The sequence below is a fragment of the Hippopotamus amphibius genome, chromosome 11, assembly GCF_030028045.1.
Source record: "Hippopotamus amphibius kiboko isolate mHipAmp2 chromosome 11, mHipAmp2.hap2, whole genome shotgun sequence".
Taxonomy (NCBI): domain Eukaryota; kingdom Metazoa; phylum Chordata; class Mammalia; order Artiodactyla; family Hippopotamidae; genus Hippopotamus; species Hippopotamus amphibius.
Genome location: NC_080196.1, coordinates 30,986,992 through 31,131,170, shown reverse-complemented (window position 1 = coordinate 31,131,170; position 144,179 = coordinate 30,986,992). Strand labels below are relative to the sequence as shown.

Below are 144,179 nucleotides of genomic sequence, written 5' to 3'. Positions count from 1 at the left end.
CTTAAAGTAAAATGCCTTGCTATTGAGAGGGAGGCTAGCTGGAAGTTGAGGGAGCAGAAAGTAAGAGAAAGGAGAGGAAAGAAGGAGGTGGTGAGCTGTCATGTATAAGAGAATGTGTAGTCCATGACAGAGAGCACCAGAGGGTCACACAGGTCACGTTCGGTTCACCTGTAGTCATAAAATAAATCCCTCTTCTGAGATAACCGAGCAAATCTTTATTCTAGGTAAGCATAAGAGCCGAAAGGGGAAAAGAGAGAGAGAGATTATTTACCTAGACAGTGGGTCTCAGAATGTGTTCTAGGAACACTTAGGGCCCCCTCAGACCTTTTCAGAGTGTCTTTGAAGTCAAAACTATTAGGAGGAAGAGGAGGAGGAGAAGATGGAGGAGGAGGAGGAGATGGAGAAGAAGGAGAAGAAGAAGAAGGAGGAGAAGAAGGAGAAGAAGAGGGAGGGGGCAAGGGGGGAGGAGGAGAAGGAGAAGAAGAGGAGGAGAAGGAGGAGAAGGAGAAAAAGAAGAAGGAGGAGGGGGGAAGGGGAGAAGGAGGAGTTGGGGGAGACATGATATTCTCTTTTCACTCTCATCCTTTCACATTCGTACAGAGTATGCAAAGTTCATTGATATAGCTTGAACTGTCACATTGCAACTAGTCTTTAAGAATCATAGGTGAAGGGGATTAAGAGGTACAAAGTACTAGGTGTAAAGCGAATAAGTTACAAGGTGTCATGTACAGCAGAGAAAATGTAGTCAGTATTTTATAATAACTTTGTATGGCCTGTACTCTGTAAAAATATCAAATGACTATGTTGTACACCTTAAAACTAATACAATATTGTAAGCCAACTATACTACAATTAAAAAAAAAGGAAAGAAAAGTCTCCCTTGGAAACAGCAGTAAAGACGAATGAAAAAAAGAAAAAGAATTGAACACCTGTCAAATGTTAGTGTATTATCAAAGGAGAATATCCATAACTTCCTGAAAGGCTATTAAAATACTTCTCCCTTTTCCAACTAAATATGTGTGTAACAAGCTAGATTTTCAACCAAAATGATAGACCACAACAGAGTAATGAAAAAGCAGATAAGAGAATCAAGCTATTTACTGAAAAGGTTTAACAAGGTTTGCAAAAATGTAAAGCAATAACACATTTTTTGTTTGTTTTGGAAAATATAGCTGTTTTTCATAAAAAATGATGGTTTTTATGCTATCAAGACATAAGTTTTATTATTTTTAAGTGAAATTAATAAATATCTTTTAATGTTGCCAGCTTTAACATCAAATAGGGTAAAAATAAGAGAAACAGCTCATGTACACAAAAGCGCTCTGACATCTGCAATAATTTTTCAAGAGTGTAGCAGGATCCTGAAACTTAAAAGTGTGAAAATCGCTGCTCTAGTGTGTTTCATCCCCCTTCATCATTTTGCTTTTTATCCACCTTGCTTCACACGTTGGCCACAAAGCCCCGGTCACTGCTTTTCCACCATTTAATCCACGGCAATCTCAGGTCACATAGAGGATAACAGGAAGTCAAAAGCTAGCATGCATGGCTCTCTGCGAGGCCTGTCCCCACCACCTAACCTGCTGGCACTGTTTTTAATTCGCCCTTTAATTATAGCCTTAAGTTATAGCTCTCCAGCTGATTTCATTTAGCAGGAGCTTGTTGACAAATTCAAATGAACTCACTTCATAAGTGAGATTCATGGAGATTGCCTCCTATTGAAATCGCCTCCCTCCTGTTAAATTATTTATTTCATTCCAAAGACACACGCTGATTTCACTTTGCACACCCTTTGGGGACAGAAAACACTAGGTAGCCTTGATTGAGTCTCAGGATGGCTGGGCACAGTCTAAAGGGTATTGCCTGCACAGCCTGACTCCTATGGACCATCCTCTGGGGTTGCTATTGAAATTAAGGGCTTAGAAATAGAACGTGTCCAATAAACAGGACATGCTCAGGAAATGATGGTTGTTATAAAAGCCTGTCAGCCGCCTTATGAGTTACTTATCGTTATCGCACCCATTTTGCAGATGAGAAAACAGACAGGAAGCAACTCCTCCAAGGTCACCCAGGCAGCACAGCCAGGCTTGGAACCCAAACACCCTGACTTTGGAGCCCATGTTTTTCACCACTGTACTTATGACTTTTATTTGCTAAAAATTTAATGAAAGTTTCAAGTATGACAGATTATTTTCCAAAATTTTATTTTAGACTCCTAATGGTCTCTACAAATGGCGAAATAATCTTCCATTTAAATTCTTTTGAGTGGTTTTTCAGAAGCAGCTGTAAATAAACTGACAATTAGTGCTGATCTTATCAATACTGTGGGAAAAAAAGGAGTAATGAGTTGACAATTACCTAATATTATAGAAAATATGTGGATAATTTGTCCCCAGATCTTTCAAAAGATAATGCTTCTTGGGGAACTCCCTGGTGGTCCAGTGGTTAGGACTCTGTGCTTTCACTGCCCAGGGCCCGAGTTCAGTCCCTGGTGGGGGAACTGAGATCCCACAGCCATGTGGCACGGCAAAAAAAAGACCTATTTCTACAGGTGAAATTCTTTGCTCTCTCTCCCCCTCTCTCTCTCCTGCCGCTGGTTATTGATATCACTAATAACTCCCTTATTTCGGGTTCTGGACTGTGGCTCCTACAGGTTGCAAAATAAGTATTGCATTTGGTTGCTGCCCAGAAAGATTGTGCCACAAAATGTCACAAGCAAAGTTAAAAGACCGGCAGGGGAGAGGCCGTGTATCTGCACGTCAGTGATGCAAATTTCTGTTACTATTCGTTATAATCACCACAGTGGTGCTTTCACTGCACCAGGCCCTTCTTCTGAGGATCAGGACACAGGTTACAATTCATACCTACCTTTTACACACCCACTGAGTAAGGGACAATTCCCATTTTACTTCCTGGGGTGCTGAAAGGATTAATTGCAGGGTTAAGGTTAAAAGCAGCGAGTTGGGGGCTTCCTTGGTGGTGCAGTGGTTAAGAATACGCCTGCCAACGCAGGGGACACGGGTTCAATCCCTGGTCCGGGAGGATCCCACATGCCACGGAGCAACTAAGCCCGTGTGCCACAACTACTGAGCCCAAGTGCCACAACTACTGAAGCCTGAGTGGCTAGAGCTCATGCTCTGCGACAAGAGAAGCCACCACAATGAGAAGCCTGCACACCGCAATGAAGAGTAGCCCCCGCTCACTGTAACTAGAGAAGGCCTGTGCACAGCATCGAAGACCCAATGCGGCCAATAAAAATTAATTAATTAATTAATTAAAATAAAATAAAAGCAGTAAGTTGGGGGAAACTGAGGTATGTGGGGTCTAAGAGTTGGGTCATTAACAAATAGACTATTCAATGAGGAAACGTTGGAGTCAAACTCACTTATGCCTAAGAGCGTAGTTCGGCATTTATCAGTGGGTAAACCGAGGCAGGGTGAGAGGGTCCTGAGTTCTCAAACCAGCTTACTCTTTAGGAACAGAGTTTAATTTTAGTTTAGTACAGAAGACACATGTCCTCTGTTAGAATAGGTGGGAAAAGGACCCAGCCCTTTGGTTTCTCTTAATGTTTACAATTAACAAGAAAAATAAATAAAAACAGAAGTAACATCCAAAGAGAGGTGAGGGAAATCTCATCACACATAAGAGAAGTTGGGGAAATGTTGCTTTTAGGGATTTGGCAACAATTGCATTTGTACGTGTTGAAAGGAAAAAAGAGAAAAGGAAAGCCAGTGCTTTGCTGTGGGTCTCACAGACAACCAAGGGCCAGAGACACCAGCACTTTGTACCCTCAAGTCTGAAGACCACCCCCACCCCACCCTGTCCAGCTTTGAGGATGTCAGACCCAGTACCGGGACTGTCTTTGGAAAAGGCACCCAACCAAGTATAAATAGAAGTTATTTATACTCATAGAAGGAAGCGTTTTAATTCATCACAAACTGAGCTTCTGCTACTTGAGAAAAGGATCAGGAGCGCATGGCACCCAGGTACGATACAGGACCTGGATAGGGAACTCCTTGGCAGAGACCAGACAGTGGAAGTCGACAGAACGGGACCTGGGACACTCTGGCCAACTTGACAGAGACCAGGCAACACCTGACAGGGAAGGGTCAGAACTGTTCCGAGGTCTGATGTTCCCACGCCACATCCCGAAGAATCTTGGGTTTGTGGGGAAGCGATGTTGAGCGTTTCATCTGAGTTGGCATTTAGCACAGAACGCGGAACACAGAGCAAAATCAGATGCAAAGAGGAAGAAAGCCCAGATCTTGGCCTGGAAGACGAAGACCTTCACTCTCCAGAATGGCTATTGGGAGGAGACACAGGTGAGAGGAGGTCCTTCTCAGCCGACCCTTCTGTGTTCTCCTTTCCATGACTCTGTGGGGAGGATTTGCAGGATTCTCTGTGTGGGTGACAAATATTTTGACGCTCACTGGAGATATTTTTAGGCAGAATGTGGAGTGCACCCGCCCCCCATGGAGTAGGATAAACAAAGGCTACATAACTCCTTGCAGGGGAGAAAGCATTCCTTCCTTTCACCATGATAGTATTTCTGTGAGCTGAGCAGGGATGTGGTAGAGGGCAGACCCAGGACAAAGCCGCAGCTGTCCCCTGTGGCTGTCATCTCTGCCTCCTGAGACCTGCAATAGCGAAAAAGAAAGGGAGAGAAAAGAAAAAGTAAGAAAGAAATAAGAAATTTCAAGGAAAGGAAATGTTGGCGCCACTACCCGCCCCCCCCCCCCACCCCCATCTCTTGGCTTAGAGGCTGGGATACATCATGCTTCCTTTTTTTTCTGTGTTAATGACACCAGAGACTAAGAAGCAACTTGCATCTAGAGGCATAAAGCCACCCAAATTGCCTGAGATGTTCTACGGCCCCCAGTGCCACCAGAGACAGCAGGAGTGTTCAGAGACGATGTTTTCTTTTTTTCATGTGTGTTTAATATATGTGGACCCAAAGGGTACACATTATTCCCTGCAGTGGCAGCACACTTGGCAGATGGTGAAAAAAACCAACATGGACAAGCATTTCCCAATCCTGCTTTTAGGATTGGGAAATGGGCCAGGGACACACTGCTCTGCGAGCCCCACCAACACTGAAAGGCAGGTGAGGGCGAGTCAAAGGAGCATCCGGGGTACTATTTTGACAAATAAGTTAATTGTCAGCGTGATTTACAACCGGCCAAACAACGCTGAAATGTACATTTACGTCTACAGCCAAGATCCTCCTCCCCTCCCCTCCATCCTTGCCCTCCAGGTAACTAGTATGAACAGTTTGGTATGTATTCCATCAACCATGTTTCAGTATAACCAAGCAAGCATACATGTGCATATCATAGTGAGATTTTTCTTTTTTTTCACTCCAACTCATCAGGAAATCCTATTAGCAATATTTTCACAAAGCATCTAGAATCTGACCACTCCCTCCCTCCACGGTCAGCACCCTGGTCTCAGCAGCGCCATTTCAGGTTCCTGTCGTAGCTCCCTAAGTGGCCTTCCTGGTCCCTTTAGGATTTGTTAAAACAAAAGATGCACAACCTTTCTGGGCCTAAATTCTCTAAACATTCCCCTTCTCCTCAAAGTCAAAGCTAAGGGGCTTACCCTCCCCCCACAAGCCCTGCCCCACTCCTTCATCTGAGCCACCGCCTCCTACTCCTTAAAGGGTACCTTCTGCGCCCCTGCCTGAGCCCCAGCCCTCTTCAAACGCACCAGCTACACCACCCCCGACCTCTCCACAGCTGGCTTCCCCTGTTCTGAATCTCCTCGCTCCGATGTCAGAATGGCTCTGTCCCTCATTTCCTTCAACCCTTTGATTAAATGTCACCTTCTCCGTGTGGCCCACCCTGCAAACCCCATCTTCAAGTTCAAATGCTATGTGCCTCTCTACCTCCCCCTTACTGACACTTTATTTTGTTCACAGCATTTGTCACTTTCTAACATAATTTTTATAATTTGTAGTGTCTAGTAGTTACTGTTTCTCCCCCAGCTAGAATGCATGCAGAGGTTTCCACCTGTTTGTTCTGTTTTCCAAAGGCCCAGATCAGTGCCTGGAACACAAGTCGGAACAATCAACACAAGTTGAACCATAAAGGAAAATAACTTTTGCAGGATTGTTGGAAATCATTGTGTGACATTCCATAGGGGTGTCCCCTATCAGTGATACACCCTTGATGCGAAGCTAAACAACAACTACCACCAAAGGATCTTGACAAAGAAGTAAAGTGTGACCCGTGGAGTAGAATAAGGAAATTGTGGAAAGCGGGACTGGATGCCTCAAACTTGTCATATATTAAGAGTAAACCTTTTTATAAAATAGATAAAGAACAAGGTCCTACTATATAGCACAGGGAACTCTATTCAATATCTTATAATAAGCTATTTTGGAAAAGAATAAATATACATATATGTATAACTGAATCACTTTCCTGTACACCTGAAACCAACACAACATTGTAAATCAGCTATACTTCAATAATAATAATAAAAGCCTGGACCTTTTAACACATAATAAACAGCACTTTCTCTGGAGTGTTGCCTGGTACCAGTGGTCTCACTGGTGTCATCTGAATAGTGGAACCAACTAATAATAACAGAATAAAAATGCAAAGTTTCTAAAAATAATTTTGGTCAAACCTCACGATTTAGGAAAAGTCACTCTTCACTCTTTGTTCTCCTTTGGGCTATCTTTCTGAAAAGTGGAAGTTAACACTCAGCTCTGTCTGCCTGGTGCAGATGTGAGAACTAACACAGCCAAGGGGACTGGGGGAGATGGAGATGAGGAACAGAAGAAGCCCACAGCCCACGGAAAACCAACCCTTCTACCCTCTACTGTACAGAGTCTGCCAGCCATACACCTTTGCTGTAATTCATTTTGTTTACTGTGGCTCCTTTTATAGCCTCCCCATCCCATTCCCTTTGCTGTCAAGTTGCTAGGGGAACAGGAAAGGGTAGGGATATGGTTCGGGTGAGGAGGGATTAGAATGCCCACGCTGCTGGGTGAAGTTTGTTTAGATAATGGGGGGGAGGATATATACTCCAGGAATTATTGTGATGGCTCTCATGTCTCTAATGGTCTATAAATATACATGCCAGAGGTGCAAGCCTCTCTCTGCTTGCTGCAGTTCACGAGCCTGACGGGACAATTGGGTCTGGCTAGTGGGGAAAGACTGGCAGGCTTTCAACTGGATCATATGAAATTCAACTGCGTTGTTAAACACCTAGCTGGTATTTGAAATTTCTTCCCATCCAAGCTTATTTCTCTTCCTCCTGGCTCTTTCTTTCCCCCAGAAAAATCAAAGATCCCTTTGGTCTATGCAAGATTATCACCCAATTACCACAGTATTGGCCCCACTGAGCCAGTCAGATTGGCAGCTAGATCCTCTGTTTTACCACGTAGCTAAGTACCAGCCCTGTGGCTTAAATATTTTCAGATCCAGACTTTGCCTTTTTCCACATGTTGTGGCCCAGAGGGGAGGGTGGGAATGGAACACAATGGCAGAGGATGGTCTGGACGTTGCCACGGCAACTTGCTATTGCGTGAAATCCCAGTGTGGATGGCTGAGTGGTACCTGTGTGTAGCACATTTTGCATTCATCTGTTCCTTCACTCAACTCATTCAACAAATACGTATCCAACACCTGATATGTATCCCACACTGTGCCACCATAAGGAGAGTATTTATTTTTGAGTCTGCTGAAAGACGTTCTTGAACCTCGCAAAGACACACACAAAAACCCTGTCCATAATGATCATCTATTTTTAGAAGAGAAGTGGAGTGCCTCTGTTTGTAGCTACAACACAAGGTAAAAATTAATCCTTGGGTACGGGAAACATGAACAAATGTCACGTGATGAAGTGGGGTCAGGGAATCCAGAGGACTGAGTCTTATGGCAGAGATAACATCTAAAGTTCCCTTAAAACATGAATTCACTCCTGAACAACAGAAGGGGAGCACCGGGAGAGGAAAAGAGAAGGTGACATTGGCTTTCGGATCTGAGAGGAAGCTCCCGGAACCAACGTCAGTCCATGGAAAACAAAAAAAGGCATGAAGTTGGACCCCACTCACCTGCCCATTTTCATGCCTCCTGCATACCCAGGCCCGCCCCACCCCACCCTCCTGCCCCCTCCTCATCTGAAGGTGGCAGGGCTGTGAAGTCAGACTCCTTCACCCCTGCACCTGGTCTTCAGTGTACTCTCACATTTTCCCCATCGAGGGCAGATAACCTACTCTCAGGAAATGACTCATCCTAAGGTGTAAGTTACCAATATTGACACAGCACATTCCCCACAAGGAGATCAGGCCGCTTTTATCCAAGCAGATGATTTTCCGGCCTCAGCCTGCAGGGTGCTTGGAAGAGGCAGTGAATTGCTGGAATTGCTAGGAGAGGCAGCTCTGTGCACCTCACCCAGATGTGGGCTCTACTCCCCCTTCTTTCTGGGCTTATTTTAGGGCTTCCCTCCACTCAAATGTAAGCTCTTTGTGGGCAGATTTGCCCATCTTGTTTACCTCTACAACCATCGCCTGAGCTGGAATGGAAAAGTGAGGGATATTTGTTAAGTGTGGGTTTAGTGAATGTTGTCTGTTTCTAGGGCCCGGCAGCAAAACTGACAGAGAGGATGGCAGGCAAGAAAGCCTGAAATTTTTCAAATAAATATAACATTTTTTCATATAAACTACATGTTCATTTTTAGAAAAAATAATTTAAACAGATAAGCAAAAATAAGAAAGTGAAGGGACTTCCCTGGTGGCACAGTGGTTAAGAATCCACCTGCCAACGCAGGGGACATGGGTTCGATTCCTGGGCCAGGAAGATCCCGCATGCCAAGGAGCAGTTAAGCCCATGCGCCACAACTACTGAGCCTGTGCTCTAGAGCCTGCAAGCCACAACTATTGAATCTGCTTGCCACAACTACCTAGAGCCCGTGCTCTGCAACAAGAGAAGCCACTGCAATGAGAAGCCTGCGCACCACAACAAAGAGTAGACCCCACTCACCGCAACTAGAGAAGGCCCACACGCAGCAATGAAGACCCAACTCAACCAATAAATAAGTAAATAAATTTATTTTTTTTAAAAAAAGAAAGTTAAAAGCATTCATAACCCTGTCCCCAGTCAATTATTGTTAACGTAGTGATGTAGCCCCATCCAGATTTTTATCTATGTCTATATCTCCCTTATATATATATATATATACACTTTAACCAAAAAAATCAGTGTCCTCAATGTTTTATGATTTGCATTTTAAAAATACAATAGGGGCGTCCTAGGTGGCGCAGTGGTTGAGAATCCGCCTGCCAGTGCAGGGAACACTGGTTCTATCCCTGCTCCAGGAAGATCCCACATGCCGCAGAGCAACTAAGCCCCTGCGCCACAACTATTGAGCCCATATGCTGCAACTACTGAAGGCCACACGCCTAGAGCCCATGCTCCACAACAAGAGAAGCCACGGCAATGAGGAGCCCGCGCACCACAACAAAGTGTAGCCCCCAATCCCCGCAACTAAAAAGAAAGCCCACGCACAGCAGAAAAGACCCAACACAGCCCATAAGATAAATACATAAATTAATTAATTAAAAAAATACAATAAACCGTAAACATCTTTCTACGTAATAACATATTTTATAATCATTTAAGTGACTGTTTCATAGCCTAGCACCTTGCTGTACCAGAAGGCTGTGTTTTACCAGTCCCTTATTGCTGGACATTAGGTTTTTTCCAACTTTTCACTATTAGTTACAAAAACACAGCTAAGAAGGTCATTATTGCTAAATCTTTGTGCTTGTTATCTGCTTATACAAGTAAAAATGTCATGATGGAACCCTGGCAGTATTTGTTGAATGCCCTGCCTGTGTCAGGACTGTTAACATCATTTGATCTTCTCCCAAACCCTGTTATTAGCAGATGAAGAAATGACCTAGCAGATATGGAGTAATTTGCCCGAGACTACTGTGAGTCATGTCTTTACTGTTTGGGATACACATTGCCAAACTGTCTTCCGGAAATACACTTTGGGATGCTGCAGGGAATAACTAGAAACCTGCTTCATCAGGTAAACCCTCTATTAAGGCAGACACTACACAATCTCCTTCAGTGAACAATTCCCATGTTTTATCGACTAGTCAACATTTCTTTTCCCCTTATGTTTACCCAAAATCTTTGTGATAGTTTAATCACCTAGTACTTCCTGGCAGCCAGAAGCCTTTGACTCACTCTCTAAGTGAACCACACTCCAGAGAGGCAGTGTGGTCCAGGGTGCAGGGTCCTAAAACACAGGCGTAACCCCTGAGTTCATCTCCTTTCCTGCGGTGGGTGCTCAGGCATATCAGTTCACTCACCTGAGCCTTGGTTTCCATATAAGATGACAAAAATAGCACTGGCCTAATTCAACTCCTAGGTTGTGATGGGAGGAGAAAATGGAATTGAAAGAGCTTTGCATGCTGGAAAGAATAATGGAATTCGAGGTATTGTTAGCAGTATCAACATCATCATCTTTATCACCACCCTTAAATCTATTCCCCGCTTCTGTTTTCAGACCTTAGCCTCTGTAATAAGTAAAAGCAATCAGAAAGAGAAAAAAATAAATAGAAGATAGGAGGGAAACGAAGTTAGAAGAAAAACAGAGGTCAGAAAGGAATGGACTTTGTGATTGGAGGACATTTGTGGGAACACCCTGTAAGAAGGAGCAATTAGTTAAAATCCAGAACAAGCTGAATGAAACCAGGTTCTACATTCCAATGTCTGCATTCAGAGGATAGTGAATTAGAGAAAGTACTCACGGGAAACCCAGCCAGACCTGTATAAACCTGTGGGCTGCACCCATAAGTGACTTTGCATCTCATTTTCTTAATCTTTAAAATGGAGTTAAATTATATAGTGGGACTCCTTTAGTCCTGAATTCTACAATTATCAGAAGTCTTTCTTACCTAATTCCTTTGTCCTTGGGACTTTGAAAGTTTCTTATCCTCTTTCCAAGATCCTGGAGGTTAAGAAAACTGAAATGTCACCCTGCGGGGACAGATGAATAGATTAATAGTGCCCTGTATCTGTTATCCCAGATGTGGTCCAAAATGTATTTTGTCTTTCTGGCAACCACAATCCAGCACGAAGTGAAGGTTTTACAGGGGATCCCATTCCTATCGCCAGCAAGGTCTAACGGGCTTGAGAAAATCCACTGTACAGAGTTGAATTTTTAAATTTAATGTCTGCTTGCTAATCAGTCATTCCCAAAGAAAACAAAAAGAGGTTAATCTAATACAGGCCTTGAAACAAAGCAGAAGATTAAAGTTAACTTCCGTGTCAGGAAGAATTCTGAGTCAAGCACAAAGAGAAAGGAAGATGGATAACTGATATTAAGTATGACATGTCAGAAAGAAACTTGATGATTTCTAAATAAAACTATTCTCTCCCTTAATTTCTTAAAGATACACTCCCCGCCGCCCAAGGATGGATAGGAGACTAATGGCTTTCCTTCTCCCCCTTGTTTAAATCTGAGAGCTGAATGTCATTTCACTGCCAAATTATTCTAATATTATTACCTGGCTTTTAAAAGGCAACATGGGATGTTTCAATGAATGGCTAGAGACAGTAAAAATGCAAATGCAAATTTACAAAGCTGTTGGTTCAGGGAGGAGAACTGAGCCCAGAAAATTGGGTCCTGATCAGACACTGGTTTTCAGATTCTGTGGGAGCCAACAAAAATGGTTCGGCCCAGATATCTCAGATTCTTTTCACGGAAAACTGGAACCTATTCTCTTAAAGCCCATCATGTTAGATTAGAAAGTTTTGTCTTAAATCATTTAAGCAAGAAGTTGGGCAATGAGTCCTGTGAAGAAATCCAATTCCTGGAACCAAATAGAAGGAAAAAAAAATTTAAACTGATAGGTGGCTACGTGTCTTGTAAGTGGTACTTTGGAAAGAAATTTATTGGAAATGATGGGAACAGAACGAAAGTTACTGAAGTGGATGGTCTCAGTTACAGAAGCTGACGGATTTTACGGGGTTACCCTGAAGATTTCTATTGTGGGAAAATACCCAGGAAGTGACTGGGCCAACCTCGTCATTATTGGAGGCACACAGAAGAAAGGCAGGGTTGGCTGTGAATCTCTTCAGGGAACACTCTGGAAAGGGGTAGTCGGGTGCTGGGATCAGGTCAGCCCCACATGCCCTCACTTTGCAGGAATAGAGAGAAAAAAGGAGGGTAGGCAGGAAGAACAGCGTGGTCCTGAGAACCCAAGTGGAAAGGGATAAAGGAAGGAGAAGCATGGTAAGTATGGTGGCATCAGCTGTGACAGCCCTGCATGCAGAACTGAGCCTGGGGGTCCCTCTCAGCCTCCCCCACAAGCAGAGTGTACACACCTCTGAATGAAACAATTCCCCTTTCAGCCTGCTCTGAAATCCCCATGTATTTCCCTAAGAACAAAAACACAGACCCCAGTACAAAAGCATATAAGTAGTTCTTGGGAATGTTGGAATAAACTAAACCTTGATTACTCATGAGTGTCTCGGAAAATTTGCATTTACCAGAAGTTATCCCTTTTGCAGGAATTCTGACGAAATAGGTACAGTTATTTCTGTATTAACAGTAGAGAGGGGACTTCCCTGGTGGCACAGTGGTTAAGAATCCACCTGCCAATACAGGGGACACAGGTTCGATCCCTGGTCCGGGAAGATCCCATGTGCCACAGAGCAACTAAGCCCGTGCGCCACAATTACTGAGCCTGCGCTCTAGAGCCTGGAAGCCACAACTATTGAGCCATGCACTGCAACTACTGAAGCCTGAGTGCCTAGAGCCCATGCTCTGTAGTAATGAAGACCCAGCGCAGCCAAAAAAACGGAAAAATTTTTTTAATTTTAAAAAGAAAAACAAAAAACAGTGGGGAGAAGGAGACAGGAAAATGCTTACAAAGGGTTTTATCCATGAATATGTTTAACAAGTATTTACTGTGGCAACATGGATGGACCTAGAGATTATCATACTTAGTGAGGTAAGACAGACAAAGACAAATATCGTATGATATCACTTATATGTGGAACCTAAAAAAAGGATACAAATAAACTTATTTACAAAACAGAAACAGACTCACAGACTTAGAAAACAAACTTATGGTTACCAAAGGGGAAAGGTGGTGGAGAGGGATAAATTAGGAGTTTGTGATTAACAGATACACACTATATATAAAACAGATAATCAACAAAGACCTACTGTGTAGCACAGGGAACTCTACTCAATATTCTGTAACAACGTATACGGGAAAAGAATCTGAAAGGGAATAGATATAGATAGATAGATGATAGATAGATAGATAGATAGATAGATAGATGATAGACAGAGAGAGATAGATGATGGAAAGATAGATAGATAGATAGATAGATAGACAGACAGATAGATAGATAGATAGATAGATAGATAGATAGATAGATAGATAGATAATAGATAGATGATAGATAGATGATAGATATATACATACATATATACATACATAAATGTATAACTGAATCACTTTGCTGTACACCTGAAACTAACACATCATTGTAAATCAACTATACTTCAATATAAAGTAAAAATTAAAAAAAATATTTACTGAGCACCCACTCTGTGCGAAGTCTTAGACTTGAAGTGGGCACTTTCAAACAGGCGAAGGACAACATGACTGCTTGGGATCTAAGCAAGCTCTGAACTGTAAGAAAGGGAACACTTAACAGAAGGCAGGACATGGCACCCAATGAAAAGTAGAGTCGATTCTAAGTAATGCAAGAAGTCAGAGGAGAGAGAAGACCTTTGAAGAGGTTCAAAGCTACCCCAAGAGAGGGTTCTGAATAGGATATTGCAAGAGGCACAGACAATGCGAAAGGGATGGTGAGACCGGGGCCGAGATGGGGCTCTGAAAGTGGGTGGCTAGAGGATGAAGAGGCACAATACAGGAAAATGAAACTCAGAGCAAGGAGGAGGGCTCCAAAAGAAGATTCACAGCTGGAAACCTGAATCCCGCAAGCCCAGCCATTATACCTATCGAGGCAGTTTGGTAAAGCAGAAACTATGGGTTTGCCATCAGAAGAGCCTTGAGTCAGATGACTGGCTGTCTTGTGTTGGGCTCAATGCAGTGCCGTGGTGTCCTTGTTTGTAAAACTGGGGTAAAAACCCCTATCTCACAGGGTAAAAGACATAGCGGTGAGCCTGATGCATGGTGAGATGGTCACACAAGCTCAGTCCCTTCCCCTGACTTCCAGATCCTTACACACACACACACACACACACACACACACACATCCCCCTCTCCAAGAAGCCAGGAAGAGAAAGGACAGTCATCATATGTTCCTGTTTAACCTGATCCATAAGTCAGTGCTGTAAGCTGTCTTTAGGAGAGTGGACTAGAGGAGATATAAAAGGACTCTGAATGTATAGGGGTAGAACATCTTCTAGATTGGGGTCTCTTAAGAAAAACCACCACTGGGAGTAACATAGAAAATATTTTATATGTCCCTGGAATGGAAAACATCTCTGGTTAAAATTAGCGCTCTACAAATACAAATGTTGTTAGTAAATCAAGATTCGTGTAGCTGTGGTTACTCCCCTTCCTTATCCCCTAATATTCTATTTCATCTAATAATTGCATCAGCTTTGGTGTTTTCTTGGAGGTGAGTTATAGTAACTCCTCCTCCGAGTCTTACAACAATTTCCCCTCATTCTTGATCATTATTACTCAAAAACAGTGATGCTTTTAAGAAGCATTCTCCTCCATATAGTTAGGATTCTCCACCAACTCTATTCTTATTTATCTCCAAGAACAGACCCTAAAGGCCAGATGAAAGAGAGATGGTGATGGAAGAAAATGAAAATTTCAGTAAAAGTCAAATATTTGACTATACACCCACCTTAAAAGTACTGAGCACTGTACTTAGGTTTTGTGTCTCACACACAAGATTTGTGGACTAAGAACTGGTTTATGTTCCCTTAGCTTTTTGGTACCTGTCTTCTCCCTCCTTTTATGACCACTTCTATTACCATTTTAGCTGCTCTGGAAAAGATCGGTGTCAATAAGACCTAAAATGTTTGACTTTAAGGTTCTAGCACATACATTTAGAATGTGCAATAAAGATTAATTACAATAGGCTTCATGTCACAAAGACTTAGGAATGCTAAAGTAGTTCAAAAATTTGCCCCTTTCAGAATTCTGCCTGCAGTTTTGATAAAATACTCTAAGATTTACTAACTCAAAAAGCTACGTATCCCTTTCATATGGCTAATAGTACACATTTTTCTCCATTATACCTTTAAATAAAAATAGAATTTAAAATTTAAATAGTGTGTCAGGAAAAAAAGTCAAAAACTTTGAAATGGGCAAAAAAAAATACTAAATAGTCTTCCAATGAAATATTACACATTATATAGTGGACTTTTAGAGTTATCTGATACCATAGGACAGGTGCCTTTCATTGTCTCTGGGCCATTTTACAACTTTATAAATTACAGAAAACTGATAGTAATGCAAACGAATCTTGTCAATAAAGATGCAAATGAATTTTGCCCAGTGGAAATTCAACTGATTTCTCCCCAGTGGAAGAGACCGGTTTTCCATTTATTAGGAAATCCTCTTCATTATTACCAACCACCTGTTTAAATGTCTGTTCTATGAATTCTCCTTTGAACTGGTTGTAACATCTTCCTGGTTTCCTCATTAACTGATGGCTTAAATAAACTCTTTGAGATGTATTCACTTTATAGTTGTAGGAGAGTCAATTTTACCATGTTGAAAAATTTTCTTTTGGAAAAGTATAAAAATTATTGATAACTAATTCTGTGCTGAAAAAAATTTAGAGAACGAATTATCTGATACATGTTAAGTAGATAAATTTACTGATAACTCCTATCAAGCCCTCCCAAAGAATTGCAAAATCCTCCTGAGTCTATTTCCATGTGGTCATTTCCTTAAGGATAATCTATCAGTTCAATTTTTTTCCTGAAGAAATCTCAGCAGGGCCATCCTTCCTCCTCTTCCACTGAAAATGATTTGCTCCACTGCAGTCCTGGGACTTCCCCTTCCATCTCTGTATTTCTGGTCCCATGTTTTCCTCTTTCTTTGTTTAACCCCTTGTTTTTGAGAGGCACATCCTACAGTATCATTTGAGAAAGAGTTTACAAGGAATACATGTTTTGAGACATTGCTAGTCAAAAGATAGCCTTATTCTACTCTAACCACTGTTTTGTTTGGCTGCATATAGAATTCAGCTCCCCCTCTACACACACAAAAATAATAGTAATAATAATTTCTTTAGAAATGTGAATATGTTTTTTCATTGTCTTTTTTGCTTCCTATTTGTATACTGAGAAGACAAATATCATTCTTATTCTTCTAGCAATGATCTAATTTTCCTCCTAGAAACATTTAGGTTTTTTTCTCTTTCCCACTTTAGGGATATTTCATGATAAGTCACATTGGTATGAGTCATTTTTTTCTTTCATTGTACTGGGTCCTTGGTGTATACTTTCTATCAGAAAATGCAAATTCTTCTTTTGTGAAATGGTTACTTGTATTTTTTTAAATTATTTTTATTTAATTAATTAATTTATTTATTTATTTTGGGGGCTGCATTGGGTCTTCATTGTGGCGCGTGGGCTGCCTCTAGTTGTAGCGAGCAGGGGCTACTCTTCGTTGTGGTACTCAGGCTCTAGAGCTCGCAGGCTTCAGTAGTTGCATCACATAGGCTCAGTAGTTGTGGCATGCAGGCTCTAGGGTGCACGGGCTTCAGTAGTTGTGGCTCGCAAGCTCAGTAGTTGTAGTGCACAGGCTTAGTTGCTCCTCCGCATATGGGAACTTCCCAGATCAGGGATCGAACCCATGTCCCCTGCATTGGCAGGTGGATTCTTAACTACTGCGCCACCAGCAAAGTCCCTACTTGTATTATTTTAATATTCTCCTCCCTCCTCTCAGTTTGGTTTTTTTTTTTTTTTTAATTTCTATTTCTGGAATTCTTGTTATCTACTAGGTTGATTCTCCAAGTTTCTTAATTTTTCTCTAAATTTTTCAGGTTGTTTTTGTGTGTGGGCCAGGGGGTGTTTTTTGTTTGTTTGTTTGTTTGTTTGTTTAACTTTTTGCTATCTATCCAAGAAAATTTCTCTAACTTTATTTTCCAACCTTCCTTTATTTTCCTTCTCTCATGGTTTTAAGCTTCCAAGAATTCTTCTTGTCTTGAACTGCTTCTTTCACTAGGATGTTAGTCTTATTCCATGGATGGAGTAACTTCTCTTAATTCTCTGAAGATTTTAATTACAGATTTAAAAATTTTTTCTTCTATTCCTTGAGTTATTGCTCTTTCCAAAAACAATTTCCTCAACTCAGGGAATCAGTTGAGTCCTGCCTGGTTTCCTCTCCCTGAACCACAGGCTGGAAACTGTCTAAAGGCAGTAAACTGGAGAAATCAGAAGACTCATAACATTTGATTTCCCTGTTTTAGGAATCACTGTCCTTCATTGCCTGATGTCCATTGTTTCAACACCTGTTGTTTTATATATTTCATCAGGTTTTTGGTTGGTTCTGTTAGGAAGGTAAATTTAGTCCCTCTTATTCTATTTTAGGAAGAAACAAAAGTTCTGTGTGTGTGTACTTATTACTTTTGTAAAAACATACATTTTGGGGATCTCATTGTTTTCATAGTTTTTTCAATTTATTTTCTTAGTTTTCTTGATATAGTATTTCTGTCACTTATTCCTACTTCTGTCTAACTGTAGTAGACTGTGCATAACAAACAATGTCTCAAAATAGTCCCTAGAGTGGGAGGACTTGTTTTAAAGTTTCTAGTGTCTTTTAAAGTCACATAATGCTAACTTAGGGTTTGAAATACATTTTTTATTGTTGTTTGATGAAGAAAGTATCCTTCTATTATAGTTTTCCTATATGTTTGCATGTTTGTCTGTGTTTCTAAATCAGAACTAATTATTGAACTTCATTAAATGTCTTTTGGCCATTGATTGATGAATATTTTTTTCCTTTGATGTATATTAATTAGTACAGTGCATTATCATAATATATGTCAAGTACTTAGCTTTCAAAATGAACTTCATTTGCTGTATTTTAATATCTTGTTGAATTATGTATTTTTAGTATTTAATTTAAAATTGGTCAGCCCTAAATAAAATAAAATAAAATTTGTCAGCCCTATTCTTTTTTATTTTTTTAAAGATTCTTTTGATGTGGACCAGTTTTAAAGTCTTTGTTGAATTTGTTACAATATTGCTTTTGTTTTTTACGTTTTGGTTTTTTGGCCAGGAGGCATGTGGGAATCTTAGCTCCCAGACCAGGGATAGAACCTACACTCCCTGCAGTGGAAAGCCCAGTCTTAACCACTGGACAGCCAGGGAAGTTTCAGCCCTACTCTTAAGTGAGATTGGATGTTAAATTTCTTCTTTAGTGCTATCTTTGTAAGATTTTGGTACAATGTTACTTTGGCTTTCTAAAAATAATTTGAAAGCTTTGTATATTTGTCAATGCTCTGGAACAGATTAAATAGCACTGGAATTATCTGTTACTTAAAGATTTGAAACAATTCATCCATGAAGCAGTCTAGGCTATATTTTCAGTAGTGGCCAGCAGGTGTAGGAGTCAGGGAGGTGGGTGGTAGATCTTTAATAATCTTTTCCATTTCTTTTGTGTTGGTTGTTCTGTTTCATGTATTTATATCTTTTGAGGTTAATTTTGTTACTTAGAAAATTATCCTCTCATCCAAGTCTCCAAACACATTTGCATATTGCCTTGCAAGGTGCTGTTTAATAGTGCTTTAAATATCTTCAGAATGTGTGGTTATTTCTAATTTCTCATTCATAATTATATCCTTGATCAGTAGTGGTTTTTTCTTTTGTCTTCTTCATTAAGCTGGGTCAGGGTTAGCATACCGTTAAGATAAAATGGGCTCCCAGGTAAAAATGCCTGGATTCAAATCATATCTCAATTACCATTTGTCCTTAGTGTCTGCATCTATAAACAAGTGTATCCATTAGGACAAATTAGGTTATGCCAAGGAAACATACATCAACATCTCCCTGACCTGCCCTCCATCACGCTGCATGTTCACTACTGGTCAGCCACATCCCTTCCTTTTGTCACATTCTCCCTAGGACCTCAGCTAACAGAGAAACCTCTTTTTGGAATCTTGCCTAACTCTTAGCAGAGAGGAACATAAGAGGACACAGAGGCTCAGATGCTGGTTCTTAAAACTTCTGTTCAGAAGTGATATATATCCCTTCTGCTGGGATTTCACCAGCCAAAGCAAGATGGCCAAGCCTGCCTCAATGAAACAGATAAATTTAATCCTTTCCAAGGAAGGACAGCAAATATCTTGAGGGATTCTACAGTCTACTGGAGTAGATGATATTAATACGTGTCAGGATCAATCCACACAACTTCCCTGTACATGTGCTTAACCACAATAAAGACTCACTAAATGATTCCATTCAACAAATATCAAAGAACATGCACAATGGCAGGGATAGAATGTAAGTACAGGGGTTCTTAGTTACAAATTTATTCTAGCCAGTTTAATCTGCAGAATTGAACACTTCATGTGTACTAGCTATCTCCCAGAATCTGCAGGAGGTCCAGAGAATCTGGTTTGGAGGCTACTGGTAGATGAATGATTCCCAGTCCAACCACAGGCCCACTCCAGGCAGAGCACACAGCCCCACGACGGGCATGAACACAACAGACTGTCCCCACATTTCTGGATGTCAGATGCCAGAACCTTCACCACTCCTGTCCTCTAAAACTTGATGCCTTTACTGCCATCCTGGCTAAAAGATGCTTTCCTCACGGGGCCTACTTCTTCATATGGTCGCTTCTCAAGCAGCCTCATACTGGTTAGTGTGAGTGATAGAGCCTGGGCCACTTCCCTGAACCTAAGTTGCAAGGAAAGATATGAGTTCTGCATTCTTTCTTTAAGACATACGACTCATAATGAAGAAACTGGCCACATTTTTAAAGGTAGTTCAAAAATACCAGATGACCTCATGCATGATAAACATCTACCACCCAGTATGAGGAAAAAAGTATAAGAAGAAAGGCCCTTACTCTGTGAGCTTTATAGTTCAACAGAGATACTGATATTAATCAGATTTTAATCAAATATAAACATAAAAGGAAGCGTACACAGTTCTATGAGAGCTTAGAACGTTCAGGCCTAGACAGATGGTCAAAGGTTCCCTGAGGAAATGGAAATTGAGTTGAGAGCTGAGTAGAAAATGTAGGAAGGGGTTGATCAGACTGAAGGTGAGGAAAAAGCATAAGAGGCAGAGGGAAGGATCTGGGCAAAGGCCCCTCTCAGGAAGGAGCTGGGAACCTCCTGAGGGACTAAAAGAGAAGTCCCCAAGTCAAGCGGTTGGGAAACTTGCATTAAGAACGTGGGAGAGGTGGGCAGGGCTGCCCCTGGGAGTCCCCTGCAGGGCTCTGAGATGCTCTCCTTGCCTGGGGAGGGGGAGCATCCCCCTCCACTTGTGAGCCAGTTACTGAACAGGGAGACAGGGGCATGTATAATTGTACACTTTCCCCAGGGGCTCTCCTGCACAGTCAGGACTTGGAAACATCAGTTTGGCCTAGCACTCCCCCTTCAAGTGACTTTTCCAAGGGTATCAGTAAGGGCAACGAGAGGAAAGGATTGTTCTTTAAACACCTACCATTTGCCAAGCACTGTGCTTACAAGCTTTATAGGGATGACCTCATAAGTGGGTGTATTCACACCAAGGAGGGAATTGATTCCCAGCAAGGTAAGTAACTCGCTCAAGGTCATACAGGTAATGAGGAATAGGAACAAGCTTTGTGTTTGTAGCTCTCTGTTCCCAAACTCCAAAGTCTGTCCATCACACTGTGTAACCAACAGCAGGTTGGGGGAACGAGGCTCCAGGCCAGTGGTTCCCCAAGTGCGGTCCTCAAACCAGCCACATTAGCAGATTTAACAGGAGCGTGTAACACCCTAAATGGGAAAAGAATTTGGAAAAGAATAGATACATGCATTAAATATACCTATAACTGAATCACTTTGCCATACACCTGAAACTAACACAACATTGTTAATCAACTCTACTCCAATACAAAATAAAAATTAAAAAAAAAACAGGAGCTTGTTAGAAATTCAGATTCTATCACATGCAGGATGGATAAACAGCATGGTCCTGCTGTATAAGCACAGGGAACTGTATTCAATATTCTGTGATAAACCATAGTGGTAAGGAATATGAAAAAGAATGTATATATGTGTAACTGAATCACTTTGCTGTACAGCAGAAATTAACATTGTAAATCAACTATATTTCAATTTAAAAAAAAAGAAAAGAAAAAAAAAGAAATGCAGATTCTCAGACCTCACCCCAGACCTACTGAATCAGACCTTCTGGGGATGGCCCCAGCAAATGACCTGAGTCGTAGCCAGCCGTGCAGGTGAGTCTGAAACACACCAAAGTTTGAGAACCAGTACACAAGGCCAGTCGTTCTCAAGGGTAGTTGGTGAAGGGCCTCTAAACCTGCATCGACTACTTTCCTTGCCTCTCTTCTCCTTCAAACAGGAAACGCCATCTTAGCAGGAATTTCTAGGAAGGACCTCGCATTGCTGCTCTGACTCTGCTGTCAGCAGCAGCCCAGTGAGTTCACACCGGTCCGTACAGAACTGGTGTGTTCACAGATGCTATTGCCCTGCTCTAAAAATAGCCCAACGGAGCCTGCCCCAAGGGCCGGTGAGTAACAGCATGTGTTTTCTCCCCTCCCCTGGGGAATAGAGAGCATAGGAGGAAGAGAAAGACTTCCTGTCCCTGTGTACTTGTAAGAATATAGAAGAACAGGGGCAGTGGCCTTAGTGCTCCAGAAAGAACTCTCACCATCTTTCACAAAGGAAATGCAGCAAGAGGGGCCCTAACTGGGCAGAGGTACCCCAGGGAAGCACGAATCCATCACTCGCTTGTGCATTTTTTAACAATATTAGCAGCTGAAACCCTATGTAAAAGAGCATGGTAAAAAGAGCAAAATAATGCCACTTTCAGCAACATGGATGGACCTAGAGATTGTTACACTGACAATCTCTAGGTAAGTCAGACACAGACGAGTATCATATATCGCTTATTTGTGGAATCTAAAAGAATGACACGAATGAAATTATTTACAAAACAGAAGTAGACTCATGAATGTAGAAAACAAACTTATGGTCACCAGGGGATAAGGAGTGGGGGGAGGGATAAACTGGGAGATTGGGATAGACATATACACACGGCTATACATAAAACAGATAACTAATAAGGACCTGCTGTACAGCACAGGGAACTCTACTCAGTACTCTGTAATGGCCTATATGGGGGATGAATCTTAAAAAAAAAAAGTGGATATATGTATAACTGATTCACTTCGCTGTACACCTGAATCTAATACAACATTGTAACTCAACTATATTCCAATAAAAATTTTTTTAAAAATGCAGTGGCAGTGGGGTAGGCAGGGAAATAAGGGAAGTGAGATGCTGTCTGCGGTGCCCCTGGAGGGAACAAGAAACAGTGTTGCCCATCAGCCCATGTGAGTCTGCCTGACGGAGGCATTTGGGGGTTTGCGGTTTACCCACGAGACGCTTGCTGCCTTTTTCACACCAGCCGGAAGAGCTTCCTCCCCTCTGTCTCCTTCCCCAACTTCAGCCATCCCCCTCACCTGCCAGGGCCCCAAACAACTTCAAGCTTTCCCCAAAGCATCCATCTCAGGAAGAGTGACCCAGTTTCCTGTCCCCTGAGAGGGCCTGGCATCTGGGAATTGCAGTGTGAGGTCAGACTGCCTCTTTGTCATTTGCTCAAGACATGTGTCAAATGTCAGTTTGGTGCCAAGACAGAGCTCAGATCTGAGGGTACGATGGTGACACCAACCACAGAAACTTTACTTTGGATCCAAGTCCTCAAGCAGAATGATGCTGACACACGAATTTTCAGTCGGGGCACTGGGCAGTTCAGAGGGTTGGTAGAGGGAAACAGGAGGTTAAGTAGGAATCAAAACCCATCGTTTGCTTCAGTCAACAATAATGAAAGAAAAGGAAAACTCACTGAGTTATGCCCACAGGAATCATGCTTGTCACTCTGCCCAGGGCAGAGCCGGGCCACTTGTGAAATCTCAGTAGCCTCTTTATATGGTAACAAAAGAAACAGTAAGAAGAAAAATGTTTGTTTGCTTTTCATTAAGCAGATGCCTCCGGTGGGAGTCAGGTGTGTCTCTCTCTTTTCCTGGAGAATAGGGTTTTTGTTTGTTTATTTGTTTTGTTTGTTTTTACCAGGTTCTAGTTACAGGGAAAGGGCCAGGATTCTCAATGAGTATTTTTCTATAGCAAGGCTTGTATCGCAATGCACCATTTGTGAATTATACTGCAATGTTCACATGAAGAATGGAAGTGGGGACTAAGCTGATGCTAAAAAAGTGAGCTGAATTTTTTAGTGGACTTAATAACAGGGCTGCTTCTACTTACCCTTAAAAACTAGTTCACCAGCTTCAGTCAAGAGGAGAAAATTAACCTTGAGGTTAAAGAGTTTCATTAGTGTGAATCCAACTCAACATCCCTCAATCAGTGGGGTCCAGAGGTGCTTCTCCGTTTTTAGAGGTTCTCCCAGCCCACAACTATGACTGGGGCCTCTTCAGTACTTTCCTGTGCCTACCTCACCGCCAAATTGAATGCCTGGCTCTCAAATGAATATGAACTGCAGACTCACATGTACGTAGTAAACATTTGTCATTTTCCTTCAGTCTTGCAGTACCTTCAACACCCTCCTCATGACTGGGCAATTCCTCAACATAGACACCAGACATTCTTTTCTGGATTCCTTTGCAGCTAGAGCCTGGCAGATGACTTAGCTTTTGACATCAGAACCACCTGCTTCAGACTTTGCTTTGAAGCCTGTAGCATAAAGGAGTGGGTACCATGCACATTCCATTTTGGTGAGGATGTTGGCAGGCAGATCCAGTTTCCTAGGGCAACAGCGATGGGGGATTCTAGCAGTACCTCCCAGTGTCCTGGCACTGGGGGTGGGGGGGTGGGGGGGGGTGGGGCAGTCCTGTGGCCCGTAGACTAGATCCTCTACCAAATCTTAGCCATCTCTGACTACATATCGCCTAGGCCCAATCCTCTAGTCCTGATGGAGATTCTATAGGTTACCCATTCTCCAATAAATTATTTTTCAGCTTAAACTGATCCAAATTGGATTCTGTTGCCTGCAACTAAGAATCCTAACGTACACAACATGCTCTATCTCAATCCCCTATAACAGCCCTGTAGAACAGGGTTAACCTCATTTTACAGGGGGGAAAACAGAATCTTAGTGGTCACTAAGCCTAACAAATAGGAAAGCTGACATGTCTTCTTTTTCCAATTCCATGGACTCCCTATCTTCCAGTGAACTTGGAGTAATACTTTGATGTTCTGCCTCTGGTATTCTATCCCGAACTCATCCATTATTCTTTCTCATTGCTCTAGGCACTTAGGACTTATCTCTCAGTGTGACCTTTCAGCAGCTGGGACCCTATCTAATACTTATGTTATATCACAGCTAGCTTTTTTCTCTTTCCCCTCTTCTTACTTATCATTTTTATACAACTAAAATCTAATTTGAACGAAAACATTATAGATAAATTTCAATGTGTACATCTCAAAATCAGCACACAGCCTCTGGAAATCTGTGGAAGGAAGGAGGGCAATATCTTGCCGGGTACCAGTTTCCATCTTGCCTATTGGTGGGGTGCTGAAGGGCATCATTTCTCCTTTCACAGCTGTGGCCTCCTCAGCTATGCCCACTCCTTCATGCACATGTGCTGCAGCCTCTCTGAGTCACTCAAGTCTTCTTGCCTCCAAAGAAACTCAAAAGGTTCCCTCTGAACTCTTCCTGAGTCCATCTCCTTTAACCTCCCCTTGCCATCAGCTCTGGGGCACCTGGACCAAGGCTGTCCTAAGCCCCATCATGGTGCAGCAAACAAGATTTGCCCAGCCTGGCATTGCAAGTGGGGTTGGCAGCAGTTGTTAATTGCCTGACACGAGGCCTGTGTTCTAGCTGCAGTGTCACCAGTCACAAGCCACTGGGACCCACCCCCCCGCCACCTTGCAGCAAATGAGGTCGCGGATCATGTGGCAGCCACTCTAGGCTCCATCTCTCCCACTGCCTCCAGTTTCCTTCTTCTCTCTCAGCTCTAGGGAGGTTTGGGGTATTCGTGCTCCTCAAAGTTCAACAGCTTCACAGGGTCCTTTGGGGCTTAGGATTCTCTCTCTCTGGAATCTTCCCTACTAGTGAGTGTGAAGTGGGTACTAGGAATGAGACAGAGAAAGGAGGTATGGCGTGGAGGCAGAGAAAGGTGTAGTCTTTGAAATCACTGACTGCCACGCAGATGTTGTCACAGACTAAACATTTGTGTCCCTCAAAATTTTTTTATTTTTTTAAATTTCTTTAAAAAATAAGTTTATTTATTTATTTATTGGCTGTGTTGGGTCTTCGTTGCTTCATGGGGGCTTTCTCTAGTTGCGGTGAGCAGGGGCTACTCTTCATTGTGGTGCGTGGGCTTCTCATTGCGGTGGCCTCTCTTGTTGCAGAGCATGGGCCCTAGGCGTGTGGGCTTCAGTAGTTGTGGCACACGGGCTCAATAGTTGTGTCTCATGGGCTTTAGAGTGCAGGCTCAGTAGTTGTGGCACACGGGGTTAGTTGTTCCGCAGCACGTGGGAATCTTCCTGGAGCAGGGACCCAACCCAAGTCCCCTGCATTGGCAGGTGGATTCTTAACTACTGCGCCACCAGGGAAGTTCTGTCCCACAAAAATTTACATCTTGAAGCCTTGACTCCCACTGTGATGGTATTTAGAGATGGGGCTTTGAGGAGGTAACTAGGTTATGAGGAAGTCAAGAGAGTGGGGTCCCCATGATGGAATTAATGACATTGGAAAAAGAGGAAGAAAGACCAGATTCTCTTTCTCCCTCTCTCTCTCTTTCCCCTGCCCCCTCATATGAGGACACAGTGAGAAGCCAGGAAAAGGGTCCTCACCAAGACCCCAATCTGCCAACACTTTGATCTTGCACCCTCCCAACGTCCAGAACTGTCAGAACAGTGAGAAATGAATGTCTAAGCCGCTCAGTCTGTTGTATTTTGTTACAGCAGCTCAAGCAGACAGGCAGATGTTATCCCATTGTAGCCATTATTGATTCCTTCTTTTTTTGTTTTTAATAAATTTATTTATTTATTTATTTATTTATTTATTGGCTGTGTTGGGTCTTCATTGCTGCACACGGGCTTTCTCTACATGCGGCGAGGAGGAGCTACTCTTCTTTGCGGTGCTCAGGCTCCTCGTTGCTGTGGCTTCTGTTGTTGCAAAGCACAGGCTCTAGGCATGTGGGTTTCAGTAGTTGTGGCACATGGGCTCAAGAGTTGTGGCACACAGGCCTAGTTCTTCCACAGCATGTGGGATCCTCCTGGGGCAGGGATCGAACCTGTGTCCCCTGCATTGGCAGGCAGATTCTCAACCACTGCACCACCTAGGAAGCCCTATTGATTCCTTCTTCATAGAAACAATAAAAAAAAAAGGCATGGAAAATAAGCAACTAATATTTCCCAAGCTCCTTGTATGTGCTAAGCTCTATGCCAGATGATTTAAGTTTTTTCCTTAATTCTCACAACAACACCACGATATCATCTCTTTTGTTTCAGGTTTAGGAATAAGAAAATTGAGTCAATAAGAGAACAAATAATCAAAGTTATACAGGGACTATCTACCAGAACTATAATTTGAACTCAGAACATTTTTAAATTTATTTTTTAATTGAAGTGTAGTTGATTTACAATATTGTGTTGATTTCTTCTGTACAGCAAAATGACTCATTTGTACACATATATACATACATTTTTATATTCTTTTCCATTATGGTTTATCCCAGGATATTGAAAATAGTTCCCTGTGCTATACAGTAGAACTTTGTTGTTTATCCATCCTATATATAATAGTTTGCATCTATTAACACCAACCTCCCACTCCATCCCTCCCCCACCCTCTTCACCTTGGCAACCACAAGTCTGTTCTTCATGTCTGTGAGTATGCTTCTGCTTTGTAGATATGTTCATTTTTGCCATATTTTAGATTCCACGTATAAGTGATATCATATGGTAATTGTCTTTCTCTTTCTGACATACTTCGCTTAGTACGGTAATCTCTAGTTGCATCCATGTTGCTGCAAATGGCATTATTTCATTCTTTTTATGGCTGAGTAGTATTCCATTGTATATGTACCACATCTTCTTTACTGAACTCAGAATTTTTGATCCCAAAATTTCTGCCACAGTAAAATGAAACTTTTGAATAAGATCTGCCTTCTTAGAGCACACACACCATAATAAAATGAAGATAGACAAAGATTTTGTCTTTTAAAGTCCAGACTGTTTGTTTTTGCTCTGGGGTATTTTGAGAAATGTAGATGCTGGTTGCTTCTTCCTTAAACCAGTTTATTTCATGCAATCACTCATAAAAATTATTTTCGTAGCTAAGCAGCCTAGAGAGTCAGGCACAGACATATCTCATTCATCTTAATATATCTCACTGTGACACCACAAGCAAAATGCAGCAGGAAAATAGCATTAAGCTCCGGATGGCTTTAAAATATGGAGCAAAATGGAGCTAGCACAGTCCTCACGATGTCAGGTCTGTCTTTGAGGCAAATTTTTAATGGACTATAAAGAAAAGCCGGCAGCCAGAAAACACTGGGAATTCCAGAATTCTGCTCCCAAAATTCCAAGTGTTATCCCTATTTTCATAAACCAGGGATTTTGAAAACTACCATAACAACCCAATATTTTGCACAGAATCAATTTCAAAGGTCTGCAAAGCAAATAGAGAAGGAAGCCTTCCTTTTTACTTTTTTCTTGTTTTTTTTATTCAATTAAGTGTGCACTGCCAAGATCTTGTGATTCTAGGAATATGGAAGATGGTTCTGCTAAACAAACAAACAAAAACATTAATGCAGATTCACTCCAGATCTGGAAAAGCAACAAAGAAATCTTTCACTCCTGGTGATGGAATTCAAAGAGAGAGACTGAAAGAGAAAGAGAAGTATGCCGCCTTTGGAATCACAGTGTTGTTTTTTAATCCCCTTCATCTGTGACATCTTTCTCCTCCATTACCCTTCCATGTGACAGATACTCAGCAAATTATAGTGAAAACTTCTTTGTCACCATACCTAGAAATTTGGGGGTATAAACTGTACCCACTAGGTGGGTTTGAGGTCACCTGATGGGCAAATAGGCTTCTTCCAAGTCCTCAGTACCACGCCAAGTGCTATAGAAAGTAGAGATGTTTACAAACTCGTCCTTACGTTGAGAGTCTATATACTTTTATGGGAAAAGATCATCACAAATGAAACAAGAGGGAGATAAGTAAAATATTAAATTATTACCCTTTCTGGTATATACTGCAAGTGCTGTAAGGTTTCACAAGGAAGGGGAATTGATTTGAAGGCTGTGGGTAGGCAGAATCAGGTTCATTAAACTCCTTAGCCTCGGGGATTCTCTGGTGACACAGTGGTTAAGAATCCCCTCCCACCCTGGGGGGAACACGGGTTCAAGCCCTAATCTGGGAAGATTCCATGTGCCAAGGAGCAATTAAGCTTGTGCGCCACAACTACCGAGCCTGCGCTCTAGAGCCAGAGAGCCACAACTGAGAGAAGGCCACACACCACAACAAAGACCTAACGCAGCCAATAAATTAAATAAATAAATAAATAAATAAATAAATAAATAATGCCTTAGCCTCAACTTACCTCTTCTGCAAGGCCAGCTCCGAGCCTGGAGGCTTCCCTGCCAGGCCAGTTGGCACCTTACTTTGATATTAACCATAAAACTTCAGACATTCAACCCTCACTAGCTTCCAGCTCAAATAAACAGAAATGTATTAATAAACGACCATGTGCAAAGTACTTCCTGTCTTCTGAGGACACAGCGATCACTAAGAAACCAGCATTCTTCAACCACACTTGCCTTCAGTCTTTGAATTTGGGCTGCTGCAGAAAGGAGGCGTGTGCCCTTGGGCAAAGCAACTCTCTTTAGCCAAGGTAAATATTGCAAAGTGCTGACAGCTGAGGGTATCCGCACACAGCACTCCCAGCAGGTAGAGGAATAAGCCCTTCAGTGCTGATGGGGAATCTAGGCAGGCATCACAGCATACACTAGTCTTTCCCTTATACTGCTTAAATCCAGTACTTTAAGTTCTGGAAGCATCTCCTCTAGAATTCCAGGCTGGGTTGTGAGGGTTGGGGAGATTCTTTTGAGGGAAACTTAAAAGAGGCAGGTTAGGGGCGTCCCTGGTGGCACAGTGGTTAAGAATCCACTTGCCGATGCAGGGGACACAGGTTCGATTCCCTGGTCCAGGAAGATCCCACATGTCGTGGAGCAACTAAGCCTGTGTGCCACAACTACTGAACCTGTGCTCTAGAGCCCGTGAGCCCCAACTACTGAAGCCCATGTGCTCTAGGACCCACCCACCTGACATGACTACTAAGCCCATGTACCACAACTACTGAAGCCCACGAGCCTAGAGCCCATGCTCTGCAACAAAAGAAGCCACCACAATGAGAAGCCTGTGCACCACAACAAAGAGTAGCCCCGCTCGCCACAACTAGAGAAAGCCTGTGGAAGCAATGAAGACCCAATGCAACCAAAAATAAAATAAATAAATAATAAAATAAATCTTTAAAAAAAAAAAAGAGGCAGGTTAGCCCTGGACACTGCAGTTGGTTTCAGGGTCAAAACCAACAGTCATTAATTCCTTCCTCTTCAACCATTGTGGATTCTCCTACCTTATGGCCAGCACTTCCGGGGTCTTGGTGGCTTACTTCGTGGCCTCACCCATGTCCTCATCCCTGAGGAACCTCAGCCCTGTTCATCCTGCCTTTATCAGACTGTGGCTGCTGCACTCTTATCGTCAAACAAGGGAATTCCAAGAGGCACCCAGGTGAATTATTTAGGTGCCTGCTTTGTATAACAGAATCCATACTTGATCCTGATAATCAGGGCTAATTACCCCTGTTGGACTGCGACGTGAGCTCACATACACAGCCACCTAACCCTGAATCAGCTGAGGTTTTTGCCACATCCATCAGCTGATTTTTAGGCATCCTCCCTAAGGTCATAAGTATGAGCTGAGGGACAGGTCCTGTTGCAACAGTCATCCTCTTTATCTCCTATCTCAGCTACTTGCTCAGAAATCTTGCTTGTCAAGAAATGTTGACTATTTTTATTGCTCAAGAAAAAACCTCTCTGTTTTCTAAAGCACTGGCCCCACTCTTGCTCCATCCTTCAAATGCTGCTTCTGTCTTGCAATGGATGGTTGTTGGACCTGTCCAACTTTCAGACTAGGTGGGTCCAATAGAACTCTGACCACGATGGACAGTTTTGACTCCATGATCATTGCTGTCTCCTGATCAGTCATTCCATCACTTCCATGGCTCAGTAGCACGGCAGAGGCTATTTTTCAAAAAGTATAAAATTATTTGTTAGAACTGGCATGGTCGGGCATCCTCGGTGGCGTAGTGGTTAAGAATCCGCATGCCAATGCAGGGGACACAGGTTCAATCCGTGGTCCGGGACGATCCCACATGCCACGGAGCATCTAAGTCCACGCGCACTCAGAGTCTGTGAGCCCAGAAGCCACAGCTACCGAAGCCCACATGCCTAGAGCCCATGCTCCGCAACAAGGGAAGCCACCACAATGAGAAACCTGTGCACCACAACAAGGAGTAGCCCCAGCTCGCCACAAGTAGAGAAAGCCTCTGTGCAGCAACGAAGACCAAACGCAGCCAAAAAAGGAAGGAAGGAAGGAAGGAAGGAAGGAAGGAAGGAAGGAAGGAGGGAAAGGAAGGAAGGAAGGAAGGAAGGAAGGAAGGAAGGAAGGAAGGAAGGAAAGGAAGGAAGGAAAGGAAGGAAGGAAAGGAAGGAAGGAAGGAAGGAAGGAAGGAAGGAAGGAAGGAAGGAAGGAAGGAAGGAAATAAATCTTTTTAAAAAAATAAAAAAGACTCCATGCTCCCAATGCAGGGGGTGGTGGGTTCCATCCCTGGTCAGGGACCTAAGATCTGGCATGCTGCACAGTGCAGCCAAATAAATAAACAAATAAGTACAATTAAAAAAAGAAGAAGAAAAAAAAAAAAATCGGCATGGTCTTGCTCCAGAATTCTATGGTCTGTGTTGTGATTCTTCTTTGGTGCTTAGTATAACTTCTACGAGGAGTCTTTTCTCACCACTGGGGATACTTCTAATCTTATAGGTCTACTAGGTCATAACGCCAAATGTTAGGGCCAAATACTGCATAGCCGCCTTGACCTGCTGCAGGGCCCTTTCCTGCCCCAGCCCCCAATCAAAATTAGTGACCTTCCGTGTCACTAGGTATATGGGCTGCAGCAATATTCCAAAGTGTGGAATGTTCAGCTTCTAGAACCTCAAGAGGCCCACCAGGTGTTGAGCGTCCTTCTTTGTGCCAGGAGGCACAAGATTGAAATGACTTGCCCTGTTCTGGTATACCCCCCAAACAACTGGACACCTAAAATTTTTGCTAATACGGGGTCTCCTAAATTTTCAGGGGTTTTTCTATCCTCAGAAGTGTATGAGGTTCCAATGAACTAGCCATTATTTTTTTCGTCTGCTCCAATTAGCATGATTCCATCCATATGGACCAGTGGATGTTCTATGGAATGTCCAGCAGGTCCAGATCTCTGAAAGTTAACACAGCCTTAGGGCAAGACTGTAAATGTATACAGTTGTCCCAAGTAAGTCTGTAGTGTTCCAGATATGTTTTTCTGATAAAGATACAAAAGAATGGATTGGCCAGATCAGGGACCATGTATCATGAATATGAGGCTATGCTTATCTTAACTAAAAAAATACCCCTGGGAAGCAACTGCAATCAACACTAATCCTGTAGTATCTACAGTCATCCCACAGGAGCCATCTGATCTTTTCAGGCTCATACTGGTGAATTTAATGCAGGTAGGATGGGAAAGAATTTCAAGGATGACACTCATTTCTTTTGTGCCCTCGGAATGTAATATTCCTTTTCATTTAATACCCTGCTAGGGGAGCAGGGTGTTATTTCAGAGGCTTCCTTCCATCCAGTCTTCCCTATTACAATAGCTCGTACTGCACAGGCCAAGTAGCAATGTCAAGATTGTGCCTATTACCAAATACGTCTTCTCCAATTATACACCAGGGACCGGAAGAAGAACTCCAGGCTGAGTCCATCCAGCTAGTGGACATTGCGCTTATTGAGAGCTACCCAATTTCACTATCATTAGAATTACATTTCCCATAGGTCCCCAAAATGGCACCTTTGAAAACATTATCTCCCACAAGAATACCCTTCCAGTTCACCTCCGGTCTAAGTGTTCACCAATGCACTGCTGTCTTGTGCCAGGCACTGTCTGGTGTCAGCGGAGGTCCCCAGTGCCAACTGAGAGGCAAGTGACCCAGCTCCAAAATCTCATCTTAGCATCTGGCTCCTCAAACCACTCCTGGCAGCAACTGTCACGGGCTGAGTTCCCAGGAAACAGTCGCTGAGACAGAGAGTAGCATGCAGGAAATCTGTTCCAGATTGCTCCGGAGCACAATACCTGTGGAAGAAAAAGGGTTCAGAAGCAGGACTGTGCAGAGGGAGGAGCTGGGCTACAAGGCAGTTTTGACAAAGCATCAGTTGACTCATCAGGCAGCTCAGAACCTGGGATGACCTGGAGAGTTGTGCAGGGTTGGGGTGAGGGGCCAGGCATTGTGTCCACATCAACTAGGCACTAGGTACAGGTTGCCTCAGGAAAAGGGTCCTCAATTTGAGTAAGGTGACCCTTTTTAAATAATTCTGAAGAGCTGAGGGCTTTGTGGACAATGCTCCCTGCAGCTGGGGGACGACGGTCCTTCTGGGATACAAGGGACCTAGGCACGTTGAAGCATCTACTCCTGAAGCATCTACTCCAGCCGCTCTCTTCATTGTGTAAGGAGATATAACTAACGAGGGCTAAGAAGCTTCAGGGCACCAACTTTGAACAGCTGGCACTGGAAGGTTATGTGCCAGAAAAGGACTGTTTTGTCCAGAAAAGGACTGTTTTGTCCAGAGAAGCTGTGTGCATTAAATTGAGGAAAAGTTGCTGAGTCATCAAGGTACGCTCTAGGAAAGGCACTGCACGAAGATTTAGGAGACAAAGATTTTGACCTTTCTTTCCACAGCTACTAAGTGATGGGGAAAGTCACTGCACTTCTCTGTCCTTTACGTTCCTCACCAGAAAATGAAGAGGGTCCCTTCATTTTACAGGAGAAAACCTAAATGATCTCAGATATGGAGATGACTTTTTAGATCCAACAGCAAAAGCTTGATCCAGCAAGGAGATTCAACCACCCACTAATTAGAATGGTATGAATTCAAACCACTGAGGACATCAAATGCTGGTTTGGAGGATGTGGAGCAACAGAAACTCTCATTCATTGCTGGTGGGGATGCAAAATGGTACAATCACTTTGAAAGACAGTTTGGTGGTTTGTTACAAGATTAAACATACTCCTACTATACAATCCAATACTGGTGCTCCTTGGTAATTTACCAAGGAGAAACCAGATAAGAACAGAAATTACTTAGGAGGAAATTGCCTGGAGCCTTGAGAGTGACAGGGTGGGGCAGGAGCAATGTGCAAGGGCCAAAGTTTAGGCTGGAGGGGCCGACGGGGAGGCTGGGGGGCGGGGGGACGGACTGGGGCGGGGGCGGGAGGGATGGACTGGGGTGGGGTGGGGTGGGGGGGCGCCCAGGGGCGGGGGTGTGGGCGCGCAGGAGCTGGAGGGGCGGATAGGGGCGAGGGGGGTGGGGGCGCAGGGGCCGGAGGGGCAGACAGGGGCCGGGGGGGCGCACAGGGGCCGGAGGGGCGCGCAGGGGCCGGAGGGGCGTACAGGGGCCGGAGGGGCGTATAGAGGCCTGAGGGGCGGACAGAGGCTGGATCCTGTTAAGCTTCCAAGGCCATATTAAGGATTTTAGCTCCAGAGTAATGGGAAGACGTGGAAGGGTTTCGAGCAGGGTAAAAGGTGATTGCAGCTGCACCAGAAATCTAAGCTGTTTTAGGAACTTTACGATTACAGTAGTAATTTAGCACTGGGATAGATTATCAACAGAGCTTGGGGAAACATTCACCCAGAATAAATTGAATTGACAGTTGAGGAAGATAAATAACTTCACATGGGAAAATTGCAGAAGAGAGCACCAGGAGGCTGCAAATTAGGTCAGACTTGGGCGGGGGGGGGGTGGGGGGGGGGGGGTTGGGGTGGACAAAACAAAGATTTCAGGCTCTTGTCTCTGAGATCAGGGTCTTCAAAGCGGGAGGGGTGGGTGCCGGTAGACACTTTGCTCCTTTTGTCACAAGCTGAAAGTCTATTTTGAAGGGATGTAGGAGCATTTTCCTGTTGTACCTTAGGCTCACTAAGATGCAGGATAATAGGACAATATTTCAAAAGGGTAGGAATGATTACGACAGCCAGAAGAACTGCTCCCCCAAACATCTGCAATGACTGTTTCAGAGATTCCTCCATCCACATCAATGGACAACTATTTTCCTGGAGCACAGCCGGTCCCCAAGGTGGGCAACTCGTGAGCAACAGAAATAGGAAAGGAGATGGTGTTCATTTTCAACAGATTCCAATGAACTTTTCCCTTTTTCTACCCAGTCTCCCTAATCTCAAACTAAATTCTGTGTGACTCCTTTTATTTTGATTCACAATTTTTACTACTGAAGGATGAATAGTTTCAATGCTGGAGTGGGGAAGCTTGTAAAATCCATGGTAACAGTGGTCCACAGTGATCATTTCTAAGTACTTTCTAATTCCATTTGTACTTAGTAATGACATGAACATCTACTGAGGACATATTAAGTGCCATGCTACTATAAATTTTATGTTTTATACATGTAATTTTTAGAAAAGTATTAGCGTAAATGTTTATTGAATGAATGTTTGAACAATAATTGGTAGTCACCGTTAGGTAACTGGAAACTGACAGCTAAACTATGTGAATGGATCACTTAGGGGATGAGTGAAAAGGGGCCCTACTAAGTTAAATAACAAAACAAAACCGTAATGGTGCACATTTATCAGATAATAAATCTGGCTGAAAAATAAAAGGGCAATAATCCTCTAATTACCTGTATTGAGAGATCTCTAAATCCCTTGAAACCCTGAAAACTCAAGTATATTCTGGCTTGAGCCAGTTACTAATTTATTTGATGGGATTATCAAGGAAAAGTTAAAGTAGCCGAGATGCCTGCATAAGCTCAGATCTTGTGTAAAAGAGATTGGTTTGAATGCATCTAATGGGAACTGTCAGTTAAGAATCCTTTAACTGAACATGACCAGAGCTAGAAATGCTGAATAAACTATGGAAATCGTGACCACAATGCATAGGAAAGGACATGTATATGTACATGAATATTGTTGGAAATTGAAAATTCCATATCTAGTAGCGTTTCAACCCAAGTCTTCAACTCTAACGTCTTATTTTGGTATTTAAGATTCTTCCTCACCGCCCCTTCTCCACTCCTTTCTTTCCATTCATTACACCCAGGTCTAGAAATTAAAGGAGACAAAGCTGAGAAGCTGTTGAATGGAAAAGAGATCAAAACATATAGTAATCACCAACATTCAGGATGTTTATTGTTCTATAACTTGGGTCCCTGAGCAAAGACCCTCTGTTGACCCGTAGTTGAGCAAGAAGCAACCTTTGTAGCTGTATCTTGCTAAGGACTGAGAGTTGCCTGTTACTGCAGAATAGATCTAGATCACAGGTCCACTCCTACAAGGAGCTCCATAAATGTTTTGTTTTGTTTTCTTGAACAAGGCGCACAGAATTGAAGCATTTGTAATCTATGGCTCATGAAACAATATCAGTAGTCATCCACGCATGTCCCTCTTTCGTTTTACATATTTTCTTGTATTTGATTGTTTTTATAATGAACATCCATGAACCTCCACCCTGGTCGAGAATGAGTAAATTGTCAATAACTTCATCTCTGTACGTTCTTCCCTTAGCCCATCCTCCATCCTCCCTTAACTGAAATAACCTCCATCCTGAATTTTGTTTCTCATTTTCTTGCTTTAAAAAAATTAATCCATTTTATATTTATGATAAATCCCATATAAATATCAATCCAAATATATATAAATCTAATTTATATATATATAGTCCTAGGCAGTATATTGTTTTGGCTTTTGAACTTTAAAAAAAGTATATCGTACTATATACATTCTCCTGGAACTTGCTTTTTTTCAATCTAATTCACCTATATTCTTATTTATAGCAGTGATTATTCACTTACTGTATAATATTGTACTGTGTAAACATCTCAATATTTTAGCCATTCTACTGTCATGGACATTAGAGTTGAGTTCAGGGTTTTTGCTATTATGAATTATGCTGCTATAATCACACTTGTACAGGCCTAATAGCGTACATTTGCAAGAATGATGAAAGAACTAAAAATTAAAATAATAAGATACCATTAGGTATAAAATTACTCAAAGTATCAAAAATGAAAAGGTCTGTCAAGAATCAAGGGTTGGAGTGAAGAGCATCAATTAAGATCTTGTTTACATTGCTGGTAGGAGTGTAAGTACCAATGCCATTTAAAATAACTTGGCATTATTGTTAAAGCCGAACATTGGCATACGCTGTAACAACTCTCAATAATGCCGAATGAATACATCAATGGGTAAGCAATCACTCAGAGAGTTAGTTAAGATCCTTTCTACCTCTTCTTTTTAAGAACTTTTATTCAGATATAATTGATATGCAATAAACTGCATATATTTAAAGTGTACAATTTGATATATTTTTATTAGTAATGTATATATGGCAATTCCAATCTCCCAATTCATCCCCCCCACCCCGCCACTTTCTGCTTGGTGCCCATATGTTTGTTCTCTAGATCTGTGTTTCTATTTCTGCCTTGCAAACTGGTTTATCTGTACCATTTTTCTAGATTCCGCATATATGCGTTACTATATGATATTTTTTTTTCACTTTCTGACTTACTTCACTCTGTATGACAGTCTCTAGGTCCATCCATGTCTCTACAAATGTCCCAATTTTGTTCCTTTTTACAGCTGAGTAATATTGTATATATGTACACGTTGTATATATGTACCACATCTTTTTTATCCATTCATCTGTTGATGGACATTTAAGTAGCGTCCATGACCTGGCTATTGTAAACAGTGCTGCAATGAACACTGGGGTGCATACCTCTTTTTCATGTTTGTCCCTTATCAGTCTCCTGATGACTTTCCCATAATCATGGATTTTTAGTCCCTGGCCCACCATTTTCCTCTCGGTCTCATGTCCTGCCATCATTTAGGTTAACTTCAATTCCCAAGTGGATGGGCCATCATCTAACACGGTAGACTTCTCTTTACATGACATCAGTTAAGAAGACTAAATAAATTAATAAGTCCAAAGTTCTTAGAATGGTACCTATCACAGAGTAAGTGTTACATAAATGTTCATTATTGTTGTATTTCCTTCAGTGCTCTTATACAAAAATATGACTATGGCCTGGTACAAAATTCAGGTGTTCTTGGTTCCTTGGTCAAGTATATTTGTACACCCATTTCCATTTCATTTTTATTTGTTTCATTTGTTTCATTTTTATTTGCCAAGATATTTGTTTTCCTATCAAATTTTTCCACACTTTCCAGTGGAAGTCCCCCAAGGGAAAGATCAAATTTCCATGAGTTCTGGCTTGGCCCAAATCATTCATTATTCAAATAAGTCACACTTCCTTTTCCATTCCTTTGGAAGGATAATTCCACTCTGATGCTACCTGCTCATGGTCATTATAACACCTAATGAAGATCTGGGCTTCACCCCTTGGAGCAATGCCTGTACCTCCTTTAGTGAATTTCATCTCCCCCTAGAGCTCTGACATTATACACTGTCCAAGTGTATCAGTCCTTTCTACATCCTCCCCTTCAATCACACTGCCACCTTGAAACTTACTGACCAATGCTCAGAACAGCTTACTCTGATCTCATTCTTTTCTTCCTCCAACCATCCAAAATTTCTCCACTGCCTTGTATAGCTGTCCCAGTCATCAAAGGCAGGTTCCTCTATTGAATTTATTATTGTTTCCCTTTCTATAGCTTTAAGAGAACTGCTGGAAACTTTCCTCCTTTGTCAGGATCATACATGTGTTAGGTGTTGCTATTTTGAGACTGAAAGCATGTATGAATGGCCCTGGAGTTCACCAACTAGAATTTCCTCTAAGCCAGGAAGGACTTGGAGAGCACAGTGGAGATTTAGATGAAGTGGCTTCCATACTGATTATGTGAGCCCTCAAGCACAGTCTTTCATTTTTATCTCCACCAAGCAGAGGTCATCAAAACAAGTCAACTTCCAGGGTCTGTGAGAGGATTGTGTCCTGAGCAGCCTGGACATATTGTTTACAGGCTTCTGGGAGGAGGTTTGGAATGGGATATGGGGGTCTCATCACAGTGCCAGGAAACAGCCTGCTCAGTCAGAAACCATAGCATGAACTGGTATGGGTCAAAAAGAGAACAAGAAGAAAGGTGGATGAATAAGAAGAGTGGAAAACAAGAATCAGATAACAAGGGCTGGAAAGGGGTCACACACTAGACCATGCATGCCTTAGAATCATTGAATTTCAGAACTGAAAGTGACCTTAGAACATGTCTAATTTAACCACCTCACTTTACAATTAGGAAAACTTAGCTCACAGGGGTGAATGGATTTGTCCAAGGTCTTAGAGCAGTCAGTTGGATGGAAAATCCAGTTGTGGGAAATCAAATCTTTTGTTTGTATCAAGAAGTTTATCATAACATGCAAAAGTGCTTGCTATATTGAAAGCTAAAAATAATATGATAATGTACTATGATAAGATCATAATAAAATAAAATTAGCCAAGAGTTAATATTGTTCCCCTGGTCAAGATACCATTATTATTATATGTAGGCTTTAATCATTAATGACAGTTTTCTCTGGTGCAAGGAATTAAAGGTATTTTTTTCCCTTCTACTCTTCTGTATTTTCATTATAAGCACATATTTCTTCCACAATGATTAAAAAATGTTTTCCCCATTTAATTTAGAGTTATTGGTCCCCATTGGGTTGTTCAGAAGGGAACAGTAAATTAGTCTAATATTTCATTTTATGATATGGGAAACTTAGCAAATTTCTTTTGGTTGCTATTTTTAGGAGAGGACCATTTTATCATTTTGTTTCACAAAGATTCTCAGATACCTTTTCTGCTCTCCAGTTTCCAAAGCACGATTACGCAGTAATCTAGGAGATAGAACAAATTCCCATGGGAAAAAATTCCTTTATATGTCAGTCATGTTAAAAACACAAACGGCGGGGAGGCATAAACTGGGAATTTGGGATTAACAGATACACACTACCGTATGTAAAATAAACAACAAGGGTAGTACAGGGAACTCTATTCAATACCTTGTAATAACCCATAATGGAAAAGAATTTGAAAAAGAGTGTATATATATATACATACATGTTATAACTGAATCACTTTGCTGTACTCCTGAAACTAACACAACATTGTAAATCAACTATACTTCAATTAAAAAAAAAATTTTAAAAAGACACAAGCCTAGGAGGATTCTAGAAAGATGGTGTGTTCAGTTCCAGACCACCACAATAGAGTGAGTTACACGAATGTTTTGATCTCCCAGAGCACATAAAAAAGTTATGTTTACCCTACACTGTAGTCCATTAAGTGTACAATAGCATTATGTCTAAAAAAAAAGTACATAGCTTAACTTAAAAATACTTAATTGTTAAAAAACACTAACCATCATGTGAGCCTTCAGCAAGTCAGTGTTTTTGCAATGGTAACATCAGAGATCACTGATCACAGATCACCATCACAAGTATAATGATAAAGAAAGAGTTTGAAACATGGAGAGAATTAACAAAATGTGACGCAGAGACACGAAGTGAGCAAATGCTTTTGGAAAAACACCACCAGTAGACTTGCTTGAGGCAGGATTGACACAAATGTTCAATTTGTACAAAACACAATATCTGTGAAACACAGTAAGAAAATTAAGCAAGAAAACAAGATATGCCTGTAACAAAATATATATACTCTATATGACATAGTATATAGTACATAGAATTATACATACAGTTTCTAGTTTTATTGGGATATTGACATATACCACCTTTCAAGTATGCAATACAGTATTGTCAACTGTACTCACTATCCTGTACATAATATCTCCAAGATTTATTTATCTTGCAACTGGAAGTTTGTTACAAGATAAATAAGTTACAAGATAAATAACTTCTGATCACCTTCACCCATTTCCCCCATCTCTCACCCCCCAATTCTGGCAACCACCAATCAGTCCTCTGTTTCCATGAGTTCATTTTCTTTTATTTTTAAAATTTTTTTTAAATTAATTAATTTATCTTTTATTGGCTGTGTTGGGTCTTCATGGCTGCATGTGGGCTTCCTCTAGTTGTGGTGAGCAGGGATCTACTCTTCGTTGCAATGCACAGGCTTCTCATTGCAGTGGCTTCTCCTGTTGCGGAGCACAGGCTCTAGGCACATGGGCTTCAGTAGTTGTGGCACATGGGCTCAGTAGTTCTGGCTCATGGGCTCTAGAGTGCAGGCTCAGTAGTTGCGGTGCACAGGCTTAGCTGCCCTGCGGCATGTGGGATCTTTTCGGACCAGGGCTCAAACCTGTGTCCCCTGCATTGGCAGGTGGATTCTTAACCACTGAGCCCCCAGGGAAGTCCTCATTTTCTTTAAGATTCCACATACAAGTGAGATCATACAGTATTAGTCTTCCTCTGTCTGACTAATTTCACTTAGCATGGTGCCCTCAGGGCAGCAACCATCACAATGCTCTTCCTCTCCCTTCCCTCCATCTGCTGCTAGAATTCCCATCATCCTTTTGATTCATCCAGTTGAAGGTGAGATGTAGCCCCAGAATTCAAGAGAACCATGAAGCCTGTGAATGGAACCTCTCCACACACTGACCTTAGGCTGCCCTCTTTCCTCAGCAGTTGTCATGGTGATCCACCCTCTGTTCCCAGCCAGAACCTTCCTTCTATTCTGTGCTACATATCAACTCCTCTAGCATCAGGGTTAAGCTCTCTTAACTTTCCCCAAACCCAAGTATTTCATACATCTATCCCAGCAGGAAACTGGAGCAGACCATTCTATACCTCTCCACTCCAACATGTGAGCATTTCCATGGCAACTTCCTGATAACAGGACTTTTTTGCTGTTGTTATCATTTCATCATTTGTTACACTGAGGCTAGTGTTAACATGTCAGACAAAAAGAGCCACGATAAGCCACTAGAGACATTTAGGGGCAAATTACTCTGTTTAGCAGAGTAACCCTGGATGTCAAACACGGGCATGGGGGAGAGGGTGTTAGGGTAGCAGGCCTTAAGTTTTTGCTTTCTTTCATGTTCTTGTGGGAGGGGTGGGATTGCTCCCTTCATGTGGCTCTTGGCTACACCTGCTTGGTAGGGAAGAAAGACTTGAATCTGGAGGGAGATGTGAATTCATTGCTAACTCACATTGTGGCCCTGGACCCAGTTCTTAATTCATCTATCTGGGCCTCAGTTTCCTCATCTGCAAAATGGGGAAGTGAATACCAACTCTATGAGATTGTTGTCTAAAGCACCTGGCATATGATAGAGGCTCAAAAAATGGTTGCCCATGGCCAGGCTCCTTGTTCTAAGACTCCATCCTTGCTCCCTCCTTCTGAAGCATGGGGGAGAGAGGAGCACACACATTCAGGGGGCCTTGGACAGACTGGGTGTGGTGTCCACATTCAGAGAAACACCCTGGGGCATGGCAAGCCTCTTGCTTTCCTTTCCCCAAATCACTTCCCCCCACAGCTTCCTGCAGCTCACACCACCCTGGGGCTACCGCAAAGCTTCCTGCCAGCACCCTCGCCCCTCCCTGAATCCTCCCGTGGCAAACATGTCAGCACTTGGTGTTCAGAAACAAATCTTTGAGGCCCATCGGGGCGCAGCCAATGGCCATAAAACTCACTTGGCCTGGATCCACATTTGGCAGTCAGGGAGGACCAGATGGTATGCAGCAGAGACATGGGATTCAGCCTAAGAAATCCCCTTTCTTCCTTCCTTTTTTCTTTTTTTTTTTTAATGTGCTATGTTTAAACTTTACTAACATTAAATGTTAACTTTATTAACATTTCTAATATAGTTGTTTTTTACTATTCCTTTACTTGTACTTCTGTAAGTTATAAAATAACTTAAAGATGTAAGAAATTTTAACTTTATTTATTTTTAAAGCACTTTATTGGAGTATAATTGCTTTACACTGTTGTGCTAGTTTCTGCTGTATCCTTTTTCTTTTTAATTTGTTCTGTTTGCAGAATGCCATTCATAACTGCTTAATAATTATATTCATGGGCCAAGCTCTTCCTGCCTCAAACTTCCCCACACTCATGCTTTCAACTCTTGAGACTCCAGATAAACAAAGATTTGTGTCCCCACCCCATACATCAAAGTTAAGAAGGCAAGTCCTCTGGGTTCCATCATGCCTTGGGGGTCAAAAGAGCTGTTCATCCAGCTATATTTATGGCCACAGAAAAGCAGCCTCCCTTCTGTTGTGAGGCCCAACACTGTGTCAAACTGAGTCTTCCTTGGTTTCCCTCATTCAACCCCCTGGTGTCCCCCCATCTGCTGTGGTCAGCCCTGCCTGTGTGGTACTCAGCTGACCCCCCAGGCTGACCGAGGGTCCCCCATGCAAAGACTTCTACCGCAGGGGTCGGCAAGGCTTTTCTGTAAAGGGTCAGGTGGTGCATAGTTTAGGCTTTAGAAACCAAGAGACAAAATCAATGAAGTCATTAGGTATTTATGCAGCCCTTTCAAAGGCAATGATGTTTTACTTTTACTAATTTCAACTTTTGCTCCTGAAGGCTCTGTTTGGTGGTCCAATTGGCCTAGTCATTTTTTGATAATCTCTTATTCTTTACTCGCCCATTTGATAACATCTTTGGTAAGCATATTAAATATACTTCAATTTATTCCATAATCAATAGCTGAATAGCTGAAGTGTCTGGCGGCCTGTGTCTATTGTCTGTTGTTCTTTCTGGTCCTCTCTCACGAGGCCTTATTTCCTCAAGTGTCCTGTGATCCGTTTTTTCGTTGTGAACTCCAGTTCCGTGGGATTTTATTTCTTGGCATCAATAAGGTCTGTGATGAAAGTGATTCCTTAGTGAGGATTGATTTGTTTCTAGACTGAGAACCTTGGCCCACATTAAACAAACTATTCATTAGAGTTTTTCAAACTACAGGTAAAGTGTGAAGTTGGCTGCAAGCCTGTAAAAGGTTAACTGGTGGTTATAAATTCTCAGCTTTTTCCTCCTGTTATCCAGAGCCTGTTAAGGTAGGCAAGTTTCCTTTCTATCCTCTTCGGTGGGGAAATGGAGTTACAGAAATACCTGCTTTCAACTGTCACTGAAGATCTCTCCTTTGGGGTTAAGATACTTTATAAGAGGGTCTCTGATTCGACTCCTCATGTTCCCTTTACTTTGTCTTATGTGAGCTACGCAGATATTAAAACCAAGTCTCTGGGTTATTTGAGGGTAGAAAGATGCCCACAGGGGAACTTTCAGCTTAAACACTCACTTATCTCTCTGCTTCCTCATCTGTTTGTTTATTTTTCCTCTTACTTTGCAATCAGCATAGTGATACATTTTGAAAGATTTTTTAAAAATTTAATTAAACAGATTTTTATTGAAGTATCAAGAAATTGTAGGTGTTTTAAAGAAGAAAACTTTTAGGATATCCAGGTCCTCCTATGACCTCTGGTATATATTTTGGAAGCTCTAATCTCCCCAAAATATGAATTCAGTGGTACCAGCATTCCAGATGTTCCCTAGTGGTCCCACCTTCTGCTATAATTGCCTTCCACACTGTATCAAGGATGGTCTGTGTGACGGATAAAATACTGCAGAAGTGATGCTTTCAGAGACTCAGTCATAAAAGACACCGAGCTTCCTGTTCACTCCTTTCTTCATCCATCACTTATTCTGGGGGAAGCCAGCTGCTATGTTGTGAGAACACTCATACATAGAGAGACCCGTGAAACTGAGGCCTCCTGCCAACAGTCACCTACGTGAGTTTAGAAGCAGACCCTTCAGCCCCAGTCAAGGCTTCAGATGACACCACTCTGGCCAATATCTTGATTGCAACCTCATGAGAGACCTCCAGCCAGACCTACCCAGCTAAAGCAGCCCCTGAATTCCTGACCCTGAGGAACTCTGTGAGGTATATGTTTATTGTTTAAAGCTGCTAGGTTTGGGGAGAATTTACAGCATGGTAATAGATAGCAAACATAAGCTCTGTCCTACCTGTAATTCCAAAAATTTAGAAATGTTTTAGAGCAATATGTCCAGAAATGTTTCATTACAATGTATCTCAGTTATATGGGTGGGTTCATGTATTAATATCTGATCCCAGATTTTCTTATGTAACTAACTACCACCCTTCGGACGTGCTGTGCATGAGACGCGAGATGGGGAAGCTCTGCGGAAGAGAGCCTTGTGCTCCGGCGTGAAGACTGTGCTTCAGAGGGGCCTGTTGTGCTTAGGGAACAAGCTTGGGTGATGTCATGGAGTGACTGGGACCTCTGAGGTGCAGCCTGTCCCCACCCCATTGCTCACACTGTGTCCTCTGCTTGCAATCCTGCCTGGTCGTCTCTGGTTTTCCAAGCCCCATCGAATCTTCACTCAAGTCTCACCTCACACAATTTTCTGTCGTTGTACCAGAAAAGAGTGATAGTCCACTCTCTCTGGGGAACTCCACCGTCGGTAGCACTCAGGCAGCGCAGAGCCTGCACTGCCTACCTTCAAAGATAGATTCGAGGGCTTCCCTGGTGGCGCAGTGGTTAAGAATCCACCTGCCAACGCAAGGTACACGGGTTCGATCCTTGATCCAGGAAGATCCCGCATGCCACAGAGCAACTAAGCCCGTGTACCACAACTACGGAGCCTGTGCTCTAGAGCCCGTGAGCCACAACTGTTGAGCCTACACTCTGCAACTGCTGAACCCCGCAAACCTAGAGCTCGTGCTCCACAACAAGAGAAGCCACCGCAATAAGAAGCCCAAGCACCGCAACAAAGAGTCGTCCCCACTCTCTGCAACTACAGAAATCCCGCACACAGCAGCAAGGACCCAACGCAGCCAATAAATAAAAATAAATAAATAAATAAATAAATAAATAAATAAATAAATAAATAAATTTATATATGTATAAAAAAAGAATTTGGTAACACAGTTGGGCAAGCAACAAATATTTAAAAAAAAAAAAGATAGTTTCGAAACGTCTAGACCTCTGTGTAGCTTATACCCTAGAGCCTGGCAGAGTACTTGGCATGTAGTAGGTGCTCTATACAATGATGCTGATGAGGGCTCACTGTGGAAATGGTTTACCTCCCAAGAAAAGTCTATAACTATTTAGTAGGTAGCCTTCAATAAGATGTTTTATTCTCCGAGCTTTCTCACTGGTGAAAGGGGGATACACTTATAGAAAAGTAGTTAAGAAGTTTCCAAGGCCACTATGAACAGTTCCGGAGTGTGTGCCTCTGCAAAGGGACCCAGCTGAGGGGGACCTGGGGGTTCAGATCCAACAACCACTCCCCTCCCCAAGTCTTGTGCCAGCCCAGACGAAGGGGGCACATTTTTGTAATTCATCCACTCAGTGCCTTTTGTAACATACACAGGGTGTTCCCTGGCTAACAGGGCTCTGAGCACGTCACAGAACAGAGAGGCATGGTCTTGCCAAGCACACCCTGCCCTAAAGTACAAGCCCATGGGCTCCACACTTAGAAGTCCCAGATCATCAAGGAGGCATCAAAGAACCCAGGCAGGAAGCTGGTTCTGCCTCTTGCACAAATGCTAAAGTGCCTGTTGTTTGCTCTCTTCCCTATGTGACCCACTATATCTGGCTATGACCTTGACTTGGGTACTTTTTTCCTGACTAGGATCCCCGTAAGTTGTCCCATTACTCTCTCTCAACTCCTGTTCATTCTCTTCTCTCCTGTTTTTAATGCTCATTTTTTTCCTGCTTAAACCAGCTTTGAGTGTTGATATTTAATACACCTGCTCTTAGTAAACTCTGCAGCGTGTTTCTATTTGTGCAAACAGAAGAAAGTCAGATAAATACGCCTCATAAGTGCCACTTGAATGAGCTGCTGAGGATCCCAGGCCCATTGGTTCCATAGCACGGGTGCTCCTGTCCACCCATTGGCAGCCTCCTATGGCCAAGAGAAGATACTCATTTTACCCTTAAATTACCAGAGTTTGTTCCTGGTTATTTATATGTGGATGAATTGAATCTTCTTGTTTTCTTCTTCTTGAGTAGAAACCCACTACAGGATGAAAATATATAGTAAGAGGCTTCCCTGGTGGCGCAGTGGTTAAGAATCTGCCTTCTAATGCAGGGCGCGTGGGTTTGAGCCCTGGTCCGGGAAGATCCTACATGCCTCAGATCAGCTAAGCCCTTGCACCACAACTACTGAGCCTGTGCTCTAGAGCCTATGAGCCACAACTACTGAAGCCTGTGCACCTAGAGCCCGTGCTCTGCAACAAGAGAAGCCACCGCAATAAGAAGCCTGCATACTGCAATGAAGGGTAGCCCTCACTCTCTGCAACTACAGAAAGCCCCCAGCAGCAAGGAAGACCGAACACAGCCAATAAATTTAAAAAAATGTATATACACACACACACACATATATACGGTAAAAGGCAAGTGGACAAACGTCTTCTTCATTTATTTCTCTCATTGGAGCTGAATAGCTATTATTTATTATCATTATTATTATTCTTGCAATTTCATGCCGGTGCTTTTTCTTTTTTAGAATGTAAGCCACTAATTTTTAAGAAATATTTTAAACCAAAAGTTGCATATTAATATTACACACAAACTGAAACATAAGTGACTTGACTTTTAGCACAGTGTACATATGCTTATATAAATTTATTATTTCTTGATGTAAGTAGCTCTTAAATTTTGGAATATATTTCTGTTCCCCAGCAATATTATTGTAGAATTCAGTGTTTCTAAATAACATCATCATCCTCATTAGCACTTACAAGGATATTCTATGTACCAGGCACTGAAATGATTTCTTTATATGCACATATCATTTAATCTTTACAACCACCACATGAGATTTACTACTACTACTTTATTATTTTACAAATGTAGGGCTTCCCTGGTGGCACAGTAGTTAAGAATCTACCTGCCAAAGAAGGGGACATGGATTTGATCCCTGGTCCGGGAAGATCCTTTATGCTGCGGAGCAACTAAGCCTGTGCGCCCCAACTACTGAGCCTGCGCTCTAAAGCCCACAAGCCACAACTACTGAAGCCTGCACACGCACCTAGAGCCCATGCTCTGCAACAAGAGAAGCCACTGCAATGAGAAGCCTGCGCACCGCAACAGGGAGCAGTCCCCGCTTGCCACAGCTAGAGAAAGCCCGAGAGCAGCAACGAAGACCCAACGCAGCCAAAAATAAATAAATAAATAATAAATAAAAAACAAATGTATAAATGAAGGTTCAGAGAAGTTAGCTTGCTCAAGGTCACAAACACACAGTTTCTAGGTGGTGCAGCAGAAACTCAGAACCCAGCATGTCAGAATCCCAAGTCCACTCAATAGTCAACATTCCAGCTATATTTACTGAGCACCTCATAAATCCCGCCACAGTTCTAGGCACCAGGTGCACAGTGATAATCAAAACAGACTCAGTGCCTAGAAGAGCTTACAGTTGAGTGGAAAAGACATATTAAGCAAATAAACATGCCAATTTTGTTTCGTGAATGGATTTCATGGAAATCATGAGTGCTGGATTTTCTTATGCCTCATTTAGCAATTTAAAAAACCCTGAAATTGCCCCAAATGAAACTGATCAAAGATCACAGTCCAAATAAGTATGCCAATGGTACTGAAACAAAGATCAACTTCAAATGTAGATCATTAATGGCACGTGGCTATTTTCTTGATCGGGAAGACTTTCTAAGGTATCCTGAAGACGAGAGAATAGGGAGAAGGGAATACAATCGGCGAAATCCTTAGACTGAAATGGAAATGAAAAGAAGACAAATTCAATTGAGCACAAAGAGTGAACTGTACAGCCTCAGCCTGCTCCCATCCTGGCCTGCAGAAAGATGAAGCAGAGTGGAGATCAACAGAGAAGAAACAAGTCTCTGAAAACTGGGTAACTTATTGCAAAAGATTCCCAAAGAAAGCAATGTAAAATAAACTTGGAGGGAAAATCACCAAAATACCTTTTCAAGAACTCTTTTCACACAGAAGAAGAGTGGGACATACTGCTGCTTCCACTTCAGCTTGCACTTCAGCACTTCTGAGCAGTTGTGTCCACGTTTCCACAGTTACACAGAACGCGTTTATACCTAGGATTAATCCCAGTAACTGAGACAAATGATCCCTGACTACTAATCGGAGGAAAGGTTTAGGGCCCAAGTCCACAAGTGGGGAAAACAGGGGATCAAATTAGACTGTGTCTCATCTTTTTGTCTTATGTCCTAGTAAACCAGACAAGAGGACAGCAGTATAATTCCAATGATTGTCAAAAATTATTAAATCAGCATCTCTGGGGATGGGGTCATCGGATGTACTGGGTTGATTCTTTTTTTTTTTTTAATTTATTTATTTTTTTATTTTTTTGGGGGTACACCAGGTTCAATCATCTGTTTTTATACACATATCCCCGTATTCCCTCCCTTCCTTGACTCCCCCCACCTCGAGTCCCCCCCACCCTCCCTGCCCCAGTCCTCTAAGGCATCTTCCATCCTCGAGCTGGGCTCCCTTTGTTATACAACAACTTCCCACTGACTATTTTACAGTTGGTAGTATATATATGTCTGTGCTACTCTCTCGCTCCGTCTCCGTTTCCCCTTCACCCCCCACCCCCTCCCATACCTCGAGTTCTCCAGTCCATTCTCTGTATCTGGGGTCATTGGATGTACTGGGTTGATTCTTAAATGGGCAGCCAGGGTGAAGAACTACTGGTTTTGGTGAAAGAGCCTGAAGGTTGGAGTCAGGAAACTGGGTTTGAATCGCAGCTAGAAGTTAACTAGCCTTGAGGCATTAGAATGAGTTACTAACCTCTTTCATTCTGTTTCCTCATCCACAAAATTGAGATGAGCACATCTACCTTATGAGCCCTTGTGCGTATTCAGTGGGAATTTGTAAGCCAAATATCTCACAGTGCCTAGTAGATCGGCCATTATAGTCAGGGAGAGTGAGTTTTGCACATAGCCTAGTGGCAATAAATACATGTCAGATTTGAGGGACCAACTCTGCCTGGATAATTAGGAGATGCCAAAATAACTTATTTCTTCTCCCATCATACACACACACACACACACACACACACACACACACAAGACAATAGTATCCAAAGGAAGCTGCAAATAATTTCTAGCTGGGGAACAAAGCACCCAGGACCAGAGGAAAGGGAGAAGAGGGAAGTAAATTATGGTCATAAAGGGCTGGATGAGTCGCTACAACATCTCAGGGTGCTAATAAGGCAGGCTTAGAACAAGACGAAGAACTGACATCTTAGAAAGCCAGACAAGTACCTTAGCCTCAGAGAAGGACATACCTTTGGCTTAGGACACTGGAAAGAAAAATCAAACGAGTTAAGACATCTCTCCAAAGGAAGACTGGGATCCATCCTGCATTTTTATGTTTCCAAATGACATATTATTGGTTCCTTTATATAGTCCTTATTGCCCGTAGCAAAATGATTGCTGCTGAACTCAAACTATCTGCTCTGAATGTGTTTCAACATTTACAGTAGTAACAGCTAACAATTACTGAACCTGTTTTATGGACCACTCTGCTAAGCTCCTTACATGCATTCAGAGCACAGACGGTAGATGGTGCCTACAGAATAGGTACTGTTATCTTCTTCCCATTTTACAGAGGAGCGTGATTTGAGAGTGGGTATTTTGCTAAGGCATACATAGTTAGGCTAGTGATGGGAACACAACACGTTCTGGTCTTCTAATTCCAAAGCTAAAGTTCTTAGGAATTGTGCTCATACCTGCTGGTGTGACAGTCCCTTTACTAATCAACAAGCATTTACCAAGCAACTGCTTTGAGGAAGAAACATGCAGGAATGCAAAGATGAATGAGACAAGGTTGCTACTGTCACATCTTGTGCCATTCAGTGAAGGGTCCATAAAAATGTACAAGCATCTGATAAAGAGTCAGGTGTGAGGGGCTGCCAGATTTAGTGTGTGTGCATGTGTGCACACGCAATATAGGGTGCTCAGTTAAATTTTAATTTCAGATAAAGGACAGAAAAATTTTAGTGTAAGTATTCCCCCTGTAATGTTTGGACCATAATTATACTAAACCAATGTATTCATTTTTTTAAATTAATTAATTAATTAATTTATTTATTGGCTGTGTTGGGTCTTCGTTACTGTGCGCAAGCCTTCTCTAGTTGTGGCAAGCAGGGGCTACTCTTCATTGTGGTGCGCAGACTTATCATTGCAGTGGCTTCTTTTGTTGTGGAGCACAGACTCTAGTAGTTGCAGCTCGTGGTCTTAGTAGTTGCAGCTCTTGGGCTCTAGAGTGAAGGCTCAGTAGTTGTAGTGCACAGGCTTAGTTGCTACAGATCATGTGAGATCTTCCTGGACCAGGGATTGTGCCTGTGTCCTCTGCATTGGCAGGTGGATTCTTAACCACTTTGCTACCAGGGAAGTCCTAAACCAATGTACTCATTGTTTACCTGAAATTTAAACTTCACTGAGTGTCATCTGTTTTATCTGGCCACCCTGCTGTGTAATAGGTTTCATGGCAGAGATTCAAAGTACATATGCAGAGGAGAGAGAGCTCTGGGAACAATTAAAGCCAAGATAAGAAAAATGGCAAAGAAATAGAACACTGAGATAACTCCGAAGAAAGATCACACCTAGCTGTGTGGTTGAGGAAGGACTGGGAATTCCCTGGTGGTCCAGTGGTTAGGACTCCATGCTCTCACTGCCCAGGGCCCGGGTTCAGTCCCTGGTTGGGGAGCTAATATCCCACAAGCCAAGTGGAATAGCCATAAATAAATAAATTAAAGGGCTCACAGGTGGTATTTGCACTTGACCTGAGAGGTGAATAGAATTTGCCTGTATGTGAAGGAGCAGCGATGGCAGTTCAGGCCAAGGTAATGGTGTGAGCAAGGGCACAGAGGTGGGGAAAAATCAACTTATAGCTCCATCTAGTTAAGAACAGTGAACTGAGCTGGATTAGAAGTCAAGTTTTTCTGTTTCCAGAGCCCAAGCCTATGACATTCTACCACTGAGAGAAGACCCAGGTCACACAGGGTGGAAGCCAGTGACGACGGTTGGCTGGGAACAGAGTGTCCAGGGACTTGAACACCAGGCTGAGTCCTGTGGGCTTAATTAAGAATAACTTAGTATGAGGAAAGATGCAACCATCCAAGGACAAGCTGTGCCCAAGCCATAGCTAAGAGAGGGATTCCAGGACCTTTGGGACTAAGGATCAGGAGAGAGGCGGGTCACAAAGCTCTCTGTCCCACCACTCCAAGCCCATACGCTGTCTGGACATCCTCAGGACCTGTAACTTAGTGTGACTGGGGACCAAGCAGGCCCATGGCATTTTATTGGCCAAAAACTCATTTGGCTTCAGCTAAATGCAGGTATTCCAGGCACCACCTCCATTTTACACTTGTTTTTACCAAAAAGAGCTGCAACAGTGGCCTCTCCATTGTAAGTCAGAGAAAAAGTTAAAAGCATTTTAACCAGCTCATCCATGATCTTGCTGACTCTGAAAATGCTTCTCTGATGAGTAGCTGGGTCAGGACAACAGTCATTCTAACCTCATCTTGGTTACAAAAATGCATCTTTTCACCCCACTATTCTACCTGCGAGGGCGGGGAGCGGGGCAAGGAGGCAGGGAAGAATTTGGAGTGGGGGTGGGAGGGACCAGGGCAGGAAAAGTGGAGAAATGTGCATTGTATTTTGTCTGCTGGTTACCAGTGACTCATCTGAGAGCACCTGGTCTCTGGGGGTTGCGTGTTCACCAAGCTTCTCATTTCGAAGAGCAAACTCACCGACCACACAGACATTCACCCATTACTCATCCTTTTGAGTCTCTGGAGAGAGTTAGGGAATTAGTCCATTAATAATAATACCTGTGATCTCAATATTCAGGAGCTTTGAGGCTGGGGGTGGGAAGGTGGGAAGGTAGAGGTGGGTGGGAGGGAAAAGGGATGGAGGGGGGCGGTCCTTTAGAAAATCAGCTTCCTGCAGGCAGGATGTTAAACCTTCCCTGGCCAGAGAAAGGACAGCACTGGCCACCAACACAACCAAAGCAATTGCTGTTTGTCAGTATTTGCTTGGTGTCAGGTATAGCATATCTTTGAAAAGTGGGCAAATTTCTTCTTTAATTCTGATGTTAAACTCACTTAAAATGTTTTTACCCTGACTACCATGCAGCTCAAAGACACCTGTTTAGCAAAACTTATGGGCATAGAAATCAGAATAATTGTTAGCCCACCCGCCACTCCAGGTGGAGGGAAGGTTGACTAGAAAGGGGCACAAGGTAATTGGGGGGGGGGGGCAGGCAATGAAAACAGTCAGGTCTTGATTGGGGTATTGGTTTCAGAAGGTGGACATTCACTGAAACTCATCAAACAGGATACTTAAGATCTGTGCATTTTATTGCATATAATTATACCTCAATATAAAAAAAACCTTAAAAAAGTCTGGTCCCTGATCCCAGCGCCAGTTTCTGCCACATCCGCTTAGAAATCACCTCTCATCTGGAACTTGAGCTAGTCCTGTGGCCCTAGAATTCAGCAAACTCTAGGTCCCCAAAAGCAATCCAGAAAACCACTGGTACTGGCAGTCTAGTTTCCAAAGTCTGATATTTACATTCTTTATAGCATTTTATGTTTTAATTTTTGTTTTGTATTTTAACATGCATTAGACTAACTGGCCCAGTAAGTACAACTTGCCCATTAAGTACATGATCATACAGATGTTTCTTACCTAAGTAGATAGATATTGTGATAGATATTGCCAGTAGCCTAGACTATCTCATCCTCTTACTTTATTCACAAAAGGCAAGTTTTGTTTAGGTAGCAGTGTTCCTAGTTAAAATATATTCATCTCCCCAGATTCCCTTGCAGCTATGGGTGGCATGTGACCCAATTCTGGACAACAAGATGGGAATTTGGGGAAGACTATTGTTTTCCTGACAAGAATGATCAAACAGCTGGCAGATGCCTTTTTCCCTTCACTTCTCCTCAATCTCCCCCCATCTTCTGCCTAGATACCAGGTGAAATGGCTGGATGGAGGAAACATACCTTGGACCATGAAGATGCTAAAGATGGGAGAGAAGGAAGGAAGAAAAAGGATGTTTCCTTGAGCAGCTGTCTTTGTCTTGGACTTTCTAACTGTAGTCTCTTTATTCCATGAAAAACAACCCCCTTGTTTGGTTAAGCCACTGTGGTTATGTTTCTTTCATATCTAGCCAAATCCAGTTCTGATACTTTACATTTAAAATGTTCATCTTGAAAATATAACTGTGGTTGATACATGATTATGTAGAAGACATAAGTCTGAGGCACAAGAGTGATGATGTCTAAGAAATAATGGACTAGACCATGAGCTCACTGAGGAGGGGGCCATGTGTAACTGTTATACCTTTTGGTGAGTCTAGAGCTGGAACGTTGCATGTGTTCAATTTACATTTGCCGGTTGGAACCTCCCCGTCACCCCACACAAGGAGCCACATTTCAAGAGAACCTACCACCCAGGTCCCAAAATTTGTTTTCTCTATAACTTGTTCTGGTAGAGACAGTCCTTGTATTTAAGAGAATTTTTCTTCAACCAAACTTGAATTCTTTCTAAGGCTTTGTAAGGATTTTATCCATTTTCTCCCCAGTTTTATTGCAATATAATTGACATATAACACTGTATCAGTCCAAGGTGTACAATGCAATGATTTGATAAATGTATATATTGCAAAATGTTCACCACAGTAAGTTTTGTTAACATCCGTCACCACACATAGTTACAATTTTTTTTTTCTTTTGATGAGAACATCTAAGATCTACTCTCCTAGAATGAATAAACAACAAGGTCCTACTGTAGAGCACATGGAACTATATTCAACATCCTGTGACAAACCATAATGGAAAAGAATATGAAAAAGAACATATATAAAACCAAATCACTTTGCTCTACAGTAGAAATTAATAGAACATTCTAAATCAACTATACTTCAATAAAATAAATTTTTTTAAAAAATCTACTCAGAAACTTTCAAATATGCAATACAGAACAGGCAAATCTCGTTTTCTTACACTTCACAGTATTGCACCTCACAGATACTTTATTTTTTACAAATTGAAGGTTTGTGGCAACTCTGTGTCATCAAGTCTATTGGAGCCATTTTTCCAACAGCATTTGCTCACTTCCTGTCTCTGTGTCACATTTTGGTTAATTCTAACAATATTTCAAATCCTCCACCAGCAAAAAGATTATGATTCACTGAAGGCTCCAATGATGGTTAGCAATTTTTTTTTCAGCAATAAAGTATGTTTAATTACTTCAGGTAAAGAGACACCACATAATGATCTCATTTGACTACCACATCGACCCTGGGAAGTTGACAAGCCAGTTGCTATTTGCCCCCATGTTAGTTTCCTACTGTTACTATAACACATTACCCCAAACTTAGTGGCTTAAAACAACCCAAATATATATTATCTTACAGTTCAGGAGGTCAGAAGTCTGAGATGGGTCTTAAGGGGTTAGTATTAAGATGTCAGCAGGGCCATGCCCCTTCCGGAAGCTCTGGGGGAGAATCAGTTCCTTGCCTTTTCCAATTTACACAGGCTGCCCTCATTCCTAGGCTGGTGGTGCCTTCCATCTTCGAAGCCAGCAGCCACAGCACTCTGACATCTGCAGTCGTGGTCATATCTCCTCTGGCTCTGACTCTCCTGCCCCCTCTTTCACTCATATGATCACATGGACCTGCCTGGATAATCCAGAACAACCTCCCTATTTCCAGGGTGATTAAAGACCCTTGATCATATCTACAAATCCCCTTTTGCCTTTTAAAGTAATATGTTCACAGATTCTAGGGATTCAGGTGCAGACACTATCCTGCTTACCATACCCCTTCTAGAGATGAGGAAGCCAGCTCTGAAAGATAATTAGTTCTGTTCAACTTCATGAAGCTGTCTTTGGGGAGGAGGAACGTGAGCCAACGTCAGGGCTCTGTCCACTGCCCTGTCCTGCTTCTCATTGCAAACGTTTGCCCAACAGCAGGCCCAGAAGAGGGCACACTTTGGGGCTTGGGTACAGCATATCTAAGGACAGAGTCTCTGAGGACTGAATTTAGGATTTTAAGAGCCATCCCAGGTCCAATCTTCTGTGAACCAAACATTCTTAATTTTCCTTCCCAGCATCCCTGGGGGACTCGGGAGATTGAGGTACAGTGACTTAAAGTCCCTGAGAGCTGGATTTTCTAAGTGTGTGTTGAGATATTACAAAGGACTTGCCAAGACACATGGAGACACTTCTTCCACCCACTCTTTAGCCATTCATCAGTCTGATTAACCCCTTTCCTTTCTGGGGCTTAGCCTCCAGCCTCATGACTCATCCATCAACCCCAACTCTCTCCTCTATGGAAACCATCACCTCCCTAAGTTATGAAATAGTGAGTAAATAGGGAAAACAACTAAGATATCAGAACATCATAGGAAAGTCTGTACCACTCAAACTGAATAGAAGGTGATGGCCTTGGGAATCCAAATTGAAAGAGTGGTGCCCTTGCCTGTTCCTGGTACTCTATGACAAGAGAAGGTAGCCTAAGAGATGCTGAATTAGGAAGCCTGTGTCTTCACTCACATGCCTCCAATTCATTGGGTGACCTTGGGTGAGTCACTTCCGTGAGTCTTCGTTTCCTCATCTGGATTCATGTACAAGGCAGCTCACTCTGTGAAGTACTATAATATCATGTTAAAGTGTCAGATCTGGCATTACAGAGCCTGAATGCATAGCCCTGGTTTCACCAATTGTTAGATAAATTGAATCTGCGTAAAATTTTCTGGGTCTCATTTTTCATATAAATAGACTAAGGATGCTAATAATTTTACCATCCTTAGACTTATTGTAAGGATTAAATGACACAATACGAATTATGCCCTTAGCACAGTGCCTATCACATAATTAGCACTTAATAAATGTTATTGTTGTTGCAGGTTAGTGATTCTCAAAGCATGGTCCCTGGACCAGCAACGTCAGCCTCACCTGGGAACTTGCTAGAAATGCCAGTGCTCAAGCCCATCCTAGACTTTGTGTACCAGAAACTCTAGGGGTCTGGGACACAGCCGTCTGTGTTTTAGCAAACTCTCCATAGAATTCTGATGCTACATGTTAACATTTGAAGAACCACAGGTGTAGAAGGTTCTAAGATCCCTTCCAGTTCTAGAATTCTATTATTTTCTTTGAGTATATACATTTATCCAAGGCCCAAGTGTATATATCTATCATTATTATTCACCCAAGTTGTCCCACAAACGTTCGTTAAATCTCTCTTTAAACTGGGATCTGGAGATAAAAAGCAAAACAAGAAGCCTAAAGCTTCAAGTAGTTTACAGTGCATCTCATGACACAATTAATACATTTAAACTATGTTATTTTGGGACTTTCCTGGTGGTGCAGTGGTTAAGAATCCGCCTGCCAATGCAGGGGACACCGGTTCAAGCCCTGATCCAGGAAGATCCCACATGCTGCAGAACAACTAAGCCCACGTGCCACAACTACTGAGCCTGCACTCTAGAGCCCATGAGCCACAACTACTGAAGCCCACGCATCTAGAGTCCACGCTCCGCAACAAGAGAAGCCACCGCAATGAGACCCAATGCAGCCAAAATTAAATAAATAATATGTCTTTTGTAAATTTTTCTGTTTATTCATGGATACTTGAGTTTCACTATTGGAAAACAGTATCTTTATTTTATTTTATTTTATTTTATTTATTTTTTTAATATTCATGAACTTTATTTACATTTTTCCAAGCATCTTTCTTTTAAAAAGTATTTTCTTATGGTTACAGTTTGAGGAAGATATTAGCTACGTGACCTTGAATCATTGTTTCTTCATTCTAGAACAGGATTAATAATATCTCACTAAGTTTTTGTGAAGATTAATATGATAAAATGTGATGACATGTATCAAATGTCATAGTTGGTTATAAATGTCCAGCAACATTCAGTTAGGTCTCAATGTGACTCTAGTTTATAATTGAGTATCATTGATGAGCTTCGGTCTGGCTTTGTGGTGTATCCTATTGATATACAAAATAGAAGACAAATAGATCGATTCATGATATGATGAAATCTAGCTCTATAAGCTATAAAGAGCATCATCACTTTCACTTTCTCTTTTCTAGAATTCAGGCGATTAAGAATCTCAGAAGGCACTTTGTACTTCAGAGAGAAGTCAGAGACGTAGCTGGTGTTTATCCAAAGGTCTTCTGATTAACCAGACAGACAGCAGATTCCTGAAGAACTTCACCCCTTTTGTTTAAAATCCAGAACCTAACCTGAGCTTGAATTGAAAATGAGGTTCCTTGCACTTTCCCAAATTCAATTCGACAAATATCAAAGACAGTGATGGACTGCCTTTGAAGTTCCCAGCTTCTTTGGTGAAGAGGGCTCACTCAGAGCCTGGAAACTTTCTACATGTGGGGAGAAACTTTGTACACATGGGGAAAAGGATAACAACAATCAATCTGTCTATATGAAGCATTGTGTCTGGCTTTCATTTATACCCCAGAGCTGCTAAAGAATGTTTTTCTTGAAGCTCTTCAGGTTGAGATTTGAAATGTGAACCAAGATTTCACTGCTCCGATAAATCCCGGGCAGGGAGGAAAGGTCTGCTAAAAGGCTGGTCTGTCATCTTGCATCTTATCTACAGATGGGGACATTCCTTCTATTTACTGAATCATCACTTGCCCTGGGCACTCGCCCTTCTGTCCTGTTCCTCAGCCTTCCCCAGCCCAAATCTAAGTGGCTTCTCACTTGTCCCTGAATCAGGTAAGCCTTGGAGTTCTAACAAGGCAATATAGTCCCAGGTCCTATGAAGTGAGATAGCAAATCAAAATAAGAATGTCGTGAGCACTTTGATGTTGAAAACTTCAGCTAAAGAAAAATGCACAACCTAAAAGCTGCGAGTTAAGTTTTATCTGGTGACCTTACTGAGGACCCAGCCCAGGATTCAGCCTCTCAGTGACTGGCATATAGTAAGTGTTCAGTAATTCTGGAATGAAAAAGAGTGAAGGTAGTATATGACAGGTGACAAGTAAGTTGAACAGAAAACAACATAAGAAGAGTCACTGAAGAGTTTGAGAGAAGGAGATCATAGCAGGCCGGAGCATCCAACAACATCCTCATTTTACATAAGAGAAAACCGAGGCACAGAGAGGTTAAGTATATTGCCCAAGGTCACAAAGCTAGTGATAGAGATAAGATTTGAATCAAGTTGTCAGGTACCAGACCCCAGGCTCTACCTGTACAAACCTTTTGTATTTTCACTGTTATGTATTTAATTTACAGAACATAGAAATACAAATATGAACCAGTGATTTCATGGATATTGTTGTTTAGAATGAGGATAAAAAAGCGATGAGTTCATTTAAAGAAAATAATAGAAGGTGAGTGGTTATTTGAAAGGACAAAAATCAAGAAGGCAGAATACTAATGACTAATTAGTGATTATTTTTATAAAACACGTAATTAAGTATGATAAAATGTAACAGACCTGTAATTTACGTATCTACTCAGCTGATGAGATGCGTTATATCTTCAGGTCGACTTGACTCAGTGAAAATTTATTGACTGGTTAAACCTTATTACTGTAACCTTAGGACCTCTCATTCCACTGTCAATAAATTCCTTTACACTTTGGACCTTGGCCTTAAACACTTTCACCTTGTCCTCCCCTTTTCATTTATTTGCACTACTGAACACCCAACTTTCTCCTTAACCTAGCTTTTCACCTTCTAAAGTAGAGCTTGCTTCCTAATTTCTCCTCTGTCACCGTCAGAAGAGGGCACATTCTCATTACCCTCCACTCCACTGTTGCTTCAGGATGAGCTTTGCATAACTTTCTACCTTTTAAACTCAACAATCTCTCCTCTTTTGAAACCCATGTCAGATTATCCCTTTCTCTCCATCTTTGCCCTGCTATCTACTAACTTTCAGGTTATTTTTCCACATTCTGAAGACGCTGATCATGACAATATTTGAGTGTGACTACATTTCTTGAAAAATCTCTTCATCTGTTCTTTGCTGATTTTGTGTTTCCCGACTGAAAAGGAGAGATTTCTTCAAGGTCCCCCTCTTTTTCCTTCCTCTTCTCTCCCTGGTGACCTTCACATCTTCAATCACTACTTCTTTTCAAATGTCTCTCAAATCCACATCTCTTGTTCAAACCTCTTCTGAGCTACAGGCTGGAATTTCCAAATATCTCTTTGCAATATCTCCAAAATATTTTGTCAGCTCAAACCATATTTAAAAAAAAAAATGAGCTCACTCTTTTCCTTTTAATCCTGGCTTTCCCTCTGCACCCCTTGTCCCAGTGAATGGTAGAGGCATAGAAGAGACTGAATCCTCCCTTTCATCATCAACCAACATACCGTTGGTCACAATGCCTCTTCAGTGGATCATCATCTTTCTCTTTTTACAGTTGCTCAACCAGACTATCCTGTGTGCCTTACTTCATGGGTCCCACTACACCAGTTAATGGAACAGACTGCTAGACTAACGCTAGAACACGGCATGTTCTGGCTTAGGTCTCTTCCAAGTGTCAATTTTGTCTATAGAATGAAGTGAAAACTTTTTTGCTTTGAAAGTCAAGAATCTCCCCCATCTATTTTTTCCCCTTCATCTCTTTCTATATATACCCTATTTTAACCAATGCAGATTTCTTGATATCACTTGAATAAATCATTCATTCGTTCATTTAAGAAGTATTTATTAAGTACTTGGTATTAGCCCACCACTGTCCTAAGTGTTGGGAATATAATTGTGAATGTGACTTCAATGTTTATTTTTTTTTTTAAGTTTTCTTTAATCATTTCTATCTTTATTTTTGGCTGCGTTGGATGTTTGTTGCTGTGTGTGGGCTTTCTCTAATTATGGTGAGCAGAGACTGCTCTTTGTTGTGGTGCACAGGCTTCTCATTGCGGTGCCTTCTCTTTTTGCAGAGCACAGGCTCTGGATGTCGGGGCTTCAGTAGTTGCAGCACGCAGGCTTAGTAGTTGTGGCTCATGGGCTTAGTTGCTCCCTGGCATGTGTGATCTTCCTGGACCAGGGATCAAAACCGTGTCCCCTGCATTGGCAGGCAGATTCTTAACCACTGCACCACCAGGGAAGTCCCATGACTTCTGTGTTTAGATTTAGATGATACAAGTAATAAAAATGTAATATTGTAATTATTGATCTAGGAGGATAGCTGGGTACAATGGGCGCTCATCTAGAGGCTCCTGACTATACAGGAGCAAGATTTGGGGAGTAAAGTGTTAGAGAAGACTTCTCGTGGGAAGTAATAATTGAGTTGAAATTGAGTAATAATTTACATGAAAAGTAAATAAGAATTATTCGGATATAATATGGGAAGGGAGTGTCTTTTACAAGAAAAGAAAATATATGCATAAAGAATTGGGGCAAGAAGGGATGGCCAGGAAAAGGGAACTAAGAATAAAGATTAGAGAAAAAGAAGGAAACACAAGATGTTGCAGAAACCAAAGGAGAAGTGAGAAGGCAAGAGGACCACGGCATCCATGTTGCCAAGAGGTCATATAAGATGAGGATAAAGCGTCCACTGGATTTGGAATGGAGAACTCATTGATGACCTGGCCATAAACCCTTTGAGCAAGCGATGCAGACAAAGGCTATGTCACGGTGGAGAGAGCAATGAATTAAAGGCGAGACATTGGAATTACAGACAAATCTGAGGAAATTCAAAACCCACTACATCTTTATGCTGTGTCCTCATTTATACCAGTTTCCTCCTCTCCTGCTTCTTTCCCTACTTAACCTATACTGTCATCCCCAATTCTCTTCCTATTGAAACCCTAGCCATTTTTTAAAAGATCAAATCAAATACAATCTTACCTTGAGCATCCCTGCACTCCTGGCAGTTAGAATGGATTATTCAGTACTTGCTACATTAATTTATGCTGAATTAGCAAACCGTTCCCATCTTACTGATCACATGGAATTTCCTTTGTATGTCTGTTATAGCACTGACTTCTTGTTACCTTGTAATCTATTTAGTCATACACACTTGTCTCTCTGACTATACAACTTGTTGATGAACTAGCTATGTATTAGTCATCTTTAAACCTCTCATATTTTCTAAGTGCATTGGGCAGTGTCATCATCCAATTTGAGGTCGCCTGACGGTTCTCTAGCTTGCATTGATGTAAGCACATGCTATATATGGCAAGATCTTTGTCCTTGGAGACAATGATTTTTAATAGTACCTATAATCTTAGGATTTGCTAGAGTCATCTTTAACCTCTCAAAATCTTTTCACCATGCTTTACATATTCTAAATTCTGTAAATTTTTATCACATTGGTTCTCTGTATGAATAAATACTCCACAAGCCAACTTTCTGATTCAAGGAAACCAACCCACTCAACTTTGAAGCTCAGGAGACTCAAGTAGCAACTCATTAATGAAGTTAAGTTAATATTCACTTGTGATCTATTTTTCCAAAGAACGACTTAGGACACGTGAAACCAAGCCAAAATAGAAAAGTCACATTGAACTTTTGGATTTCTAAGGACTAAAACCAAAAGAATAAGTCATATTCTTAAATTCTAAGTACCTGATGATTATTTGAATTTGGCTGACTTGATGAGGGCAAGGGCCATAGAATGTTTGATGGATTTATTATGTTGTAAACAGTGGGACTTCCAAAAACTTTCAAGAAGTTTAGTAGTTGGGGAAATTAAGAGCAACTTAAACTCTGTTAAACTCATACAATTGATAAACTCCAGTTTTAAAATATCTTACAATTTCTATTAGCATATTACATAATCCTTCTGCAATGGAATCTGGAACTTTTGTCACCTCCCCCCCATTCAAAGCTCCACCTTTCACCACATTTTCAAGACAAAGCACAGAAATAGCCAACTCATCTCTGGGTCACTCAATAGAATTGGGATTAAAGTCCAAAGCTCTGTTTCTTTAGAAAACGAAATTGGGAAGCAACTGCGACTAAATGGTAATATCTGACGAAACTGGGTAGTGGGGACCCAGGCAATTGTGACACTACTCTCTGTTCTTTTATCTTGGTGTGAAATGTTTCATACCTTTAAAATGAGAGGGAAAATATCCATGTCGTTCAAAATTGCTGGAAAACTCGTGACTGAAAGAATTTCTTGTACTGATTCTTAATTACCCAATTGCTGTACTTGCCCCATGAGAACTTAGGTCAGAGCTATTTCTTCAGTTTCCAAAGACAGAAACAAAAGTAGTTAAGAGAAACCAAGTGATTCTGGAGTAAGGGTAGGTGCAAGTCCAAGCCAGAGTTAAAATTCCTGGAGGATCAAAGGACGAGAGGCTGCCTCCAAATACCGAAGGCATAATGGACATTCAGTAGTACTGATTTGATTAATCAGTTGCTTGTTTAACAAGAGTGAGAGCTCAGCTCCCTGAGAAAGATGGTGGATGTCACCTTTCATTTATCACTGACCAGGGCAGCGCTGGCCCAGACTCAGGAGACCTCTGTGTGACTTCAGAAATAGTGACAGTTTAATGTGGAACCAATCACACTCTCAAGGGGCTGTGCGTTTATAAGGTGACTGACTCAGGTTATGGGTACTGTTAATAGTCTCTGTGTGGAGCAAAGTTAATAAATCCAATGCTAGGAAACACTACAGAAACTAAGAAAGGGCAAAAATATCCCCAAGGAAATTGACATCCAATCTCCTTCATTTTGCAGCATTTCTACTGCCAGGGAGGTGACTAGATGGTACTGATTTGGCTGGTGGAAGAGTCCACCAAACAAGAGAGAGAAGGCATGGTGGTCCCAGTCCAGCTCTTTAATTTTGCTCTGTCCTTCAGTTTAATACAGCGTCATTTATGAAGCACAAACTTTTACTGAGGGCCAACAGTAAGATACTACACTGTCTTTTCTCCCTTGCCTCCTCAACATGTTATCTTTCTATCAGTCCTTCTCAATCAATCCCTCTCTTCCCGTACCTCTCTTTCACACACACAGACACACACACACAGACACACATACACACACACACTCCCAATATTGCTAGCAATTTGTTCTGCCCACAAGAAACCCATGTTCAAAGTCTATGAGGCATCACTTTAAACAGCTGTAAGGAATCGAATGAGCAAAGGAAGGCCAACCTCAACTCTAAGAAAAGATATTGGCTGAAAAAACAAACTGAGCTCTTGTCAATGCTCATTTCCTCAAGGCTGTCTTAGGATTCCTTAGCGGTGCTAACTCATAACTAAGTCACTACAATCGGCTGACCTTCCTAAGCAGTGACACACACAACCTGGACCCACCTTTCCAGGAGCCAGCTGTTCTGCTCATCCCCAGAATCCTTGACTGATGCCTCCTTCTTCTCTCCAACATCATCTCCCACTGCACATGAAACCCTGCCTCAAACAGGCAAGTCCAGGCTCGTCTTGGACCTCTTCTTTCTCACACGCATCCTGGCTCATGTTCTCCTGGGAAATCTCTCGGTGTCCACTCCACATACCAAATCCTCCCAGTCCTCACATCTCTGCTACAGGCATAACCTCTAGAAACCTTCCCTGGACCTATCAGCTCCTCAGCTGAAAGGAGGACCCTTGTGGCATTGACAGTCTCTCCCTTCTCTGGGTAGTTACTGCATAAGCCTCTCTGCAGGGCTGGTCACCTGTCTCATTTAACCGGACTGAAATCTTCCTTCACGCTGAAACCCTGGCCTGCCACAGTCTGGAACATCACCGTGGGCCGTGCAGGGTCTCCGGTACTCGAGATACCAATTGCCTGTTGACTACAGCTGTTGTGGGATGAGAATAGCAGAGAAGAGTGTCTGGCAATTTAAGGAAATGGGGCAGAGCTGAGGATCCAGAGATGCTATGACTTAGGGACCACATGAGTCCGTGAAAGATATAGAATTTCCCTTAGCTTTGTCTCAACCAAGGGCCATTTTGAGGTGCAGGGGGTTCTAGTGACAAGGACACTGGCGACATGTTCACTGAAGCTTCTTGGGAGCAGTGTAATTCAAATGCATTCTCTTGGAGAGAGAGGAGTCAGAGTCATAAGAAGCAAAGATGTGCTCGTGTGTGTGTATGTGAGCACGTGTGTGACTCTTGTTTGCAGGAGTGGTCCCTACATGGAGGTGGCATTCATGGGTAGCCATAGCCCTGATTGGAGCCAGGATTCCACCCCGACCAGCGATGAGGATGGGAAGGTCCTCAAGTCCTCAGGGAATCCTGAAGGCTAGAGCTGGAAAAAGACTTAGCAAGAAGCCCAGCCCCACCCCACCCCCCCGCCCCACCCCCACCCCCACCCCCATTGCACAATGGAGAAGTAGGACCTGGAGATGATGCTGAGCTGGGGCCAGACTCTGGCTAAACGAGAATGTTAACTCAGACTCTGCTCCTGACCTGCATGCGATGCGGTGCAAATGTCCACCAGGAGCCTTCTTTGTCACCTAGAAAACACGGCCAGTGACCAAGAGGAGGAGTCATGAGGCTGGCAGTACACAGTGTCTTTCCCAACCTTGCCCCTGGGGCAGTGGAATTTCTCTTCTGCAGTTAAATGAGAAGGAGGCAGAGAAAGTTAGGGAAGGTTTCAAGAAGGGCAACGAATGAACAGATGGGAGAAAGTGCTGCACAGAGGAGAAGGGGGTATGAGACGAGCCCAAGGGAAGCTGAGGTCAGCCCTGGGCACACAATGCAAAGGCCAAGTTGAGCAATGCTTTTCTCCTCTCAGCAGGGGAGGGCCAGACCAGGCAAGTTCTGGGAGTTGCCGCTGAACACCCCAGCCTGCTGAGTCCTTTGGTTTCTGGGACCTGGAAACAGCATGGGAGGGGGTGGCATGGAGGCAAAGCTGGTGGTGGGATGAGTCCCAGACACACACAGTCAGGGCCCCGGGTGATTCCATCTTTCCTGAGCAGGCTGACGCCACTGAACCTGGGGGACCAACGCTGGGCAGACCTCAGAATAGGATACCTCCTTTGGGACTTCTCATCAACCTTTGGTCTGAACTTGCCTAAGACGAAGACATCCTGTGCCTCAGCCAGCCTAATCCTCCTGAAAAATGCTTTCATCTCGCCCCTCCCCACATCAGATCACTTCCCTGGCTCCAGAGTGCCTCCTGCTTCAAGTCTCAACTTCTCTGCCCTCTTTCAGGTACCCCAGTTCAGCCCTGCCCCCTCCCTCATCCTCAGATCCCTCCCCTCCCCTCACACTCACTCTGCCCACTCATTCCTAACTCCCTTGCTTTTTTTTCCCTCCTCCCTTACCCAGGAAATCCTGTCTTCTCTGGCTTCCTAAAAATAATCTGCTTATCCATTCAAGGGTGGCTTGGGCTGACTTCTCCCATGAGTCCTACACCCGGGAATGCAGACTCTGGGTTCTGTGGAATGCCCAGGCTTACTCCCGGGCAGCGAGATGAAGAGTCAATGGGCAAGTTCACACAGGGCATCCGATAGTCCACACGACACCTTTGTGCCCATTAGAAAGAGGTGCCCCATGTGCACAGCGGTATACACAAGCCCTGGGGTCAATCCCTCACCTTCTGCCCGCTAGCTATGTGCCCTGAGGCAGGTCCTTCATTCCTATTAGCCTCAGTTCCTTATCTGTACAATGGAGATAATAGTGCCTACCCCACTGGGTTGTTCTAAGAGTTAAATGTGAAAACTGATATAAAGTGCTCAGCATTTGAATCCATGGAGTGGTCACTAAAGTTTAGCTATCTCTGTCACGAGCCTTCGCTACCTCTTTGATGAGCTATCTCCAGAAAGAGGAAAGGGATTCAGTAATTTCTTAAGTCAGCAACGGATGCATCTGCCTCCTTCTCTTCTTTTTCCTTTGCCCTCACATCACCACATCCGGTAATTGGCAACTTCAAAGACTCTGGAACCAAAAATAATACAGCTGTGGGGAAAAATTTTATCTGAGGAGTAATAGGAATCAGATTTAGCCTAAGACAATCCAGGCATCAGGTATACAAGAGAGAGAGAGAAAAAAATAACCTCTAAAATGGGAGAAAGGGAGTGAGAGCATTGTCCCTAAAGCCAGTATTCGAGAACGGGAAGGTGTGAGCTCAAATGAAATGGATGTGGGAAACAAGTCATTAGATGGCTGACTTGGGCAGGTCTTAGTGATTAAAGGAATTGACTTTGGGGTCTAACACCATGAGGCTCAAATCTTCTATTTGCTCCTTACTAGCTGTGTGATGTTGGACAAGTTACTTAACCCCTCTGTGCCTTAAATTTCCTCCTAAGAGTAGTAGATGAGTGGAACCGATGAAGCGAGATAGCATGGTAAGTGTCCCCATATTAGATAGACATTTAATATGTAAGAGGCCCTCTGTGGCATCCACTGAGAGGAGAAAGCTCTGCCCATTTTTGAGCCATGGGACCATTAATAACCCTTACTGTCTCCTCCAGAATACATCATCCCTGGACGGAGTCAGGGCTCAGGACAACCAGGATTCAGGTGGAGGAGGAAGCAGGAAGCATAGGGACAGTTGCATTTACCACAGTAAATATGTGGTGCCTTGTCAAGTTATCTAACATATTAACTTTTGTTGAAGACACGTATAAACATGCAGTTAGTATGTAATTTAGCCTGGTAAATCACTTAACCAGAGCAGAAATCAACTTCTTGACAAGGATTTATTTTGCATTTTTTATTATGAATAATTTACCCCAAATTAGGAAAGTTTCATAAATCGCAGTCAACACATCACCCAGACTCAACAATAGTCAACTCATGGCCAGGCTTATTTCATGGGTACCCCACTCTCTCCCTGCCCAAACCCAGATTATTTTGAGGCAAATCCAAAAACACCATATCATTTCATTATGAGCATTTTTTTTTTAAGGAAAGGGAGAAGGGACACATACTTCTTACATAAATTTTACTTTCCCTAAAACAAGGCATACGTGGCAAAGAGGAGGCAGGATGAGCAGAAAGTGACTAGTTCTAGGTCTTTTTAATGACTTCTCCACTTTATATTTACACCCTTTATTTATTTATTTGTTTGGCCGTGCCATGCGACTTGCGGGATCTTAGTTCCCCAATCAGGGATAGAACCTTGACAACAGCAGTGAAAGCACCAAGTCCTAACCACTGGACCACCAGGGAGGTCCCTACATTTACACCATTTACTCTTTATCATTCCTGTTATGTATGTTGCCCTGTAATGTGTAGGGATTCTTTTGTCGTTGTTTGTTTTTCTTGGTTTTTTGGTTTTGGCTGTGTTGGGTCTTCAATGCTGCCTGCGGGCTTTCTCTACTTGTGGAGAGCAGGGGCTTCTCTTCCTTGCAGTACGCAGGCTCTAGGCGTGTGGGCTTTAGTAGTTGTGGCGCACGGGGTTAGTTGCTCCACAGCATTTGGGATCTTCCCAGATTAGGGCTTGAACCTGTGTCCCCTGCATTGGCAGGTGGATTCTTAATCACTGCACCACCAGGGAAGTCCAGTAATGTGTAGTTTTAATGATCTCACTTGGATTTGCTTCATCAACTCCAGTTGGAATCGGAAACACATAATTAGCAAGACCCATGTTTCCTCCTTACTGAATTTAATGTGAGTTCTAGCGCTCCAAATGACATCCGGTCTACTTTCCTACCTGCCTTTCCTCTTAATGTCCTGCCTTCCACCCTAATCAATCTCCTAACCTCCTAATAACTCCCTAACTTCCTTCCATTAATCCCACCGACACTGACTGGGCAAGCTCCCGGCTTACAATAGACAAAATAAAAATGAGATGGGAACAGCTAGCAGACCATTGGAGGCTGAGAGCTGGCAGAAAGGTGGTGAGTGCAGCCGAGTCTTGAAGAATAAGAATGAATTAGCCAATAAAGGAGGAGGTGGAAGGCAGTGGAGGGGGCAGGAAGATCATTTCAGGCAGAGGAAGCAGCCCTGACAAGGGTCTGTGAAGGAAATTTGGGGTCTATTTGGGAAACTGCAAAATGTACCGTGTAGCTGGACCAATAAATTTGAGTGGCTAAAGGGGGAAGAATAACAAGTGTTGAAAAGGTAGAATTAAACGTAGCCCAGTCCTTGGAGAACAGTACTGGTCGGCTGGGGTGGGGGCTCATTGGGGTAGCGCTGGTGGGAGAAAGGGGTCCTGATATGATGGGGACACAGCTAGGATGCAGTCCCCAAGCACCTGGAAGTCTTTTTAACTTCCGTAGTGTCTCCTGAGAAAACATATCCTCCCAAGACTGGCATACGTCCTTGTTAGTTTCGTAAAGACTGGTTCCTCCCCCAAAGATTTTTCCTTGATATAGAACCTACATGTCAAAGCAGGCATAATATCCAAAGCAAGCACATTTGTTTTGTTTGCAAACATTTGTCTTCCCTGAAAATATTTTCAAAACAGAAACTAGACCAGACCTTATTATTTTTATCTATTTCTTTTACTTGGTGCAGCGAAACAAATGCTAATTGGGATGGAAAGGTAGTGATGTAGAGAAATCATTTTTATCCTGGTAGTTGTTTTTATTAGGTTGACTGCATCTGTAGTGCACCTGTGGAACTATATTTGGAAATGTTCACTTCATAGCTCTTGAGCTGTTTAATCGTGCAGCTGAGGCTTTTCGTTAGATTTGTAGAACTCAAAACGAAATCTAGAGTTATCAGCTGACCACTGGATTGGAGTGCATAGATAATCATTGCCATGGCATCATGTATGCTATCGTCACTGCTCCAATTTGCTTGCCAGTTGAAAATTCCACACTTTGCACTTGAGTTGTTGCACTTGACTGCTTTTAGAGCTCAAGGACTACAGGGATGTTTTTAAGTTTCAGGGGTCATGAATTTGAATTGCAGTGAAGTATGCAATAGAGTACTTTGGAGTGAGAAGTGTGATTAAATGACCTCTAATGTTCCTTCCATTTACATAATACTCTAGTCCTTGGACCACAGAGATCTGGAGCTACTAAATTTAACTATACATATTATTATTATTATCATCATTACTTTTAATGTTCCTTAAAAGGGAAAGGCTAATTTCTACCTAAAAGTCCTAGTGTGGTCAAGAAGAGACCATGTACCACGGGACAGGCTGCATTCTGATGGACCCTTCCTCTCCAGGGGTGGGGAGGCAAAGCCAGAAGTGGGCTGGAGCTAGGATTCAATTTCAGGACTAAATTTCAGGAAGATGACTCAATGACCAATTGGATGGTGGAGGTAAGAGTTTGACCATGTTGAGATCTAGTCTTATGTTTTATGAGATTTAGATTCAGGGACCACCAAGAATCTTGTTCCAGGACAATCCCACTTCCCCTGCATCCAGACGTGGCTTCATTTACACTCATTTACTCCCCCTTTGAATCAGGGGCTCACTCACCTATCCTCCTCATTTCTCATGGTTTTTTATGCCCTGATCATATTGTCTTTTTTTTTTAAAGATTTATTTATTATTTATTTATTTAATTAATTTATTTTTGGCTGCGTCAGGTCTTAGCTGCAGCACACAGGATCTTCGTTGAGACATGCAAGATCTTTCATTGCAGTGCTCAGGTTTTCTCTTCTCTAGTTGAGGCATGTGAGCTCAGAAGTTGTGGCACGCAGGCGTAGTTGCCCTGCGGCATGTGAGATCTTAGTTCCCTGACCAGGGATCGAACTCCCATCTCCTGCACTGGAAGGTGGATTCTTTACTACTGGACCACCAGGGAAGTCCCGTGATGGTATTGTCTTGCTTAATTGCTGTCCACCCACCTCTCACCCTCATCCACAATGGCAATTGTGCCCCCACCTCCAGGGATAGATCTGATCTTAGGAGAAGAAGGGCTATTTAGGGAGAACTTGGAGGCTAAAATCCCTGTCTTTAAATCTCCTATCCCCAAACTATCACGAGAGGGTTTTCACCCCTATTTCCAATCTTTGAGGGGCTGCCTGCCCAACCCAAGCTGCTGGCCTTCTAGGACCTAACATCCTGCTCTCTGGGCATTGGCTCAGCTCCCACCCTACTGCTGCTTGGGGCCACCACTGGATTTGTAAACTTGGAGGCCTTGAAAATTATCCTTGGGACCTACAAGTTCTAGATCCCTGGGACGCATACTCTCTGGCACCCACCTCCATCTGTCTCCCAGCTGGGGTCCCAGGCGGACCTTCGGGTTCTGTCTTGACCCAAGCTAGGCTCAAAATCCATCATTCCCCAGTCTGTCCCAGCCCCTGCCAGGCCTATGACTCTGGATTTGGTTTTAGGCCAAGGAGAAAGTGAAGGTAAAATCTCTGGCTCTGCCAAAGCCTTGCCTCAGTTATCAGCTCCACGTTATCACTTTCTAATTGCTTTTTCCTTGTATCAATTTTCTTTCTTACGTGTCCAAATGCTGGTCTCTGACCCAGAGCTTGACCTGATCATGGTACCAGTGTCTGTCTTACACCTCTTGCTTCCTTGGAACTCTCGGGGCCTCTTTAGGCACTGGGATATTACCTTACTCTGATAGATGGCTCAGATGCGCTCAGACTTTCCTAGTCATAGCCAACAGCAGCTGTGAGCTAAGAACTTCTGACCCCAAATCCAGTATTCTTTCTAGGATGCCACAATGTTATGACTTATATCAATGCCCTAACTTCCTACCTGAAAACCACAGGCTCCCTGGATGATGTGCAAGTTTCCCTACAAAGGTAAGGGCTGCAATTCTGCTAAACAAAAGATCACATTTACTTTTCTGAAGTCAAAGGTCAAGATAAATACCTGTTGCATCTACATGACTGTACAATGAGATGGATGTCCCAGTGGCCCAGATGTTGCAAAAGTCTGAGATGCTATGATATAGCCAGTGCAGGTTTATTACTCGTGATATCTTATTTCATTTCTTTGAAATTGGCAAGCCCTCAATCAAATATATATAGAAACATAAATCAGAATAACATTACTTCCCAAGTGTTCTTGTTTAATCATACGTTCATAACATCGCTTCCCAAATACTCCCAATTAATCATACCTTATTTATTGTGCTCAAAGCCAAGAAGAATTGATTAGTTGCAGGTGGGTTTATCAGGGCAATGAAGCCATAAGATGTTGCCCCAACTGTGCTTGGTAGTGTATAGATTCCCAACAGTTATATAACATTTTACAGCAGGGTTATGGGTCCTAAAGCCAGTCTGCAGAGTTGAGTGGGACCGGCTATAGCAAAATCACAGCTGCAGATCCCCAGGATAACTCCCTGTAAGATGTATCCATCAGATCCGGGGTGAGGCTTCAGAAGCACTCTCATCACAAGCTCTTAAATCAGCCGTTGTCTAAGCTGACGACACACTGGCGTCTCCTGGGGAGCTTTAAAAAAGTGCTCAGGTCTGGGTCCCATCCCTGAGATGCTGACATAACTGGTCTGGAGTTTAGTCTATGCGCTGAATTTCTCAAAGCGCCCCTGGCTGATTCCAAGTGCTGTAGATTCTGAACAGGATTGCCTGACTCTGGAAATCTCTTTAGAGCACCAGAAATTGTTTCCTTCTCTCCTGTGGAATTGGTGTCGTCTTCCCCGATATCAGTGCTATTCTTTGTAAGCTTCTTTGAAAGCGAAGCTTAACCTCAGGCTCCTCAATGTGATCTGGGGGCCAGCAGCATCCATGCCACCCAGGTACCCCCCTTCCCCTGCCAACAACTGAAACAGAATCTGTACTTTAACAAGATCCCCAAGTGTTTCACTGCTCATTCAAGTTTAAGGAGCACAGCAAAGTGCCCTCAAACTATGCATTTCTAAAAGCTCCCAGATGTCGTTCGGCCGGTCCCAGGTCCACAGCGGCAAGGATCTAAAGCCCTTTTCTCAATGTGACCCAGTGAGGGTTTCCAGAAAAACTGTGTGGGAGGCTTGTTCTCCACATCACCACAAATCTCCTGAATCGAACTCTCTGGGAACCTGCCTATATAACCGCCTGCTCATTCCCAGACGATGCTTACTTGCATGAAAGGTTGAGAAGCTCTGAGGCACATCCAGCGTCTCCCCAGAGGAGGAATCATTCTCTCTGAAAACCAGCCCCATCTAATTGTTTCAAAGCTCCTCTGCATTTAGCCTAAATTGGCCTAGAGAAGACAGTAGGACTCTCTAAAGAAAAATAGTCTCTTCCTTAGGTTTTCAAATAACTGAAGATAGTCTTCCCCTCGCCTGCGTGGATTTTCATCATCACGTGCAGATTTCCCAACAATTGCTCCCAATTCCGCTTCTTGCTCTTCTGGTTATTCCCCCAAACCCCACACTGGAGACCTTCCAGTTCAGCAGACCCCTCAAAGTAGGGTAACTCCAGCCAGAGAAAACCTCCAAGATGAGCAACATAGCATACAAATGAGATTATCATCAACTACAACCAGAACATTCTATTTTTTTAATAATCAGAGGTTGCCTTAAAAAAAAAAAAACTATTTATCATGTAACTAAATATTAAGCTTCTGTTTAACCACAACTCCTATGTCCCTTTCCCCTGGGTCATCAGGAGATGCCACCCCATCCCTATATTTTCAGAGTTATTTATTGAACTTGAGTATAAGGCTTTCTTTTTAACCCAGATAAATTTCACAACCATAATCTCTGTGTCCACTGTTTCAGCCTGACAAAAGAGTTCTCGTTACTAGTCCTGAATCAAGTCTTGGATACAAATTCAAGTCCGATCTCTACAACTCTGCTGTTGGCCCTTAAGCAAGTTCCTTAGCCTTTAAAATAAGCCAATTTTTCATCTATAAAATGGACACAATTATAGTCTCTATCTTACGGGATAGTTGTGAGGATTCAATAACATAATATGAAAAGCACTTTTTAAAGTATAAAGCTGTGTAAATGATTAATAAAAGCATCCCCAAGCTATGAATAATTTACAGACTTAATCACCGTAACGCTGATTCGTTCATTTATGATGTTTTCAACTCCCACACAAAATAAGTGGCAGTCCTGAAATCCTCTGAAAAACAAAAAAATCTGTCTCTTCCACTACCATCCAGGACCCATTCTGGTTTGCTTTCCTTTTGTGAAGAGTTTCTATCTTCTGTTGACAAGAGAGGAAGGGAAACTTGGCCCGAGAACTTTGAAACCAAATCCCAGGATAGCGCTCTAGAAACCAGCCACATGGAAGTGGACAAAACCAGAAAACCCCTTTCATGTCACTGACATGGATGCCAAAGTGTTCAGACGGGGTATCTACTACCCATTTCTCGCTGGAAGAGGAACTCAAAGTTGCTGTGGGTTCTGGCTATGGGAATTCTGTAGAGCCAGGGTTCCCAAGCTAAGGCGGATATGCAGTGAAATATGAAATATAACACCACAGATAAAATAGAACGTAATGTATCCCACCAACATAAGATGTTACCCTGCCATCCTGCTAAGAAAGCTCCCTGAAGTTAATCAGGGGCAATGAGGTTTCATATAGAAGCCTATGAACTTGTGTAGACATGCCCATGAACTTGTATAGACCCACCCATGAACGTTAATTTCCAAGATGGAATTAAGTAAGAAGAATATACTCCAAGTCCTTGTCAGCATTTATACCTCCCCACCTCAAATCCTCATTTCTTAAATGAGAGACAATCTCAAAAGCAGGAGACTTTTAGATTTACTCTCAATAAACTAGAAAATGATTGGTCATCTTCAATGCTTGGAAGTCCCTCTCTACGAATCTCCAGGTACTTTTCCAAACACAGACCTTTGCTAACGTGCAGGATTCACAGATTAGAAAGGCTGAGGTTTTTAGAATACACTTTTCCAAGTGACCAATCAAGAGTTATAACGTGAGCACACGACAAAGGCAAGGATTAAATAGACTTCAACTACTCAAGTAACAAACACCTAATATTTATTAATAAATTAGTACACTTGAAGGCATTTTTCTGATTTCAGTCCCTCACCACTACCCACAAACCCCGCCCACACAAAGGAAGTCCACACCACCTTTGCATTAGAACCCGGCAACTGAGCATCAGAGAGCCCGTTTATAAATGGGAGCAGAGTTGCAAATATATCAGACAAGAGTTCTTATAGCTGCAGCCATTTTTAATTAAAGTGATTGAACGAAGGAAACCCACCAAGACTACGGCCTTGAGGGCAGACCGGACCTATTGACTATGTGTGTATAAAAAACAAGACATCTTGTAAAGCAAAGCTGGGCAAATTCCCTTTGGAAAAGGTGCCAGTTGCCACCAGCACTTCATTTGTGACTTTCCAAAGTGCAGCAGTATGTTCCAGAACAGCTCAATCTCTAAAAGATGAAGTTCAAGTTCTTTGGTGGCCCGGTGGTCAAGCCACTCAAATAGCAAGTCGTAATGGCTTGTGAGGATTTCATGTCTCCAGCCCAGAGCAGATTAGCGGTAAGGGGAGCACAAGTAACCAAGCATTCGACACGGTGTCCAGGTGAAAACCCTACAATCAGCAACAATGTGGTCAAGTTTCAGCCATGAATATGAACTATCCAACAAGGCATGTTCAAAAGATAACCCAAGATCTAATTGCATTACAGTAACTCAACGGGGTCTCACGTTTCTTGAACCCTTAAGAAAATTCATAAATGACAAATAACAAAATAGTAATAATAGTAATAATAAAGCAGATGTGGATGTTCAGACACAAAGACAGCTTATAGCATTCGCAAGATGCTATGACACTTTTAGGAAGTTAAGAGCCTCACGATCCAGTGTGCGGGAAAAGCCACACTGTGTTTGTGGCACATTAAGTGAATTTAAAGTGCACAGAACAATTCTGAGAATACATACGAAGGCAAAACAGAGGAAATATGGAACCTAAAAAAAAACCTTCAGTGGTGGATATTCTGAAACAGTTGAAAAGGCTTATATGTTAACTTCCCAGGAGGGTTTTTAAAAAGAAAGAACTCAAAACACTGGCCATATACTCTGTTAAACACACACGCGCGCACGCACATACACACACACACACCAAAAAACAGAAAAAAAAAAAAAAAAAAAGAATAAAAACGCCACCCTGCCACTAAATTGAGTAATTTCCAGAGTGCAGTCTTCCTCGTGTTCTACAACAGGTCGGGAAGATGGCTATAAACAGAGTCCAGGAGGGTCTGGCTGGCTTCCTGGCTCTTGACTCCAATGATCTCAAACAGCCGGTCCAGCTTGTCCTCCGCCTGAGGAATCTCTTCAATCACCCGCAGCTCCTCGGGATTCAGGATGTGGAGCATGTCATCAAAAATAGGCTGCAAGTCGCAGGGGTCCAGGCGCACCTGTCGCAGCACTGTGTCCTTCTTTTCTGCAGGGAAGAGAGGGGAGGGGACAGCTGTAAAGGGACTGGATTGGGGGATGGAGGAGAGCTAAGGTGACAGTGACCCTCTCCCCAGGCTGTCCCCATCCCACCCCCCAAGGTGAGGGAGTGGAGCTCAGGCACATTTTTAAACAGCACAGTGGTTTTTACCAACGTTACATCTAAGATAATAAACAAGATATCCCTAATAGAGATCAGACAAGGCTCTGCTTGAATGTGTTGTTGATGCAACAAGACATTTGCCTAGACTCAAATGATGTCTCCTAATTCTCCTAAAACTCAGGAGGATGCTGAAATACTTAAACTTAAAAACAAAAACAAACAGAAAGAAACTTCACTACTTTCCCCATCTGTGATGTCTTAGTAAGCAACCACATCAGCCCAGGCTTTCCCCTCAAACATTCCAAGTCAGTAATCGGCTTATCTGACTTTCTAATTACGTTGCCATATTTTAAAATTAAACGGCTAAGAGCAAAAGCACATAAATAAGAAAATATTGTTTCACAGGTCATATCTTACAATGGGATGAAGAACTATAACTTCTATTACCATTATAAAACGTATTCTCTAAAGTATAATATGTAACATAAATTATAAACTAAAATATAAATCTTTATGTAAGTATAGAGATATATGAATGCATAAAGTATAAAATATGTATGTAAAATTGAACATATTTTATAAATACATAAAATACAACCACATAAAATATAACCCTTTCGGTAAAATATTACTGGTGTTACCCAAACTAGAAAATTTCTAACAAAAATCTGTCATCAATATAATGTACATGCTAATTCCCTACCCTGTCATTCAAAACTGCAAGTGGCAAATTATTTACCAAAAGTACCAGTCCATAGTATTTAAAACATTGTTATTTGCAACCAAGCTTAACAGAGCGAATTTTAATTTCAGTCACTAAAACCTATACTACAGACTCTCAAGATAAGCTATATTTCAAATTCCTGGATTCTGCAAGCCTGGTAAATAATTTGCAAAGAAACCCTGCCAGACTACGTGTTATCGGACCTTCCCTGAAACACACACTCGATAGCATCGTGAGGATCAAGGGTGACCGATACTCCTGGACGCAGGCTCCCGGCCAGACAGTTGGGGCTGTAAAGATTTTCTAGGCGGGTCTCGACTGGCTGATGACGTGGTTCCTCGCAGGCCAGCCTCACCTCAGAGTCCAGGGCAGGTCATTCAGATGACCCAACCCATACTGGAATGGGGAACTGATGGAGGGAGAGATCCCTGGGGCTCTTCTGGGGGAGGCTGAAGAATGAATGAGGGTTGCAAGCCATCTGTACCTTTGGTTATAAAGGAGCCGGTCCTGCTCAGCGCCGAGGAGCCACTGGACGTGGAGTCACAGCGAAGGAGGGGCTCGGACTCGTCCACGAAGAAGCCCTTGTTCTTGTCCAGCGGGGAGGGCTCCACCGTCAGGAGCGTGGAATTCTCAAGTTTCGTGTTGGGGCTGGGGATGGGGCTCGGGCTGAGAGGGCTGGGGCTCATCGGGAGGGCCAGCTTGTCCGTCTCCAGCTGTGGAAAGAAATGAACAATTTTAAATTATATACTTCAAAAGTTATAATGGAAAAGCATCTGAAAAAGAATATAGATGTACATGAGGATAACTGAATCACTGTGCTATAATCTGAAACTAACACAACATGGTAAATCAAAAAATAATAGTAGAAATAAGTTTTAAATTAAAAACATTATAGAAAAAAAATTAAAAGCCCTTCTCAGATGCTTTTTTTTGGGCTCCATTTAATATTTTATAGATAAATTCTCCCATTTTGACGGGCCATAACTTATATTATTGCGAGACACACACACAGACACAGACACACACACACACTGACAAACCCTTCAAAATGCACGAGGACATGTGTAAACATTAAAATTTAAGAAGCATATGCACCAAGCTGTTACCTCACAGGAGTGAAACTGGACAAGAAGGTGAAGAGGAAGATCTCCAACATAAATACAATTTCGTGCTGCTAGAAATGGTCTTAGATATTATCCAGCATATTCCTCTGTTTCAGGACGAATTATGTGCCCCTAAAATTCGTATGTTGAACTCATAGCTCCTTGTACCTCAGAACATGACTATATTTGGAGACAGGGCCTTTGAAGAGGTAATTAAGGTACAACTGGGCCTTCATCCACTATGACTGATGTCCTTATAAGAAGAGATTAGGACACAGACACACAGAGGGGAAGCCACGGTGAAGACACAGGGAGAAGATGGCCATTTTCTACACGCCCAGGAGAATCAACCCTGATGACCCCTTCATCTCAAATTTCTAGTCTCCAGAATTGTGAGAAAATACACTTCTGATGTTTATGCTTCCCAGTCTGTGGCAGTTCATTACGGCAGCCCTTGCAAATGAATGTAGCCTCTCTTTACAAGTAAGGAAACAGGCCCAGAGAAGGTAAGTGACTCAGGGCACCCAGCCAGGAAGTGGCAGAACTAAAACTAAACGCTCTGTCTCCTGATTCCCATTTCAAACTAGCTCAGGAACTAAGTAAAACTGCTTGAAAAAATGTACAGAAGAACACCAGAAGCAAAAGCGGCTGAAAGGAGAGAGGGTGGACCACCCCCGCTGGAGTCAGTGGATGGGCCCTTAAGGATGTAGTGGAGACTGCGAAGCCTGCGTTCTGGGGTGGGGGTCAGAGAGACAGTAACAAGAAAGCAAGCAAACAAGATGGTTTCAGGTGGAGACAGTGAGCGTCATGACCATGCTGGCTGGTGCGTGGAGGCTGGATTTTAGGTAGGCAAGAACCCACAGGAAGGGACTTCCCTGGTGGTGCAGTGGTTGAGAATCCGCCTGCCAATGCAGGGGACACGGGTTCAATCCCTGCTCCAGGAAGATCCCACATGCCGCGGAGCAACTAAGCCCGTGCACCACAACTATTGAGCCCATGTGCCGCAACTACTGAAGCCCATGTGCCTAGAGCCCATGCTCCGCAACAAGAGAAGCCACGGCAATGAGGAGCCCAGCCCATGCACCACAACGAAGAGTAGCCCCCACTCACAGCAACTAAAAAGAAAGCCCGTGAGCAGCAAAAAAGCCCCAACACAGGCAATTAAATAAATTTATTTAAAAAAAAAAAAAAGAACCCACAGGAAGACCAGTTAGGACAGGTGAGATATAATCATGGCTTATACCTGGGTGCACAGTGGAGATGGGTGGAAGTGACAAGTGGTGTCCCCCCATGTTGCCCAGAGAGGGCACACAGACCCCGGGAGAAAGCCAGTGCTCAACTCAGGCCAGCTGGACATCTCTACTTGCCCCTGTCATTTGACACCATACACTAGACATCTGGCAGACACTGGTGGCATCTCCACCAGTCGGTTGACTTATCTTTGTATTGGCTCTCCTGGCATGGAGGAAACTCTGGGAGCCAGGTGGCCAGATGACACGGGGCAGGGTTCAGGGAGTGACGTGCGCGCTTCCCGGAGCTGTTAATCACCGCTCCTTAGAAACCTCATGACTCGATTCCCACATGTCAAGCGAAGCATTTTCAAGTTCCTCAATCAGGAAGACATTGACCCTCATTTCAAAGAATGATATTCACCAGTTGTAAAACACACAAAGCAAAGCACAACTGCCTCTTTCACAACCTTTACGGCCTGAGAAATTCTTGCAGATTCTGAAGACCTCTGATGACCGCACGTCTAATGTTCCAACAGCGTTTGTCCCCTGTACAACCACCCACATCCTGCTTCTGCTTCCAGCGCAAGCTTAAGGCTTGGATGTCATGCATTCCCACCAGCCCCCCTCTGATGCACAGACAAGTTTCATGCATACCCTTCTAAGATTTGAGTCCATTAGGCCCTGGCATGCATGTGCTCCTCCTCCCTGAAAATGCGCATGGCCATTCATGCCAATACATATTTTTTATTCACTCAGTTAGACAAAGAACCCTTGTCTACACCCGGATTCTCAGGGACAGTACATTGGACGACCCGGTCAGTCGATATAGTGCACTGTTCTTGTTTAAAAAAGAAACCCCCGCCCACAAATCACATGCCAACCGACTAAGAAGTCCACCCACCTACTTCCCGAACTCAGTTCAATATTTAATTTTCCTCCCACTTTTGCCAAAGGATCTTATCAGTAGAAATTAAGTACATGATTTCCAACATAATGTGGAAAGACAGAATGCTGAAGTGATGCTGTCCAATCATTAATGGTGAGTCAAGTGAATGGGAAAATGCCACTAGGAATGGTTTCAGCATCTCCACAATGGAGCTCACTCCCACAGCTAAAGCCAGAGGCCATTTGACAAGCATCTTTCTTGAAAATCTATTCCGCTACTAGGTATAGAGATCTGTCACTTTGTACAGGATATGTGGTAGCTGGTTGCTTTCCAGATTTCTCTAAAGTTACTTGCATTTTTTCCCTATCAGAAAAAAAAAAACTGCCCCTAGAAACTTACTTCTTTCCTCCCTTTACCTTACTATTGACAACATCCACCAAAATTGGTTTGGAACACTGCAGCTCAAGCATCGTGTTACCTGTGGTTTCTCTAATAAGAAACTGAGGCCTCAGGATGTGTGGAATAAATGAATTCTTTATTTTATTAGTTCAGAGAGTTCTTGGTTCAGTATTGAGTTTATAGCAAATAAAGAGCACTTTTGGTAAGATTCAGATACTAAAAAAGAAGACAAATGCTCTAAACAAGAAAGCTAGGGACTTCCCTGGGGGCGCAGTGGTTAAGAATATGCCTGCCAATGCAGGGTTCGAGCCCTGGTCCGGGAAGATCCCACATGCTGCGGAGCAACTAAGCCCATGTGCCACAACTATTGAGCCTGTGCTCTAGAACCTGCGAGCCACAACTACTGAGCCTGCATGGTGCAACTACTGAAGCCCGAGAGCCTAGAGCCTGTGTTCCAAAACAAGAGAAACCACCACAATGAGAAGCCCATGGCACCTCAATGAAGAGTAGGCCCCGCTCGCAGCCACTAGAGAAAGTCCAAGCAGCAACGAAGACCCAACGCAGCCAGTAAATTAACTAATTAATTAATTAACTTTAAAAAAGAAATTAAGCTAGATGTCCATAGAAGCAGGTTGCATGCATCCTCTTGGAAAAGATTTGAACATAAACTTATCAAAATATTCACAAAAGACATCCTGAGTAAATTAATTTATTCCTTCCTCTTCTTTAAGCTTTCCAGATTCTCTACAGGGCCACATTTATAATTAGAAAAACAATAAATGTTATTTTTAAAAGCAACTACCACTGATAAGTATAATTTCCCGCTGTTAAGTTGAAAATGTGGCTGCAACAGCTCTTATTTATATTGGTAGCCAAGAAACAGGACAGTTGGAAAATCATCTGTTTGGCTGAGCTCCTCTCTATATACTTTTTTTAAGCCTTCGTGGATACAAAAGGACAACACTCCTCCCAACTTATTGCCGTGAGGCAAACATTAAGACTTAAAAGAAAGGCCTCTGGCAAAACTTAACCAGTTAAGGCAATGGATCCACCAGATATCTGAAGGCCCTTTGGAGAAACTTGGAAAGTAGAGTTCTTTTTGCTCTATAGCCATGCTGTAATTTGGGAAATCAGGGTGAGACAGTAAGACAGACCAAAAAGGGGGAGGGGGCAGGGATTATGAGAGGAGGGCTTCCCCAAGTAGCCCACATCAGTACCGGTCTATTGTGTAAACTTCAAGACCATGCAATTTATTTTGGCCAAATGAGCCCCAAATGTCCTCCTGATTAGTTTCCATGCAAATACACTTTGTCCTTCCAGATACTGTATTTATTGGTCCAAACTGATAAGAGAAAAAGAGATAAGTGGTTCACCTTGACAGCTGAGTCATACCTAAAACTCCACTGCTGACCTGACTATTTTCCTCTCTGATTCCCAGAACCACTGAGTATGAGGGACCATCCAAACGGATTAGGTAAACAGGCTATTGATTGAAATTTGTGGGCTTGAACACCTCTGGGCTACAGAGGTTTGAGCAGTGAGAACAATGATATAACTTGTCCTGGGTCACACTGGAAAGAGCCATTTCCAGCTGTGTCCTTGAGACCCTCCAACTCCTCCCTCAACCAGCTCCCCAAACTGACGTGCCCACTGCGGGTGCACAAACAAATCACAGCCTGAAACTGAAGCTCAAAAATAACACTCCTGGGGTGAGGGGTGCTGGGGTGGGGCGAAGGGGAAGCTGGGACGAAGTGAGAGAGTAGCACTGACATGTATACACTACCCAATGTAAAATGGATGGCTAGTGGGAAGCTGCTGCATAACACAGGGAGATCAACTCAATGATTGGCGATGGCTTAGAGGGGTAGGATAGGGAGGGTGGGAGGGAGGTGCGGGAGGCAGGGGATATGGAGACACATGTATAAATACAGCTGATTCACTTTTTGTACAGCAGAAACTGGCACAGGAGTGTAAAGCAATTACATTCCAATAAAGAGCAAAAAAGAAAAAAGAAAAAACTCTCCTCTTAATATATATACACTACCATAGATAAAATAGATCATCAACAAGGACCTACCATATAGCACAGGGAACTCTACTCAATATTCTGTAATAACCTATATGGGAAAAGAATCTGAAAACAATGGATGTATGTACAGGTATAACTGAATCACTCTGCCGTATACCTGAGAGGAACACAACATCTTAAATCTACTACACTTCAATATAAAATAAAAATTAAAATAAAGTAACTCTCCTCTTTTAATACCAAACAAAACTGCCTCCCCTGTGGACTGGCCTCTCCTAGGATGACACAACTGTGGAGGGCGGAAGTGTTTCTGCAGCCCCGGGGATGATGGGGCCACGGGTGCGGAAGCCACAGTCCTGGCGAAGGTGGTGTATATAAACAAAACAAGGCTCTGAGGCTACTTTGCTTCTCTCCTACAATGGAACAGCATTCCTGAGGATACTCTGCAAATAGGAAGAGGTGGAGGACTCCAGCCCCAGAAGGCTTTTTCTCAGCATGTTTCGTGACCTTCATCGTCAACTCCTAAAAATCAAAGTCAGGACAATCCTGAGACATCATGGCAAGGGAAGCAAGGAAATCTACCATGAACGAGCTCTGTGGTCTTAGAAAAACTGGGCCCCGTTTCAGACCTGTTTCCTCCTTTCTAAAAGAAAAAGGTTACTCTAGGTCATCTCTCTTCACATTATCAATATGTCTTCCTTATTGTTTGTCTTACTATGGCTCTTTCATTCTCCCCTCTCCCCACCTGCAGACCCCAGCTCCCTTTTTCCTTCCAAGTTACTCCCACTGGTTCCTCAACTAACGTTTACCACTGAGTTATTTTCAATTACTACCCAATTACAATCTCCCTGTGGTTGCACAATCTGTTTCCATAAAACTAATTAACAACTTTGATGCATCACTGATCCTCTGAAATGAAGCCTTAATTATCCAGCCTGGATGCCCCTTGTCAATCTGCTAAAATGGTTCAACTTAACCCCTTGGCTCTTGGCATCACCCAGTCAGATTCCACAAGATCCTTTTCTCTCCCCTCTGTAGCCAGGTATGCCTGATAGACTCAAGAAGAAAGCCCCTTACAATTAAAAGTCACCTTCCAACTGAACTTTCCCTCCAGACCTCATCCAACACTTAGAAAGAAGGAAGAATTCTTATGTTACGTTTATAAAAACTTCTATCACTTTAATGATGGTTTTCAAAAACCCATTTGCTAAGTTCAATGGAAACTAATTGCTATTCCATCTGAGTTGACCAGCTTGCTACTCAGATCCAGTAAACAGAAAAGGACGTTAAGAAGTAAGCCATCATCGATATTCTGCTAAACGACTCAGCATGAAATACATGGAATCCATTTGATATTAAGGTAGCTCTCATTAGCTCCATTTTACAGATGAGAAAACTGTGGCTCTAAGAGGTTTAAGTAACCTGCCCAAGACCAGGTCTGGTCTAGTTTCCAAGTAATCCTCTTTGCCGAATCATGTCACTTCCCTGTCTGGACCCACTGCATTTATAGAAATGGACAAACCCTGTAAACTCAACAGGAAGACATCACATGACCACAGGGGGCTGCCCTGGCCCGTCAGCCAGAGTGAAGGGGCCAGAGGCAGGGTCTGCAAGGACCTGTGACTCGATGGCAGATCTTGCACCCTGGCTGGATGCCTGCCCTGAGATAAAGGTGAGAGGTTATATAAATAACCAGACACTTCAACTGTAGCCAATAACTTTGTTTTCTTTTAGAAAATATTTCCCATCCCAACAGACCAGTGACTATTTAAACAAACACAAATTTAGTTTCCACTAAAGGTTCATCTCAAAGGAATTAGTCACAAATAAAGACATAGCTACAATTATTTAAGGATGATGATATTATCATCTCAAGCTTGTTTCCCCTGTTCTCCCAGCTGGCCATGTAATCAAGATCAAATCAGATTTCATGACCTCCGATAGGTCCATGTAGGTATGTAAGATTGGGCTCAAAAATGAGCACTTTCCTCCTTACGATACAAATACCTCTCAGTATCTGAATCTATGTGGTTCCTACCTTTAGAGAACAGGAATTCAGATAATAAGAAACGCTTTGTCATCCAAAGCTATGTGGTTCTGGGACTTCAGATCTACATGAGGCTTCATATAATGACGCTTACCAGCCCTATCTCAAAACATGTACCTGAATCTATTCAATTCCTAAGTTTAGATACTAAAGAATACCTGTATACGATGATTTCTCCCTTAAAAAAATAAAACAAATACACCACCTCCAACAAAAAAGAGGGAAAATAGGTAGGTTTCTTAAAGTTCCCGCTGGTAGGGGACAATGCCTTTAATTATTCTTCTGAGTGTGAATTCTTGTTCAATCCAACCCATAGAAAGGGGTCTTGAGAAGAATACAAATTTACTCAGTAAAATTTTTTGCGAACAGAAAGAAAAAAAATTAAGAGGAAATTGAGAAGACGTTGATTCCTAAACCTTTAAAAGAAGGGTTATCAGTTGTAAGAAATTTGGAGGGACGACTTAGAAAGAGGAAGGTGGACTAGAAATATATACACACGTATACAGATAAAACAAAGATGTCAAAATATAATTATTGAATCTAGGTGGTAAGTTATGGGTGTTTGTTGTACTGCATTTTAACTTTTCTTTGTTTCCTAAGTCTTATTTTTAAAAGTTAGGACAATAAATACATAAAAAAGAAGGGCTAAGGGCCAAATAACCTGAAGACAAAAATTCCCCAAACTTTTCCTAGGCTTCTGCTCGCTTGGTCTTTTGCTGACCTTCCTCCTTTCCTCTCCAGCCCAGACCATAGGAAAAGGAAGCACAGAGGGGCTTCCACTGCATGAGTAGGGAACAGCGCTAACACTTAAATCTAAATCATCAACTGGCAAGCAGGCACTGCAGCCTTATGCTGTCTAGATCTCCCTGGGGTCACTGGAGGTCACAGGATGTAAGGTCATTCCACGGGATGGAAGCAGGAACAGGAGTACAATGCCAAGATGCCCTGTTCAGCTTCCCTGGGAACCCCCGCTAGAGCACATAGGTAGCAGAACTGAGTGAACACTGAGCTATGCGCTGCCCAGGTGAGCTGCAAGCCAACAGCAGAACCTGCAGAACCAATTCACCCACCCTCAGGAAGCACACAGGATTAACTCCACGGAAAACTGCTCAAACCACTGGGGAATTAGGTTAACAGACACCCCGCACCCACCCTATATCTGTCCAAGCACAGAAAAATTAAAGAATTTTGTTTCAACTGCAACCTTACTTAAGATTCTATTTAAACATTAGCCCAGGTGAGCTGGCCATGGTGTGTTTCTCCCTTAAGTACCTCAAGCTGCAATCAGGCAGTTGCTCTTGTCTTGTGTATACATGCCATGTGCTAATTCTGATCATGTCTAAGAGTTCATTTCAAAACTGAATCCCAAGGGCTACAAATCCACCCACATTTAAGCCAAGGTGTGGTCGGTGGCCAATCCTTGCCTTAAGGAAGAGAATTTAAGAGAACTGGGTGCACAGCACAGGGAGGCGGCAGAGCCACAGGAAGCCACAAGGAGTGCCGTACAAAGCTGACTGAACTGGTAAGAACCAGCCGGCTCTGGAGGGAGGAGAGGAGGGCGTGGCCGCCCAGCTGCTGGCACACATGCCTGCAAGCTGTCCAGGCTGCTGACATCACCATAATGTTGCAGCCCTGAGCTGACTCACCAAGGAGCTTTCTCAGAAAAGGAAGTGAGGAGAGTAAGTCAGAGGGCTCCCTGGGTTCAGAGCTGGAGCCCACTCACATTCAAATACATTTTGGCCAGCTTTATCAGAGCTGAGCCCCATCCTTACAGGAGGAGATTGTGTTGTTGGAAATGACTTGGGTTTTCCTAAACTTCACTCCATGAGACCTATTAGGAAGCCTTTCCCACAAAAAAAAGCCTTTGGACAATTTTAATCGTGAAAACAGGTTGCAAGAATCATAAGCTTGCCTTAAGACAAGACAGAAGAATCCAACTGTATAAAAGGAGGTCTTGTGCATTTCAAGTTTGCAAGGCACCTGTGTACTTGCAAAGTCTCTGTGTCCAGAGACTTACTGTACAGTAGCTTTGACCCTTTAACTGGGGTACATTAATCTTACGGTATTTAGCCACCCAACCCCAGACTGAGATACCACTCCAAGTATCTTCGGTAGCTGCCAGTAAGTTATTTTAATGGCTGTCTTGAAGTTAACAAGCTTTATAATGAAGTAAGTCTACCTGATGCTAAATAAAGCCTTTAGAATGATCCCCCCCCCAAAAGTGTGGAGGATAGAAAATAATTTCATAGGAAAACGCATGACCTTGAAATAAGAAGGCTCAAGCTGATCTTTGTGACTCAAGTTTTCTGAACTTGCCAAATTTGATTAAACTGGTGTTGTTTAATAAAACCATTAGTTGGATTCATGCCACTAGAATTAGACTATACCTGGTACAAAATGCCTCAGGTACAAAAGGGGACCCGGAAAATACTTCCCCCTCGCTAACCCCTGACTTTAAGTTCTCAGTCCGTCCCCTCCCGGTGTTAACTGCTACCAGTTCCCCGTGTATTCTTCCAGAAACAGTCTATACTTATACCAATTGGTAGGTATATATATTCCCCACCCCACTCCAGACCTTCTCTTTTATTTTTTACAATTTTCTTTTTTTTACAATATGGTGGCACGGTGTACATACACACTGTCCTGTACCTTGCCCTTTTTTATTTAAAAATCCTCCTTGAGGTTAGCACATAAAGAGCTGACTCACTGTTTTCAATAAGTGCATACTGTTCTACTGTGTAGACGTTCCATTGGTTACATAACCAGTTTTCTACTGAAGGGCATTTGTGTCGCTTCCACTCTTCTGTTATTCACAAGGGATGCCACAATGAACACTTACACTTGCGTCACTCTGCACATATGTCGGATGTATGTGAGGATATGTGTAGGATGGGGTGGGGAAGGGATGGATTGGGAGTTTGAGATTAGCAGATGCAAACTATCATATACAGAACAGATAAAACAACAAGGTCCTACTGTATAGCACAGAGAACTGAACTTAATATCCTGTGATAAATCATAATGGAAAAGAATATGAAAAAGAATGTATAATATATACACATAACTGAATTACTTTGCTGTACAGTAGAAATTAACGTAACATTGTAAATCAACTATATTTCAATAAAATAAATGCTTTAAAAAAGAATATATGTAGGATGTATTCCTAGGAGTAGAATGTTCGGGCTCAACAGGCATGTCCTTAGGTCGATGATGCCAGATGGCCCTCCTCAAGGGCAGGGCTGATGTACACACCCATTGGCAACAGATGCTCTTCCTCTTTCCTTATTCCCTTCACAACACAAGAATGGGGTCACACCTTTCCCTCCTTGCCAGTCTAAAAGCTTAAAGTCGTATCTCAGTGTAGGTTTCAATTTGAATTTTTCTGATTTGAGCAAGCTAAAAAAAAAAATCTGTATACCTTTATAAAACCATTCAGTATTTCTTTTCTGTGCACTGTCTTGTTCACAGACTGCCCATTTTGCTTTTGGATGGTTGGTCTCAATTAATTTGGAAACGCTCTTCATTATTAAAGGAAATTAATTCTATATTGCAAACAACTTTCCCAGTTACTATTTTGCCTTTAATCTGCATACGGCATTTTCTGGTTTGTATATATATTGTCAAGTAGTTGAATTTTTCTTGTACGCCTTCTGTGTTTTATATCGTTCTCAGAAGAGCCTCAATTACTGTTGTGATTATAAAAACAAAAAATATCCTCCATCTTTTTCTCTAGTATTTTTTCCCTAGTACCATTTTCCCTAAGTCATTTTAACGGTTGGTCATCCCAGCCTGCCCCCTGACTCAGCCCAACTGTGGACATATCAAAGTTCCTTCTGTAAAAAAAAAAAAAAATTAATGAGGAAATCAGTAGTGACATCTATCTCTCCCAAGGAAATGGTGAGTAATAAGCGATTAAAAGGTGGAAATTAACTAGTGCACAATAAAACCTACTGCTGACTGAGATACAATTCCTTATCAGTAAGTGTATGTACTTTTGGCACTTGGGTTATAACAGATGAAGAGACGGTCTCACAAACACAGGATGGAGAAGCTAGGCCAAAACTGAAAGGTATTAAGCTTTGTCTGAATATAAGTTTTGGCTTAAAAAAAAAAAAAAGATATCCAGCACTGATCAACTGATGGAGAAAATATGCTTCTTTTCACAATATTGATTCTGATTTCCTTCCAAGGCATTTTCTGAGAAAGCCAGTAAGGGTGTGGATTAAAGGGGTAGAAAATGTCATCAACTGATAGACACAGACTCTTCTGAATGTTGAGACACTGTGTCTCAGGAAAAAAAGAAAAGCCTATTTCAAGTTCTCTATGAGGCAGTCTCACAGAATATATTCTAAAGTTTGGCTCACATAGCATCCCTCCTATAAAACTGGCAGCATCTTGAAGGATGATTCCCTGTTTTCGTGTTTCGGGCTGTGTGTGTGTGTTTTCTTTTTCTTTTCTTTTTTTTTTATACAATTTTGAAAGGTTACTTTCCATTTATAGTTATTACAAAATATTGGCTATATTCCCTGTGTTGTATAATACATCCTTGAGTCTATCTTACACCTAATAGTTTGTACCTCCCACTCCCACCCCTATACACATCCCCATATGCCCCCCGCACTGGTAACAACTGGTTTGTTCTCTATGTCTGTGAGTTTGCTTCTTTTTTGTTATATTTGCTCGTTTGTTGTATTTTTTTTTAGATCCCACTTATAAGTGATATCATATACTCTCTGTCTTTGTCTGACTTATTTCACTAAGCATAACACCCTCCGAGTCTATCCATGTTGCTGCAAGTGGCAAAATTTCATTTTTTTATGGCTGAGTAGTATTCCAATGTATACAGTTCATATTTTCATTTAGTATCTTTAGTGCCTGGTACAGGGCTTGAAAGGAAATGGGTGTTCCATTAATGTATGCTAAATAAATTGCTTGTATCAAACCATCTCATCTTTAAAGGCTACTTAAAAAAAAAAAAAAAGCATGTGTAAGTCTGTGTGTGTGTTGGGGAGGGAGGGTGTATCAATCCCAAGATCCCAAGAATCTGTTGCCCAGACTTTGCTTCTCTATAACCTGTACACTTCAAGCTCAACTACCACATTTCATTAAGTCTATGGTGCCTATTTTTTTTTTCACATTTTGACATCTCTGAAACAGGATGTAATTGACATTGTTTTTACTGCTTTCTTAGTGGTACCTGTAATAATGGTACGTACACAGTTGCCATGGCTTTCAACAAAATACAGAAATATATCTTAATTCTAATACTGAACTATATCTTGCAGGGCTATGAAGCCTGCTAGACAAAAGCAGATGCAAAGCACCCAAGACAGTGCTTGGGACACAAGAGATACGCATCAAACACTGGGTCCCTTTCTCCTTAATCTCCTTTTACAGAAAGTAGAGTGGTATTGCTCTTGAGTCAAAAAAGGAGAGTGTGGCATTCAAATTCCAACATGGAAAACGGTAGCTAAGATTTACTGAGCCCCCCTCGTAGATGTCATGTGTAGGACTGGGCGTCTGCAGTCAGTCTCTACTGTCCACACGCTGTCTCACCAGATGCTTACAAGACAGTTACATATTCAAGAAGTCATAAGTTAGGGAATTCCCTGGTTGTCCAGTGGTTAGGACTTGGTGCTTTCATTGCTACGTGCCCGGGTTCAATCCCTGGTCAGGGAACTAAGATTCCACAAGCCAAGCAGTGTGGCCAAAAAAAAAAAAAAAAGTCATAAGTGAAATTGTTGGTTATGTCAATTTCTTCTATTAGGTCTTGGAGATTCAAAGTTCCAACTCCAGCACTTGATGTGAAGTGGGACACTGGAGCCTAATTCTTGTACCTTTCCTATTACAGAACAGTGAACAGTTCTGATAAGCTTGCTACTGAATCAAAAAAAACAAGATCCTAAGAAAAATGGACGTTCTTTGCAGAGTCAAAAGTCTGAGAAGCCCTTAGTGAGAAAAAGCAGATGGGGCTCCTTGGGCAGAAAAGACATGGGAAAGCCTTGGAGAAGAAGACCAAAATATAATCTTGAAAGAAACTACAGTTCGGTTTTTTAAAAATTGACTTTCAAACGGAAATACAGGGACTTCCCTGATGATCCAGTGGTTAAGACTCCGTGCTTCCACTTCAGGGGGTATGGGTTCAACCCCTGGTCGGGGAACTAAGATCCTGCATGCCATGTAGTGTGGGCAAACAAACAAACAAACAAACAAACAAAAACCTATACATATATATATATTTCTCTTTTTTAAATAATTAATTAATTAATTAACTAGTTGGCTGCATTGTGTCTTCGTTGCTGTATGCAGCCTTTCTCTAGTTGTGGTGAGTGGGGGATACGCTTCATTGCGGTGCACGGGCATCTCATTGTGGTGGTTTCTCTTGTTGCAGAGCACAGGCTCTAGGTGCATGGGCTTCAGTAGTCGTGGCTCACGGACTCAGTAGTTGTGGCTCACAGATGTAGTTGCTCCATGGCGCGTGGGATCTTCCCAGACCAGGGATTGCACCCATGTCCCCTGCATTGGCAGGCAGATTCTTAATGACTGCACCATGTACATATGTGCTCTTATTTTCTAGGCATATTTTGGTGGGTTGTGTACCCTGCCTCCTGATGTTATCTCATAATCCCTCATGCTCACTTCTATTAACAACATTTGCTTATGCCACTGAATTGCCATTATTTGCACATGTGTCTCCATCTCAGTGAGTGAGCTATGGAAAGGCACACACCTTTCTTCTTTACACAGTACCAGGCACACAGCTGGTGCTCGACAAAAGATTATTGACTAACTGAATAAAACCTTGGAGTACGATAGCCAGTAGAATGGCCTGAAATGTCATTAAAAGTCTAAAGGCTTATTCACAGACATGGCTCTTTTGTACACAGTGACCACCTTAAACACAAACATCACTCAATGTACCTGGGCCTAATGTGCGTCAGCAATGCCTTTACAACGTCCCCTTCTCACCACCCCACAAGTTCCCCAGAGCTCACAGTCACACCCTGCAAATTAAGTAACTTGACCCGAAAAGACCTTCCACGCAGTGGTCACACAGCAGAAGTCAGGGGCTCGATACACGCGAGTTTAGCTAACATCTTAAGGCCTTAAGACAATAACTCCTGTTTTCTAAGAGACAATCAACTGGCAAGTTAAAGACAAATTTGAAAAGACAAAAGGTCAACAGCTAAAGGTACAGCTGGTATTTGCCTCCACTCACCCTCACTATATTAAATTTCTGAAAAGAGCTGGTCTCAGTCACACCGCAGATAAAGACAGCTGCATCCTGCAGCTGGTAAGGGGGAGAAAAATCAGTAACTGTAGTTCCCTTTGCAGCAGAAGCAGTGGTACCATCCTCGCAAATAGAATACCCAGTGCTCGCCTCACTGTTAAGATTTTCAGTTGATTATACAGAGTAAAACCACTCAGTCTCCAACACAGAGTCCCCTATAGTTGAGAGAGAGAGAGAGAACTCTGTCCCTGGGATGTAGATTTCCTATGAGATTTCTGGAAAGGATTAAGACTCTCTGATAAAGAACCATTCTATTACACAGAAGTTACAGTATTACAATACTGGCTTCAGAGCTACTAGCTGATATATTACTGTGTAGTTTTAATCTAGCTAATCCCAGGGCAGGAGGGCAGGAGGGATGAGATACCCAAATCCCCTGCCTGATCAACACCAACTTTTTACTTTATGAATCTCTGGTCAAAGCAAGCAGCTAAAGTAACACTTTATATTATTTTAAATGACTGTGGTTGTTTTTAGTATGATCATTTCTTTTGAGTTAAGTGTAGTTGATTTACAATGTTGTGTTTCTGGTGTAAAGCAAAGTGATTCAGTAATACATAGATATATTCTTTCTCATATTCTTTTCCATTATGGTTTATTACAAGATACTGAATATAGTTCCCTTTGCTATACAGTAGGACCTTGCAGTTTATCGTTTTTAAATGTACAAAAAATTCCTTGTCCCTCCTTTTCTCAAAATGAAACTATAAAGGAATGCTGGAAAATTCAAATCACCATGACTTCCGAATCCAGCCAGTAAGCATCACTTTCATACCTCACTTTTTCACATCCCACAGTTTAACAGGCCATTATCTGATTTAATTCTGAAAACCACTTGAACTCCCGTTTTAAATAGAAAATTCTGAGTCAGAGAAATCATTTGCCCAAGATTTCCTATGGAGAAAAAAAAACAAGTCCAGGGTGAGGGGGAAAAAGAAAAGAAAATGATTGCACTGGGTAAGCCTATTTTAATATACGAAGTCAAAAAAAAAAAGAAAAAGAAAGGAAACCTAGAAATCCAGTTGCTCAATTTCGTGTCCTTTTTCTGACAACCCTTGAGAAAGCAGACCATTGTCTACACATACACCATCACCTTTGTTTCTTCACTAGAGAAAACAACCCTGCCAGCCTAGGAACGCTCATGCAGGCAGTAGGGAATAAATATTTACAACGACTGGAATTACCAGTTCTTAGGCACTGAACGCAGATGGCAACCCTGGTGCTCAACCATCTACCTATCTAGCAGTCTTGGACTTGGCAGTCCCTTCCCACCCGAAACTGAGTAACCCCTGGCGTTCAGGATTTAAAGGATCCATTATGTGAGTTGGAGCTAATCAGGAACATTCTTTCAACTCTCTTGCCTCTAAAGCCTGGTATTTATTGCAATGATTCATGGTAAACACTGACCGAGAGCTTTCTGTGGGTCACACTCACCTAATTTCACAACAGCTCAAAGGACAGGCACTAAGGGTGTTCCCGTTTTCTCAGGAAAACACTGAGACAGAGAAGTCGAGTAATTGACCGTTGAGTCCCCAGTGTGATTGATACGTTGCCTGGACAGGAATTTTTTAAAGTTTTTTTTTTTTTTTGGCACACGGGCTTAGTTGCTCTGCGACATGTGGGATCTTCCTAGAGCTGGGATTGAACCCATGACCTCTGCATTGGCAGGCGGATTCTTAACCACTGCGCCACCTAGGAAGCCCCTGGACAGGAATTTAAGCAGGCACACGTCTGCACACGGACATCCCGATGTGGAGCCTTCGTGTTGATAAACTGTACATCCACCAACGTCCCCCTCCCTCCCTGCTGGGTTTACTCCCTTAGATTAAATATTGATACACACATGTTTCTTCCCTTCAATGGTAAGCTTCCCTGACAGCAACGACTCTGTCTTCCTCGTCTCTGCATTGCCCAAAGCCCCTGGTATAATATCGCACACAGAATTTGTTATGTAATATAGATTTAAAAATAAAATCACATCCTCTCCTTTGCTATTTAGCAGGGGAAACTTAAACCCAGGCAAGAAAGTACTGAAAGAAAATTAACTATCAAGCTTAAGTTCTATTTTCCAGCTCACCTTCCAAAACAAAGGGCAAATAATGCAATTTATTTTAGTCACTGGGCATTTTCCAGATGAAGGAAAACAGAGATTATTGCTGGAAACCTACACTAAGTATTCTTTAGGCCAAAGAAAGATGATCTCAGACAGAGATGGGAAATGAAGAACAACAGGAAGAGATCAGTAAGCAGGTAAATCTATGTGGTTTGTGGCTGTAAAACTGTAATAATTATGGCTTTGGGAGGTTAAGAAACGTGTAGTGTTAAAATGTATGACAACAGAACACAATACAAGAGAAGGATAAATAGGATAAAGTCTTTTAAGCCTATTGTGTTGTCTGAAAAATAGTAAAAAGTACACCTTTATAAAATGGTTCATAATTTAAGCAGGCATGTTGTAATCTCTGGGGTAGTCATTAAAAGTAAAGTAAAATGTGTAACTAAGAAGTTAATAGAAGAGGAGAAGTAGAATAACACAGAATACTTTATTAACAAGTAAGGAATGGGAGAAGAGAACAGATAGGACCAATACAAAACAAATAATAAGATGGTAGATGTAAACCCAAATATATGGGTCATTACATTAAAAATGTAACCACACTGAAATTCTCTAGTTAAACAACAAAAACTGTCAGAATAGATTTTTTTTTTTTTTTTTTTTTTTTATAGTTGTGGCACATGGGCTTAGTTGCTCCACAGCATGTGGAATCTTCCCAGGGCAGGGCTCGAACCTGTGTCCCCTGCATTGGCAGGCAGATTCTTTACCACTGCGCCACCTAGGAAGTCCTAGAATAGATTTTTTAAAACCTTAAATATATGCTACTTACAAAATACTTTCTTGAAATAAAGTCACATAACATAAAATTTGGAAGGCTGTATTAGGTGTTTGTTTTGTGTTGTTTTGTTTTGTTTTTTAAAGAGTTTTGGCAAAGTCCCAGCAACTTACAAACTATTGTCCCATTGCTTTGCTGCTTCTCCCAAAAGCTCATGCCCGGGAAGGAGAGAATACAGATAACTCTGGAAGGCTGGGTTCAGTTTCGATGTTGAACTTGAAAGAAGTGCAAACTGAAAAACCCAGCTCGTATCTCAGGTAAGGAAAGAGTCAGACAGGTGAATGAATAAGTAAACGGTGATACATCCAGACAACGGGATATTACTCAGCACTTAAAACAAATGAGCTATCACGTCATAAACAGACATGGAGGCAGCTTAAATGCATGACTGAGTGAAAAAAGCCAACCTGAAAAGGCTACACACTATATGATTGCAGCTATAGGACATTCTGAAAAAGGCAAAACTGTGAGAGACAATGAAAAGGTTAGTGGTTGGTGTTGGGGAGGGCTGGGTAGTGGGGAAGAGATACATAGGGAAAGCACAGAGGACTTTTTGGGTAGTGAAAATACTCGATAGTATAATGATGGACATATGTCATTATACCTTTGTTCAAATCCATAGGACGTGTACAACACCAGCAGTGAACCCTAAGGTAAACTATGGACTTCGGGTGATTGTGATATGTCAGGGCACAGGTTCACTCTTGGTAAAACTGTGCTATTCTGGTGAGAGATATTGCTAACAGGTGGGCCTGTGTATGTGTGGCGGGACGGAGTAGAGGGGAACCTCTGTGACCTCCCTCTCAATTTTGTCTTAAACCTAAAACTGCTCTAAAATTTTCTTTTAAAAAAATTCAAAGAACAGTACACCAAAAAGTAAATTTTACTATATAATTTGTTAATGCATATTTTTTTAAGATGCTGGATGTGTTTAATTCAAGAATGGCTAATAGGCCACCACGGTTAATAATGGACCAGCTGTTCCTGACGGAGGTAACTAAAAGGAACACTGGGGCCAGTCCTCTGAGTGGAACATAACATAGGTGTTCTCAGGCTCGTGAATAGGAAAAAACATTCACCATTTTAAACACACACACAGAGTCATTTTTGCACATTAAGAGTCCATTAACTGCTGGGGCAAAGTCTGAAATTGCCAGCAGTAACACCATACACACACAATACAAATCCACTAGAAAATGGAAAAACTAAGTCTCAATTATGCCCCCTGCGTTCCGATTCTCTTGTTTGACTCCATCAATCTCAGAGATAAACTGTGAACAAATTGTGCAATTAATAAGAGCTGGCAGCCAGAAATCCATGCTCACTGGCTATTAAAATTAGAGTCAGAGCTGGGTCCACAACATTGCCAGACAATGATGGACATGATTAAAGCATGGAACACGAAGCCTAATACTGCCTTCTCAGCCTCCATCCTAACATGCAGGCTACACAAGAACCAAGAAGAAAGCCACAAAGATGTCCTGATGCCACTGTTTCTTAAAAATTAAAAATTAAATTAAAAAATAGATACTAGAATCTTTTGTATATGGAGGAGATAAGAGGAAGGAAAAAAACTAAAAGGAACAAGAGTTTGGCACTTGGGGACTCAGGCTTTTGTGTTCTTACTCCCTGGCCTGGTGATTTTTGCTATAATCACTCTCCCTGACGTGCAGTGTCCTCCATGGAGTCTGAACCTTTGGCCCACTTTTCCCAGCACCTAGGACAGTGCCTGGAATCAACAGGTGCTCCATAAACACTGATGAAACTCAATGGAACCATAAGAGAAACATGCCAAGGTCAGTTGCTATAGATAATACTCTGCTACCATCACTGCCACCCCAAAAAAGAAGTGCCTTAAAGACTAGACCCAAATTCTAAGTGATAGCTGAGTGTACACAGAGAGTGAAGACAGATCTGCAGAAACCAGAAATAAAACAAGTTTCAGGCAAATCTGACTCAACCCCAACATAGCAAACCTCAGCCAGTCCTCCCAAGGAAGAATGGATTGGCTCATCAACCACTGTCTGCTCTTCCTCAATGAAAATGAGGATGGTTCCCTCTTTCAATTTAGCACAGTAAAACAAAGCCCTACCTCTCTTTCCTCATGGGCCCTTTCCGCTATCATTTTAAAAAGTGTTTTAAATCACAAAAGTAATGTTTTCATTATAGAAAATAATTTTAAAAAACCACTTCTAATTCTACCAGCTAGATTTAATAACATTAACATGTACGCTTTTTCATTTTCCTATGTTTATATCTGTCTTCTCTGATGAGAAAGCTTCTTCTGAACCCTTAACAATACATCATGAGCATCCTTCCACCTTATTAAATATTCCATTTAACTAAATCCTAACATCGCATCAATTACATTTTCTCTTTTTTGGAGGCATTATCAAGGTGATCCAGTGGCTTCTTCCTGAGTGTCTAAATCCTTCTTCAAATCTACTGCTTGCCCTAGCAGTTTTTTCCTTAAAGCCAGCACTCCAAGGAAACACAATAATATTTTGCCTCTTGAGTCCCTTTGTCTGAACTGCAGTCATTTTATTTAATTGGAGGGCAAGCACCTCCCTTTCTTTCCCCCAAAATTCAGCTACTCAAAGCCTTGTTTTAGCTGTGAACTATACTTAATTGAGATCGTTTTGCAGAAAGTCACAAGACACTGGTGTGTGCCTTTGAATGTGTACCCCTGCGTCTGTGAGTAAATCTTTTTTCTGAAATTCCACATTTCACAAAAGTTAAAAATATACCAGGAGCTTTAAAGACTACCTTCAAAGTCAGCTAGCACCAATGAACTTTTATCTAGTCATTTAGATAAAAGATCCACCTAATGAATGTTTATTTCAGTAATAAACACTACATTGTTAATATAGAAAGATAAAGGCATTTGGACTTCTTTATATATATACAAGTTTAAATATATAAAATTGAGTCCTTTGATATACAAATGTGGTGCAGAATGATAGTAGATTAGAGTGGACAGGGGAAAAAATCTCTCCCTCGCTCTCTTAGATAATGAGTTTGGACCACAAAAGAACACAGGCAGAAAGGCCTTTTAAATTTTAAGTGAGTTTTATCAAGTCTCAGGGGCAGCGTTTTTCCTTTGGGAATACGTTACAAAACTTCAATCGAAGTCTGAGAAATATGATTCAAGAGCCAACTTTGTATTTAATTCATGGCCTTTCAGGGAAGCACATTATGGTTAAGGAAAGGCCAAGTAAAATGAGTTACCTCATGACCGTAACTATGATTTGTAGAACACCTTCAATGTGTCAGGCATTTTATATAGTTTATTTCTAGTCTTAGCCCCATAAACTTGGCTGAGAAGGGAGATAACAGAAGCAGAGACAGTTGAAGTAACGTACCCTTGGTCACCCAGCCAGGAAGTGTCAGAGCCAGGATTCCTATCCAGTGCTGTCTGAGTCCAAAGCCAGGGCTCATGGACCAACAACGATAAATAAATCACACTCCAGGGTCCCCTTGGTTTTATCTGAGGCACTGATGGGACAAGCCCGAGAAGAAATATCAGTCCTCTTACTAAATACCTCCAGCACCACTTGCATCCTCAGGGGTACTTGGAGCCTTCCTAACGTTTAAGTCAGAGCCTTCTTAAGCCACATCACAGAAAACGTCCTCTGGAAGGGGAAGGGAACAGAAAAAAGTCTTCCTTCTTGCTTTTGTTCCAAGGGTGTTATGCAAATTGAAACTGTACATTGGGTAACAAGGAATAGATCTAGACGTACAGTCTGATGCCAGACTCCATCCCAAAGGCAAAGATTCTCAACTTAGAATCTTAGCACATTAGAATTACTTGGAGAGCTTTTAAAAATACTGGTTTCTAGTCCTGCCCCTAGAGATTCTATTGTGACTGGTCTGCAATGGGGTCCAACTACCAGAATTTTTTAAAAGTTCTCTAGATGATTAATGGAAAACCACTGAGAAACACTGCCCTAGGAGAGGGGGGTGTGTGTGTGTGCATGCATGAAGCTAAACACCAATTATCAGTTCCTTTTCCTTATTACATATACTTGGTAAAATCTGGAGCACAGGGAGCTATAGGTTAGTGGGAAAGACAGACGATCCGGGCTGCTTTACCTGGGCCGTATCTTCCATCAGGCCACGGATCTTCTCCACGACATCGTTGCGCCGGTGCTGGCGCAGGGCGCTGATTAACTGGGCCAGGCTGGCCTCGGGGCCCCGGATGGTCCAGTGCTGCAGCGCTGCGTAGGCGCGCTCGTGGTCCGCCGTGTACCCGTTGGAGAAAGCGGCCACCTCCCTCTCGCTGGCATTGCACAGAAACTGATAAATATCCTGCCACTGGCTTCCCACTTGGGCTGCTACAAGCTTCAGGATGTCAATACCTATACCAGACACAAAATAAAATAAAAAACAAATACAGATAGGTGAGGTCTTTATAGAAGGCTGCCCTGTTTTGGTGAACTTAAGGAAGCATGCTTTCCCATCGCTCTAGTCCGTCAAAGGAACGCAGGGCCTTCTATAAGCGCTTGGCACACGCAGCCCATCCTGGAGACGAGTTAGGTACCCTCCTGCAAATGTCACTTCCGGAACGAGGAACCGGAAGAAGGAACATCCTGGAAGTGTAATAAATCGCCCCTAAACGATGTTTAGCAAGCCAGACCCAAATTGTTCGGAGTGATTCCTTTATCGCTGCTAAAAACTGGAACCAAATAAATTAGAGGCTCCCAGATGAAAAAAGTGATGACTTCATAAAATCTAGAAAAAGGTAAGCCACAGGTTCAAACTGCAGGCGAGTTTATCCAGCAGTGATGGTGGTGAGAGTCTGGCTATGGTGTCCATTATATCAACTGATGAAATTCTGAACTGTTCCCACCCAATAGAGGCATTCCTTCAGAACTTCTAACTTCCCATGCTCTAAAATTCCATGCTCAAAAGGCAAATTTCTGCTTTATTATTCAGTCTCCTAAACTGACTTGCAGTAATAATGATGACAACAGGAAAATGACAGTATTATAACCATAGCTATTATCTTCCAGGTATTATGGGACGGCATTAGCTCATTAACATTCTAATTGCCCAGGTAAGGAAAAAAAAAAAAAAAAGTCGGGCAATGTGCCCAACATGGCAAAAGTAGGTGGGTTGGGTTTTGAACCCAACTCACCAAATAATGTTATAAACGGAGTCATTCTGGCTCATCAGCTACTTATAAACTCAATCAGGATGGGTCTGCAGCCCCCAGATCTGATGAACAGAGGGTGAAAAATGCCAAAATCAAATCTTGGGATCCAGCAGCTCAGGATAAGCACCTGGCACCGACCCTCTGTGAGGTGGTGTCTTCCTCTTTAGGGTACCTTCTCTCTGCAATTATGCATGGCTTTTCCCCATCCATGGGGTGTATATATAACCCCACAGTAAGGGCTCTGGTAGTTATCACAACAGGTGAGTGAGTCTTCTGAGTCAATACCATATCTCTGAATGAAGCTATACGCATATGCCCAGATACCAGAGTTATTATATTTAGCAATGTCTTGGCTAACTATAGGTAACAAAGACGATACACAGCCATAAAAAAAGAATGAATTAGTGCTATTTGAGCAATATGTGTGGACCTAGAGGTTATCATACTGAGTGAAGTAAGTCAGACAGAGGAAGACAAATGCCATATGATACCACTTATATATAGAATCTAAAATATGACACAAATGAACTTATTTACAAAACAGAAACAGACGCACAGATGTAGAAAATAAACTTATGGTTATGAAAGGAGAAAGGGAGTGAGGGAGGGATAAATTAGAAGTTTGGGGTTAGCAGATACAAACTACTATATATAAAATAGATAAACAATAAGGTCCTACTGTATAGCACAGGGAACTATATTCAGTATCTTAAACTGTAATGGAAAAGAGTCTGAAAAAGAATATATATGTATATATCTGAATCACTTTGCTGTACACCAGAAACTAACACAACATTGTAAGTCAACTACACTCCAATTTAAGAGAAAAGTTGAAAAAAAAGTCTTTAAAACATTTGCTATTCAAAAAAAAATGAGGAATTCCCTGGCAGTCCAGTGGTTAGGACACCACGCTTCCACTGCAGGGGGCACAGGTTCCGTCCCTGGTCGGGGAATTGAGATCCTACAGGCCACATGGTGCAGCCAAAAAACAAACAAACAAACAAACAAAGGGAACCCCTCAAGTTCCCAAGTGAAGCTTGGGGAAGGAAAGCAAAAGAAGAGGAGCTTACCGTGATGGTTAACCGAATTTTTCAATTAACTGGAGGTTAGTAGACGGGAAAGAAAAAACCTTTCTTGCTCCAATCAGCTGTTGGGGAAAATATTCATAAAATGAACTATCAATTTCTGCCTGAGAAAACAGCAATCAGAATTCCAGAAGTTTCCTTGTAAATGGAGGAATTCGTGGTTCCCCCATGGAAACCCTTCCTCTGCCACGCAATCCCACTGAAGCAGATGACTTGGAAGACAGTGTGTACGTTCTGAACCAACCCCTGAAAATGGTTTCGGAAAGTAAGTTCCTGGTAACAGGCTGCTTTCTTGTCAGCTGTAAAAGTAGAATGCCACAAATTGAGACCTGACTGTACTTCCCACACTATTTTCCCTGGCAGTGTGAAATATACTTGAACCTGCTGCTTTTCAGTTTTCATAGCAGTGTTTAGCCAGATACACAGCTTTTGATTTCAAGCAAACAGACTCCTCAAAAAAAAAAAAAAAAAAAAAAAAACCATGTCCTATTTAAAACCCCACAGGTAACTTTCAGGAGCAAGCCCGCTCTTTGTGGTTGATGGGGTCGATTCTTCCAAACACCAAAAGGCTTCTCAGTCCCTGAATCTTAATTTAGGTCAATTTGACGAAGGCTCACAGTGTCTTACATGGAAACACGACTGCGTTTTCTTGTACATGGGACCTTTGCTTAAATCTTCGTAATGCCAGTGACAGTGTGGCTTTGGTCAAACCACTAACTGTCATGTTCATTTCCTCATTTGTACAATGGAGATACTCAGTCCGGTCCCTGGGGATGAGCTGATTAACATTTTCTATAGAGTCGATTTATTTTTGGAAGTACCCTATCATTATAAATGCTGCGTACACTGGGCGCTACAACATAAGACTAAATGTATTTCTGATGCAAATGCGTAGGCTTTATGGAGTAATTACAGAGTTTAAAAGGCTTACTCTTAACAATAGCTCCTTCTTCCAAAAGCCAGTATTTATACTTTTTCTTCTCGGCCACAAAATTTTTTTAAAAAAAGGAAAACACAAAAAATGGGTGCAATGAGATTTTCCTTCAACTAAAATTGACTGGAAGCTAAATTTAAGGTTCGCAAATCATGTTTCACCTTATTCTTTTACTATGTAAACATGGAGTCAACTTATGCGAACCAGCCCGGATAAACAAGGTTCCTTACCACGAGCCCCACCCACTGCAGAGCTGATAAGTACAAAGATGGCAGAGACAAGCACCAGCTCTGGAGATCCCCACCTCTCAGCCTAGCACAAGATCACAAACCACAGCGGGAGAAGGGAAGACCAGTCTGAACTAGCCCAAGACTTTGGTGTACCTTGCCCCCACCCCTCCATCGCCACCAAAGGGAAAAGAAAAACCTGGAGAATATTTCAAGAGTATTTATTGGGCAACCACTGTGTGTTAACTTTGTTTGCTGGACTGAAAGCCCTTGTGAGATTTTAAAACAAGGAGGTTAGCACCAAGAAAGTGAAGTCATACCTCTGAAGCACAAGATTTGATGGGATCTAAAAGTGTTCTTCCTTTAGAAAAAAAAGTTCCAGGCAAAATGAAACAATACAACTATAGGGAAAAGCAGTAGAATGATTCCATTAAATTGAGATATCTACCCTTGGGGAGGAACGGGGGTGTTACTGGACAGGTGCACAGAGGGGACATCAAAGGTGTTCTCAAGGTTCAATTTCCTAAGCTGGATGGTGGGGAAATGGGTCTTCTTTTTATTGTGTTACTGTATTTGATAGTTATTTTATTAGTCTTTTTAAAGCTATATATGTAACACATACATAAAACATACTTCTATAGACATATATTTATATATACTTTATATATATCAATACATACTATTCTGTGGGATGTTTAATTTTATTGGTGAGGAATCTCATGTAAGAAAGGTTACTGACTGGTTCAAGGCTGACCAGCTAGTTAGTGGCACCTCTGTTGTGGTTAACAGGGAACGTGGTATCGTAGAGGAACATTGCTATTCCCTGGAATTATGCTCCTAGGGCATAGTCCACATATGAATGAAATCAGAGTTGACCACGGTGTGTGTGCTTCTTCCTGGCCTGTTATTACTGACCAAGCAGATGCTTGGAAAGTTTTCGCTGGAGCTAGCAAGTATAGTTCTTTCCTTTAAAACTATGGTACCCTTTTTTTAAAAAAAGGAAGTTTCAGCAAGCTTTTTCTGTTCAGGGCAAGAGCAAATATTTTAGGCTTTGAGAACCATACAGTTTCTGTTGCAAGTTCTCAACTCTGTTGTTAGGTGACCACAGCCATAAGCAATACAAATGAGCCCACGGTGCTGTAGTTCTCCAACCCCTGAAACTGTAGCAATTTAGGGAGACTGTAGCTAGACTGTCAAACGGCAAAAAGATTTAGAAAAGCAGTGTTAAAAGAAATACACACACACACACACACACACCACCCCAAAATGAAAGTTCCTACCCCAGTGATAATCTCAATGTGAAATGGTAGTAAAATAGAGACCAAATCTGTGCATGGCAGGGTGCGCTGGTCATCTGTCCATTAGAGTTCTGAGAATTAGAATGCAGACAGTCACCATGTGTTGAATTAATCTAACTTGTTTAGCATGATGCCAAAGCTCTTTCTTCTCAGGTTGAAAAGCATACAGTCGTCAGTCCATGGAAGTGGTGACTGATGGGTAACAAGTTTGACTTCACTTTTCTTGTGATGGCAGGTCCTAGAACTCTGGGGAAGGGCTGAAGTTTCTAAAGAAGTCATCGAAGGAGCTAAGCTCTATCCACCAGGGGCTGTACTTGCCAGGGGCTGTGTCTGAGAACGTGGTCCTGGCCCCAGGGAAATGGCTTGTGACTTTTAAGGTGCAGGTAGTAGAAAGATCATAAACTTGCCAATCACAAAATATGGTTTTAAACTCCATGACTTGTTAGTTGTGTGACCTTGGGCAAATGACTTCTAAGATTGCAGTATCCTCATCTGTAAAATGAAAATGTCACCTCTTATCTCATAGGCTGGGTAAGGAGATGTATGGGGTCAAGTATTAAAACCATGCAGGACCTTGGTTCTCCTTCCTCTGTCCCTTCCATTTGTGGACAAGAGTCACTGGGGCAACAAACCTGAAAGGTGAGAGGAGGAGTTCTGCATAGATATCGGTTTTAGCACCAGGGTCACAGGCACTGAACAGTGAAGCCAGACACCAGCATCCTAGCCTCCTGGGTTTCTCGGAACCTCACTAGTATGTGTCCAATGGAGCACCATTGCACAACAGGGGCGCCACCCACAGAAAGGCACATGTGAAAGGTCAGTGCTGCCTCCCTTGCCACACACTGGGCATCACAATAGCACTCGGGGGGCTCTTCCGAGTGAGCAGGCTCTGCCCAGCTCTGCCAAGAGGGAGCTCAAGAGAAAGGCATGAGGTGAGCAGCTGGGTTATCATAGAAGACGCAGCATTTTCCTGTGCGTTATAAAACCCTGAACCAGATATAATAACCTGGATGACAACCCTCACTGGAGGCTCATTTCTTTTCAAGCTCAATGTCAGTGCCAGTATGGAAAAAAAGGTTCCTCCTTTTTTAATAAGAACCTGAGTTGACCCTGTAAAAGAAGGCATTAAAGCTCCTTCCTTTTGGAGATAAATATCTGAAATGAGTGCCATCATTAAGAAGCCATAGTAAAGCATTCCCTGAAAGATGTAGATGAAGATGAAGACAGAGCTGGACGAAGCATAAGCCATCTGGACCCCATGACACAGCCCTCTGGGTTTCATGCTCTTACAGCCATGCTTTGTACAGGATAGGTACATTGAAGAGACGATGGTTTATGTTCTTTTTGCTGGTACTACATTCTCATCATTTAAAAGATTCAAGTATGCATTACTAATAAGAAAGAAAAATATCAAATTTTACACTTTAAATATATGCAGTTTATTGTATGTCAATTATATCTCAATAAAAGTTCTTAAAATAAGATTCAAGGATTCCCACTGCATCTCCCATCCTTGTTAAATGTAATGGCAGTTCTCATTATTCTTCTAGAAAAAGAAATGGGGGAGGACAAATAATAAGAAAATTCCCATGGAGGCAATCAGTATACAAACTCTTCCTGGGAGAGATGACTCCACAGCTATCCCTGTACTGGTTTACACACACACACACACACACACACACACACACACACACACACACGCAGAGCCTCCTGAGACATACTTGTCGAAAACAGGCCATATGAGTTTGAAACAACTTCCCTGCCACCAACATACCTGACCCCCTACCGCGAACATGCTCAAACAGGCTGTGACCCCAGGCTTGCCAATTGCAGACATAAGGGCAAAGATGGACACAACACATAAAACATTTGTACAGAACAACGTAAGTCAAGTTCAGAAATCTGAATAAGAGTCTGGCTTTAGCATTCTGTGATGGTCTTCCCTGTGAAATGGTCATGTCCTCAGAGATGTCTTTTCTGGCCACCTTCTGCCCGAGCCCCAAGTCTGCTTTGGTCACCATCACCCCCAGATACTCCCAGAGCCTAGCACATAACAAAAGTATAATGAGTATCTTTGAATGAATGAGTGAGCCTTTTTGTCCTCCCTCTCTTCTTGCCTGAACCCCCCTACCACCATTTATTATCCCATTAGCCTCTGTAACTTAAGCTCCTGAGAATGTGAGGGACCAAATGCTATCACATCCTTGCTGTGAGGCCCTGCCAGACCTATGGTCTCTGTGATGACAAGAAGGAAGGCCCACATGTGGCTGCCAATGGGGGGAACCTGGGCTTCCCGGCACAAGAACCCAGCTGTTGTGCAAGAACCTCTCCTTCTGCTGGTGCCCTCTTCCCACTGAGGGTGGTCCACTGTCTCCATATCAGGGCCCAGAGCTCCCAAGGGGAAGAGGTCCCACCATGGTAGAAATCTCCAGAGATAAGCTATCCAGGCTACAGTCTATTTGGCCTGATAACACAGTAAATGCTCCTAAAAGCAACAACCCCACACGTTCATGTTTTTTGCAGTAACCAGCATGTCATAGGATGGATAACACATGCTACATCAGGACTTCTTTGGTGGTACAGTGTTTAAGACTCCGAGCTTCCACTATAGGGGGCACGGGTTCGATCCCTGGCTGAGTAACTAAGATCTCACGTGACCCCTTCCCCACCCCCCCCCCCAAAAAAAACTAAAAAAAAAACCCCATGCTATAATGATCACTCCCAAAGCATGACACAGGAAACTGCTTCATCCACGGCGGGAACTTGGTTTGCCCCAAGATAAAAATACTCCTTCCCTACTGAGGTAAAAAGTTGGAGGAACTGTTTAGATTTCATTTGAAACCCCAAAAGTGATTTCTGAAGCAGAATTCATCAGTATCTTGTTGAAGGTTCAATGGGAAATCATTACAAGCTCAGATGAATCTCAGGAGCTGCTAAAAACCACCGTGCAAAGGTCTCATGGTTAATGGAGGAACTGTTTACCAAGGGCAAACTCTATCAAAGCAGTAGATGCTTTTCCAGATGGAAGATATAAATTTCACTGATGCTGTGAGGACAACGAATAACCTTTTCTTTCATTCCACAGAGGAAGACAAAAAAACACATAACCAAAAATGCCCTCTTCCTCCCCGTCTTAGCCTTTGTCTGAAGCTGTTCATTTTTTCATCTTACAAAAATGTACTGAACCCTTACTGAGCGCCAGACATGATTCTAGGCACTGGGGAAGAGGCAGTGAAGGAGGCAAAACAAAATCCTTTCCTGGTGAAGCCTGCATTCTGTTGGGGGATGCGGAAAGTAATAAAATATTCCGTGTATTGCATAGCAAGGAGTGCTAAAGAGAAAAAGAGAGCAGGGGAGGGGACGGAGGGGGCAAGGCTGCAATTTTAGATATGGGGCCTTCTCCCCCATATCTCAGAGAAGACTCCACTGAGCTAACATTGGAATCAAGCCCTAGAGGAAGTGAGGGAGCGAGCCCTGCAGAGGTAACAGCAGGTGAGAAAGGAGGAAGGGTGTTGACATGTACAAGGAGGGGCAGGGAGGCCAGTGTGGCTGGAGCGAGTGAATGAAGGGGAGCGTGGTGGGCGTCAGAGGCTGGAGACGAATGGCCAGGATGGGAGTACAGATCGCACTGGGCTTTCAGGCTGCCGCTCTGCGTGCAATGGAAAGTCACTGGGGATTTTGACTTTCAAGCACGGGAGTGCTGCAAGCTGACTTACATTGGACAGGATCGCTCTGGCCATTGTGAAAGGAATAAACTGAAAGCAGTGCAGGCAAATGCGGAGCGACCAGTTAAGAGGCCACAGCAATGATCCCGTAGGGAGGTGACAGTGGCTTGGGCCAGGGTGGTGGTTGTGGAAATGAGGGCAAATGGTCAGCTTCTGCATCTATTTTGAAGGTAGAGCTGACGGGATTGGCTAATGGAGCGAATATGGGGTGAGAAAGCAGTAAAGGAGTTAAGGATGGCTCTACAGTTTTGCTTGGAGCAGCAGGAAGACCAGAGGAGCCATTTTTCTTTTCTGTATTGGGTAACTGATATGGATGGATGGTTCGGGATTCAGGTTTTCACAACTTAAGTGAGAGGTGCGTGTTGGACATCCGGGTCTGTCAGACAGGTGGGAGGCTATCTGTATGTTAAGTTCAGGTACAAGATCCAGGCTGGGTAGATGCACTTGGGAATTAGCCACAGATAAACAGCATTTAAAGCCATGGGTCGGGACTTCCCTGGTAGCGCAGTGGTTAAGAACGCACCTGCCAACGCAGGGACATGGGTTCAATTCCTGTCCCAGAAAGACCCCACATGCCTCAGAGTAACTAAGCCCAAATGCCACAACTACTGAAGCCTGTGGGCCTAGAGCCCATGCTCCGCAACAAGAGAAGTCACCTCAATGAGAAGCCCGCGCACCACAACGAAGACTGGCCCCTACTCACCACAATAAGAGAAAGCCCGTGCTCAGCAACTAGAGAAAGCCCAACACAACCAATAAATAAATAAACAAATTTAAAGCTATGGGTCACCCAGGGAAGGAGTGCATGCAGGTAGAAAAAGGGGCAAGTCCTGAGCCCCAGGGCTCTCCGTTATTCAGAGGTGGGGTCCAAGAGGAGGAACTAGCCAAGGAGCTGGAGAAGGAATGGCCAGAGAGGTGGAAGGAGACCCAAGAGAGGGTGGTGTCCAGGAGGCCAAAGGAAGGAAGTGTTTCAGGAAGAAGGGAACCAAGGGAGCCAGCCAATAGGCCATCGAGGAAAACTCAGAACTGAACAATGAAGTTAGAATTGTGCTGTCAGACTACGTGGAAAAGAGGCAAGATTGGGGCTAAAACATTGCTGCCATATTTTAGAGATGCTAAAACATCTAAATGCACTTTTTAAAAACTGAAGTATAGTTGATTTACAGTGTTTCAGGTATAGAGCAAAATGATTCAGATTAGATGATCGATAGATGATAGATAGATAGATAGATAGATAGATAGATAGATAGATAGATGATAGATGGATAGATGATAGATAGATGATAGATAGATATTCTTTTTCAGATTCTTTTCCATTATAGGTTATTACAAGATATTGAACGTAGTTCCCTGTGCTCTACAGTAGGACCTTGTTTATCTATTTTCTATATAGTAATGAGTTTCTGTTAATCCCAAACTCCCAATTTATCCCTCCCCCACTCCTTCCCCCTTTGGTAACCACAAATTTGTTCTCCATATCTGTGAGTCTAATTCTGTTTTATAGATAAGTTCATTTCTACCATTTTTTAAGATTCCACATGTAAGTGATATGTTTTTAATCAATGCCTTTCCATAGCTTGGTGTTCTTTTTCCCCTTAGTGATGTATAAAATAATGGTGTGTCTCACAATCAGTGGTGTCTTAGCTTTGACAAAATACTGTAAGAATTATTGTTTTTCAAATTTACAAACTTGAACCCACCTATTTTTTTACAATCTGACGTATCATCAACAACCTAATACGTCAAACTCTGTTCATGCACTGCAAGGGTAACAACCAATTACTCATGAAAAACGATCCACAGAATTCTAGAAATTCCTCCTCTGCAAAATCTGCTTACATAATACCTGACCAGGTTGATTCAAGGACACTCATTTGTAAGGATTGTTTTTTCTACTTGTATTTTAGCCCTATGTGGGAAAAATGATGATGTGCTTTCCAGTATCCCAAATAGCTTATATTCAAAAGCTGTTAGTTAGATAAATTAGAGAATAAAATATACATTTAAAACATAAATACCTGTCCTCTAAAGTCTAGAGGAAGAAGCCGTCAGTGGGTGGGCCTGGGGAGGACAGCAGCCTCCCAAGGGCAAAGGCCACACCGCCCTTGACTTTGTGCACGAGATAATGCTTTTGAGGCTGTCGCGATAAGAGGCTTGCGTGTGCAACGGTTGTGTGTGCTTTATAATCCTCAAGCATCCTAGAGGTTCAATGGAAAGGTGCCGTCCACTGAAAATAGCATTACTGGAAGCAAAGGTGGCAGAGACAGGGGGTGGGGAATGGGGAGTGGAGCACAGCCCGCCTGTTCCTGCCTGTTCCCCGTTAAAACGACTGTGGCCCTGGTAAGAGCAAGGACACAGCAGGCTCAAACAGAGTAACCTGCTCCCTTCAGCCCGGCTTCCTGGTGGTTACACTTCAAGTCTACTTCCCATAGGAAATTTGGGCTGACAGACAGGATGACTGTCTGGAATTTGGAGTCCAGGAGGCTTCTGGCAAAGGAAGGAGGGTTTCGTTGGTTGCAGCTGCTGCTGCCGTCTGAGGCTGAGAAAACGACTACCAAGTTCAACAGATGTGAGTTCCGAGTAGTATGACTCCATCACCTCTGACTTATCTGAAACAGCCTTTATGTTTTCAAACAGACCTCCGAGCCTTCAGCCGTTGGGTGTCTGGCAGAATTTTCCATTTCAAGCAACCCAAGAAAAAAGTGAAAAGGGGGAAATCGGAGTGACTTCCTGGAGGAAAGCTTATTATTGGTGACACTTTTGTGTTTTATTTCACAACAAGCTGGGTTTTGCTGAGGGAAATACAATTTTCTTGATTGAGCATGATTTTTAAAAACATCAATCATAGAAACTAGAAATTTCTAACATTGGAAAAATTAACACTGAGATTCCAAGAACCAGAAAAATAAATCCAGATTCTAAGAATCAAGGGGCAGCGTCCAGAGTCAGCCGATGCCTGAGTTTAAAGCCTGGCTCTCCCCCTTTGTAGCTGTGTCCCCTTGGGCAAGTGATTCTCTGTACCTAAGGTCTCCCACCTGTAAAATGGTGATGATAGCGGCCTACCTCATATGGTTAAGAAAATTAAGTTGACATTTATGAAAATACTTAAAACAGGGTATGGCATTCAGTAAGCATGATACAAGTCTCTGTTAAAGAAAAGTAGACAATGAAAACTTAATGGTAGCAGAAACCTTTCTTATAAGATTAGAAAATTATATTAGTAAGTCACAGTTTATGTCATCTTTTTGCACCCCAAAATCACCTCAAGATCTTGCTTATGTGGGTAGTAGGATAGGACACACCCCCTCATCACACTTTAGGAAAATGTAAAGTGGAAAAGTACTTATTATTGAACTCCTAATGCACTTCATTTGTTCTTCATTTCCAAACACTGCGTATGGTGGTTTTAATAATTCAGATGAAATGTTATGTCATTTCTGAAACTTGATTGAAGAATATACTGATGATGTTCAAATACATCCAAGGCACAGCTTCCAGTTACTCAGCATCTGTCCCTAACCAACCCCTGCAACTTCAGGGAAATATTTATAAGAGAAACACAATCTCAGTTCCATTTCTACAATTCAACTGCATCTTACTGCTTCCTCTCGAAAGAGGACGAAGTCTGCAGAGTTGTGAAACTGGGAGATGGTTTTCCTTCATAAGCCCCAGTAAAGACCAATTCTCCCCTGGACCAATCCTAAAAGAGTACAGTGTCAATCTACGAAACAGAAAATTGTTATGACTTCAGAAAGGAAGGAAACATACAAAACATACAAAATGCCATAGCACCCTCAGTCTCCCATCCTCCTGGCCACACAAGGTCTCATCTTGTGTTTCCAACACTAGGATTCCATGAAAATAGGGTAGCAGTTTTGTGGGATTTAACTTTAAAACCATAAATCTATGGAAGACAGAGAGGGGTGAGTGGAACCAAAAAAAGAGGCTCTTGTTGGTGAGAAAGATGGGAACCACTGGCCTGGCTTTAGCGTGCTGGGGGTCTACATGGCATCCAGGAGCAAGGCACCGTCTGCTTAAGGTGGGCAAGGGTAAGGGAGGTCTCATGTGACCTCTTACACAGAATACCCAGGACGAGGCAATTTCATCCCCACCCTCATCCTCCTGAACAATTCAGTGTGAAACGGACAAGCACGAGAAAATGATCTTATTATACAGGATTACCTGCTGCCCAGAACTCACTGCAATCAGATCAACAAGGTATTGTTTCCAGAGGCCTCTCCGGGCACCTGGAATGGTTTTTCTGAAACAGAACCTCTCTTTGTTATGGGATTTTACCTGAGTGTATCTTTGAGAACAGCAATTTGGAAAGAAGAGACCTTCCTTCAAAAAACACCTTAAAGATAAACCTCCCAATGCAAAATCCTGGGGAAAAAGGTTAAACTACTGGGAGAGATGATAACATCTGAACGAGACAACTGTGACTGAGTTGGAAAAGCGTATTGCTGAAGTACTGCTTTCTCGGAAGGTAGGGTCAGGTTCTGTTTGATTAGGCACTTCCATTCTTTCTACAAAATAGGACTGTTTCAAGGACACAGACATAGTAGTTTACAAGGTTACAGTGGTTTAAGCATGCCTAAAATCATTATATTAAATTGCTTTCTGCTGCTGGACCGGATCTACTCTACAACTCCCTGTGTTCTCAAGAATTCTGAAAACTACACTGCAAGAGAGTTTAGAAATATAACTGACCATTATCTAATCTATAAATATAGCTAGTAAAGGAATGGAGCAGGACGTGCACGTTGTTTTCTGCTAATTAGAAACATTAGGACAAGTGTTCTGCCTGGCCACTTAAAGGACAATTTAATGAAATATGGGGTTCTAGGCAAGATCCTATACCATCCATCAAGGACCTTGTTGGGTCCACTGACAACTGTGGAATATGGATGGCAAATTAAAATACTGTATCCGTGTTAAACTTATCAAAGTTGAAAACTGGGCTGTTTTTTTAAGAGAATATCCTTATCGTTAGGAAATACATACTGAAATATCTAGGCATAAATGGTCATGAAAAGGTTCAGAAAAATCATTTTATGTCTGTATAGATGTGTATACATCCGCTATATATTGCATACTCTGTAACATTATATATAATATAAATTATTCTACATGGCACATATTTTATGAAATGAAATCTGTGTTTTTATAGAAAGAGAGCAAATGATAACGCAAGCGGGCAAAATGTTAACAACAGGTCAATCTGGGCATAGGTTATAGATATTCTTTGTACTATTTGTGTAATTTTTCCACACTTTTGAGATCATATCCAAATAAAAATTTTTTCTTAAAAAGGAAGGAGAATTGGAGCCTTCCCTCCCCAGCTGGTTTCCAGCCAGCGGTTGTTTTATTCAAGTCTGTGCAGGCTCATCCCAGCTGGGGGGTTCACCCCAGTCTGACTTTCAGTTGGTTTGATAGTTCACACAAATTAGCAAAATTAGCAAACTTTGTGTGACCTATCATTAGTAAAATGAGGGGTTTTTTAAGCTTTCTCTACATTTCTGATTATAAAAGTAGCGTGTACTTATTATAGAAAATTTGGGGAAAAAAAACTAATAAAGAAGGAAACAAATCCACATAAATCTCACCAAATCCCACCAAACTAGCAGAAACATCATGGTCACTTTGGCATATTTCCTTGCAGTCTTTATTCCCAAATTTTAAGAGAACTAGGATAATATTCTATAAAGTGTGTAGTGTGTAGTTTGTTTTCTTTCCCCATTCTTTAACCTAGTATAAACATTTTCCTCTGTCATGGGTAAAAAAAATGAAAACTTCATAAATCTTCAGTGTCAACATAATATTCTGTTATATGGATATGCCACAATTCACATAGCCATTTCCCTAAAACCAGCCCTTTGCGTATTTCCTGGTTATATTTATTATACATAATGCTGAATTAAAAGCTCAAGATCTTTGTGCTTAAATTTTTTTTAGTATTTCTAGTTTATATCTTTATGATAGATTCACAAAATAGAATTGCTGGGCCAAAGAGCACAAACATTTTAAAGCCTCCAATACAAAAGGCCAAACCACTTTAGGAAGTTAAGCTTACCCCTTTATCTTTAAGGAAAAAGATCCCAGATTGGATTATCACAACTTTGGGCTGAAATATCATTTACTATTAAAGAAAGGGAAATTACTGCCACTGTCTGAAAACTGCAGTCTACAGATCACACTTAACTGCTAGGACAAGTTCTATAAGCTATTTTTTGCTCTCAAAAGAGGAAAAACTGAAATATTCCAGCCTGTATCCACACACGCTGACAACTGGGTAAAAGATATAGGGCCCAGCCTCAAATGATCACCGATACACTACGCTTTGGGTGTCTAAAATACCCCCAAAGACCTTCCTATCTTCCTGATAGAAATGGGATCCTAAAAATATAAGGGGGGAAAAGTACATGTGAGAAAAGTGATAGGAACCTAAGAGTAAGGTTCAAATTCAAAAAGGCAAAACTAAGACGAGCTGTTTTTTCCCTCCCTCTATTTTCTTTGCAGTCTCCTGTGAAGAAGCACGGGCTCCAAAGTCAGGAGACATGCTTCAGTCCCATCCGTCCCAAATGAAAGACTCCCCTGGGTCAACGCAGCCAAACCTCTCTGCACTTGATTCCCTCGCTTGTTAAATGGCAAGGTCGAACAAAGTCCCTCAAGGTCACTCTCATGTCTCTGATTCCAAAACACTGTCCTTTACATGTACCAGGGGCACAGGGGGCAGAGGAGTTACCCTCTCTGAATGTATTACGTTGAATGCTGACCACCGCATCCTTCCTACACAAGGAGATCAAACAGCACTTGGCGTACGAAAGGGAGCCCAGACACTTTGCGTTTCCCACTCCTTCCGCCCACAGGGACGAGGGAGGGAGAGGCAGGGGGACCTGGGAGCAGGGGGAAAAGACGGCAGGCTCACCGTGGCCGTTGCAGTAGTAGATCCACTTCTCCCGGTTCTGGGCGGGGGCCATGGCTTTCTTGAGCCCCGCCTTTTCCACAATGGCGCTGGGATCCTGCCGGGGCCCCTTCTTCAGAGTCCTGGAGCTCTTCCGGACACTGCACACCACTATCACCACGAGCACCAGCAGCAGGAAAAGCACGATCATCCACGGCAGGTGCTCGTTGATGTCGAAATGCTTGTGCGGGTTCTGCCTGGGGTGGCCCCTCTTGAGGCCTTTGATGGGCGTGCTGGCCTTCTCGCCGCCCGTGGCCTCCATGGATGGCAGCAGCTTCAGGATGTGTCTGTGGTGGGGGTCTTGCTGGTGGTTGACTACCTGGAGGTGTGGGAGGGTCTTGTTCATGCCTTCCTCCCCCTTCGCTGAGCTTGTGTTGTCAGGGACTGTCCCTTCCTGGATGCCACTCGGCACCTTAGGTCTAACAGAGGCAGAAGAGTTGGATTCTGTGGAGTTCATGCCTAGAAAAAAGAGGAGGAGGGGGGAAGAGCTTTTCTATATGTGGGGGTCTATACATTCCCTCCTCTTCCTAGTCGTCTCCAAACCAGGCCAGACAATGCAAGAAGAGATGGCCTTTGGAGCTTCAGAATAAATGGCATTTACATTTTCATAAAGACCATGACAGCACCTTTATGTGGAAGGTAAAAACTCAGCTTAACAGCTAAACTCACTTCTTGATGTCAAAACCAAAGGCATCCTTGGAGATCCAACGTCTGAGCTTCACAGCAGCTTCTCCTGTGCTGCACATACTGAGTCAACTCTTAATTGTTTTGATTATTCAGAACTATTCCAACTGAATGCCTCTGTCTTCTAATTTACTCCTCCTCTCCCACCAATTGGCTATTTCATGATGCAACGGTAAAATCGAGACTATAACTAAGATACAGAGAAGAGCTCAAACCCCAATCTAAGTGTGACCAGTGAAAGGTGTGATGAGACAGGTCAGTGAATAAAATAAGGCAGGACTTGCTTAGTATATACTAGGAACCGAGAAGCAAGATTTGGGCAGGCAGCTTAGCGGATTGCTTTCAGAGAAGCTTCCACAAGCATTCTCCATTAAGGAGTGAAAGCCAGGGAATCTGAGTTCCAAGAGACGGGACCTGGCCTGTATCAACCCCTGAGGAAACCCAGACAGGTCATGGGAGCCTCTGAGGCTGTTTCTTCATTTCAACTGGTGGTTGTGAGAAGGCCCTCCTTATGGGGTCATCAAGAAGGTCAAACGTAACCACATGTGAGAGTTTGCTGGAAAGCACAGCTCCCATCGGCTATCATCCCATGAAAATTAAATTCAATCAAAGAGGACTTGAAAGTAAAAACTTAATGTTATTCTTGCCTGAGGTTCAAAATGAATTCTGAGGAAAACTGGGATATACCTAGTGAAGGACAGAAAGTCCTTTGAAAGAAAGAAACTCTTTTCCAGATGTGAACGCTAGTTACCTTCAATGTGACAAAAATGTGCTTGTTTCCTGCAGCTTCTGCCTTACTTTCTTTTTCTCTGCCCCACCCTGGATCCAACATTCATCCCCTCCTTCCAGATGTCATGATATTTTTCTCCCCTTCTCCTTCTGACCTTCAGGCTGTCTCCCTGCAGGATTGACTGGGTGCTGGAAAACTTTTAGTCTGGAAGGGACCTTAAAACAGCTAAATCACTCACTCATGATGCCATATGATGGACAAGTTTGCAACCGAGGCCTGAAGAAGTTCGGTGACTTCCACAAGGCTACACGCTGACCTTGTTTCTCTCGGTTCTTATTTTTTAGCTTGATGTCACCTAGTTCTCAGATACTTGCTCCCCCCTGATAGATAACTCCTGAGTCTCAGTGTTTCTAATAGGTCCAAAGAAGCTAGACTTTAAATAGCCACAAAAAGCAAGCCCCTTCTTTAAGGGGTGACTTTGGAATAGACAAAATGGAGAAAGCATCCTGGGTCCAAGCCCATTCTCGGTACCTCCACGGGGCTCAAAGCCTTCCTCACATACATAACTCATGAGGTTAAGTTACCTTTGGGAATGTAAGTGGAGGAAGGGACTTCGTGGGGTTCCGTGTGCTCAGGGCGTGAAAGGCTGGTTGTGCCAGGGGAGGGTGGGGCGGTGCTGGAGGAGGATGGGAGCGTGCCGCAGACGTTGTCTGCCTCCTTGGTCCCCAGCTTGATCACCACCAGGTTCTGACTCAGGCAGTCTGTGTATGCTTTGCATCTCATCACACTGGAAGGCACATCAGAGAAGGTCCCGCGAGCACACTGCTTACACCGCACGTCCTCCATCTCTGTCCCTTTCTTCCGCACCCCCCATCCCACAGGGCACACCGTGTGGGGGGCGCAGGTACCATTCGACTGGAACATGCCAGCTGGGCAAGTGCATTCTCGGTCAGTCAAGGCAGCACAAGGCATTTTCTCAATCATTGGCCGGGGGCACGGCTGGCTACACTCGTGGCATTTCTCGATGCCATTCTCATGTCTGGTAAAGGTCCCCATGGGGCAGCTGCTGCAGACACGCAGGCTCGTGTTGGTACAGTGCTCAGACACATAGGTTCCTGCCGGACACTTGTCACAGGTGAGCACCTGGCCGGTGACACGATCAACATGGTGGTATTTGCCAATGAGACTTGGGGCCTTCTGTTCCGCCTGAGCCCTGGTGGTACTGAGGAATCCAAGCTGAAAGAAAGAAAAGGAAGGGAGGTACAAAAACCAAGAAGGTGTTATACAGGGAGAGGAGGAGAAAGGATGGAAGAGAATCCCAACCCCACCAGCATCATTCCCATTAAAGGTGGGACCAGTACCGTACCCTTTTAACACTACAGCTGCAACATAACAGCCATAGACTCCAGCTCCATATGGGGGCCTGACCTCCTGGCTGTGAAGCTTCAGTTTTGTTGCCTGACCTTTGCCTCAGCTTCCTTTTTTTTCCATCTGTAAAATGAAGCTGACAGTACCCCCTCAAACTGATTATAAAATCAGTGGAGAATATGAATGTGAAAGCACTTTGGGACTCACATTAAAAATGCTACTGACTTTTTTTTTATTTTTAACTACTGACTTCTGAGTCAAAATCCTCATGCAAGGGGAAAATAACTTGCTGAATAGGGTCCTCCTTCTATGACCCAAATGTCTCATGGGCATTTCTTGATACCAGGACAAATCAGCTGCAAAGCAGGATGGCAAATATTTGAGCTGCTGCTTCCATAGCAGGTGACCTGGCTGGAGTTAAACCAATAGACAAGGCGCGATTTTTTTCAAAGGTTTTTGTCTTTACAAAGCTAAATGGCTTTTGTTTTTATTCTGCAAAACAGAGGCAGGCCCTTGGCATTCTTAATGAGCTTTAAACAACAGAATTAATGCTTTTAGATGCACATCCCATTTGTTGAGCCTTCAAAGGCCACGGTCAGTGGAGCTCGGACCTGCAGCCACCTAGGAGGCTAAGCACAAAACTTGCGGAGGAGGGCAACCAAGTTCAAACACAATAATAAAATATAAAGACAAGTTTAGATGACACCCAAAAGCTGATGTTAGGGAAAATACCTGAATCAAGAGACAAAGTCACTGAAAAAACTTCAGAAGAACAGGAGCCCCCTCAGGCTCTCATCACCTATGATTCTGAGAACCACTTTGGAGACAGCCCAGTTCCACAGTCAGAGCCCTTCCCTCTGCTTCTCACCCAACCTGGCACTTTTTATTGTTTTAATATTGCTCTTTTTTAATTATTATTTTTATAACAAAAATAAACATTCTGCGACAATTCTAATAATCATGAAATAGAGAAAAATGTTTAAGTCTCTGCTCAAATCCACCCATCCCCAGAGAAACGCACTGTTCATTTTGGTGACCATTTCCAGACCATTTTCTGAGCACTTACACATAAAACACACATACACGTTTTCAGTTGGCTGGTTCAGCTACTTTGGGTTTGGTTTCGGTTTACCTATATAAAGGGGACAGGGCATACCCACTATTCTGTGACTTGCTTTTGTTCACCTTCTAATACTACATCCCTGAAATCTTTCCATGTCAGAACACACAGGCTACTCCCTTCTTTATAATGATCAAGTTCTCTTCAACAGTGTGGATATGCCTTTGAACATGTGTATGGTAAAGAATTTAGAGAGTTTTCCTACTGAGGACACAGAGATTGCTTCCCTGTCCATGTGTCAGTGTACGTATGCGTCTGTCTATAATCCACGTTCGCCTCCTTCCCTTCCCACTCCACACCCCAGTTTCCCTTTTCTTTCCTTCTCATCCCAAATGACAGCTACCACCACAGTGCTCTCAGTCTTTTGAGATCCCCTTTCTTCAAGGACCAAAGAAGTCTCCATACAGCCCGTAACTTGGAACCTCTCATTCCTTCTCCTCTTTATCATTATGAATCTACCAGGTACATATTTTCAGCCTGAAGGAGGACCAGTCCTGAAAGAGAAAGAATACCTGGACAAAGATTTAGAGAACAGAAGCCTTGTGTTCTTGTCCAGACTCTGTCTTAAGATCAATTGGACCTGGTTTTACATGCTTGTAAAATTAATAGGTTGGACTAGGTTGTATTCACCTCTAACCTTCAAGGTGTCTGTGATTGTATGTCAAAGTTCATCTTCTCCATGAAGTGTTTACAACCATTCCTAGACATCCAGATGCCAAGCCGATGAGCAAACTCTTCATTACATTTCCTGTTTCTTCTGTTCATCATGTTGGTGCCTAATGACATATTGCCTTGTAATGTTAGTTGATGGCTTCCTAAGTGTGTATACTTAACTTCCCATAATGACTGTAAGCAGCTCGAGGCCAGGGACAACCACGTAGATTGCATTTCCTCCCTTGCTCAACCACCTCAATGATGAAGATCATGGAAATGATAAATAAAGCATCCTCTGAGCCAAGGGTCAGCAAACTACATCCCACATGCCACCTGTTCCTGTAAGTAAGTGTTATGGGAACCTAGGCATTCATTTAGGTATTGTCTGTGGCTGCTTTCATGCTGTTAGGGCAGAGTTGGAGAGTTGCGAAAAAAGACCATATGGCTGCAAACAAAGTATTTACAATGTGGCTCTTTACAGGAGGGAAAAAAAAAAAAGCCTACCAATACGTGTGCTGAGCAGTCAAAAGACCTGTTCAAAAATGCAGGGACCAAGCGCTCACTCACTGAAACACTCATACCTCCTTGGAGTGTCTAGCAAAGACTATGGAGTTTGTGGCTTCCTTTCTAGACAGCCACTCCAATTCACATGCCAAATCTGATCCTTCCATCCCCTGCTTAAAACTCTCAAAGGCCCTCCACATGACCTAGGATGGAATGCAAAATCTCTACCAGAGTTAGGACTTCCGCCAAAATGCCATCCCTCCCCTTCCCTCTCCAACTGAAAACATTCTCCCCTTGTTCCCTTTTTTTTTTTTAGGCTAATAAATGGGTTTTTAAAATTTATTTTATTTAATTTATTTTATTGAAGTATAGTTGATTTACAATATTGTGTTAATTTCTGTTGTGCAGTGAAGTGTTATACATATATAAGACACTCTTTTTCATATTCTTTTCCATTATGGTTTGTCACAGGATATTGAATACAGTTCCCTGTGCTATACAGTAGGACCTTGCTATTTTTTTCCTTTTTTTTCCTATACGACTACCATTTTTTTGTAGTTACACATTCACCTGCTTAGTGTGTCTTCCCCTCTGGACCACAAGCTCCAGGAGGATAAGAATAGAATCTATATTACACACTGATGTTCTCCAAGCCTTGACGACAGTACCCGATGCATGGTATACCTGACAAGGGTCTGTTGACTAAGTGGATGAATGGATTTGCAGACTATAACTAATTAGAAGCAGCAAAGTAAAGAGTGAGGTGGAGGAGGCTGCTGGGCATAAGCACAGGTATAAAAGCAAGTGAGAAAAAGCCAAAATGCCTCCATCCTGTAGCCATCAAAACTCTAAAGAGTTTTGATGCCTTCGGTGTAAGGGCAAATAGTTTCACCTCCAAAGACCCTGAGGATGTGGCTCCGTTTTAACAGAACCATAACTGGCTTATAAGAATTATGTCCTGTGTGGTGTTTAAGATGACAAGCAAATGTAATGAAGACTTTAAAACATCTCACCGTCATTTCACAAAAAGATTACACTAACTTGGTGTTTAGAATTATAAGCAGTATAACGAGATTATTCTCCAGAAGTCACCTATGTCCCATCCTAGTTTCAACTTTAGTTATCTGAAAAATTTCATTTACTTAGGACACATTTCACCAACAATAATATACAAATGGGCAAATATCAGCATATCACCCCAAACTCCACAGGATATGGAGCACTATAAATACTTATAAAGTGATTAAAAGGGGAAACTCAGGACAAAGCAAATTTCAAAGGAGGGAAGAGGTAGCTCTAAAATGACCAGCTGGGGACTTGCCTGGTGGCGCAGTGGTTAAGAATCCGCCTGCCAGTGCAGGGGACACAGGTTCAAGCCCTGATCCGGGAAGATCCCACATGCTGCGGAGCAACTAAGCCTGTGCACCGCAACTACTGAGCCCACGGGCCACAACTACTGAAGCCCATGAGCCTAGAGCCTGTGCTCCACAACAAAAGAAGCAAAGCCACCACAATAAGAAGCCCACACACCACAATAAAGAGTAGCCCCTGCCCGCCACAACTAGAGAAAGCCTGTGTGCAGTGACGAACACCCAACACAGCCAATAAATAAATAAATAAATAAATAAATAAATAAATAAATAAAATGACCAGCTATAAAGGCCTCCACGCCCACCTTGGTGACCCACATTCCATCTGTCCTGTTATATCACTTCCACTCTAGGGCACAGAGATGGACCAAGAAGCACCAGATGTGCTGACACACGTCAGAATGCTGATGCCTATTTCTCTTTACCAATTCTTACCCCATGATCTCATCCTTCAAACAAATGCGGAGAAAATTCCATGCAGTTTACAAGCACAACGTGTTTACGTCATTCTTGTTCCCTATCAAATTCCGATCACTTTTCATGGAAAATGAGCAAACTCAAGGCAGTGATAATCTTTTGTCTATTCACAATGGATCATCAGGAAGACTGCTTGTGAGTTTGCTATAGAAAGTTTTTTAATGCTGCCTAAAACTGGTACATGAAAAGGGATCTCAGCTACTGTGAATATAACAAAGAGAAGGGAACCAAGTTATTCCTGAGATGGTGACTATAGAACATACTAACAAATGCTCTAACGGCAAAAGCTAGGCAGAGTTGAGACACTCCCAGAAGTTCTGACTATGTTATTTTCAGCATCACATTAAATTTGTAATCGCAAGACAATGACTGCTAGGAATTCTCTAGACTTGAAGGGAGGAAAAGAACGTACAAAGAGAAAGGCACAAAGGATAAAGCTTCTACAAAGCACGGACAGCCCTGTTCCCAGTTACGTTATATAAAGTTGGTTGGCTCTGGCATTGCCTACTGTCCTCTCTGATTTAAAAAAGCCTTCTGGACTTCCCTGGTGGCACAGAGGTTAAGAATCTGCTTGCCAACGCAGGGGACACGGGTTCGATTCCTGCTCTAGGAAGATCCCACATGCCGTGTGCCACACTATTGAGCCTGCGCTCTAGAGCCCACGAGCCACAACTACTGAGCCCACGTGCCACAACTACTGAAGCCTGCACGCTTAGAGCCCGTGCTCCACAGCAAGAAAAGCCACCACAGTGAGAAGCCTGCGCACCACAATGAGTAGCCCCCGCTCACCACAACTAGAGAAAGCCTGCGCACAGCAACGAAGACTCGGTGCAGCCAATAAATAACAAAAATTTTAAAAAATAAATAAAAAAGCCTTCTGTTGCTAGGGCAAAAGAGAGACTGCTGTTAAAGCAGACAAATCTAGGGAATGCTGAGGCTAGAATGTGCTGACATCAGGAGAAGGAGGCAAGCACAGGGGACACGGGGAAAACGGAAAAAAAAAAAAAGGGCAGGACCAAACTAACCCAGATGCTGTCTTCCCTGGAAACTTCAATGCAGAAGAGTGTGTGCACTGAGCCTTCAGGCCCTGGACCACAGAAACACATCTCCTTCCATCCATCACAATGGCTAGAGTTCTATAGGCTAAGACCCCACCTACATGGAGAAGTCAAGTTATAAATGAGACAGTGGTAAAGGTGTAGGGGGAACACCCCTCTGGATTCACTAAGAATTTATAGAATCCTCATGTAAACCAAGGCGAAACTAACACCACCAGCCAGGCCAGCAACTCCAGCCTGAAAATATAAACAAACTTAATTTAGTCTGAAGCATCTGAGCAAGCCCAACTCTACCAGATCCTGATTTTTTAGGGGGTGGGGGTGGGGGGTGGAATTGGTTCAACCTGTGTCTCCGTTTCCTCATTAATGTAATGCAGGTAATAATAATATGATTAAATAAATAATTTTATTAATAATGCAATAAAAATAACACATAGGATAAAATCCTAGGGTTGTTTTCACAATTAACTGTTACTACAGATAAAGCAGGTGGAACACGCATGACACAAGGAAGTTCTCCACGAATGTTGGTTATTTTAATCATCACTCCTTCTACGTATCATTTTATTCTATTTCAGCTTCAGTCTCTTAGGATTAGACAACTTTTTGAACCACCCCAATGAAAACACAAATATCCAATAGAGAACAAACGAGTGGTTACCCGTGGAAAGAGGGAAGCGGGAGGAGCAATACGGGGATGGGAGAAAACAGGGTTATTATGGGATTATATGAAATCAGGTGTATGAAACTTTTGAAAATTGTAAAGCACTATAGAATTTAAAGAATCTTTCATTCAATAAAAGTAATAATAATGATAATACCTGGTTTTTTACAGCACTAACTAGCCTCCTTTTTTATTTAAAACAAAGCAAAACAAAACAAAAACCAACGCAGGAATTCCCTGGCAGTCCAGTGGTTAGGACTCCCGTGCTTTCACTGCCAAGGGTGCAGGTTCAATTCCTGGTCGGGGAGCTAAGATCTTGCAAGCTGCACGGCGTGGCCAAAAAGAAAAGAAAGAAAAAAAAATTAACTAAAAATTTTTGCATTACGAAATATAAAAACATGAAAAGTAGACTGGAAAAAATATGCCATATACAACTGATAAAAGCTTATAACTAAAAATGTAAAGAATTCACGCAAAGGAGGTTAACACAAATTCCACTCAATAGTTGAGACAGAATAATTACCAGGTAATTACCCCATGGATAAATTGATGATATCCCTAGCAATTACTGAAATGTAAATCTGCACAACCAAGGACCTTTACATATCTATATTAAAGCTGCATAAATAAATGAAAATGATAAACTTCAATGCTGGCAGGCTTGTGGGGTAGAAGGTACATTTATAGGTTGCTGGTGATGCTCTAAATGAATTGTCTTTCTAAAGACAATCTGGCAACATGCATCAAAAGCCATAAAACGGTTCATTCATTTCCTGCAACCCAGCGAGTCCACTTTGCGGAATACACATCAAATACACCTCACTTTTGGGAACAACCCAAAAGGGAAAAGAGCAACTGGTTTGTACAGAGACAACTCTGTTAGTGCTGCTTGCTCGCGGTAGGAAAACAATAACAACAACCCGTGTCCAACACCAGTAGGACGACTCAACACACTGCCAACCAGAGGAGCGGTGGGCTTAAAAACTGGCAGGCAGTCCAGTGACAGGGCAAGAATAAAGATGTAGATGTAGAGAATGGACTTGAGGACACGGGGGGTGGGGGGGCTAAGGGGAAGCTGGGACGAAGTGAGAAAGTAGCATTGACGTAGATACACTACCAAGTGTAAAATAGATAGCTAGTGGGAAGCTGCTGCATAACACAGGGAGATCAACTTGATGATGGGTGATGACTTAGAGGGTTGGGATAGGGAGGGTGGGAGGGAGTTGAGGGAGGGAGGGGATGTGGGGATATATGTATAAATACAGCTGATTCACTTTGCTGTACAACAGAAACAGGCATAACAGTGTAAAGCAATTATACTCCAAAAGCAATTATACTCCAATAAAGAGCAAAAAAAAAGTATTGTAAACCTGGGGAAAAACAAACAAACAAAAAACTGGCCTGCACAATGTTCACTGCAGCACTATTTACAACAGCCAGGACGTGGAAGCAACCTAAATGTCCATCAACAGAGGAATGGATAAAGAAGATGTGGCACATATATACAATGGAATACTACTTAGCTGTAAAAGGGAACAAAATTGGGACATTTGTAGAGACATGGATGGACCTAGAGACTGCCATACAGAGTGACATAAGTCATAAAGAGAAAAACAAGTATCGTATGCAGAATAAAGAAAAATGGTACAGATCAACCGGTTTGCAAAGCAGAAATAGAGACACAGATGTAGAGAACAAATATATGGATACCAAGTGGAGAAAGCTGGGGGGCGGGGGCAGAGGTGGCGGTGGTTTGGGGTGGGATGATTTGGGAGATTGGGATTGCCATATATACATTACTAATAAGAAAAAATATCAAATTGTATACTTTAAATATATGCAGTTTATTGTATGTCAATTATATCTCAATAAAAGTTAAAAAAAAAAATTTTAAAAACTGGCCGGCAGGAAGGTTGCACTGACCTGAATCACTGCACCTCAAACTCACATCCAAACTTTGGGTGCCCCAATCCTACCCACTCCTTCCATAGCCTCCCCTGCAAAGGAATCAGAGCATCAAAGACTCAACTCAAGAATCAAGGAGTCATGAGACTTCCCTGGTGGTCCAGTGGTTAATACTCTGCACTCCCAAGTCAGGGAACCCAGGTTCAATCCCTGGTCAGGGAACTAGATCCTACATGCATGCTGAAACTAAAAGTTCTGCATATGGCAACGAAGATCCCGCATACCACAACGGAAATCCCACATGCCGCAATGAAGACCTGGTGCAGCCAAATAAATAGAAAGATACTTTTTAAAAAACTGTTACTTAAAAAAAAAAAAGAACCAGGGAGTCAGCCTTGATGACTGCTTTCCTTTCACTCCACCTGCCCCTGTGTATTTCACCAAAGGAAACTCTCTCCAAACTCTTGCAGATCTAACTGGTAACCCCCATCTTCACTGCCACCGCCCCAGAACCATCATCTCTCCCCTGAACTATGGCAAAAGATTCCAACCGGCCTCCTGCATCTACGTATCCCCTTTCTAACCCATTCTCCACAGAACTGTCAGAGCGATCTTTAAAAAAAAAATTGAATTAAAGCCATATTACAACCCTGCTTCCCACTGTACTCTGAGTGATATCCTGACATATTTATATCCTGACATAGTCATATCTTTAAAGGTCTTGTATGATCTGGTCCCTGCCTAGCTCTTCAACCTCAGCCCACGCTCTCTCTGCCTCTATTTGCTGAGCACCAACCACAATGCCTTCTTTCCAGTCTCTGAACATGTTGGCCCTTTCCTACCTCTGGGCCCTTCCACACACTGCTCCCTCTTCCTGGAATATTCTCCCTTCTGCTCTTTAAGAAGGTTAGTCTTTAAACAGTAACATTTCTGTCTTCCCTGATAAACTATGAAGATGGAAGGACCACTGATAGACTTTTTGCTATCACATACCCAGAGTCTAGCGATGCCTGACATTTAACAGATCCACCATAAATATTTATTAAACGAATGAAAAATATATCTCTGTAAGATCACAGAAAAAAAAGCTTCATAAAGAAATGCAAAGCCCGAGCAAGTATGTATATATTTGTTTTAACTACACATAAATGGTTGTGTAACATCCAAGAATAAGAGTGAATTGGGAAGACACATAAAGAGAATTCCACCTCCATTAGGTTCTTCTAGTCTGCCAACTTGCTCATGTTTAGAAGGTTCTTTGTTGGGAATTCCCTGGGGGTCTAGTGGTTAGGACTTTGTACTTTCATTGCCGAGGGCCCAGGTTCGATCCCTGGTTGGGAAACTAAGATCCCACAAGCCATGTGGCGTGGCCAAAAATAAAAAACAATATGTTCTTTGTTAATAACTCAAATAGCTCAAATATTGTGCTCAAAAATAGTAGCTCAAAGTATTGAGAGGTAGATCAAGCTCCCACTACCTTCTAACTTGTCTAGAATGAATGAACAGTTAGTTTAGAGCAAAATCTTTCTGGAATTCATTCAACAATTATTTATTGCTTAACTACTGTGTGTCAGGGCATTGAACCAGAAACACAAAGATGAATAGCACATTGTCCGTCGTCTGTAAGAAGCTGAAATGGAATAACAACATTGGCCCTGAGCGTTCCACATGGGGAGGGAAGCATACCCAAACCTCGTCCAATTTGGTACTTCTCCTGGACTAGGTACATAAAATTTCAACTAAAGAGAGAAGAACCACAGACTTCCAGAAGTAAAGGAAGAGCAAGGAGTGACTAATGACCAGTTAGATTATTCGGGGAACCTGTCACCATCTGCCTTTGCATCTTTCTCCCCCTTCCCCTCCTCCTGCCTCTCTTAATCCTGGTTACACTGACCTGGCCATATACCTAGGATGACATCAGATAATGGTCTTGTCTCAAAAGGGTTCTTTGGGAAACCAGAACACCAACCTCTTTCCCGGAATCAAGGATAACATTTCTTCTCACCCTTTGCCTTTCTTTAGCCTGCTCAGCATCTACAGTCTATGAAGAGATGTGTTGAAAACCGTGCTTAGGAGAGTGCTACAAGCATGGTAAACCACACACAAACATCTCACATATGAGACTGTGCAAATCATGGAGTCCAACCGGTTTCTAAGAGACCTGAAATGAAAAGTTAACCAAGAAAATACTAATAACAGATGATGCAAACCCATGCCCTGATCCTATACAAATAATCAGGCTGGCAGCAAAGAAAACCCCGAGAGGTCCTCAAGTTCTCAGGAAGAGTTGAAACTACCTTGCTCAGCAGAACCCATGTCATACTGTTCCTCACTAAGCAAATATTTTTCAAAATGACCCAAGGAGCAGAAAAGCAAAGCATCTATTCCCTATTTATAACATTTCAATTTGCAGGAGTATCTTTCCATCTTAACCGTGGCCCCATTCCTCTTCAGAGTCACACCATAGGAAAATGCCAGTGGCTCCACGCCCTCCGCCTTTCAATCCACACACACAAGTTGCTCTTATTTCATAATCAGCCCTTTTGGCTAAACTTCCAAATGCCATCATGGAGCAGAACTGCTCACCCACTGCAAGGAGAATGTTCACCTCTCAGGTAAAAGTATTCCTTTAACAGGAAACAAAATTCCAGTAAATTAAGGTTACTTGTCCCCTACCCACACCTTGGCAGGAAGAGCAGTATGTAGGAAGCCAGGTTGACCTACATATGAATTCTCTCTCTGGCAGGTGCCAATTGCTTGACCGTAACTTCTCCTAAGCCTCATTTCCTGTGAAATGGGGCTAATGCTACTGCCTCATGTACTTGAAGGTTTTACTGAGATCACTCATAGAAAGGATTCAACAATGTCGATGGTACGTGCTCAATAAGCAGAAGCTTAATGATATCAACATCAGTGATTCATATTAAGAGCCATTTATATTCCTTCCCTCTGGGCTGTCAGGGCCAAAGCCCTCTTGAAGCCACTGCAGCTCATTTGATTCCAGGACCCATGGCCGCACTCCTTTCCTCTCCCCTAAAACAATTCAACTCAGGCTCCTCCTCCCAAAACAGATTTCCAAAATGGCTCCAAGCGCAGGAGCCACCAAGCAGTCCTGGAGGAAAATTATATCAAGATCATCTCCTGAGCTTTGCTGTGACTTCACCTATGAAGTTCCTTTTTTTTTTTTTTTTTGGCAGCACCACGTGGCATGCAGGATCATAGCTCCCCAACCAGGGATGGAGACTGCGCCCCCTGCTTTGGAAGTGCAGAGTCTTAACCACTGGACTGCCAGCGAAGTCCCGAAGCCCCCTCTTTTTTAAATTTGGTTTTAGTTTTTTAGTTTATAACAAAGACTTAGACAAAATTTTCAGACAGCCTCGAGAGAAGATGGGGCTATAGCACAGCTCCTGAACTACCCACCTATGCCGTGCCCAATCCCACCCCTGCCTGAGGTCCCTCTGAGCACAACTTTCCCACCACTGCAAGCATCTGTGATCTCCAAGGCCAGGGTGCTGACGTGGAAAAATTTCAGAGAGCCAGAATCCAGGAGGATGGACTGCTCCTGGTGGCCTTCAGCATCCTTCAAGAAGAGTGAGATCACCACTGCTTCGAAGCAATGGCCTAAACATCTGTGAGCCACACATTTCTACAGCTCCTGTTCAGCAGACACTTGCTGACATCTGCCAGCTTCCTCCCTACTCATAACCTCTGCCCAGCTCCTCTCGTCTTGGACTCAGGCTGGAAATGGGAGGTGGTAGGGAAGCCAGGTGGCAGCACACACGCCAATTTAGGATGCCTGTTTACTTTTTGGTATTTGACAAATACAAACACTGGGGCAAGGGCAGCATTGATGCACGATGTCGCCCCGTTCCTAAAGAATCGCAGCTCAGCAGCACCTACTGCAGCAACAATAATGCCCAGAGTCCCACTAACGCTAAATGGGGATTCAATTTGGGGACCAGGTTAACTCCTATGACGACTTCCATTCTTAGTCTGTCAAACAGACATATCTACGCTCAATGCTCCAGACTGCATCCGCTCCAAATGGTCATTGGACACATGCCCAAAGGCAATGAGAGACTCTTGTCACTGAAGAGAAGCACCTGAGTTTTCCAGGAAGTTGCTGGGTGACCTGGCATCACCGGAATTTGCCAGGCCTGCTTGGGGGAAGAGGGCCAGCAGAGTTAGTGCTTACTGGAAAAAAGAGGCATTGCAGCTGACAGAAAGAAAAGTCACTCAATTCACACTGGCCCCTGAATAACCTGATGATGCAGCTGACCGTTTCCCATCACACACCCTCACTCACACACACGCATACACACACACCACGAAATGAATAAAGTTTACTTAAGCCAATCATAGTTCACATGCTTTATAAAGGGCCGGCTGCATACAAAACCAATTTTCAACTTATCTGTGGAGTCTCCAAAGAGACTTTACCTCTCATCCTCACAGATGGAGTCAAGTGTAAGGTGAAATGTGATGTCTCTGCATCTTGATCTACAAGCAGACAGTACACAGAGCACCTGCTAGAGCCAGCTCGAGCCACGCCCACTCACCCCATCCACCTGGAAAAAGGGGCCTTCTGCAAACAGTGCTGGAAAATACAGCATTAACTGTGCTTACCACATCCAGCTTGAAAGACTTTGCCCAAATATAGCCACACTAAAATATGTAATTTAACCAGTTGGTGGATCTATGCCGATTCAGTGCTGGGTACTTTCTCAACTTAAGGTAGTACGCATTCTACGACAAGGAATTTTCTTGCTGACTTGGTGTGCCTGTGTATTTTCTTTACACCGTAGGTTTGTTTATTTGTTTTGGACTGGGCCTGAGGCAGATTCAGCCATACGCCTTCGGAAACAGTTGAGATGAGAACTCAGGTGAGGAAGCTCGATCCCATTTTATACATTTTGACAACACAGATGGGAGACTCACAGGGTACGTGAGAAACCCTGCCTTCCAGGAAAGGTCTTCATCCCCTACTCTTTCTGATCATAAGTCACTTTCCCCACTGAGGCTAGTAAATATTATTCTGAGAGTAAGAAGATGTTTCTTCTTCTGACTTTCAGACTAAAAGCCAAAATTCCTTTAAGTAGTTTAACAATGTTAACATCAATCACGTTTTGTGTATTACTTTGAGTATAGTACATTCATCCACTGATTCTTCCTGAATGAGTGAAACCCAACCAGCACTATTGACAGTCCTGTACGTTTATACACCATATAAATTGCAGCAGAGAGGCAAGATCCAAATCCTAATTCAGCCTTGGGTTCCCATCACCTAGTACCGTGCCTCTCAGAGTAAGCGCTCAAAGTAGGGTTGTCAACATGAAAAAATAATTTGCTTCCCCAATCTAGATTGCTTTTACCCCTCTAGTTTTCCCTTCCAGCTTTCACGCTCTAGGATTGTGGAGTTTAGGTATATAGAAAAGAGAAAGTCTTTTGGATATAACATCAGCTCTAATTTAAAGTTCTCCTTGGGACTTCCCTGGTGGCGCAGTGGTTAAGAATGCGCCTGCCAATGCAGGGGACGTGGGTTCGAGCCCTGGTCCAGGAAGATCCCACATGCCGAGGAGCAACCAAGCCCATGCACCACAAATACTGAGCCTGCGCTCTAGAGCCTGAGAGTCACAACTAATGAACCCACATGCCACAACTACTGAAGCCCACGTGCCTAGAGCCTGTGCTCCACAACAAGAGAAGCCAGCGCAATGAGAAGACCACGCACCGCAATGAAGAGCAGCCCCCACTCACCGCAACTAGAGAAAGCCTGTGTGTTGCAATGAAGACCCAATGCAGCCAATAAAAAAATTAATTAATAAAAAATTAAATTAAAAAATAAAATAAAGTTCTCGAACTTGTCACTAAGTCCATTCAGGACGTCAGCCCCAATTAGCTACTCCACACCAACTTGATCAAATAGCCAAAGCCAAATGCCATAGATAATTAACTTTGATAAGCAAAGGTCAGGAGGTGGCACTAAGTTAGATGTCTAGTCTCGATGACAGTGACAAACACCACAGTTGGGACTTTTTAGACTAGAATAGCTAAAGGCTCTTTTGGCAACTGTCCTTCTATCTGGAATTCATAATACATGCAGATTAGTAGTTTCTAAAATTTCAGACCTCATTGCCTTATCAATTACAGCTCTCTTCTTCTGACTGTCCCACTCCCAATATTCTATCTGTCCAGGCAAAGCAAGCTCCCTGAGGGCAAGAGACATCTCCGAGTGTGTTGTGTCACACTGGGCAAGCCCTTCTAGGGCATTCTGTGACACTGGCACAAACCTCAAGGTCTCATTTATCTGCTCTCCAGACTTTTGGCCTGAAACACACAATATTTTGCCTTTCAGTGTGTGGTTTACTTTCCAATATCACACAGACATCTCAACGCATCAGAAACAGGGACTTCCCTGGTGGTCCAGTGGTTAAGACTCTGTGCTTCCACTGCAGGGGGCGCAGGTTCGATCCCTGATCAGGGAACTAAGATCCAACAAGCCCTGTGGTGTGGCCAAACAACAGCAACAACAATAAATGCATCAGAAAACAAAAAACAAAAACAAAAAAACCAACAACAACAACAAAATAATAAATGCATCAGAAACAGAAATGCAAGCAGCAAGAACACTTTCCTCCAAAGGCACTCATGTAGTTCTCATCAGTACCCTGAAACAAACCAAACCACCAGTCTCAACTCTCCCCCAGTGAGCCTTCTCTCTTGTGACATTTCATCATTAGACAATTTGGAGTTGTGAAAGCTGCAGCGTGGCACAGGAGGGAGGCCGTGGAGAGGCAGTCCTGGTTCCCAGCCCCAGTGCCAACATCACTTGGGAGCTGGGTGGCCCAGGACAAGCAATAAAGTTTTTGCAGCCTCCATATTCTCAACTGTACAATGGAGATCATCCCACCTGCTTCAGAGATGTTGGGAGTAAGAGAGATACTCTCTATAAAGCACCTGACACATACGATAATAAAAATCACCTTCTATGTTATATACATATTATATATTATATAAAGGCTTTTTTTAAAGCTTGTAATAAGTTCTCTTTCAGCCTGTCATCACAAGAAAGTGTCAAAAATGATGACTAATAAATATTGTCACCCAAAAAACGAGATATTTGAAAGAAGAGGAGTGATGGAAAGTCATAATAAAAAAGACATTTTGGGGGGTTTATTATTTTTTAAGCTAACTGCAATGAATGGGTATGGTACTACCTCCCCACTGGCCACAGTAGTGTTCTAAGCACGCTGCCGTGTCTACCTGCGCTCTAGCACCTGGAGTCTGTCATTTTCACATAGCCAAGAATTCCAATGGGATAAAGAATCTTATAACAACGTCATCAGATCATCTTTTTTTTTTTTTTTTTTTTGGCCATGCCTTGGGCATGTGGGATCTTAGTTCCCTGACCATGATTGAACCTGAGCTCCCTGTATTGGGAGGGTGGAGCCTTAACCACTGGACAGCCAGGGAAGTCCCATGAGATCATCATTTTATATGCTAACAATGCTTGGGCTAAGGACTGGAGCTTGCAGAGCAGGAATGGGAAAAATCAAAGACATTGCCTCCCCACCCTGGTGACCCCTGGTCCACCCTCTCAGTTTCCCTCCAGGACAAAGGGGTCATCTCCAGGTCATTCCATGAACTGAAGTGGAACCTTTCTATTATAATTAACAGAAGAGTAAGGACTCTTATTTTAATTAACATCTCGAGATTTCTCCTAAGCTCCACTATAAATTTCATTTTTGTTTTTTTTAAAGACAGCCAAACTTACATTCTCAAATTTTCAGTTGCAAATCCAGTGCACAATTTTTAGGTCAACTGGACTTAATGATTTCAGAAAAGGAGCTGGACTCTTTCTCCGGAGGTTAAAGCAACCTGCACTTTGATTACATCGTGACCTTACTTTACGCATCTCATGCAGAAACAAAGTCAACGAAATATTGCACTGACTTAAGACTTAATCCAGAAGTGGACACTATGGGGAGCACAGTGATCAGACGTGATGGAGGGATGGGACGGGCATGTGGTGGGGTGGCACGCAGTGGGGTACAGTAGTAGATCCAAGGCTGACAAAGAGGCAGCTGGAGGGAGAAAGGACCTACCTCTACTGATCTTAGGATCGATGTTCCCTGGGACTTAGTTGGGTTTCTCGCCACACCAAGACGGTCCAATCCAGGTTCACTGTTTTAAGAGACCCTCCCCCTCTACTGCTCACCATTCACCACCCCTGTGTCAGGGATACAAATCTTGACTTTGCCATTGCTATAAAATGGGCAGAAAAGGGTCTTTGAAGGGACACTGGGACTTGCCTCATTATAAATGCTAACAACACCAAACTTTTCTTTAGTCTCTCTCTTCCCCTTTAAAACAACACCCTCACACAGGGAACCAGAGTGTCTGTAGGATGAATTCTCAGGCCATAGCAACTGCAATGCCCTGGGATCTAAGAGATCTTGGCTGGCCAGGCATTAAGCCTTTTTCGGGAAGGAGACAGCAAGCCTGCCTTTCCCTGACACAGCCCTGCCATGAAAATAGGCTCTTGTTTTTTTGTTTTTGTTCGGCCTTTAGCTAAGAATCTCCTTCCTTCTTGCAGAGACAAAAAGCTAAGCACGAGAAGCTTATATGGTGGCTCATGGGTTTGCTCTCAAATCAATTTTCTTCCACCTAACTCATCCTATCCCCCCTAACATTTGGAAGGAAGGGAAAGGGATCTGGGGAAGTTGGAGATAAGTTTTGGGTCAAAGGTATTTTCAGGCTTTGACCAGATAAGTGATGGAGAGGACTAGCTTCAGGGCACACCCTGGAGCGGAATGCAGACCTGATGCAGAAGAAAGAAGATGCCTCACCCTGCAGGCTCACCTGCCGGACCACAGGTAAGCGAGGGGTAGGAAAGGCTGGCGAAAATTCACCTTCCTTTTTGGAGAGCTCTCTCCCTCCCCCCACTTAAGTGCCAGCGAGCTGGCTGCCTGGCTGGGAGCCGGCGCTTTGGAGGCGCCTCAGCGTGGGTCCAGGGTTCTTTTTTGGGCGTGCCGAAACCGGGACCCACCCAGCCAAGGCGGAGAGATGGGGGAGGGGGCCAGGCGGCCGCGCGGAAGGCTAGGCGCGGATGCACCCGGAGGTCTCGGGGGCCCGCGCGCACCGGTCCCGCGCTCTCCCACTGCGGTAGCATCCCGACATGACACTGCAGCTGCAACAAAGCGGCGGCCGCTGCCAGCCTCGGCGCCCACCCGGCGGCTCCAGCCCCATACAACGCGGAGGGAGCAGCGGCTGGTGGCCGTGGGGGTGCGTGGAGGGGGTGGAGGCCCCGGAGGGGCCAAGGATGGGGAGAAGCCCTGAAATGCGCAGGAAGCCGGGTGGCCACCTCCAGCGCCTCTCCCAGCGCAGCCAGACTGCAAGGAAAACAATTCGTCTTCATTCCGGAGTCCCGGCTGAGCCCTGCCTCTCCCCCAAGTGACCCGATCGGAGCCCCTGGCTGTTGTTGCCTTCCCTCGCTCGCAAACCTCCCAACACAGCCGGCCCGACCCCAGCCCCCCGCAGCCCTGGTCCGGGGACCCGCCCCGCTCCCGGAGCGCGGTGCCTTCTGCTTCGGCGCGGCCGCCTCCCCGGCTCCCCCCACCCTACCCGGAGCACTCACCAGGAGAAGGGAGCCCGCGATCATCGTGGCTCCGGCGATGCGGCTGCAGGAGGCCGGGGCGGTGCTGCAGCTCGCGGAGGTCCCCATGGCTGAGCCCGGGGCTCGCAGGGCGCCTGGGGCGCGTGGCCCCCCGGCAGCTGGAATCAGCGGCTGCTTCTGCCCAGCGCCGCATCCACCGCCGCCTCCCGAGCCGGGAGCCCATCTACCTCCAACACCCCATGTGCACTGCGGCAGCTGGACGGCCGGACAGAGCAGCGGGGCGGCGAAGAAGGCTCCGGGGACACTCAGCACCTGCCCAGCTGCGCGGCTGCCCGGGCGGGGAGAAGCAGCCGCGGCTGTAACCGGCGCCTCCCAGCGCTCTCCCCCGATAGCGGCTGCGGAGAACCAGGGAGGAGGGCTGGGCGCGAGAGAGCGAAGGAACAACTTCCCATAGCGAAGCCTCCAGCCGCTGCCAACCACCCTCCTCTGCTGCCCAGACCAGCCGGCGAGGGACTAAGTCGGGCGGCCGCCGGGCGCGGGGACACACGTGGTGGCGCCGAAGGGGCGGGGAATCGGCCCTTTGTGATGTCACCGCGAAGGAGGCCGGCTCTTTGTGCGATCAGAAGTGGAAGGCGGTCCAGGAGAAGCGAGGAGGGAGAGGATGCTCCCTGGCGTTCGACGAAGAAATTGCAGCTGCTTACTGACCCAGGGAAGAAGGTTGCGAAGGTACGCACACCCTTGACCCCAATTTACTTCTTTTCTCTAAGATGATTCTCAGTAAATTATCTTCGGCGACAGACGCCTTTCTGCTGTTTCTGGCTCAATGATTAGGGACAGCAAATGACCATAAAGCATTTAGATCAACCGTGTGCCATAAAGAGAACAGCAAGTTGGTTCTCAAACTTCGCTGCGCTTTAGAATCACCTGGAGAGTTTAAAACATATACGTTGATGCCTGGTCTCACCCCAGAGATTCTGTTTAATCGGAACAGGATGTGGCCTGAGCATTGGGATTTTTTTTTTTTTTTTTCAGCTCTGCAGGTGATTTGGGGAGATTATGGGGCAAAGTTTGAAATCCTCTAGGCTAATTGAATCCAGACTAAAGAATTGCAAACCCGGAGTCCGCGGAAGTCGGGTCCCTGGATGGCCTTCCAGAGGCCTCGGAAATCCTTGAAATATGTGCGCAGGTGCATTTTCCTAAATAAAGGATCCAGAATTTTGAATCAGACTATCACAGAGATAAGAAACACCCCTCCCCAAAAAAAGTGTTAGAAAATTTTGAGTTGAGTTCCAAATGCCTTTGTGGGATGTAAGTGGGTAGAAAGGGAGGCAATATTCTGCCTCGGAAGAGGAACCAGAGCATTCCCTTGGTTGCTTGGCATCTCCTGCGTTTCAAAATGTGAGCGAGGACCTGGCATCCCTTTCTTTGTCTCACCTGGGAGGAGGCAGAGTCTCCTGACAGCAGCCACCATTTCTGGTGCAGTGTCCATCTTCTAGGTTCTGCCAGCACGGAGCACGCTATATTGAAATTACTGCTTTGGCCATCCAGTTCACACCACTCATTTGTGAATCTTATGGTGCTGGGCTTCTTCTAGTGTTCCTTGACCCCTTCTACTTCAAGATAACACACCTCCTCAATTATCTGCTTCAAGACTCAATACAGTACTTCTGAAGGTAACTTACTAAGGCAGAAGTGCCACCTATTTATTCTTATTAAAATATTGTGCTTTGGCCTTTGTACTGTGCACACTTGGAAAATGCTAAAAATTAATCTGAGGATTAATTCCAACCTGCTCTTTGAAACATCTGTCAGTAAAGAAGAAGGTTGTCCATAAATATTGAAGCAGGGTGAGCCACAATGTGTAACCTCGGGTGAAAGTCAAAGAAGTTCTAGAAAACATTACCACTAAATATGGAGTTTGGAGGAAAGGATTATGTTCGGACTTGAATTTCTCTAGCTAGTTCCAGAATTCAAAAGAGGGAGGAAGAGGAATTCTGTCCCCATAGATAACAACTTCAATTATTTCTTCAAAAATTCAGATGACTGGTCAGTACCATCGTAAGTCTTGTTTAGGCAGTTCCTGAAGGTCCAGTGGTTGGGACTTGGGGCTTTCACCGCAAGGGTCCGGGTTTGATCCCAACTAAGATCCTACAAGCCCCGAGGCATAGCTGGGGGAAAAAAAAGTCTTGTTTACAAGATGTTGAATAGGTGCAAAAAAAAGAGGGAGAGAAAGAGAGTCAAAGCAATTGTTTGTTAGTCCATTTAACTCCTTCCATCCAAACTTACATCTCCCAAAGTAGGATCTGATTGATTCACTCCATGAAGTCCAGCAAATTTAGAGTGTAGAGTTTGGGTTCCCATGTAGGTAGAAGTCCTTTCTCAACTCTCTGCCTTCCTGAAATCTAAAAGAAATCTGAATTGCGCTTCCACTGCTTACAAATTTCATCATTTCATGTAAATTTGAAATTGCATCCATTTTGAGGGATAAGAAATTCCCTCAATCCTGCTTACTACTAACCTTTGAATAATTGTTCCTCTACATGAGCGGTAGATTGTTAATAGTTTGAATCTCAATGGAGTGTGCAACTTTATTACTTTGATTTGAAATAAATAAATGCTTCTCATTTTGCTTTGTAAAAATTCTTCAACTGCTGATTAACTCATTGCCACATTTTCAGAATGGTCACTTAGACAATATGTATTTTCTGGGAAAGGATAGAAATTCAATAATGGATAAGGATTAGCTTTGCCGTATCTTTGCCAGAAAATCACCCTTCAACCTGCATCTCCTCACACACATCCCAGCTTTGCGCCTTTTCTATTTTTGCCAATGCTGCACAATTCTCCTAGTTTCCCAGCCTCAAAGTCATTGTTAATTCCTTCCTCTCCTTTAGTCTTTTCCCAACCAATCTGCTTTTTCTGTCCTATTGTTCCCATTTTCTCCGTCTTTCCATTTCTCTGATTATATATCTGGACACCGGAGAAATCACCAAAATTACATCTTGCCTTGAGTTTTCCCTTATCTTTTTTTAAATTAATTAATTAATTAATCTATTGGCTGCATTGGGTCTTTGTTATTGCACATGCGCTTTCTCTAGTTGCTGCGACAGGGAGGTACTCTTTGTTGTAGTGTATGGCCTTCAGTAGTTGTGGCACATGGGCTCAGTAGTTGTGGCACAAGGGCTTAGTTGCTCCGAGACATGTGGGATCTTCTTGGCTCAGGGACTGAACCCATGTCCCCTGCAGTGGCAGGCAGATTCTTAACCACTGCACCACCAGGGAAATCCCTGCCTTATCTTTTAATTTATGCTGTGCGTGTTTGACAATTCTAGTAAAATTTCGATGTTTAAGAATGTAAGTACCTACTTTTTACAATGAAAATAACAGTTCACATTCCTAGTAGTGCCTGCCTTATGGTCAACATCCTGAGCTAAACCATGAAAGAACGAATGGCAGGAAATTCACGGGAAGAGGTGTGAGCATGCAAAAGGTACAAGAATCAGCTTAAGGCCATGCTCAGGGAGGAAAGAGCATGAAATTCGTCTAAGCAACAACAAGACTGTTTCATTTCAACACGTACTGAGTATCTCCTGTATGCCCAGCACTGTTGGGTACAGCAGAAACAATATTAAGAACTGATCCTGTCATTGAGGAATTCACAGTCTTAGGGAGGAGAAAGGTTAAAAGATGACTAAAATAGTACAGCAGGCCTGGGTGGTAGAGATGGCTGTTGTGCCCCATTACAGGTACATACTTATTTTCAACCAGTCGTGTAGCTGCCCAGAATAAAAGATTATTTTTCCCAGCCTCCAGTGCTTCTAGGTATGGCCATGTGATGAAAGTTCTGGCAAGCAGAATTGCCAAGTGTGCCTTCTGGAAAGCATTCCCATTGGCTAGACCTTTGTTATCCATTATCCCCTCTCACCCAAGGTCATGAAGACCTGCTAATTCTATCTCAATCAATTCTTTTTTTAATATACCACTGCATTTCTTTTTTTTTTTAATATTTGTTTATTTGGTTGTGCCAGGTATCAGTTGTGGCAGGCGAACTCTTAATTGAGACATGCATGTGTGATCTCGTTCCCTGATCAGGGATTGAACCCGGGCCCCCTGCATTGGGAGCGTGGAGTCTTAACCACTGCACCATCAGGGAAGCCCCTATCTCAATCAATTCTAATCTAATTCTATCTCTGTCATTTTCCCCGCTGCTCTTCCTGTATCCCTTCTGTTCTGGTCTAGGTCTCTTGCCTAGATGATTACACAAACCTCATGATTGGCATCCTTGCCTCTAGTTTTGCCTGGACCTCTCTCAGTCCTGCAGTAAATCTCTTCTTTACACCCTATGGATACTGAACATTTTAGAATCTAAATCTGATCATGTCCATCCCACACCAAAAACCCAACAAAGTTTCCCCATTATTCTCAATACAAAGTGCAAAGTCCTAACAAAACAAGTTGTTCTGATCTCTGTTTGTGGTTCAGCCTCCCCCATTACTAAGAGATTGAGTAAATGTGTGCAAATATGGCACATAGAGCCTTTACAGGCTTAGTTTCACCCCCACTGCCTGCCAATCCCTTCAAACCCCAGGTTCTACATGCTATTAGATGATTGTATTTCTTAACTACCTTGTCCTTGTCATACTTCTGAGCCTTTTTTAGGTGTTTTCTTTTCAATTCCCCTCCTCTGCTTATTGAATTCCTATGACTCTACCCTTTAAGACCAATCTCAAGTGGTACCTCATCTCAGAATCCTTCCCTAATGTCCTGTCCTCACTTTCTTTTTCCTCATATGGAAAGACAGTTGTTCCTTCCTCTAGTTTTTTCCTATGTGGCCCTGTTAGAGCATGTATGACATTATACTATAGTTAGTTTACCTCTCTGTGTTGCTGGCCAGATCTTGAGCTCTTTGGGGCCAAAGTCGATGTCTTAATTATCTTCTATCTGCATAGTCAAGGCTCAAGCTATTGAAACCTGGCTCACTAAATATTTGCTGAGCGAAACCAACTTGGAAAGTTTGACAAACCATGAAACACACCTGATGTACCTTTTCTTTTTCCAAGCCTTAAGTCAAACATCCTGAGTTGTGTTATACAAACAGTAACAGGTTTAATCTTGTGTTTTGCTGAAGTGCCATGTCCCGGACTTGGGTTAAGTGTTTTGTCCACAGCTTTGTTTCCTTAAACTAGTTCATTTAAGAACTTGCTGTTCCTTAGCTTAAGAAGGAATATCAGCCATTCGGCAACAGATTGCTAGATTAAGTGCATGGGCATGGTTTGATCAAGTCTCTATGGTGACATTCTACAAAGAAAGCATTCTTGGATAAGATCAAATGGGAAAAGAATTGCAAAGCAGGCACGGTTCTGGAAGCTTCCTTCTTTTTTGGATCATAAGAGAGGGATGATTTGCAAAAATAAAATAGCCAATCCTATGAAGGTATGACACCTTTGTCTCACTCCCAAGAACAGTGAGGTGATTAAATTAGTTCCTTTTTCTTTTTCACCTGTAGCGAGCGCTGTGAAGAGTGGCACTGACCTTGAATTGGCTCTGTGAAGAGTGGCAATGACCTTGAATTGCCCATACCCTGTATGCCTTAGGAGTTCACACCTGTAATGGTCTCGTTTTGCTGTAAGCTTTTCCACACAGGGCTCCACATCATTTCTCACTTCATGGGACAGTTGATGAGAAAGTAGACCTCATTTAATAGTTTAATCAAAAGACAGTGGATTTGGGAAGTCAACAAATAGGGGATCAAATCTCCATTATACTACTTACTCATTAAATTTGAGCAAGTACCTTAAACTTTTTTTGAGTTTATTTTTAACAAGGTAAGAAATATCTCATAGTGGGAATAGGAGGAACAAGTAAGACAAAATATGTAAAACTTTCAGCACAGGGCTTGTCCCTTACTATGTACTTAACATTCCTTCTCCAAGCCCCAGCCACCTTTTTTTGGCCACATCAGGTGGCATGCAGGATCTTAGTTTCCCAACCAGGGATTGAATCAGTTCCCCCTGCATTGGGAGAGCAGATTCTTAACCGCTGGGCCCGTAGGAAGGACCCATCCAAGCCCCTTTTTTGAGTGGATTATCTTTGATAATCAAATTAGAGAAGAAACATTAGGTTGGAAATTTTGAAATTTACTCAGAAACACATTAGAATTGGGGGTTAAGATCGGTAGAAAAACTGCTTACTCTGACATGATGCAATGTAGTGTCAAGAGAAGTGAAACAGCCAGGAGATCTGATTTCTGGTCTCGGTCCGGCTTCATAGCTCACCTGCTTAGCCAATACACAGGAGACGGCCTCACAGTAATTGATTGTTGGTTGAAGAAGAGCCTTTGGATAAATAGATACTCCAGCACCTCTCTTGAGCCATTCACTCAGCTTTTATAAGTGATAAGAGAAGCATTAAAAGCCTCTGACAAATGGACAGAGAAAGAACTTCATTAGCAAGAGAAAATTGGACCCAGAATCATTTAAGCAATGGGAATTTAGGCAATATAATCACATACCCCCCAATTCACCATCCCACACACACCCTGCCTCACCCCTTCAAGGCCCTGTAGGGTTTTTTGTTTTTGTTTTTGTTTTTTGATTGATTGGTCTTTGATGCCCTGCCTACATCAATTGATCTAAGGAAAAAATGATTTTTTTTTCTTGAGAGGGAATTTTCCTCTCTGATTCGATCTTTTTCGCTTTATTCTCCACAGCACTTACTATATATAGTATTTGACAAAAGATATCCCAGAGGTCTTAGTGCAATTTTAAATGTTAATACTTTCAGAAATATATACGTTACAAGCTTTAAAAACCATTTGAAAGTTTAGCTTTATTTTTTTCACTTCATATAGTTACTACATTTTTTAATGTTTTGGAATAATTCATATTTAATTTTAATTTTTGACCCTCTAATTGAAGTTAGCAAACATTGAGTAAAACAAGCAAACACGAGGTATGGGAGGGGGCGGGGGGTGAAGGGGAAACTGAGAAGAAGCGAGAGAGTAGCACAGACATATATATACTACCAACTGTAAAATAGATAGTCAGTGGGAAGTTGTTGTATAACAAAGGGAGTCCAACTTGAGGATGGAAGATGCCTTAGAGGACTGTTGCAGGGAGGGTGGGGGGGACTCGACGGGGGGGCGTCAAGGAAGGGAGGGAATATGGGGATATGTGTATAAAAACAGTTGATTGAACCTGGTGTACCCCCCCCAAAAAAAAAAAAAAAAAAAAAACAAGCAAACACACAAAAATGAAAATATTAGTCACTCAAGGGAATTCCCCAATGGTCCAGTGGTTAGGACTTGGTGCTTTCACTGCTGTGGCCTGGGTTCGATCCCTGGTAGGGGAACTAAGATCCCACAAGCCACCCACAAGCCACATGGTGTGGCCAAAAAAACAAAAACCAAACAAACAAAAACCTTAGTCATTAATTATTCACCAAAATGCATAAAGGTAAAGAAATTGAAATACTAACACTTTCAAATGATTTTTTGTTGTTGTTTGTAACATATACACTGTTGAAGTAGTGAAAGCTTAAAACCACTTTAAGATTTTGGGGACATTCTGCATACACTATGCCTTAGACTCAACTGAAGTAATTTGCTTTTATCTGAAGTCACTTTTAAAGCAGCATGAACTTTGCTTGGAAAATAATCATTTTGAGGAAATATCTGAAATATTCAAAAGCCTCAGAGTAATCAACAATGTGGTTGTCACTTTGTGAGATTTTCAGCCATCTCTTCACAGCACTAAAACTAATATTAAATAAAAAATTCATAATAATGAACACTGTGGATGTTTGTATCTTAACGTAGTCTTTTCTAGAACAGATTTATGAATGGGGTTGTTTGAAAACCCATCCTCCTCTTATGTATTTTCCCAAGTCAGTTAGACTCTGTCTTTAATATAGAAACATTTACTACTTTTAAAATTAAGCATTGTAAATGACTTGATTGATTGATAAATTGGTATTTTATGCAATTTTTCTCTTAGAAGTAATTGTAAAATTAAGTTTCATTTTAGGCATTACATTCCTGTTTCCCTAATAAAATAAGTATATCTGTTTACAAACAATCTAAAAAAAATAACTACAGGGACTTCCCTGGTGGTACAGTGGGTAAGACTCCATGCTCCCATTGCAGAGGGCCTGGGTTTGATCCCTGGTCAGGGAACTAGATCCCACATACATGCCCCAACTAAGGAGCCTGCATGCTGCAACTAAGACCCGCCGCAACCAAAATTAATTAATTAATTAATTAAAAAATAACTGCACTCAAATTCCTATTGTTTTTTGTTTTGTTGTTGTTATTGTTTGTTTTGTTTTTTCCGTGCCACACAGCTTGTGGGATCTTAGTTCCCCAACCGGGGACCAAACCCGAGCCCTTGGCAGTGAAAGCTCAGAGGCCAAACCACTGGACCGCCAGGGAATTCCATATTGCTTCTTCTTCAAATTAACCTGTTAGGTGGGCTGAAGACAGAGGAATTCGCAAGGCAGAGAAGAGAATTTAAGGATGGGGACGCCAGGGGCAGAAAGAGGAGTGTTATCTCTGCCGAACTCAGAGAAAGGTATAACTTGAAATTTCACAGGTCATAAACTCCTAGTTTCAGTGATTACTATATGCCAGACCTTCTCACAAATATTATCCTATATTAATCCAGTGAGACAAGAATCCTTAATCATATTTTACAATGAAGAGACGAATTTTCAGAGAGGCAAGAGACTGGTCGAAGCTCACACAACCAAGCAGTAAAGCTAGAATCCTACCCAGCTGCTTGGCAACGGCACCTGTTGGTTGCAGAAACTAAGACCCAGTTTCAGAAATGTAGCTTTATGTAGCTAAGATCAGAAAAGAACCTGAGATCCATCTTCCCATTACCTCTGACACTTGCTGAAAACAGCTCTGTAAATTCACTATGCAGGGATTTCCCTGGTGGCGCAGTGATTAAGAATCTGCCTGCCAATGCAGGGGACACGGGTTTCATCCCTCGGCGGGGAAGATTCCACATGCCGTGGAGCAACTAAGCCCGTGCGCCACAACTACTGAGCCTGTGTACTGCAGTTACTGATGCCGGAGAGCCCATGCTCCTCTGCAACAAGAGAAGCCACTGCAGTGAGAAGCCCGTGCACCACAATGAAGAGTAACCCCTTCTCACCACAGTTAGAGAAAGTCTGTGTGCAGAAAGCCCATGCTCAGCAATGAAGACCCAATACAGCCAATAGATAAATAAATAAATTCACTATGTACATTGTCCTCAACCATTATATATCCTAACTATTGAAAGTTTTTCAAATTTGATCGTTTGGGGTGTTTTTACCTTTTTACCTCCTTCACCTATTTCTTTCACCCCACCCTCCACATCTGGCACCCACCAATCTGTTCTCTGTATCTATGTGCTTGTCTTCTTGGGTCCTTTTTTGTTTTGTTTTTTTAGAGTCTACATGTGAGAGAGTCACTTGGTATTTGTCTTTATCTGTCTGACTTATGTCACTTAGCATACTGCCCTTGAGTTCCATATTATTGCAAATGTCAAGGTTTCTTCCTTTTTTACATACATACTACAATTTCTTTAACCACTTATCCATTGATGGACACTTAGGTTGTTTCCATACCTTGGTTATTGTAAATAGTGCTGCAGTGAAATGGGGGTGCAGATATCTTTTCAAATGAGTGTTTTCATTTTCTTTGGATCAGTACCTAGAAGTGGGGCATCTGTCTCCCCCACCAGAGAAGCAGCCAAGCAAAGACATAAGGTCCTCCAAGACCCTCCATGATACGGCCCCTGGAGACTATCCGCCTTCACCTACCAGTCTTTTCCATGCTCACTCCTCAACAGCCACACCCACTGCCCTGCCAGTCCTCAAACGCACCATCCAAATCCTGCTCCAGGGTTTTTGCACTTCCTCCCCTCCTCCCCTGCCTATCTTTTTTTTTTAAGCTCTTTATTGGAATATAATTGCTTTACACTGTTGTGCCAGTTTTTGCTGTACAACAAAGTGAATCAGCTGTATTTATACATGTATCCCCATATCTCCTCCCTCCCACCACTCCCTCCCACCCTCCCTATCCCACCCTCTAAGTCCTCACCCGTCATCAAGTTGATCTCCCTGTGTTATGCAGCAGCTTCCCACTAGCCATCCATTTTACATTGGGTAGTGTATATATGTCAGTGCTACTCTCTCACTTCGTCCCAGCTTACCCTTCGCCCCCTGCCCCCACCCAGTGTCCTCAAGTCCGTTCTCTACAACTGCATCTTTATTCTTGCCCTGTCATTGGGTTCATCAGTACCATTTTTTTAGATTCCATATATATGAGTTAGCATACGGTATTTGCTTTCCTCTTTGTGGCTTGCTTCGCTCTGCATGACAGACTCTAGATCCCTGCCTATCTCTTTCCTCCTCTGTCACTG

The 144,179-nt window shown here is 42.8% G+C and overlaps 1 protein-coding gene across 1 annotated transcript; it reads right to left on the bottom strand.

Annotated features, from left to right (window-relative positions):
• Positions 1 to 74,076: 74,076 nt before the first annotated feature.
• TNFRSF21 (TNF receptor superfamily member 21) lies at positions 74,077 to 134,303 on the bottom strand. The gene is made up of 6 exons (XM_057700469.1): positions 133,792 to 134,303; positions 115,619 to 116,270; positions 113,585 to 114,079; positions 98,325 to 98,590; positions 76,836 to 77,064; positions 74,077 to 75,513 (listed from the first exon to the last, which is right to left on the bottom strand). Exons 1-6 carry the CDS (start codon positions 133,876 to 133,878, stop codon positions 75,284 to 75,286), a joined length of 1,959 nt encoding a protein of 652 aa, XP_057556452.1. The 5' UTR covers positions 133,879 to 134,303; the 3' UTR covers positions 74,077 to 75,283.
• Positions 134,304 to 144,179: the final 9,876 nt, after the last annotated feature.

Bases quoted from the DNA above. Each gene is read 5' to 3' on its own strand.
- TNFRSF21 (XM_057700469.1), bottom strand. From the start codon at position 133,878: ATGGGGACCTCCGCGAGCTGCAGCACCGCCCCGGCCTCCTGCAGCCGC. The intron at 114,080-115,618 runs GTAACTTAACCT...TCTTTTTTCTAG, and splicing joins CTCCACTTACATTCCCAAAG to GCATGAACTCCACAGAATCC. The intron at 75,514-76,835 runs GTACAGATGGCT...TCTTCCCTGCAG, and splicing joins CGGCTCCTTTATAACCAAAG to AAAAGAAGGACACAGTGCTG.